This window comes from Mustela nivalis (genome assembly GCF_964662115.1).
Source record: "Mustela nivalis genome assembly, chromosome: 17".
Classification (NCBI taxonomy): Eukaryota; Metazoa; Chordata; class Mammalia; order Carnivora; family Mustelidae; genus Mustela; species Mustela nivalis.
The window spans coordinates 39708190-39847159 of NC_139036.1; the positions used below are offsets into that span (position 1 = coordinate 39708190).

Here is a 138970-nt window from a genome sequence, read left to right on the forward strand (position 1 = left end):
AATCCTATGCACTGATCCCTGTTTACGCTGTGACTTTGTCTGGACTCCGTTGCCATATCCTAATTTAGATGTCCCCCTTTTCGCACCTGGGCGATTCCAGCAACTTCCCAGCTGGTCTTTTTGCATCTTGTCTCCTCTCTCCAGTCCTTCCCAAGAAAAGATGTGCTCAAGTCCCTTCCTTAGTTGAAAACCCTTCCTTAGTTGATGACTCATCCTAGAGCAGAAAATCTTCCCTCCTCAACTTGGCACCCAACTGTTTCTCCTTCACCTGCCACACAGACTGCAGTCTGGTCGTGACACACGCAGTGTCCCCCGAGGACAGCATCCCTTCTCCTGCCACTCCGCCTTCCCTCATGCTGGGGGACCCTTACCTGTCACTCTCTCCACCTGGAAACTACTCCTTCAAGGGTTTGCTCCGGGACCACCTCTGGAATTGTCACCAGCCACTTGTGGCCCAAACCAATCCTCCTTCCTTGGCCATCTGTTTGTTCATGCATCTGCCTGCTTGCTCATCCCGACCCCTGGTCTGGGAGGGACGGAGCCCAGCTCCTGCTCCGTTCTCTCCCTGCCCCTGGGGCTGGCCCAGTTGAGTACACTCACCAAGGTGGTGGTAGTGGTTGAGGAAAGGGAACATCAGCTACCTTCCCGGGAGTGCTGCTTGCTCTCCCAGCCCAGCCAGCCTTGAGCTTGGATTTTCACCTTTCACACAAGGCAGCTTCCATAGGGGGTTCTTAACTACTAAATGTCAGTTCTCTTCAGAATTTCTCAAGGAATTGGAGTTTGGGTGGTTGAAGGAAGAGTGTGAATGATGTAACATGACTGTAATACAAGGTAGCCCAAAGGTGGGGTGTAGACCGCTTCCTCCTGCAACCAACAGTGTTACAGCACCAGGGCTGTCCTCTGGTAGAACATGCTCCCCACGTAGGGTCAGCAGGCTTCGTCCAGCCACCCGGAGTTACACGGAACCATCTACCGTCCCTGGTGAATTCTCCCCCAACAGAAAGTCTGCATTTAAAAAGCTCAGCTCAGGGCACCTTGGTGGCTCAGTGGGTTAAGCCACTGCCTTCGGCTCAGGTCATGATCTCAGGGTCCTGGGATCAAGTCCCGCATTGGGCTCTCTGCTCAGCAGGGAGCCTGCTTCCTCCTCTCTTTCTCTCTGCCTACTTGTGATATCTGTCAAATAAATAAATAAATATTTTTTAAAAATAAATAAATAAATAAATAAAATAAAAAGCTCAGCTCAGGGGTGCCTGGGTGGCTCCATTGGTTAAGCCTCTGCCTTCAGCTCAGGTCATGATCCCAGGGTCCTGGGATCACCTGCTTCTCCCTCTTTCTCTGCCCCCCTGCTCCTCCTGCTTGTGCGCTCTCTCTCTGTGTCAAATAAATAAAATCTTTAAAAAAGAATCTTTAAAAAAGCCCATGCTGGGCTTTGGGTCTCATCCCCCTGTGGTGTCACAGCCCGGCTTCCCCCACCCACCCCACCCACTTCGGAGAACTTGGTTTTGTTTCTGGGCCTTTATTCTGCAAATCCAGGGGTGATGAGACAGGTGGAGAACAGGCTATCAAGGCTACCTAGCTTTATACGGGGAGGGAAAACTAAGCGTGGGCAGGTCACCGCTGAGCCTGGGCGCAGTTTGGGATGTTCAAAATGGGACGGGACAGTCTGGCTGCAGCCATCCTGTGTGGGAGATTGGAAGTTAAAATTTCCTGAAGTTTCTCTGCACGTTGGGTGCAGCGGTCACCCTCCTGCATGCCCTTGGGTCAGTGAAGAATAGGGCCATAGGGATCCGTCTCCTTTTCTTCTGGATCGAGGGCTCTTTCCCTGAATGGACACCATATGCAGAAGGCAGTACAAGCCCAGCTTTAGACATGAGCTCTTATTGCTTGTGGACAGTGGGTTCTGTGTCTGGTTCATCTGCTCTGTCCCCCGCCCCCGCCCCCCCCCCGGGGCTGTGCCAACCCACTGACAGGTGCCCCCTGGATGTTGGCAAAGGCAGCCAGGCCAGCCCTAGAGGCAGCCCTGGGGTTAGGTCCTCTGAGCTGGAATCACCTTCGCTGCTGAATGGGGGTGACCGGGGCTGGGGGGTGGACTCGACACCGGAATGGGGATTCACATGGGAAGCAACGTGGGCAGGGAGCGAACCCAGAATGCCTTGTTCAGTCTGTGGAAGAGGCATCAGGGGAGTGTGCGGGGGCTCTCAGCCAGAGCAAGGGTTGGTGAGCCTGACTCACTCTGACAAAGTGTTAGTGTTTTGTTTTGTTTTTTTAAGATTTATTTATTCATTTTAGAGGGAGGGAGAGAGAGAGAGCAGGAAGGAGGAGCAGAAGGAGAGGGAGAGCGAGTCCCAAGCTAACTTCAAGCTAAGCTAAGCGCCAAGCCCGTCATGGGGCTCGATCTGATGACCCAGAGATCACAACTTGAGCAGAAACTAAAAGTAGGTCGCTTCACAGACTGAGTCACCCAGGGGCCCCAGGCAAACTTTTTTAAACTTTACACTCACCGTGAGACTAAGACACACTCCTAGAATCTCAAGGGGCCAGGTATGGGGGGTGGGGATTGGTAAGAAGCGGGGATGGAAGGTCTCAAATGCATCTGACGGGTCCATGCTCACACCCCCTCGTTCCCACGCTCCGGGAGGACCCCGCCCAGCCCTTGTAGACCTGTCAGAACACCCGCTCCCCCACTTGCGGGTCGTGTGATCTTGGACCGTCTATTTATGCTTTCTTAGTCTGTCTCCTCTTGTGAAGAGGGAAAGTATTTTTACTTACCCCATGAGTGAGTAAATGAGATAATGCATGTAAAATGCCTGGTACTTCTTCTGCACTCAATAAATAGCCACAGGCACTAATTATTATCATTATTAGTGGCATTTTGAAGAGAGGGACTGAGAGCTTTTTGCCTTCTCTAAAGCAGAAGGAAAAATGGAAAGATTTCAGGGCTGTCACCAGAGGCTGCAGCGAGGGGTGGGCTGGAGGGAGGATAAGGCTGGGCAGGCAGGTGGGGGGGCGGTGGGTGATGGGAACAGGTGGCACCGGGTGAGTTCTTAGGCTTTTCCTGCCACCTAGCGGCGCCTCTGGGCTATGCCACCCAGCTGTCCCCTCGGGTCTGGCTGGGCAGCAGTGGGGCGAGGCTGGGTTTAACATCCCAGAGCGCAGAACCTCCAGTCCTCTTCTGCTGCCTCCATTTAGTGCCCTGTCCCCTCGGAGACCCTGGTCTGGGCACATCCTCCACATGGTCCTAGCATGTGGAACAAGACTCCTTTCTCCAAGTGCAGGGATGGGGGAAGGCTTTGTTCTCTTGGCTCCCAGGCAGAAGGAGGAGCTGGGACAGACACCCCAGGAGCTGGCAGAGACCTCCCCCAGGCCCCACTCTGTCCCCCGCTGGCTTGATGGCCACCCCAGGGGAATGCCAGACGTCTCCCAGGCACTGGGGCCCCAGACCCATCTTGGTGTCTGCATCGGGTTTTATTGAATTCTCTAAAGATGTGCAACCCTAAGCAGAGCCTGGGTCAGGGTTCTCCTGAGCTTTCCCATCCCACCTTCTCCAGAGAATTTTGCCTTTGTCTCTGGGATGAGAGGAGGGGGACAGAGAGCTGCAGCCTGAGTACCCTTCCACCCCCACGTGAAGGACTGGGTCTCTGAGCCAGCTCCGCCTCTGGGGCTTCTCATCTCCCTCCCCTAGGGGAGGTGCCAGCCCCTCCTAGGAGGCTGCATGGAATGATATCCTCCTTGCATCATGTCTAGCTCCTGCTTCAAAGGCAGCTGTGCCTGTTTGGTGAGGGGTCTGACCTTGGGTGAGGGGTTTTAGGAGGAGTCCGGGAGCTACATGCTGGGCTGGGGATCTATAGCCGGCGCTTCCACAGGCCCCCCCGCATCTGCACCCCCCCCCACCCTTGATGCCCACTTTTCCTCTCAGGGCCTGGTTAGAGCCTCAGCTGCAACGGGGCCAGAATTGCATCATTCTTGGCTTTGTTCACAGAGCAGCAGGTGGAGGAGCGGCCCGCAGTCCATGCCCCCCCTTCCTGCTCATCTCCTTCCTGGGTAACCCTTCTCCTTCCTCCCTTCTCAGACTCACAGCACCCCCACTCTAGGAGTAGCCGGCCTTAACCATGGCTCTCAGATCCTCCCCCCCCCCCCCCCCGCCTTCTCCTGCTCCTCAGGGAGCCCTTGAGGCTCCAAGGGGAAGGGAAGGAGGCTGGGAGGGGTGGCTGGGGGGTAGGGGGCGGAGCAGAAATCAGCATCAGGAAACTGCCCTCCTCATTTCTGTTCCCCACCCAGTGGGAGGCAGATGCCACCCCCAAAGAAACACCTGGTTGTAGCCAGTATGGTGTCCCAGAATTTGGGAACAAGGTTAAAAACTGTCACCTGATACACGAAAGCTAATAAATAATCAACATAAGGTGAATGAACTCAGCTCTTTGTAGAAAGCACTCAACTTCCATTGATGGTTTATGTGTCTGTCAGTGGGCCCAGAATGTTATACTCCCACCCCAGTCTCCCACCAACCCTGTGAGGTGGTGCTGACATCACTCTTGGCTTATGGATGAGGAAGCTTGGAGCTCAGACGTGAGTGCACCACCCAGCTACGGAATGGCAGACATGGGACTTGAATCTTGGTCAGTCTCCCCGCGGTGGGGCTCAAAGCTTCTCAAAGTGATGGTTGGAAAGTTTGGTGCTGACCAGGCTGGGGCTTCCCCCCACCCCCACCGCCACCGCCCAAAATGAGGTTTTTGCCCAAGACACTTTTTTTTTTTTTTAAGATTCTATTTATTTATTTGAGAGAGAGAGACACAGTCAGAGGGGGAACACAAGCAGGGGGAGTGGGAGAGGGAGAAGCAGGCTTCCCACTGAACAGGGAGCCTGATGCGGGGCTTGATCCCAGGACCCTATGCGTCATGACCTGAACCAAAGTCAGATGCTTAACGACTGAGCCATCTGGGCACCTCTGCCCAAGACACTTATTAAGAGACAAGACAAGTGTCGTTTTAATCTTATGAAGGCGATTCAATAAGATGTATGTCAAGTGACCTGGGCTGGGCCCTGCCCCCTTCTACTGCTGCCCCTCTACGGTAAGGCTGTAGCTGAAGGTTCTGGGCCACGTGGGGAGGAGCAGTAAGAAATAAAGAGCCAGAGCCTGTCGAGGCCCTGGGCTGCCAGGGAAGAGGGAGAATTGGGAGGCTGCACACATGGATCTTGCAGTCCTCACAGGGACCCTTTGCTTATGGGGCTTCCTGAATAGCTTCTGGGTTTAGCATTCTAGCCACTGTGACTTTGGCTAGTAGGAGTCTATTTGTTAGGGCCCGCTCAGCATCTTTGGGGACAGACAGTTCTCCGCCTTGCAAAGCCCAAGCCCAGACTTTAGGTCTAGCCAAGCAGCAGCTGTTCCAGAAACCCATCGTGGGTGGCTGCTGCTGCCACAGCCACCTCCTCCTCCTTGTTTTCACTTCCCAGTGGCTGCTTCATTCCTGAAAGACAATCAGTGGGAAACAACTAGGAAGAATGGACCCTGCCTTCACAGCAGAGGGCCCAGCTCCACCAGGACCTGGGAGAGGCAGGGTTAGAGTCTGGGGTACATGCATGCTGGCCATTAGCACTCTTCCCAGTCTCCTGTCTCTTTAGCCCAGGACAGGCTCCCTCTGAAGAGACAAAGGGCCCCATTGACCCCCTAGCCTTGTGACCCCACCCAAATCTGTCCCTCCCCTCCCCAGGCAGCCAGCAGGGCGCTCACTCATTTGGGTAGCAGACAGCGGCCACAAGGCTACTGAGAGGGCATGGCAGGGGAGCCAAGAGAGGGGGCAGCCAGCAGGGCAGGAAAGACTGGGAGTGTGTGGTGAGTCCCCACCAGACCCCTGAAGAGATGGGCAGCCTGGGAAGAAGGGCTGCCAGGACTCCTGGCTGTAGTTCCAGGAGCAAACAGCAAATACCCCACAGGGCCAAAGCGTGGGAGGACCGGGGGAGTCCAACCTCAGCCCCAAGCCAGGCTGCCCCTGAGCTCAGGGCCTCCCCGGACTGCATTCCTGCCTCCCTCCCCCCAGTTTGTCCCCCACACCCAGCCTATAAAGCCCCCTTTGTCTGGGCCCACTGAGGATCTTAACTCGCCCCATCTGAGCTTCCCGCCCTCTGCCCCCTCACCCTCTGGTGCCCAACAAAGAGTCCGGGTGCAGTGGGAGGGGGTAAACCCCCCTTCATGCCAGCCTGGGCACTGGCCTGGGGGGGGTAGGGAGTTGAGGCAGCCAGCCCCTGCCCACCAACGCTCCCACCCTGCTTCCAGCTTCAGGGCAGGTTAGTTCCCAGCCCTGTCTGCTCTGGACTCCTCACTCCTGGGCAGCACGCCGGCCTCTCACATGCCTGCTCATGTGACATCGCCCTCAGTGCCGCCCTATCCAGTCAGAGGCAGGACAGAGGGGCAGTGGGCCATCAGGAGCCACCTCTGATGGGGGGGGGTGTCAGTGGGGAAGTGGTCTCTTTGACACCTCTTTGGTCTTTCCCAGAGTGGGTGGCTGCCCTGCCACCAGTTAGGTGCCTGGCTGGCACTGGGGGCTTCAGAGGACCATTCTGTGGCAGTGGCCCGAGTTCAGCCCCTCCTCCTGCTTGGCATATGCCTAGGGCAGGGCACCCGGTAGGCGACAGGAATCTCTGTCTCTGCTCCCCACGCCCAGCCAAGGACCTCAGAACACATTTGAATAGAGGCTGGATCCTGACAGGAGGGATGATGCCTCCCCACCATCTCCTGTCCTCACAAGGTCACAGGATCCAGACCCCTGCTCATAGGCAGTGGGGGCGGGGGGAGTGGAGGGGACAGTGCTGTGTCCCCCTGTGTCCCAGACTCTGGGTGTCTCTGACCTGCTCTCAGGCAACCCTGGAGGAGGGGCATCAGCCTGGAGACAGTGATCTGGGCCACAGGGTCAGCTTTGTCACTAAGCTGCTGTGTGGCCTCCGGCAAACCCTTCTGTGGCCCCTGTAACATGAGGGGTGGGGCCCTTCTAAGTCCTAAATCTCGGACATGAAGCCAGGGTCTTCCCTGGGAGAGTGTCCTCTCTGGAAGAACGATGTCCCCAGGACAGGGAGAACAAGGTGTGCTGGCGGGGATGAGCCCCTGGATGTGAGCGGGTGTACGTTCTGTGTGTGTGTGTGTGTGTGTGTGACCGAATGCGCGCGGGCGCGCGCGCGGGTGTGAGCGCGGCGCCTCCACCCGCGGGTGGGAGGGGGCGGGGCGGGGCGGGGGCGGGGCCTGCGGGGCGGGGCGGGGGTCCCGGCGGCTGACAACCCGCGCTCCTCGCGCTGGGCGGTCGCCCGGCTGCCGCACCGACAGGGCGCATGGAGGGGCCGCCGCCCCCGGCGCCCCCCGGGGCCGGCGCGGCGAGGACGGCGTAGCGGACAGTAGCATGGAGCAGGTCGGCCGGCGCGGGGCGCGGGGGCGCGTCTGGGAGGGCAGGGCGGGGGCCGTAAGCACCAGGTGAGGGTGGGCGCGCCGCGGGGGAGGGGGTCTGGGGCGCTAAGGCTCCGAGTCCGGCGGGAGCTTGGGGCGAGGGATGAGGCTGGTGTGACACTGAGCTAGTGGGTACACACACACACACACACACACACACGCACACGCACACACACACAGAGGGAGGCGCTCACAGAGGGCGCGCACGCTGCTTCTCTCCCCACCCAGGAGAGCACCCTCCTTTAGAAGCCCCCCTCCGCTCGCGGGAAGGTCTCAGCCCTTGCTAGGATCCTAGGCCTGAGGGGGCTGCAGGCTCTGCGGAATGAAGGAGTGACAGGAGACGGAGGGAGCTCTGCCACGCCAACTACCGCCGACCCCCTAGCGAGACCTCACAGCGACAGGACACAGCCGTCTCCCTCCCCCACCTACACATGGAGGGTCTTCTCCCAGCCCGCCCCTCCCCACCCGGTTACAGCAGCTGCAGCAGCTGCTGCCACCATTTCATGGCAGTGAAAAGATGGGGTGGGCTGGGCAGCTTCTCCATATGCCCCCCAAAGGCAGACCTACAACCCCAGCCAGGCCCCGGGGACTTTCATTTACACAATCGCCATCAGAAAGGGGCAGGGGTGAAGACTCCCTAAGGCTAGAGAGCCTCACCCCCTCCAGGGTGTGCAGCAAATGGAGAAGGGGGGGTCAGTCCCCTTAGGTGAGTGAGGGGGGCCTCTATTTGGACTGGCAGTCAGTCTCCTGCTCTGAGAGGCAGCAGCCTGGGCGGGAGTGAGGGCGCTGCTCTTGAGATTGCCTTACTCCCTTCATAATCCTGACTTGGTAGGAGGTCTTGGGGTGGGGTCTGGAGTGGTGGGATTTTCTGTTCTTGGGTGTGCCTTTAAGTGCTGGGCTTGTCCGCACTCCTGGGCTCTTTGGGGATGCTCTGCCTGAAGCAGTGGCCTGGGGCCCTGGGCTCTGAGACCTCTCCCCTTCAGACTGAGCGCAGACCCCCTACCTTTGGCAGAGGGGTTCTTGGGTTGACTGTGGTGGTGATGAGGAGGGGCGGGAGGCTGGGTAGGGGTAAGGAGTCAGGGGTGGGGGTGAGCCTAAGTTCTGGGGAGGCGAGAATGCTCTGGACATCTTCCCCTGGGGGCTGCGTGTGCTGTGTGGGGAGGATCTGTGGGCTGGTCTAGTCTCTAGGCCTGTTTGGGATCTTCATTGTTAATTTAAATGGCCAGTGGCAGAACCAGGCCTGGCAGGGAGAAGGGGACTCCATTCGTCATTATCTGCTGTTGCTGTCCTCCACTCTGAGTATCAACAAGTGGGGGCTGGGGGAACAGTCCTAAATGCCATTGAATTGCTTACATTAAAACAGTGCATTTTACGTTATGTGAATTTCACCTCAATAAACAAAAAAAGGGGGGTAGGGCTAGGGATCATTGCTACTTTCTGCCTAGAAAGTAGCTCACTGGGAGTGCAGCTCAGCCTGAATTGCTCCTAAAAGCAGCCCTCAGTTGCCCCCCCCATCAGCCTTCTAGACCTCTTCTAGGGGTCAGCTGTTTCCTCTTTCCCAGAGGACAGACTCTGGCTCCTCTGTGCCCTGGCATGGCGGAGGGGAGGAGAGAGAAGAGAGAGTAGGACATTGGGCTCCTGCCCGCGCCCATCAAAGGGACACTGGGAGGTCTTGTATATCTGTCCTCTCTCTGGGCCGCTATGAAATCCCTGCTAGTGGTGGTGAACGGTGGCTGTCGCGGTCCTTTCTAGGTGTCCCAGGACATCTCTGCCAAGCAGCACAGCAGTCAGCCTGTCCGCTGGACTGTGAGTCACACCCCCCACCCCCAGCTGGGGATGCTGATGTTCAGCATGACCAGGGACGTGTCCAGGCCGATGTTAATGTCTGAAGGCAGCCCCAGCCCTGCTGGCCCCATGGGTGTCACTGGCTTTCTGGAGGAGCCGGAAACATGGTGTGTACGGGGCGCTTCTGAAATCGGAGCTTCTTTCACCCCACCAAGGGAAGCTCCTATTTTAAGTTTCCCGTGTGCTGAGCCCTCTTGTAAAGCGAAGGATCCTTTTATAGTGCGAGAACCGCCCCAATGTGTCTGTGTGGTATGCGTGGATTTTGGCATGTAGGGTCTCTTAAAAGGGAGCATGCCTGGAATCTCACGGGGGGGGGGTGCCCAGATGGAGGGGCTTGCCCCCTGTGGTCAGTGCCCTGCCCCTCTTTTCTTCCCATCTAACTCCCCTCTCCCTCCTAGGCCTGGCTCAGAGCCAGACAGAGGAGAGGGAGCAGCTGCTGGGGATTTCCAGAGCTTCCAGGGGGAGGTGGGAGCTACCCCTCCCCTTCCCTTCCCCTCTCCTCCCCTTCTCTTCCTTCCCTCCATGTTTGCCTCCTCTCCCCTGCCCCTCCACCTCTCCTTGAAGGACACAATGGAGACAGGGAGGAGAGTGGGTCGTGGCCCCCTTGTGTGCAAGGCTTCCGTAGAAGAGCTGGGCGGGCTCTGGGGGCCTGTGGCAAAAGCAGGACTGCAGGCCAGCTGCTGGAAGAATTTAAATGCCCTTGAATAGAACCTCAGAATTTAGCCTCCTGGATCTGGGAAGACACTACCGGGCCTAGCTACTCCTACAGATCCTGCTTCATAGAGCGGAGGCTTGGCATCAGACTTGACCAAGTTACTGAAATTTCGGACCTTGTTTCCTCGTTTATACAGTGGGGCTAATAATAACACCTACCCTACAGGGTGCTCATTGGGTGTAGATAAAATCATGTCTGTAAAAAGCCTGGCACACAGTAGGCACTCAACTCATTTGAACACATCTTGGCAATGGGTCAGGTGACATCGTGGTTCTTGGAGGTCATGAGCAGGCCACGGGACTGATGTCACACCCCAGTATCACACAGCTGGGAGCCTGCAAGGGCAGGGACCCCAGCCCAAGGCCTCTTCCTTGTCCCCGCATCACGACAAACACGGTTCCTCTGAGGGGTCGCTGGCGGAGAATGGCAGGACTGGGCATCTCTTACCTATTCCCTGCCCTGACACCAGGGTTTTACTGGGTGTGGCTTGTTTGCTCGGCTGCCAGCCTAGAGAAGCCACAGCCCCTTGCTTCCACCCCTGAGCCAACTGTCCAGAGGTTTCTGGCCTGAGTTCCCAGCTGTTTGGCTGGTTACCAATGGCCCTTGGCCCCAGCCAGTCTAGAGGCTCTGTAGCTTCCCTCCTTGAGGGGTGTTTGGGTGGGATTCCTGAGGGACCTGGTGGCAGGGAGGAGGGTGGGGACTGGCATCTTCTTGAGTGGCCTGTTGCCCTACCCTTACACCATTAAAGATGCTCAGCGAGGTCTGCTCTGTGGGATGCCGGGGGTTTCTGCCAGAACCTGGGCACCCCCCCCTGCACCCCCTATCCCCCAGCTCTCAGCTTTGGGCCTCCTTCCTCTGCCACTTGCCCTGTGATGGCCTTCAAGGTCTTAGCCACACACCCAGCCTCCCAGGGCCCCTGCCTTCTGCCCTCATTATGGGAGGCCCCTCTTGTTTTCCTCAGTGCACTGCTTGTACAACACTGCAGCCCTGACCTAGCCATCCTCTGCTGTATCTTGCTCTCCCTGGAATCTGAGCCCAAAGAGGGCAGGCACATTGACGGTCCCCACCACCGGACACGGCAGTTTGCATGTAATCAGGGCTTAATAAATATCTTTTGCCTTGAATGAACTGGGCCCGCACATGCTTTAGAGGTGAGCATTTAGGTGGGGGTGGGTTGCTTTCAGGGGACAAGCAGAGGACAAGCTGGGTGCTGGAAAGCCAGAGTCACAGGAACAAGCCTCTCCTCCCCATCCCCTCTAGTCCTGCCCTCCCGCCCTTCTCCACCAGAGGGTGCTCCTCCCCCTTCGGTGGAAGGACAGACGCTGTTCTCCAGGGTCACCACCCGGCCCACAGTTCCAATAACCCCCCTTCCACGCACTGTTTCTCCTTTTCAGCTCCCGGGGTGCTTTGAATCCATGATCAAGTGTGAGCTTCCAGTGGGGAGGCAGGCAGAGAGGGTCTTACTGTTCTCATATTGCAGAGGACGAAACAGGAGCAGAGCATGTCCTTTTCTTCAAAGACATACGACTAGGTGGACAGGAGGGGAAACTGACCCCAGGCCTTTGAACTCTGGAGTCAGTGCTCCTTGATGACAGCATGCAACTCCTAGATGGGTCCTGGGCCAGGCCTGATCCTGGCTGTGGACAGCTCTGGTCGGAGGACCCCTCCCTGACTGCCCCTCCCAACTCTTGCCTTAGCTGGAGTTGGGGAACACAGAGCCTAGAGCTTTGCAGCTTCTTCCTTCACTCAACTCATCACCCCTCCATCTCTTTTCTGCCCAAGTCTCTCCCAGGGCTTCCCTGTGGGGCTAACTTTCTTAACAGTCCTGCCTCCACTTCCTCATCCCCAATGATGCTCTTCCTCACTGTGAAATCTGGCCTCTGCCTCCACCGGTCCCCTCTTTGCCCAAGGTGCCCTCTCTGCCCAACACAGTGCCACTTCCTCGGTTCAGGAATGCCCTGGGTCTACTGATGACTTCCAAAGCTGTGTCTCCAGTTTAGGCCTCTCTTCGGAGAGACAGACCCAGAGTTTAAGGTGCTGGTCACTCTTCCACTTGGCAACACAGCTTGTGGGTTAAGTGTGTGGACTCTGGAGCCCAAACACCCGGATTCAGATTCTGGGTGGACTTGGGTGAGGTACTCAAGCTCTCTGGGCCTCAGTTTCCTTATCCATAAAATGAGGATTATAGTATCTACTGCAAAGCTCCTTTGTGAGGCTGAATTGGAATAACACATACAAAGGACGCACAGTGCCTGGCATGCCCCCTCTCCCTCAGAACACTCCAGATTTTTTCATCTCCTTCCCGCAACACCCAGCTGGTCACTAAGTCGTGGGGGCCTCTGATGTTTCTTGCCCCTGTCCTCATTCACGGTCTCCCCCGCTACCATCTCCCCACCAGCCGCATCTCCTTGCTGCCCGCACCCCCCTGTCTTTCCGGCTAGGTGGCCCATCTCCTCTTAAATCCCTGCCTCCTAGCCAGGCTGGAATCTAAGTGCCTCAGGCCCAGTCACTCCATCGGCATATGCCCCGCCCACGGTTCCTTCCTCATCCCTCCGTGCTTCCTGCCCACATATGTACCCTCCTTACCCTCTTCTTGGCTCCAGCCACATCACTAGAATCTGTTTTCTCCTGCCTTTGCCTATGATAGTCCTTGTCCCTGGAGTGTTTTTAACCCCCATTCCTCGCCCCCCCCCATCTCACCATGAAGCCCCAAAAAGCTCAAGGCCCCCTCATCCTGGAAGCTTTCCTCTGCTCCTTTTCGGAGATCTCACTACAGAGTCAGGATTGGTAAGACTAGGACCCCCACAAGGGAAAGAGCTAGGTCTTTTCTCCGCACCCCCAGGGGCAACCTCCAGTCCCCCACCCCCTCATATATATTAAGATTCCCAATAAGCATTTGTGAACTGAGAGGAAGGTGACTGGGCTGGGGGAGGAACTTAGAAAGAGGAGAAGTATAAGGAGGGTCCTCAGTGAGGGACCCCCCCCCTCCACCCATGCTGGGCTCTACTTCCAGGAACCCCAGAGAAAGCGTGTGCCAGGCATGGAGTGGATTTGGGGGAGGGTGGTGGGACCCGGGAGTGAGACCCCGTGAGCCTGAGGGAAAGGACAGGAGGAAGAAGTGCTGGAGAAGATCAATGGGAGAGGGCCAGGACAAAATGGGGGTGCAGGTCAAGGTGCAGGAAGAGGTGGGAAGGGCAGCTGGGTGGGGGAAGAGCGCACTTTCTGGGAAGTGGGAGAGGGTGGGGGAGGTGAGCGCGGTGCATTGTGGAGGGAGGAATTCATCTGCTGGCGGGTGTGAGCTCATTTCCTCTCACTGCCTCCCGCTGTGTCTGAGGGCATCAGGCTCTGGAAAAAGTGAGCCAGGGGCACCCCAGCGGTCACCACCCTCCTCCGCTGCCCCTACAGCGGCAGTTCAGTCTGGACCCCCGGTGCCACTGCTTCCCCCTTACAGAGACAGCCCATTTGTTCTGAAAGGGGAGGACCCCTGAGCCAGCGTGGCAGCATCGGAACCCCTGGAGCTACAGGACAGAGGGAGGGAGAAACAGGAACCTTCTTGAAAACCAAGCAAGACAATACAGGCAGTATGATTCGTTACAGTTAGATGGAAGGACTTCTCAGAAGGGCCAGGGGCAGGGGGTGGGGTGAGGAGGGGGGTGGACAATTCCAGTTGCACATGACCTTGATGAGGCGAGGTGGGGAAGGAAGAGGAGTCATGAAGGGCCCTTCCATCATTATGAGAGCATCCCCTTTCCAAGGGCTGCCAGGGAACTGAAAAGAAATTAAATAAAACGTAAGATTTAAAAACAAGTCGGTATGTTCTTCCTCCGGCTCACAGGATTAGGGACGGCCTGGTGGGTGTCTGGGCCCCTGAGTCCTGGTCCTGGGGAGACTTGGAGCTGGCGAGGTAGGCAGGCTTTATGAGGTCTTCTTGCCCCGAGGAAGTGGGTGATTCCCGTGGGTAGAGTCAGGCTTCCACTTTTGTTGCCTGCTTTATCCCAATCCCATTTGTATCTACCTGTGGCCTCTGCCTTCTTTTCTTCATAATCTGGGTGAAGGAATATGGGAGACCTTTAAATCTGCAAGAAGGCATGGGAAAGAGGTAAGCTGAGGCTGTAGGAAATACAGGAAGTAGGAAGGATGTCAGTTAGACAGCAGAAGGGACTTTTTGGCAGAAATGAGGGACTGAGGGACCAATTCTTCCTGGTACATCAGGAAATGGCTTGGAGGGGTCCTGCTTAGGGGCAAGGAAATAACTGGCTCACAACCTCAGGGGCTCTTGGGGCCTACCTTGGAATGAAACCCCAAAGGAAGGTTGTGGGGAGCTTGTGACTGGAAGGCCTGGCGCCATCTCTGCCCTCACTGTTGTCCACGGCAGAGCAGATCTATGGGCTGGTCCAGAAGCCTGAATCCCAGGCAGGCTGGCTGGCTGGGTGTTTGAAGGGCTGGGGGCCCCAGCCTCTTTCTTCCAGTCTCCATTTCTCTGCCTTCTTGGGGTCCTGGACTGAGACTCTTGCCTGGGAAGAAGGCTCTAGACAGAGGGGTTAGAGCCCCTGAAGCTCCCACCTGCCCCTACCCTTGTCTGTCCTTGTCTCCACGAGTCTCTGGACAGAAGGCTCCCTAAGCCTTTTTTCCGTCTATCCCTCTCTTCAATCCTGGGTCACTATCTTCGTCTCTGACTTTCTTCTCCTGCACTCTGCACTGTCTCTATCTTGTCTCGGCCTCTGTGATGCTCTCTGTGTCTCTCAGCCGTTGTTTCTGACCACTTCTGTCTGATTGTGTTTCTCTCTGCTTCCCTTTCCTTTCCTTCTCCCATCCCTCTCTCTCCCTGTGCTAGCTCTGGGTTGGGTGCCCTTGTCCTCTTTCCTCCCCCAGCCAGGATCACCATCCATTTGGGCCTGTTCCCAGGAGGCCAGCCCAAATTGTCCTCTCTTCCCCAGGCTGCTCTGTCTTCTAGCTCCGCCGCCGGCGCAAAGCCCCGCCTAAGCCCCCTTTATCTGTCAGCTGCTCTGGGGAGAGGCGGCGGGTGCGCCCCGTCGGGAGCGCAGGGGGCGGAGCGAAGGGGCTGGCCCCCGGGGGGGGGACACTCCGCGCTCGGCCCCACCCCCTCCGGCCCCGCCCCTCCCGGGTCCCGGCCCGCGCCCCCAGCAGTGCCCAGGCCGCAGAGCCGCCGCTGCCGCCCGATGAATGGAGTCGCCTTCTGCCTGGTCGGGATCCCGCCCCGCCCGGAGCCCCGGCCCCCTCAGGTGAGGTCGCTGGGCCAGGGGAGGGGGGCGGATCCAAGCGCTGCCGGGGAGCGGGCGCCTCAGGGCCGGGGTCGCGGCGCCCCCACTCGGCGGGCACGGCCTGGGGCGCACGCCGCGGGCGCCTCGGGCACTGCTGCAGGGAACCTGGGCTGGTGGCGGGCCGGGGGAGGGGGCCGGAGCGAGAAGTGCCCCGGGTAAGGGGGCGGGAAGGGGGAAGGCAGGCAGAGGACCGGGACGCATACGGGGCTGCCAGGGCAGAGGGCACCGACCAGGGCGGCGGTGCCAGGCCTCCCGCGGCCGGGCAGCGGGGGCGGGAGGCCCGCGCCTTTTGTCCGGGTTTTTCAGGCGGGGCGTCTGCCGCTGTTTCCTTTGCCCGAGTTTTCGTTTTCCGTTGGCGAGGCCCCGGCACAGCTGGAGGGAGAGGGAGTGGGGGAGGGGGTTCCCGGAGCGGGATGTCCTTGGCCACTGCGGCCGGACACCCCCCTCCCCGCGCCACACTCGCCCCCTGCCGGGCCTGACCTCACGATGAGCTTCAGGGAGTGGGTCTGTCGCTCCACTGGCTCCTGGGAGAAGACAAACGGGCCCCGGGACCCCATGGTCCCGAAGGCTCAGCTGCGTTCCCCTCCGCCCCCTCGAACTGGCTGTGGGTGGGTCTGGGTGCGGGGTGCCAGGGGCATTACTCAGCGCTGGGCTGCTTTGCTTGGGTTCTTTCATCTGCCAGCTGTTGAAGCTGGGGAGGGGCCAGTAAGGACCTCGGGGCCCCATTGGAGCCAGCCCCCTACCTCCAAGCCTGGTTGACGGGTGCTGGAGTACCCCAACACTGCACCACCCTCCTTCCAAGTTCAAGGGTTGGACGCTGTCTGGCCAGTCCTTTCCCAGGTTGGAAAAGAAGTTGCCTCAGGGTCCAGGTTGCGGTCAAGGTCTGGGCTGAGGCCTCTTCCTCTCCTAACAAGGCTGGAGGACTTAGTGATGCTCTTCCTCAGCTGCCTCCCCCTCTTCCTCCACCCCATGCTGAAGCTGGGGTCTGGTGCTCTGCAAACTCTTTGAGACTGGTGTGTTTCTCAGAAGCTGGACATATGCTCAGTTCTCCCTCAGCCTGGAGCATTCTCTCTTCCCAGACTCTCCCTGCGCCTTTCAGCCAAAGTGTTTCCTAATTACAAACTTGAAATTCAGGATGGACAGGGGGTGGGGGTGGAGGTCATTAAGCCTGAGTCCCATGGATTCACAACCACCCCCAACCACACATACTTCATTGCCACCCCCCATCTTGTCCACCCCCACCCAGGCCCAGCTCGGGGTGGATGGGGTTTGATTCCATGGGGTTCAACCCCCTCTGCCAGGTCAACAGCCTTATTCCCAAAAGTGTCTGCTCTTGCTGAGATGTGCTCATTGGCCTGCGATTTGAATCTTCATTACATAACCAGTCATTTCGCCTCCAAACACAACTCAAAGGCCCCTAGCTCCAGCCTCGTCCACTTGCTCCCAAAGTGGTTGGGTCCACCCTTACGTGGCTGGGAACTCCTGTTCCAGCATCTGAGGCCTTGCCTTCCCCTTGGGAATGGTAAGAGCAATAAATCTCTTTTACCTTCAGTGCTGGATTTCAGAACCTCAAAAGCCCTGTGGGTGGGCAGGGTGGGTATTTGGGTCTGAGACCACACAGAAATATTGCCAGGGATGGAACCTGGGTACCCTGATGAGATCTGGGCATAAGGCGAAGCTTTGGGGAAGAGGGTGCTGTTAGGAAGGTGGCTTTGGGACACCATGGGCAGTGGGGTAGGCTTTCAAGGATCCCAGTCCAGGCAGAGAAGGACTGGACCCAGGGAGCAGGCCTTGTGCTGGGCTGCCTACATGGGGACCTCTCTGCCCCCTCATCAGACTTGCCCTGAGCCCGTGGAGAAGGGATGCAGGAGGCCCCTCTGGTTGCCCAGCGGTGCAGCGGTTTGCTGGGGATGGGAGTGGGATGAGGGATGGTGCTGGTTGCAGAACAGGGCAGGAGTGGGCAGGCGCACGTGTCCTTCATCCTTCATTGCAGGGAATACTTAGAGGGGCTGCCTGGTATGTAAGGTTGAAAGAGACTACAAAGCAGGAGAATGGACTAAGTGATAGTAGGAAGGACTGTAGTTACCAGTAGGGAGAGGCTTTCGAGTGGCAGCCTCCCAGCCTGGCCCGGAACATTCCACAAGGAAGTTTCTTCCAGGATAGTAGGGTAGGTAGATCCCCGTGACACTGGATTCCAAGCAGAGGAATCTGGAGAGATTCATAAGGGATGCAAATATATTCAAATAGACATATACCTTAGTGCCTGGAAAAAAAAAAATGTGTTTTTAAGGAGGTGGGAATTGCTTTACTAATACACCTGATAGTTAAGATGTAGGTAGTAATGACTCTGGGCCAGGATTTATAAAAAATTACTTCCTTTAATCCTCACATCACCTCTGTGATGTACTGTTACTGTCCCCATTTAACAGTTGAGACCACCAAGGCATGGAGAGCTAATAGCTAGGCTTAAATCATATCCCTAACAAGTGGCAGAATCTAGGAGGGAATGTGGCACTCTGGTTGGAGACTCCATGCTATTATCCTGCCATCCTGTTTTTTGAGCTTTCCCTGGTCCCACTGTCACTCCTGCCTTGATCAGGGTCCATCTCGCAGCTACAGCTCAAGAGCAAGGTGAATCTCTTGCTGGTTTGGAGCCTGGTTGCTTGTCTGGAGCCTGGCTGCTTGTAGTCACGCTGGGGCTGGGCAGAGGACTGGAGACCTCAGGCGGCCATCCAGTGTTGGTGGAACCAGCTCATAGACTCCCCCAGCATGCCCCCCCACCCCAGGCCAACCCATAGCCCTTGGACTGTGGCTCAGTTCATTGGTGTTTCCCTCCCAAAGGGGCATCAGCCCTGCTCTGTTGGCTGCAGGGGTTCAAAGGTGAGATATTGGCTTGGTCAGGGATTTGGACAAAGCCCGGTTTTAATGATCCTGCTCTCCCTCCCTCCCCAGAGACAGCCATGAATAGGGCCTGTGGGAGCTGGCTCTGCCTTTCCCCAGCACCCCCACCCCCTTCAAACAACCCGCCTTTAGATCCAGGCCCCCCTATTTCATGCGATGTGCCAGCTCTTCAGCTGGGCTGTGCCAGTCAGTACCAGGAGAGCATCTCTTCCCCCCTGCTTCAGTGGGACGCAGGCTGATATGCCCTAAGGACCACACTTAGGGCGAGTTGGAAGCTTGGTGAGAGTGGGATTGTGACCTGTCAGAATGCGTCAGGACTGGAGGGGTCATCATGTTGAACTCCTTCATGCTCTAATGGGGAAACTGAGGCCAGGCAGTACCTAAGGTTAGGTGGCCCAGGAATGGAGGACATGAACCCGGGTGTCCTGATTTCCAGGCTCCCAGGTCTTGCTTTTCTCCACACTATTCTGTCCATGGCGCACCCTGCCCCCTGCCACCACCACCCTCCCTCCGCCCGGTGCTGGGTTCTGGGACTGGGCCTATGGACAGAGGGGAGGAGCAGGGAGGAGAGGACAATGTGCCCCGTTCTTCTCTGTGTCCCCAGCGGCCAGCACAGCGCCTGGCACAGGGCGGTTCTCCATAAATGTTTGTGGAGGCTGGGGAGCAGCCCTGCCCCTGGCCTCCCAGGGTGCCCGGCTCTCCCCCTGGCATTGTGACAGTTGGTCTGCACATTAGTCCCCTCCAACATCTTGGAGTTATTTGAGGATAAGGAAAGTAATAAAAGGAGCTACTTCCATAGTGCTTCCCACGAGGTAGGAAGCTACCGTATCACGGTCCCATTTCATTGATGAAGAAACTGACACAAAGAGATTCTGTGGCTTCCTAAGGTTACACAGCTAGTTGTAAGTGGCAGAGCTGAGGGGTGGACTGGGCCCTTCACCTCATTCCCAGCAGCCCCAAGGGTGTGGTGTTTGTCTTGGTGTCCACAAGGCCAGCCATGCAGCCGGTACTCAGAGAACGTTTGTTGACTGACTGGTTGACAGAATATAGAGAAACCACAGATTCCTGTAATCTAACTCTTTGGAAGTAGCTGGAGTTGGAGTCTTGGGAAGGAAGCCTAGAGGCACGACATTTTGTTATCTGTTGCGGGAGTGCCTGATCTAAACCCAGACAGGAAAGGAAAGTTCACACCCTCCTTGTTCCCCTGGAATTTTAAGGACATGGTGCTGAGCAATGGGCACATGGGAAAAGACTACAGGCAGGATTAATGAGTCTCATTACTTTTTCATCTCTCTGGCCCTGAGATCTTCAGCCCAATGCATCACCTTGGATTAGTGGAAGAATCTGCCAGCTTCAGTTGGAGGTTCAAGGCAGAGCTTGTCATGGTTCAAGGTTCTGGTTCAGGGCAGTGTCTGATTCAAGGCAGAGCTTGTCATGGCCACCCAAGCACCTTTCCTCCATGGGATGTTGTGGAATTTCTGGCCACCTCCAGTCCTAAGCCTTAGGCCCAGGGTCATCTCCTCCACCCTCCTCCAACCCATGTGCCCCTGGGCAGGGGACCTGTTTCCCTCTGACTACCCCTCTGCTCCCCACTTGCTGGTCTGAAATCACATCAGTTACCCGCCATGGCTAGGCCACACGTCATCTGCAGACAAAGACTGGCGGGGAGCTCTCTAAGGAAAAAGAAGACTCAGTGTGGAGGAGTCCTTCTAATACACAGGCAGCCGTGACGGGTGAGAGGCCTGGGCCTGGCGTGGCCTGTTGGCACGTTGGGGGGCAGGTTGGTTGGGCCCTTGCCTCGAGCCTGTTGCAGTCCACATTTCAGTTCCACGCCTTTCTCACTGTGTGATGTGGCCCTCCTGACCAAGTTCTTTGTTTTTAGCCTCTATTTTCTTACCCCTGAAATAATCTTACCCCTGAAATAATCTCACTGGGAGGATGAAACAAGGTGATAGAGGAAAAGTGGCTGACACCTGGTAATCTCCACTGTTAGTAGCAACAATTGTCAAACAGATGAGAGTCAATGGATGGAAATGAGAATGACCTTCTTAGGGCACAACAAGGAGACATCAGAGCCAATGAGCTGCTCCTGGAGATAATGAGGCTCCCATCAGTGGAGGTGAGCAGGCACAAGCTGGGCTAGAAAGAATTCAGGCATTGGGTGAAGTGTTGAAAGAGAAACTTTAAGCGCCCTGCTTTGGGATCAGTACCCTATGGTAGGAAGTTAGGGGAGCAGGTGAGAGCTGGTTCTTGTTGCAGGGTACTGGGGAGTGGGGGGGGCAGAGCCCCAGCCTCCTGGGAACATGAGCCACAGCCCCCTGCTGTGACTAGGGGATGCTGGGAGGCTCCTCTAAGGAGAGGGAGTCCAGGGAGGCTGCCTGGAGGAGGTGTGGAAGGGTAGCTGTGGTTCTGAAGGATGGGAGAAGAAGAAGGCCATTGCAGGCCTGGGCACGCTTGGTGTTTGAGGGGCAGGGAAGCCCCTAGGCTACCAGTCCTGAAGTTAGCTCCAAAGCTCCTGGCTACCCAATGGGGTATGGTGGTGGCAGAGGGGGACCTGCTGGCTCCCTGTCCTCCCACGCCTCAGCCTCTTCTTGAGGGGCCAGGCCTGCTCCCAGTGGCAAAGAGCTGTGGCTTGTAAAGAGCGGAACTGGGGAAAGAAAGACTTCTTATGTCCAGTGCCTTTGGGGGCGTCTGGGGGTCGAGGGAACAGTGGGGCTTTTGTGCCCAGCCTCCGGGAATCTGGCCGAGGAGGAGCCGTCCCTGGGTCTGGCTGGGCCCTCAGCAGGCAGGTCCTCTTTGAAGTGACCCTTTCAAAGCTCAGCCTGAATCCCTGGGAGGGGAGACCACTCAGGGCGGGGCTTAGGGATGACCAAGACCGGCAAGCCAAGCACGGAAAGACCCAGTGCCAGCCTCTTTGCGAAGGCAGGCTGGTAGGAGGGGTGTGGGCTGGAGAAATGTGGCCAGGCTGCGGCGGGGCGGGGGCATGTGGGAGCCATGTAGGAGGACAGCACTCCAGGGGTCTTGGCCCCCGAGTGTGGGTTAATATAGGGAAGGACAGAGTTCACCTTGGCCTTGTGCCTGGTTTCTATCAGTCCCCAGATTGATTACTGTCTGATTCTGGGCTCCTAAGTCCACAGCTGTGTCTTCCTTTTTAACTTCCTCAGGGAGCATGAGAACACCCCTTGGAAAGAATCTGTTGCCAGCACGGGACTTAGAGCCCCTGGGAGGAGGGACAGGGGCAGTCTGGCCTATTGGAGATTTTCCTGCTCCTGAGAACCCCTCGAAGGGCTGGAGTGGAGACCCCCACCTTCTACCACAGTTTCCTTCATTCTCAATGTGGAGGAAACTCTGTATTGTTCTCTAAGAGAAAGGGAGGGAGGGAGAGCGAAGCCAGCCAGAGAGGGGGCATCTTGGAAAATTTCAACTGGAGGGATCTTAAAGGCCCCCCTCCCCCTCCAACCTGGCCACCTGGCCCCCGCCTCCACATTTGACTCATGGCAGAGCTGAGGCTTAGAGAAAGGCCAAGGCCAAAGTGAGGAGGCAGAGGGGGAGGGACAGTCTGAAGTTGGAGGAAGATGGAGGATGAAAGCCAGGTGGGGACAGGGCTCAGGCAGCTGAGTTGTATGTGATCCCAGGGTAGTGGAGAAGTTCCCAGAGTCTCTTCAGCTCGACTCTGCTATGATTCCATGAAAGGAGGCTGTTGGTGAAATTTTGGGGGCTGAGCAGTGGACAGTGGCACAAGACAGCCCAAGGTGAGAGCCCTACCCCACCCTGAGGCTCTTTTCTTGTTCATGGCCCCACGCCCTGACCTCTGGGCATCATGGCACTCTCTATACTCGAGAAGATTCTTCTAAATCTCCCTTTCCTCTTCTGAGGGTGTGGCCCCTGGTTCCTCCCCAAGAGAGGGGGAGGAGGGAGCTGAGCACCCCAGGCCCTGATGGGGGGCTGTGGGCGGTTCTGGTACTCTCCTGTATCTTGCACTGGCATCTGCAGAGCTGAGCCTTCATTAACTCTAATGAATCCTTGGCACCATGCCCTCCCTCTGGCCTGAAGTTTCTGGTAGGAGTGAGGGGACAGCTGGATTGAACCTAGAGCCCAGGAGGTGGAGGGGTGTCTGCAAGAGGGAAGTGGGAGGCAGGAAATGGGGGCCAAGCAGCAAGGCTGAGACTGCTGTGGGGAAGAAAAAATAGCCCCCCTTTCTTCCCCACTGGGACCTTTTCCTCCCAGATGCTTAGGTCCCCACCGTGCTGGCTGAAGGGTTAGCTTCGAGACTGGGTGTGGCCTGGGACAGTGAAGATATTCCCAGGCTTGGCCTATACATAGAGTGTCTCTGCGCTCCCTAATGTCATGGGGGTGGGGGCAGGAGAAGGACCTGACTCCAGGAATTGGAAAATCAGGCAGCGGCCAGATCTTAATGCAAACTGATCTTCTTTCATCTGGTGGCTATTTCCTATGTAGGGTCAGCGTTCACAGCTCTCTCTGTGGGTCTTGGGATCCAGATGAGTATATGACACAGCCCCTGCCCTTCATTGGTTCATTGTCTGCTTTTCCTGCCACCCAAAAGTTTCACGAAGATCTCATAACCACGTTATGTTTGTTTCTATACTGTCTGCAAGTCCAGAACATTCTTTGCTGCCCCTCGCCCAAATTATTAACATAAACGTGGCCTAGCCTAACTGGGGAGTCAGACAGAAGCAGGCACAAGGGAATGGCTTCACTGCGACATCATCTGAGTGTGAATGTGGTCATAAAGCTAGGAAGAAGGGTTTCATGGTGCAAAGAGTGTTGGAGGGTAGAATTCCCACAGGGGTTTGTAAAAAACCAGTTGGCGATAAGATTAATCGCCTTTCTCTCATCTCCTGTTTCCAAACCGATCGTTAGGTGGAAGATTTTGTTAGGAAATTCCTTTTGATCGTTTTCAAGGGCCATCGTGTGGAGGTTGTATATTTACAGAGCCTAGAGCTGAGACTCCGAGAGGGGTAGACAACTTCACCAAAGGTCACCTAGCATCTGCATTTAAATCTACGTCTTTGTGAATCCTAAACCCGGCTTGCGGCTTGAGATCTCTGCTACATTCCTCCACAAGTAAAAGCCTGGAGGATACCCATCCCACTCTGGGAAGGTAGACCCTTCCCCTGGCCCCCTCCTGAGCCTTGAAATCCAAGGAGGTGTTGATAGATATGGGCAAACCCCGCTGCCTCTTCTAAAGATGCTCCAGCTCTGAGGGAAGAAGGCTCCACTGAGGCTTGCCAAGGCTTGATAGGATGTCTTGGGGGGTGCGGGTTGTGGAGGAGAGAGAGTGGCATTCCAGACAGAAAGATCCAGCATGAGTAAAGGCAAGGTGTGAAATAGCCTGGCCTCTTTTGGCATCAATGAGTGCAAGATCGAGAGTAGAGTTGAGATTGTCAAGGCCAAGGAATGGCAAATCCTACCCCTCCCTGCCACCATCATGGCAGACCCCTCATGCCATACGAAGGAGCTTGACTTGCTGCCATAAATACTTTGGAGTCGTGGAAGGGTGTCAGGCAGTGGAGGCAGCAGACCAAGTGAGAGATGATGAGGGCTGAAACTGAAGGTAGGGGGAGAGGACAGGGTAGGAGTAGGACTTATCACCCTCTTCCCCTTTCTAGAAACTTGACATACCATCTCTTCCCCTTGTCTGATAAACCCTTCCCTGCCGTCTCTGTTTTTTAAACTCCTATTCATCCCTCAATGCCCAGTTCAGATATTCTCCTTTGTAAGCCCCCAACCCTAACCCCATTTCCTCAAATATATGGGAACTTCCTCCTCTGGGCAGTGGATCTTAAGCCTCATGAGGGTGTTGCTCCCTGCTTTATCTGCAGCTTCTAGACCAGGACTTGCTGATTGGATGTGCTGACTGATGAGCAAACATTCCCGTAGCACTTAGTATGCATTGTGAGAACAACAACATAATAATAGGAATATTGGTGACAACTAACATTTATTTTTTAAAAGATTTTATTTGTTTATTAGAGAGAGAGAGCATGACCAGGAGGAGGGAGAGGGAGAAGCAGACTCCTCACTGAGCAGGGAGCCCAACTCAGGGCTCCATCCCATGATGCCAGGATTATGACCTGAGCTGAAGGCAGATACTTAACCTACTGAGCCACCCAGGGGTCCCACAAGTAACATTTATCGAGCATTTTGGTGCCAGACACTGCTGTGCCAAGCATTTTGCATACACTATCTCTCTAATTTTGCACAACCCCATAGGAATAGATTATTTCTGTTTTATAACTGTAGAAATCTCAGGTTAGTAACTAGTCCAAGGACACACAGCTAAGAGGTGGACAAGTTGGGGGTTCCAACCCAGATTCCTGGGGCTCCTGGGCGGCTCAGTGGGTTGAGCCACTGCCTTCGGCTCAGGTCATGATCTCAGTGTCCTGGGATCCAGCCCCACATCAGGTTCTCTGCTCAGCGGAGAGCCTGCTTCCCCCCACTTCCACTCTGCCTGCCTCTCTGCCTACTTGTGATCTCTGTCAAATAAATAAATTTTTAAAAATATTTAAAAAAATCCAACCCAGATTCCTCTGAATCCTATTTAGGAATGCTTATTTATTTATTTTTAAAGATTTTATTTATTTATTTGAGAGAGAGAGAGCACAGAGGGGGAGTGAGAGGGAGATACCAATTCCCTGCTGAGCAGAGAGCCCATAGAGGGCTCGATCCCAGGACCCTGAGACCACAATCCGAGCAGAAGGCAGACAGACACCCAACCGCCTGAGCCACCCAGGTGCCCCTGTTTAGGAAGGTTTAGACACTATGCTTTATAACCTTTTTGTTGCATGCCTGTCTCTTCATAAAATCAGGATTGTTTCATTAATTTGAAACAATCCTTTGTGGACTACTGAGCTCAGATTTGTTCAGCAATTCAGATGTGTCAAGCACTCAACAAGTCCTCTCAGGGGCCCCATTGACAACTGAGACGGCAGAGGCTTGGAGAGGGAAACCACTTGACTGGGGTCACAGAGCTGGGAGCTGATCTGAGTTCTCTTTGACTCCTCACCCTCGGTGACACCTACTCAGTAGTCCCAGAATGGGACTGGGGGCTGAGCTCTGAGGTTGGCTGACTCCTTTGGGGACACAGAAGGGGCAGGGCTAGGCCAGGGACCTAGTCTCCTACCCCGAGGCCAGTGTGCTCCCTTATTGATGAGCAGAGGGAGTCCCGAGGCAGGCCTGAGGGCCTCGTAATTTCCCAAGTGCCAGCCATCTGTCAGACAGGTGAGCTCCAACGGGGCGGAACTGGCCTGGCGCTGGGGTGGGAGGGCCGGTGTCTTACGGCGTCAGAGCCTTACGGGGCCTTGACGGAAGAAGGTGAGAGGCCTCCACTGGGGTCAGGGCATCAGTGGGATATCAGCCATGGGGTGACCCTAAAGACCTCCAGCCGCCGGAGTGGGAGCAGTTGTGAGCCGGGGCCGGGCTTCGGCGCTGGTTCCCAGACCTGCCGAGACCAGCCAATCGGATAAGCGTGCTGCGCTCTGTTTGCATTGCTATTTGCATGACCACGCCCCTTCGTCCCGGCAGCTGGGCTTCGACTCCCCTGCGCGCCTCCCAGGCCCCCGCAGTGTTTCTGGCCCCTGATGCAGGGCTGGCGTGGGCGGACTGGGGCTGGGGCTGGGGGCTGCGGGGCGGGCTGGGCCGACCTGGGCTGCCAGCCTGGCCGCACTATTCATAGCTCCGGCTGGCGTAGTTCGCATACTTGGCGTTTCTTACGTCTGGCTGGCCTGAGGCTGCCGCCTCTCCGCGCTCCTCCCTCCCTGCTCCCCTGTCCTTACCTTCTCACCCCCTCCTTTCCCGGCCTCTTCCCCCGCTCCTGCCCCTTCGACCTCTCTGCCAGTCTTCAGAAATCTAGAGGTGGCCCAGCCCACAGGAGGAAACTGAGGCCCAGAGAGTGGGCGTGTCTTTCGACCTGGCCTCCAGGGAGAAACTGGTAGTAATGAGGCGTGTAATGAGGTGGCTAAGAGCCTGGGCTCTGCCCGCAGACGGACCTGGGCTTGAGTCAGAGCTGCCACCCCGCGGGACCCTGGCAAGTTCTTGAGCTTGTGGTTGGGGGAAGTTTTTCAGAAACAGTTAAGCTGAGATCTGGAGAAGGGATCTTGGGTTAAGAGAAGATAGGGGTGGGGGAGAGGGATCTGTGGATGTGGAGGGTCAGCCCTGCCTGGGTGGACAAGGGCCTGGCCAGCTGGGCTTGGGGGACAGAGGACACCGAAAGAGGATTGGAGCAGCTTCCCTCTTTTCCCCACCTCTTACTCCCTTATTCTAGTACCCCCACTTTCAGGATCCCATTCCCACTGAGGAAGGTGTGGGGTACAAAAAGATGGCCAAAGATCTGAAGCAGCCTCTGCCCTACATAGTTTCCCCCTGGAGACAGTGTTCTGGCCAATGTGGACTCTCTCTAAAGAGGGGCTCATTTATTCCTTCGCATTCAGAAACATTGCCACACACAGTCATAAATATATACACACTAACTCAAGAGTGATACAGGAATCTGACCCAGTCTGGGGTCCAGGGGAGGTGTCTCTGGGGAAATGACTTTTTTGCTGAGAACTACAGGGTGGATAGGAATTAATTAGGGTGTGGTTTGGTGAGGCAGGGAGGGAGCTGGGCAAGAGAGAACAGCATTCCAGAAAGAGCATGTGCAAAGGGCCTGAGGCTGGAACCTAAAGGCATTGGAAGTAGACCAGGGTAGCAGAATATGGGGGCGGGGGTGTAGTGTACATGCAACCTGGAGGCCCGTCCCACAGGGCCTGGTGGTCACAACTTTAAAACAATGAGTCTGGACCAGAGGAATGGTGGCAGCTTGGAAGAGAGTGGTGAACATGGTTAACTGCTGAAGGAATCATTTGGGAAGCAGGGTCCTCTGATGGGTGGGATGTGGGGCTTTCTAGGCTGTAAAACCTCCAATTTGTTGATTCCCAGAATGCTTTCCCAGTAACTTTGTCAGGCCGGTATCCCTGAAGAAGTAAGAAAGCCTGAGGGACCTAGAGGCAGAAAAGGGCTAGGACCAGTACCAGTGGCAAGTGTGATGTACTCTCCATAGCAGCCTTCATGCTGGGATAGTGATCTCTCTCTCACTAACCCCATGTCTCCAATCGCTCAGTGCCCTGGCTCCAATCATTCCCTACCTAGTACCAGATAGGACGGGGGCTCTGAGGGGCTGGGGTGGCAAGTTGGTGTGTGTCACACTTGTCCCAAGAGGCTGCTCTGTTGTTCAATGAGGGAAGGCATGCATAGAGTGCCTGGCATATAGTAAGGGCTCGATCTTAATTACTGCTGTGACATTTGCCATGTCCCAGATTCAGGGCCAGGCAAGCAGCGGACGGGTAGGATCTGGGGTTGGGGGACCAAAGCGATGCCATCTGTCTTCTGACTGCAGAGTCCAACCCCAAAACCATCATGGCTGCCTCGCAGACAGGAGCCAAGCAAGGTGGTTTGTCCCTGCAGAGCTACCATCCCCTGTACCCTTCCAGCTGCCTCTGAGGCAGCCTGGGCTGGATTAGGGAGAGGTTCAGCTCAAAGGCTGGGTGAAGGGATGACCTGGACGGGTTAGGCAGGGCCTGGGGTGAGGGGGTGGGTGGTTTCAGGGGTGGGGCTGAGAGCCTCTCCCTGCCAGGGAGCCCCAAGTACCCTGGGGGAGACTTTCGGAATTTGCCGAGACCTGCCCTGGGAGGGGATGTGGTCTCAGCTTGAGTAGGACGAGCTCTCCCCTGAAAGAAACCAGTGGGTGCACCTGTTGTCTCTGCCCAGGTGCTCAGACAACGGGAAGAGCTTCCGGAGAGGATTGTGTGGGGCCACAGGGAGAGTCAGTCTCAGAGCTCTCCTCCAGTGTGGTCCAGTGTGGAGGAGCAGAACGGATAGCATTTTGGAGCAGAGTCTTTGCAAGTATTCTTCTGCCTTCAGGAATGACTGCCTGCCCTGAATATGACCTAGTCTGCAAAGGGGCTCTGGCCTCTCTCCAGTACCCCTTGACCAAAGAAAACCCTCCTTAAGGTCTCGCGGTCACTCCGTCCTTCTGCAGGGAACCCTGCTCTTCTGTACGAGATGGGGAGGGGTGATCCTGGGGCGTGGTAGCGGGCTGAGGGGCTTGGAGAAGGCAGTGGGGAGGGGTGGGTGGAGGGATGAAGGCACCCCGCCCACTCGGAGCTGTGAAGGAAGATAAGCATGCCGGACCTGGGCCAGCAGGGGGCTCTGCTGCACATGGGACCCGCCTGCATCTCGGACAAGACTGCGCTCCCTTCAGTGGGTAGGGATGTTTTTCTTGGAGTGTTTGCATGAGAAAGCATTTGAGAATAGGGACTTGCCTCGGCATTATGCCCTTGCGCACACGTGTTTGTGTGTGTGTGTGTGTGTGTGTGTGTGTGTTACAGGTGCTGTGTAAGTTGGGAACAGACGTGTGTGCTGAGGTGGGGAGGCCTCAAGGGGCGGGAACCCCACAGTCCGGTGGCTTTTGCTAGGGAAACTCTTCCAAGGTTGTGACGCCTTAGGATGATGTGACATCCCGAGAGTTGGAGTATCCATGGGTCCATCCATGCCAAGGACTTACTGGGTGCAAGGGTCAGACTCCCCTGGCACCCTGAGAGCTCCTATTCAGGCTACTAGGGCCCCAAAGGTGACAATAGGGACTCGGAGAAGGCATAACGGAGAGGGATGGGAGGGCAAGGTCGTCCAGACAGGAGGTTGTCTAGCTATCCTGGGCAAACTCTGTGGGCAGGGCCTGCTCTTAGGCCCCCGGAGGAGACCTGTTCATTTGTCCCACCTTCTTTCAACAACATCCTTCAGATGGGAGTTTCAATAGGACTTCATCCTTTCTGTGGCAAAACACATGTACTATGCAATTGACCATTTCCAGTGGACAGTTCAGGGGCATGAAGCACATTCCTGTTGCACAACCCTCCCCCTCACTGCCGTCCATCTCTCGGACTTTGCCATCTTCCGAAACCGAAGCTCTGTGCCCATTAAACAGTCCCTGACTTCCCCCTTTCCTTTGGCAGCCACCGTTCTGTCTTCTGCCTCCTGGCATCCAGGTAGCTCGTCTAAGCAGAATCATGTAACGTCTGTTCTTCTGTTCCCACCTTATTTCACTAAGCGTAACGTCTTCCAGGTTCATCCATGTTGTGATTTCCTTCCTTTTTAAGACCAAATAAATTGTCTCGTATGGATTTACCGCGTCCTGTTTACCCGTTCACGCACCAGTGGGTGTTTGGATTGTTTCCACCTTTTGGCTGTTGCAAATCTTGCCGCCACGGATGTGGGTGTACGCATACTGCTTTGAGTCCCCGTTGCCACTCCTTTAGGAGACATAGCCAGAATTGCTACGTCTATGGTAATTCTGTGTAATTTTAGGAGGACCAAGCCATACTGTTTTTCCACAGCAATGGCACCATTTTGCATTCCACCAGCAAAGCATATGCAGGTTCCAATTTCTCCACATCCTCCCCAGGAACAACTCATTTTTGAGAGCCTGCGGTGTACGAAGCATTCTAGTAGTACAAATCCACTTCTGAAAAGTTGTCCTTAGGAAGCTCTCAGGCTAATAAGAGAGACATGGGACATACCCTTGAGCAGCCTCCAATCTGAGGGGAAAGACCCAGGCTGTGACCTCTGGGAGACCCTGGACAGATATGGGATGAAAACACAAAACATAACAATGAAACCCTGTCTGTTCTCAGGGAGCTCCCAGTCTGATGGAGGAGGCATAGCTTCTTCCCTCTGGGGAGTCCCACGTGGGCCCAGACACCAGAATGGATACATGGAGGGTGAGCACTGAGACAGTCAAGGGCCGCTGAGTGGAATAAATCAGGGGGTGGAGAGGGCTTGCGGTGGGCCCTGTCCCACTCCAGCCTGTGGTTGCCCGGGCAATGGCCCTCCTGTTTACTTTGTGGCTGGTTCCAGACTCACCCTTTTCTGCAAGTGCTCATTTCCCACCAGAAGGAAAGATGCTCTTTAGTCTCCCCTCTCTCTGCTGTCCCTGAGGAGGGGACTGGCTCTCCTGCTGGGTGGAGGCCCTGCCAGCCTGGCACCTTGGCTGTGTCCCTTGCCTGCCGGGGTCTCACGTTGCCTCCTTCCCCACTCTCAAAGGGCCAAAGTTCTGCTATGGCATTGGGGCCTTCTGCTGATGCCTCCCTGCCTGGGGGGCGCTGGGGCATGTGGGAGCCTGTAAGCGGCTGGCAGTGGGAGGGGGAGATGACGCCCAGGTGAAGGGGTTCACCCGGGTCTGTGCAGACCTCCCTGAGTGTCTGCCCATGTTGCTGGGCCCTTGCGTACACTTGGTTGGGTTGTCGGCCTGTCTGACTGTGAGTGTGGCTGGATGGGAGAGAGTGTGAATATCCAAAAGACAATCAAAACAGTTTGCATTGCCTTGGAGGGCATTATGCTAAGTGAAGCAAGTTAAACAGAGAGAGACACATATTGTCTGGTCTCACTTATATGTGGAGTCTAAAAACAAAAACAACAACAAAAACTGAGCTCAAAGATACAGAGAACAGATGTTGGTTACTAGAGGCAGGGGCTTGGGGTGGGCAAAATGGGTGAAGGGTGTCCAAAGGTACAAATTTGGAGTGCCAGGGTGGCTCAGTCAGTTAAGTGTCTGCCTTCGGCTCAGGTCATGATCCCAGGGTCCTTGGGATCGAGCCCCACATCGGGCTCTCTGCTCAGCAGGGAGCCTGCTTCCTCCTCTCTCTCTCTGCCTGCCTCTCTGTCTACTTGTGATCTCTGTCTGTCAAATAAATAAAAATCTTAATAAATAAATTGTTATTTTAAAAAAGTACAAACTTCCAGTTATAAAATAAATAAGTCACAGGGATATAATATAGGGCATGATGATTCTAGTTAATAATGCGGAATTGCATATTTGAAAGTTGCTAAGAGAGTAAGATCTTAAAAGTTCTTTTTTTTTTTTTTTTAAAGATTTTATTTATGTATTTGACAGAGAGAAATCACAAGTAGATGGAGAGGCAGTTAGAGAGAGAGAGAGAGAGGAAAGCAGGCTCCCCGCCGAGCAGAGCGCCCGATGCGGGACTCGATCCCAGGACCCTGAGATCATGACCTGAGCCGAAGGCAGCGGCTTAACCCACTGAGCCACCCAGGCGCCCGGATCTTAAAAGTTCTTAACCAACTGATTCACCCAGGCACCCCAAGATCTTAAAAGTTCTTATCACAAGAAAGAAACTTTTATTACTATGTGCGGTGATAGGTGTTAAGTAGACTTAATGTGGTGATCATTTCGCAATATATACAAATAGTGAATCATTAGTTTGCACCCCTGAAACTAATATGTGTCTCAATTATACCTCAATAAAGAAAAAAAAAAACCAGCCCAAACCAGCTTGCATTTCTTGAACCCCTACTATGTGCTTAGGACCTGTGCTAAGGACTTTCTTTAAATTACTTTGTTTTCCCAACAACCTATGAGGTTGGCAAGGAGTGTCATTCCCATTTTACGGGTGAGGATCAGAGGCTCAAAGAAGTGAAATAACTTGCCCAAGGTCTCATAGCCAGGGAGCGGTAGAGATCCAACTCAGACCTGGAGGTCAAGGACTCCAGAAGTCTCCAGAGCCCGTATGCTGGCCCGTGAGCCTCTGGAATAACTGGGGATTCTGGTTGCTGAGGTCGTGTCCATCTCTCCTTGAGATGGCAGTGGGACTCCTGGGAGGGCAAGTGCTTCCTTCTCCCTTTCCTCCTTCAGCCTTCCTCGGCTCTGGCCCAGTTTGAGGGTAGGAGAGGAGCGTATAGCAAATACCCCAACTCAGGGCAAGCCTGGCTCTGGATGGGGAGAGCATGAGGTCTGGAGAGACCCTTTGGACCACCCTCTGCTCCCTAGGCTGGACTGAGGGAGGTCCCCAGGCCCCCAGTGACGCAGGGTTATGGCACACCGAGCTTGCTGAAGACGCAGGCTTGCTGGGCCGGCTCATCAGCTTGGCCTGTTAAGGCATGCCAGGACTGCTTACAAGCAGTGCTGGGAACCAGGCCTCTGAATGGGGCAAAGGGGTGGAGGAGGACGGGGAGGGGGGGGGAGGCCACTCTTGAGCAGGGAGACTGGGGCAGGGGTCAGAGGCCCAGGCGTGGGCTGGGCTGGCATGCCTTGGGTATCACATTGCCGGCATGCCTGGGATGGACGGGGACTGGCGGTGGATTTGCTCTGTGTATGAGATCGTGCAGTGGTTATAGAGGTGAATATATGGGACCTGTCAGAGAGTCATAAATGGGGGAGATTCTCTCCAGGTAGGGGCACTGCTTGTCATGTTTTGGGGATCTACATCTGAGAGGAGGCACTAATTAGGCAAGAAAGAAAAAGAGAAAGAAAAGTAGGCAAAGTGACCCTGAGCCCTCTCTCTCACTTCCTGAACCACAGGCCTTTAGTGCTATGCTTCTCTCTCTTTTCTTTTTTTTTTTTTTTTTAAACACCCAATGTGAAGCCTAACAAATCTACAACCTACGACCTTGAGATCAAGACCCGAGCTGAGATCAAGAGTCAGACACCTAACCAACTGAGCCATGCAGGCGCCCCTGTTTCTCCTCTTCTTACATGCCTTGACCCTTGGGCCCCAGAATGCTCTCCTCTTTCCCAGTTCCTGCTTGTCAGGCTGGCCCTACAGTCTTCTTCTGTAGCCCAGGCCACCCTCTTCTTGATGGTCTAACCCGGAAGGCCCCTGACCTTGCCCTCAAGCAAACCGCCCCATCATAGAGAAATGCAGCTCTGACACAGGGACTCCCTTGGTATGTGGGGGTCTCCCTTGGTGGGGATGATGACAACGGGCTCGGGCTTGGATTGGAACTTGGGGGCTCCTAAAGGTTTCAGGGGCTGGGATGCTAGTAGAACTATGAGCACCCTGAGATCAAGGTGTGTACTTATTCTCCAAGGTGTCCCAGCCCTTGGCCAGGCTCCTGGCCCACAGCAGGCACTCAAGACATGGTTGTTGAATGGATAAACAAGAGGGGGAATAGAAAGAGATCTGAGTTAGTCTGGGATTGGGGTTCAGCTTAGTAAAAGTGACATCTTGAGTCAGGCACTTGCCCTCTTTGAGCCTCAGTTTCTGCATCTGATGAATGGTGGAACACAATCCCTGAATAGCCAACTTAGGGTAAAGGCTGCATGAAATCCAGTGAAAGTGCCTTCAAACAGTAAAGAACGATGATCTCATTTTGGAGAGAAGACTGGACGCCCTCCCCTTGGAGGCGCAGCCCCCCCCCCCAGCTCTATCCCAGGGACCCTCAGCAAGATGAAGTTGAATGGATTTTGCAAGCTGGTCAAACTAGAGGATGATGGGAGGGACTGCTCAGCGGGGTAATTCCTGATTTGGGGGGAGGAAGCTGGGGAGGGTGCAGGGGAGGAGGACTCACACCAGGCAGGAAGGCTTGGAATAGAATCTCAGCACCGCCTGGTATTTCCCAGCCCTGGGCCCCATCCCCCCCCCCCTCTGGGACCCACCCCACATTCCTTTCCCAGAGGAAATGGGGGAGGGGGCTGAGAGGCTCCCCAGACCTGTAGAATCATCTATTCAAACTCTGTACAACCTTCCAGGCCCTACTGTGTGCTCTCCCTTCATGACACCCCTGCGGAGGCAGCTGGGCAGAGGGGGCAGGGTGGGGAAAGGGCACGTTTGGGTTGGAAGAGATGGGGACCCCCTTGCTGCCCAGCCAGGTTAGAGGGCAGGAAGTGGACATCATATATGGTTTATCATCTCCTAGGTCTCTGAACACAGGAACCCCGTCCTGCTTCTCTGCCTCGCCCCTCCCTGTAGCCCTCAGAAACCTCAGCAGTTTCGAGGGAAGTGGATTCCTGATAGACCCACAGCAGCACCTGTTGGCCATGAGAGGCTCCGTGGGGCATGAGGGGGGAGAGTAACCCCATTTCCTCAGAATCAGAGACTGGGCTTGCGGCAAGAAGAGAGGAAGTCAGGCAGCTGGAAGGACCTACTGGCTGCTTACTGGGAGAGCAGGCCGGACTCTGAACGAGGACATCCCTGAGGCTCTTGCCCTCTGTTGGGGCCACAGTGTGTGACAGGGCTAAGGACGGCGTGTGGAGGGGCTCCCAGCTGGTCTCTGAAGGCCTGACCTTGGTGGGGGAGCAGACAGGGAGGCACAGGACTGACAAGGGCAGGAGTGACCCTGACCCAGTATCCTTGGTTTTCCAGTGATGGGGGGGGGGAGGGAGGCTGCTAATGGAGATGCCAGGTCAATGCTCCCCCTGACTGCGGTTCTTTCCCACTCTGCCCCTAAGCTCTCCTGACTCAGCGCCCGTGGCAGCCTTGCTCTTCCCGTCCGGCTTCCGCCAGGGTGGGGGTGGGGGTCCAGCTCCTGCACAGGGGGCCCAGCAAGCGGCAAACAGGAAACAGGAGAACAAAACCCGCTCCCTGGCCCCCACTCGCCTGCCTCACCCTCACCCTTCCTCCTCCCTTCCTCCTCCCTCCCTCGCTCCTGCCCAGCCCAGTAGTCCTCTAGCTTGCCTCCCTAGGTCTGGGGCTGGCCACATTCCTCTCCTGCCCCTCCATCTCCCTCCCCTACCGCCTCCCACCCCAACCACCGTGATCCGTGATCCACCACCGTGGCTGTCCAGCAGAGGACACAGGTGTTGGGGTGGGGACGGGCAGGGGGAGGTACCCCTTCTGCAGGGCCCTCCCTTTGGTGGTTGCCACTCAAGGGCCCAGCCCTATGGCTCTTCCTCCCAGAACTCCTAGATAAGGGAGCAGGGTTGGGCTGGAGGTGCTCCCCTACCACCACTGCCCTTCCCTGGCTGCCGGCTAGAATTTAGGTGTAAGATCCAAAGTTGGAGTGAGGGGCCCTGGGCTTGGAGTTCCTCGCTTGCCATAACAAGCTAAGCGCTCTTGGGCCTCCATCGCTTTCCCGGAATATGGGGCCATAGCCCGGGGCCTGGGCCACAGTGAGTGGCTATGGTAAAAAGCACCCTGGGAACCATCCAATAAGGCAGCCATGGTGGCGAATATGCACCTACTAGCCAAGGCCTCTGCTGGCCCCACCCGGGAAGGGGCCTGGGGAGAGAGAGCCAGGAAGGGGAGGCAAGCAGGGTCTGCCATCAACATGGGCTTCCTGTCTGACTCACAAGCTGGGGTGGGGGTTTGGCGAGCTCGGCGCCCATTGTCAGCCTGGCCGTGGCCCCTCTGGGTGGAACTAATGGGCAGGGGGTCCTGGGGAAGAGGGTTGCTCGCAATCCCCTACCAGCAGTGGTGGGGACCCCACCCGCAGCTTTAGGGGCTATCCTAAGTCTGGTGTGGGGTGTTAGGAGAGTCGGTCTGCTCTCAGTGCTGGGTAGTGTGTGTGTGTGTGTGAACGGTGGGGTACAGCACCTATGCATGGAATGTGTGTCTCTGGGCGATGTGTGCATGTTATCTAGCTGCCTTCCTGGGGGTCTCCTGGGGTGTGTGGCTAGTGTGTGGGTGGGTAGGGGGGGCGGGGAGGCGTCTGGCGTGCTTTTAGAAACACAGTGGATATGTTTGCAAATGTGTGTGTAGGGGGTGTGGGGGGCATATTTGTGTGGGAGGGTGTCCAAAGCATGTATGGAAAGGTGTCCCCCCACAACACATATGTTAGGGGAACAGTGCGTTTATGTGGGGTCTGTAGATGGAGGGAGAGTGAGTGTGAGTATGTGTGTGGATGGGAGAGTAGCGGCTGTATAGGTGTGTGTGTGTGGGGGGGGGGTCTGTACAGGGTGGGTAGGTGTGCTTGTACATGTGTGCCCGAGTGAAGGTGTTTCTTGGGCACGTGAAGTTGGATGCAGGGGTGTCCTCTCGAGTACAACTCTGTGTAGGTGTGGGCCTGGGCACCGTGTGAGCTTCTGTCGTGCGGGAGGGTGAGGGTGTGTGTGTACGTGTGTGCCTGTGGCCGGGGTGTGCGGCTGCGCGGGGGCGCTGTGTAGTGCCTCCCGCGAGTGTGTGGGTGTGTGTGAGTGTGTGGCATCGGGGCGGCCGCGCACAGGGGCCGCCCCGGAGGGGGAGGCGTCTGCCGGGCGCGACTCGCCGGCGTGTCCGGGCTCAGGCGCCTTCTGCGGCCGGGGAGGCGCGGGAGGCGCGGAGCTGTGCAGCCGTCCTGCCGCCGTCCGCGCGGGCCGTCCATCCCCTCGGGGCCCCTGGGTCCCGGACCCGCGGCTCCGGGGGGCGGGCGGGGACCCCCGGGGCCCGCCTGCCACCCGGGGGGCCGAGGACGCCGCCGGCTGGGCGCCGTGGAGCCTTCAGGGTCCCCTGCGCTGCGCGCCCTGCTCCGGAAGCCCGGCCCGCGGCGCCGTGTGGCCGGGGCGGCGGCCGGGCCCTGGGGCCACCGCCGGCCCCCGCGCTCGTGGGCAGCGCCGTGTGGCGCGTGGAGCGGGCGGGGGCCCGGGGCTGGCGCTGGGAGCGAGCCGTCGGCGTGGACTGCAGCGCCCCGGAGCCGCGCTGTCTCTGGCTGCCCTGCCTCACCCACAGCGATCTCCGCGCACGGGGGCCGCGCAGTGCCAGGGTGAGCGCCACGGGGCTGCCGGACGAGGGGGGCGGAGAGCTGGACTGGGGCCTCGTCCGGGTGGGTGGGGGGTGCAGTCGGGCCACCAGCTCCTTGGGCTCTTTGAGCTGAGTGCGACCTGCATTCTGGGACGGAGGCCCCGGAGTGGGGAGGGAGTGAGGAGCTGGAGAGATGTGGGCTAGGGTGGCAGGTTGTGGCTGGGAACTTCTCTGGGGTTGCTGGATGTGGACCTCCCAGTCTGGGGGGCAGCCTCCAGTGGCTCAAGCCTCTGGGTTTACACTCAGTGAAAGTATGGAAGGGACCAGGGTTGTTGGAAGAGATGCTGGGGCACAGAGTCCTGAGGAGTTTGCTGGGCAGGAATTCTGAGTCAGGCAGGCAAGGGTGTTAGTAAGTGGAGTGGAGGGCATTGTTTGGCCATCTCCCTGTTAGGGCGAGTGGGCACAGGGTACAGGAGGGCTTCCTAGTGGGCAGAGGAGTAATGAGTGATCTCAGGGAGAGGACTGACAGGCATGGAGATAGGGGGTGGGGACAGTGTATCTGCTGTCCGGGATCGACCAGGCTGGTAGGGCGTGAGTCACAGTGGGCATCGTGCCCAGCATGAAGGCTGTGCTCCCGCAATGACCTCTTTATGCTACTAGCGGGGAGGAGCAGGACTCCTGGGTTCTGGTTCCTGGTGTTGCTAACCTACCACGTGTCCTCTGTCTCACTTGTGGCCCTGGGGCCATCTGCCCTCTTCCCACCATCAGCTGGCATTTCTGGATGTCTCTATCTGGACCAGGAGAGTGGTAACCAGTGATGTCCCCGTGTCCCCCCGAGTCTCTCTCTCTCCACGTCCCCTTGTCTCTGTGCCTCCCCCAGAGAGACAGAAGTAGGGATGTGTGTGAGCTGAACCCCTTCCCCATCTAGTTGCCTTTCTATTCCCAATGCTGACTCCTCTGTTCCTGTGTCTACCCCCTCACTCCCTGTCAAGACGAGAGCCAGACCCCGTGTTGTCCCAGGTCAAAGGGGAGGAGAGGAAATGTGTGCATCATAACGTGAAGGATTGAGGTTAAATCCAAGGAAGAACTTCCCACAGGGGCACCGCCAGATCTAGCTGTTGATGGGGGTTGTGTGCTCTTCAGGCAGGGGTATAGTGGCTGTGACGGCAGGGGGCGGGGGGATTCCCACATGGACATTCTCAGGGTGGAAGGGATGGGGGAAGGGAGACTGGGAGGAAGGAAAAGAGGAAAGGGAGAGGCAGAGACAAGGGAGGGGGTGCCCGTGGGGCTTGGGCCAAGAAGGGACCTGAGAGGAGAAGGCCTGCCCCCTGCCCTGGGTTACAGCCAGGCGCCCAGAGAGGGGCACCCCAAGGCCGCTGGCTGCTCAGGGCAGGATGTGTGCTGGAGGAGGGGTGGGGGGCGTGTGGGGACCTGTCCCAGCCACTTCTCGTCACTGGGGCAGCTGGTGGCTTAAACCATAATCCAGGACACGGGCAAAACAATGGGCCCTGCAAAGAGCCTCATCTCTGAGCCTGGGGGGGAGAGGTGTGCAGGGGAGGCAGCTAACACTGGGGAGGAGCAGGGGCTTCGGTAGGAGCAGGCAGGGAAGATCCCCAGACCCTCTTCTCTCCCCCATCAGTTCCTTGCCACATCAGCAGAGATAGAAAATCCTGGGGATTTCAGCCCTAAGCAGAATTCCCAGAGTATTTTCTCTTCTGGACTCTTCAGACAGCCCCATGGGGGGTGTGGGGCTCGGTGGAACTTGCGGGGGGCTCTAGCTACAAGTGGAAGGAGCCAAGGGTCCATCTCTAGGCCTCCTGCCCCATGCCGGAATCCATGGAATGCCATGGCTGCCCGGACTGGGGAGCACCGCCGGGACTGGGGAGTTCTATTGCTTGGACCTCTCAGGGGAATGAGGGCTCACAACCTCATCTGACGAGCTTTCTAAATGGATATGATTGGAATGATTGCCCTGGCCTGGAGCCTCGCTCAGGCCCCCGTACCTTCCACCTGGCCATGTTTGCTGGGACTACATGAAGCAAGCCTACCCCCTCTGTCATGTTTTTCTTTCATCGTCTGAGACCTGACAATCCACCCGCTCTCCCAAGTCTGTGTAACTGCGGTCCCACTTTCCACCCCGCACAGAAGTCCCTAGTGAGGGCGCCTGAGTGGCTCAGTCGGTTAAGCGTCTGCCTTCTGCTCTGGTTGTGATCCCAGAGTCTTGGGATCAAGCCCCACATGGAGAGAGCCTGGTTCTCTGTCTCCCATTCCCCATTCTCATACTCTCTCTCTCAAACGAACAAACTCTGAAAGAAAAAAAGAAAGAAGGAAAGAAAAGAAGGAAGGAAAAAAGAAATCCCTAGCAAAAGGGCTGGGCCCAGGTCTGTTTTCCACCAGAAGTGTGAACAGGCCGGGGCAGGGATACATGAACGAGTGTCTTAGTATCCGTTCATTGGAGTGGCAAATTTGAACTTTCTCTAGCTGTTAGACTGGGGTGGGGGGTAGAGAAAGGGACTTACTGGGGGGCGGGGGAGGAGGGGAGTTCTCACCCACTAAGCCCACTGACTTTTTCCCTCTCCTCCCAGTTGCCTTTGTTCCCCGGAGGACTCCTACCTGGTGCTGGTGCTGGGAGGAGTTGGGGGTTGAGGACTGTTGAGGGTGGGGGTAAAGGGTTTCTTGCCCTCTGAGGTTTGGATGAGGGCCCTCAGATAGGTTAGGATGCCTGCAGTTGGGGGTTAAAAGCCCCAAGGGAGGCATCCTGGCTTTTCACCGTCTTCTCCAACTTGCCATCCACCGCCCTGGTCACGCGCGTCTGTCTGACACCTTCCTGTCACCCACCTTCCCTCTCTGCGTCTGAGCAGGGAATCTGAAGAGAGAGCCCTCTCTCAGGGGGTGTCTGTGCTGTTGTCCCTCCTGCTCCAGAAGCAGACCTGTGTGCCTGGTCTTCAGACACCCTCTGCCAGGTCATCTTGGGGAATCCCAAGGATTGCATCTGGTCAGCCAGAGGGCAGTGGAGGGCCTCCCCAACCCCCCCCATCCGGTTCCCCTCTTGGATCCCCACGAATAGCCAGGCCTCTGGCTGGGCTCCAGAGCCTCAGGAAGTCCCTTTGGTTGTCTGGGGTCTGGGCTGCTCCCTTGTAGCTCTAGTCCCCCACCTGCTGTCGCTGCTGCTCCTGAAGGATGCATGTTTGCGCTCCCGTCTGTCGGCACGTGCGTGTCTGTGTGTCTGCAGCATATGCCAGGGGCCTGTGTTTGTATGTATGTGCTGTGCAAGACCCTGATTGTGTGCAACTGGGTGTGCACATGTCTATCTAATGTAAGCGTGTGTGTGTGTTTGCTCTTCTGTGTGTCCGTCCTTGTGCACCTTTGCACAAGAGTGTGCTTTTCTGGGTGTGTGCTGTTCTCACTGCAGGAGTGCATGCTGACGTGTGTGTGTGTGTGTGTGTCTGTGTGTGAGTGATGGTGCAGCAGGCAGCAGTGAGCGTGGACGGCAGCAGGCACTTCCCCAGCAAGCAGTCTGTATGTGCAGTTCCTGGAGCATAGTAGGTGCTCAGTAAACATTTGCCAAACTGACCTGAATGAGAATGTGGTTGGCTGGGGAGACTTGTTTGCCTGGAGGCAAAGGTGACCTGTGGGGATGGAGGGGAGAGAAAGAAAGAAGCAGCTTTGGGCTGCAGAGGGTGGGAAGGGAGTAAGGAGGAGGGGGAGGTGGGGAGCAGGGAAGGGGGCCTGGAACCCCCCAGGGCCCACGCCCCCCCCCCACCAGCTGTCCCCCATCCCTCCTCCTGGTTGTGGGAGGCAGCGTGCAGACTCAGAGGCATGGGCCACATGGCCACTCAACCCTGTCTCCCTGTGCTCCCACAGCTGCCACTGGGCCCGAGAGATGGGTGCTCCCCGGGGCGCCCCCTCCCCTGGCAGGGGCCACGGACACTGCTGCTGCACAAAAGTCTCCAGGATGGCTTTGGCTTCACCCTCCGCCACTTCATCGTGTACCCACCGGAGTCAGCGGTGCACTGCAGCCTGAAGGTACCCCCACCTGGTCCCGCCCGCCCTGGCCCCACCTGAGGAAGCCTTAATGGGGGGAGGGGAGATCCCTTTGCCCCGCCCCCTCCATGGCCCATCTTCTGTGGCCTGGAGGGAAGGAGGCTCCCAGAGAGGCAGGGACAGCCCTGGCTGGGTCATTTGCATTGTGTGAGTGTGGACTAGCTCCCTAACTGCTCTGGGTTTGGTCTTCCCAGGAGAAGGGGTGGGTGGATGGTTCTGGGCGAGCCGGGACGCTCATGCCCACCGCCAGACTCTTGGCCCTTGGAAGGTGAACAACCTTCTATCTTCTCTGAAAGGTGGAGATCCAGGGACTCTGTGTTCTCTTTGGCTTCTAAGCTGGGTTCGTGGTTCCCCTCCCTGGCCCAAGCTCTTGGGGAGTCTGTCTCCACACACCTCTGGCACTCCTGGAGTGTCCCCGTCTGCTCTGGCCTGGGCTCTGTGCTCTGGAGAGCAGCGGGCTTCACGGAGGGTGCTCTGGGTTCTAATCCCACTAAAGCTCTTACCTCACTGTGGACCTTGAGAGGGTCTCCCTCTCCTCCGGGCTTCATCTCTCCTCCCACTTGACCACCAAGAGACCTTCTGGCCCTCACTTAAATGTCAGGCTCTCTGAGTCCAGGAACTGGGGCTGCAGCTTGGGCTGAGCGGTGGAGGGCCTCCCTGCCTGGGAAGCAGGCGCTCAGGGGAGGCAGGCGAGGGGGCCCCAGGCAGGAACCAGGGCTCCCCTGGAGGGCCCTGCTCCCTCTCCCACCTGTCTCCCAGCAGGGGAGGAAACAGATTTATTTTGGAGTCAGTGAACCCTATTCTCCTTTTCCTTCCGGGCTGGGACCAGCTGTTGGGGGCTGTCCCTTGGGGAGCTCAGTCCCACCTGCCAGAGAGCCAGGGCCTTGCCTGGGTCTATGAACTTGCTTGACTCTGTGTGTACAGCCGGGTGCGCATCTATTGGTCATGAGCATGTGTGTTTGTCTGTCTGTATCTACGGATATCTGTAAATATGCATCTCGTGTACACGGCCCCATGCGCCCTCATCCGTGTGTGAATCTGGGGGCCCCTGCCTAAAGGATTCCCATTGGCTGCAGCCGTGCTTAAGAGTGTAAGCCGCGGGTGATGGTATATAAGAGGGAGGGGCACAGGCCCTCCTTGATGCCCAAGGGCCCCAGCCTCCTAGGTCCCTGGGACCTCCAGTCTTTGCTTTCCTTCTTCTCTAGAATGTCCCTCTACCACCTTCTCTTGGGAGACCCAGCTGAGGGGTGAGTGGGACAGACACAGCCTGAGTGGTCGAGGCTGGGTGGTAGGCCTGTGTCAGGGAGACCTCGCGCATGTGGGGTGCTGGAAGACCACAGGCAGGGCCAGCTAGGGACAGGCTCCATCCAATTTCCAGATCTGCCCAGGGCTGGGAGCCCTCGGGGAGCTCAGCGGTCTAAATGCATCTGTCTGCCCCTGCCACCAGCTCACTGTGCTGTCAGCTCAGATCAGCAGGCAGGCACGCTCCATGTGGGGAGGGGCAGGGCCCAGTCACCTTTCTGTCCCAGCTGGGGTGCCGGAGAGTCCTGGGTTTCAGCCCTACTTCTGCTACTGCCTCTGAGTGACCCTGGACAACTCATGCCCTGTCATCTGCGTGGATGGATGGATGGTCTGTGGAAAGTGGTAGATCCGATGACGCCCAACATCTCATCCAGCTCTAGTGGGCCATCCGGTGGCCCTGTCCTGTCTCCCTCACCTTCTCTCCTCCCTCATTTCTGTTTCCTCCCCAAATCCATTCTCTCCTTCTCACTACTAGGCTGATCCCAGGGGCCTCCCTCTGTGGTCTCCTTGACTCCATTTCTTAGCCCCGCTAGATGCTAGAATCCTCTTTCCTAACTGGTATTTCACATCCACTCTCTCCCACCCAGGAACCTTCACTTGCTCCCTCTTTCTGTCCTTTCAACCCCGAAAGCTTTCGTCTGACTTCTGGCACTTGCTGGTGTCACTTTCTTCCTCCCTCGGCTCAGCTGATCCAGTCCCACAAATGCGCTCCTCTGCTCCCCACAATGCGCTCTCCCCTCCCTCCTCAGACTTGCCTTAAAATCCCTTCCCCCAGAGGGGTGCTAATCAGGCCTTCCCTTCCATTCTCTAAGAGCTGATAGCCACCGTTTGTACTTGTCCTCCCTGCTTATCTGTGTGGGCCTGGATCCTCTCTGTGGGTTAGCCTGTTTGGAACTGCCTCCATTGGGCTTTGAGCTCCCCAGGGGTAGGGGTCATGGGTCCCCCATTGGATTGGGGGCTTTCAGATGGCCGAGGTACAAGGCTGTGGGATCAGCAGTCACGAGAGAGGGTTCGTGTTACTGGGGAACATTCCCTGGGACTTGATGCCCCCACTGACACCCCCCCTCCGGGGGGTGCTGGGCTAGTTGCGGGAAGATAAGAGGGAGGCTGCAGGTGGGGGAGTTCCGAGGGTCCCGCCCAGGCGGAGCTGCTGAGGGCTGGATGGAGGGCCCACACCCACCTCTCTGTCCCCTGCAGGAGGAAGAGAATGGAGGACGAGGAGGAGGAGGAGGAGGAGGAGGTAAGGAGTGGTGGGGGCAGGTCCTAGGGCTGGGGCTGGGGCCTGTCCTCCAGCTTCTGTTTCTCCCCCTCTACCCAAAGTCAGCCAGAATTTTGCTGTCCACCTGTACCCCCCCCCCCCAACTGTTGTTCTAGTCTTTGCTTTTCCCTATGTCCAGTCTGGATATCTTCTCTCTCTCTCTCTCTCTCGATCCTTCTTTTCTTTTCTCAATTTCTCCCCCTCTGGGCCTGCATTCCACACTGAGAGTTGGGGGTGCTCTGGGGAGCCAGTGGCTTTCTAAGACCTGGCCCCTGACCCCTGGCCCCTGGGAGTTACTCCCAGGCTAGAATGAGGCACAGACAAGGGCTACAGAGCCAGGGGGCTGGCGGTACGTGAAGCTGACCAATGGCTGTCCTCAGGGGTAAAGATACTGGGCTTCTGTTGGGTGTAAGGGGACCCCTAAGGTCTTTATCTTTTCCGATGAGGGCCTGACTCCCCTGGCTGTCACCCTTGCTAGCCCCAAGGGCCCCGTTCTGCCACACAAGGTATTCAAGACGGGCATCCTTCTTTCTCTGCCACTGGGGCTTCTGTGGGGCAGCCATGGTGACAAAGTCTCCTTGAGTCCCCATCGCGGAGGCCCGTAGGGATGAGGGCAAGAGCCAGCTGACCTAGAATAGACCTATTCCTCTGATGGAGACAGCAGCAGAGGATAATTGCTGGGGTGTAATGTGTTGTCCAGAGAGGGTGAGCGTCCATCTCGGGAGCTGGAGGGCTCTGCTTAGAGCGCTGCCCTGGGGAAGGGGTACGAGGGAGGTGTGGGCATTGCGTATCTGAGCTGCAGGGCTGTTCATGGGTCTGTGGGTGTGGACGTTCTGCCCCCGCTGGCCAGGGAGCTCCAGGAGGGCAAGGACCACATCCCTCTGTCCATCTGCCCTGTCCTTATTAGTCTGCTTTCTGGCACAGTGCTGGGGCGCGAGGGGCATTTAAGGAGTGACCCTGTGTGTCTGTTTAGGTTTTCCTCCATGTGGGTTTATGTTCTCCCAGGGGTGTGTCCTCTGGTCTCCCCCCCCCCAACCCGTGCATCCCCATCTCTGTGAACGTACAGGTCCACATCTGTGTCCGTGTGGGTGTGATCCTTCTGAGTGTGTGTCCCCTGTGTGTGTAGCTGTGCATGGGTGTGACCTTCAGCAGCTCCCCTCCCCAGCTAACCTGGCTGATGCCCACCAGGACCCTCCCCCCGGCACCACCGCCTGGAGCCCATGGATACTATCTTTGTCAAGAATGTGAAAGATGACGGCCCTGCCCACAGAGCAGGCCTGCGCACAGGTGAGCTGTCTGGATTTCCCGGTTTCTTATACTTGCCTGGGTCTCTTCTCCCTACCCTCCAGTCAGAATGGGATTCTCAGATCCAGGCTGCCCCCTTGGCCTGCTCACACTGCGACCCTGCCCCTCTTTTCCAGGAGACCGGCTGGTGAAGGTGAACGGGGAAAGCGTCATTGGGAAGACCTACTCCCAGGTCATAGCTCTGATCCAGAATAGGTGAGCGCCCCCTGCCTCCCTTCTCCTGTAATAGCTCCCAGCCCGCTGCGGGAGGCCCTGCATCCCACCGCCTTGACCCCACCACCCGAGGGGGTGGGGGGGGGTGTCCTGGCGACCAGGATCCCTGTTCTCCCAGACCCTGTTGCCTCCGCCTGGCCTGACCCCCTACCCTGTCTCTGTAGTGATGATACTCTGGAGCTCTCCATCATGCCCAAGGATGAGGATATCCTCCAGCTGGTGAGTCCAGTCCTGCTGTCTGAGGTGGAGGGCCCCTGGGGTCTGGGGGCATAATACGTCCCTTCTCTTTGGGCCTCCTTTGTGCATTGGACCTTTTGGGAGGCACATTAGAGTTTCGGGGGCAGCCCCAGCCTGGCATTGCCCAATCGGGGCTACCAGGCCCATCCCGGGGCTGGGGCTGGTTGTTGCTTCATTCAGGGCTGCTGTCTGTGCTGGGGGAGGGGGAGGCGCTGGCCTTGGCAGGCCAGATTCCTGCCAGGGCATCTGAAAGGAGGGTGGCCCAGCGGGCCCTGCCAGACAGGCACGTTCTCATCGGCTCCCAGGAGCCTGTTTTCCACACCCCTTCCCTGCCTGGCCCCGTGTGAACTTGTCTCCTATAGCTGTGTCCCCACATACACGCACACACACATACATGCACACACACATACACACCACCCCACCTCTGAGTGCTGCTGTTCGTACAACACGCCACACACCACTCACTGCGCACACACAATACGCTAGATACACAGCCACACAACACAAACACCACGGTGTCCACCCTTCACCCCGCTCTCCCCTGCGCAGTCACACACTGCCCCAGGCCCATGCGGCGCCACACCCATGGCCACAACCCCACACCTCCTCAAGCCTCCTGGGACACAAACGTCACACCAGCACAACACACTTTGGGGTGTTACAGCATGTGTACCCCAACTTACCACCACATGCACACTCTGACATCACAGAGGCTTGCCATGGTCACAGCACGTGTGCCCACAGATACCACGGCCTGTTCAAGCCTGGTGTGCCAGCCCCGTCACCCACACTGACACTCTTGGGGTGCACAGGCCAAGTGCCCCTCCCCCTGAGCACTTCAGCAACACCCAGAACCCGGCCCTGGGCGGCCACACACAGAGCAGGCGCCCAGACTGCATGCAGGGTACCCTGCACTAATTTGTGTCCCTGTCTGCACACACACACACACACACACACATACACACGCCATCTCTCTGGGCACCCTGACCCCAGTCCTGGCCCAGAGCCCAGGCCAGTCCTCTTTGCCCAGTGTCCAGTTTCCTGATCTCATGGGTCTAAGCCAGATGCCAGCTTGCTTGCCCCCAAGGTCACTGCCCCCTGGGAGAAGGCCGAGGGCCAAACCCAGAAGGCCCTGGGAGCCGCCGGGCTGGCCTCGGCCCTGGATGTGCTCGCATAATCCCTGTAATCACAGTACCATGCTTGGCACCATGCCCCTCTGGGAACCTCCACCCTCTGACCTGGATTGTCCCCTGTCCTTCCTGGGGAGGGGGAGGTAAGTCTGGAAGCTGAGAGAGATGTGGATGGCTCCCCACAAGTCTCAAAGGCCCTGCGGGTACACTTGCCCCAGGCTGAGCCCTGCGAGAGTGACAGGGCAGGATCTAGGGCTCTCCAGGATCTCTCCCTGCCAGGGCAGAGGAGGGCTGGGGTGGGAAGAGGGGCCGCCTTGAGCTGCGTTAGCTGTGTTAGCCAGAAGTTCGAGTTCAGGCGGGCAGGCAGCCCCAGATGTCAGCATCTGGGGCCCTCTGCCGGCCCCCCACCCCATCCTAGGCCAGCCAGAGGGTGGGGCCCAGGCATTCCTGTGGTTGGGAGCCAAGGCTGGAGGCCAATGGGGCCTCGGCAGCTGCTGACGCCACCGCCGACGCAGCGAGGCCCCTCCACACCCATCTTCCCCTCCCTCCTCCTCCTCCCGCCGGCCGGAGAGGGGGAGAGAGAGAGAGAGAGAGAGAGCGCGCGCCAGCCGGTGGGGGCTGAGGGTGGCCGCAGGGAGGGCAGCCTGGGGGTGGGGGGGAACAGAGGCTGGGCTGACGCTGAGGTCGGTGGGGGTTAGCCCCAAGCAGGGGGGGAGGGCGGAGGCTGGCCGAGATGCTGCCGCCACCGCCCTGATGCGCGGAGCCCGGGGAGCCGGCAGGATGGCAGGAGGGAGAGGTACGTGAGTGTCCCTGGCTGGGTGTGTGGGTCTGAAGGGGGCTGAGTGTGTGTGTGGGGGGGGTGTGGTCTAACTTGTCCTCATCACATGATGTGTGTGCCTGGGACCGGAGATAGAGTTATTTGTTGTGTCTGTGTCTCATTGTGTTTCGCTGTGTGTGTGTCTTTGGGTGTATATTTTCCGGTATCTCCTTGTGGTGTGGCACGCGCACGCGGGCGCCCGTGTGTGTGTCTGTGTGTTTCACCCTCCCAACCTTTGATACTTTGCCCCGCGATAGCCCCCTCCGCATCGCCCCCCCCTGCCCCTGCCCCCGCCTCCGGCACCCGTCAAGGGCCAGGCTAGGCCAGGGCCACAGGCCGCTGTCCCTGGGGGCTGCCTCCTTTTTTGGCTGGGCCTGGGCGCGGGCCCTGTCCCTCCTTAGCAATGCAGCGTCAGCCTCAGCTCCCAGTGCCAGATTCCAGGCCTGGGGTGGCAGAAGGTGGCCCAACGCCCCTTTGGCAGTCTGGCCCCTCCCCCAAGCCTGGCCCAGAGTGAGCAAGAGGTGGGCAAGTTTCTCCTCACTCCGCTGGCTCAGGAGTCAGGCCCCAGCTCCCTGTCCAGGGGATGGAGGGACAGCCGGGCTTTCCCAGCCCCTGCCCATCCCCAGCCCACCCCACTGTGGACACACCCCTTAGTCGGTTTCCCTCTTGTCTCCGGCCACCTTGGCTGGTCTCTAATGGGGTTTTCCAGCTCTGCCACAGAGGGACCGTGGGCACTGTTGGATATAAGGAAGCAGGGAGGCGGCTGAGGCCAGCATGGGGGGGGAGGACCCCAGAAAACAGATGTTGGAATGTTTGTGGCTAAAGGCAGTCCTTGTCATAAGTCTTCGAGAAATCCTGGCTATTTCTCCAGTGAGAGAGAGAGAGAGAAAGACTCTGTGTGTGTGTGTGTGTGTGTGTGTGTGTGTGTGTGAGACTCTCAAAGGCCTCTAATTTCTTTGTTCTCTCCCTCCCTTCCCCCGACTCTCTTTGGAGCATGCCCTCCCTCTCCCACCCACTCAGGGCTTGGTCCTTTCTCTCAGTCCCCGTCTCTGGGGTCCTGACCTCCCAGGGCTACTATAGTTCTGCCCTGTGGGACTCGTCCCACCCTGTTCACCTGCCTCTGTGTCCCTGCCAGGCCTACTCCCAGGATGCCTACCTGAAGGGGAACGAGCCGTATTCTGGAGAGGCCCGAAGCATCCCAGAGCCGCCCCCAATCTGCTACCATCGCAAGACTTATGCCCCGCCAGCCCGGGTCTCTGCCTGGGCCACTATGGTGCCTGAGCCCCTCTCAGCGCCGCCCAGTGACCCCCGGAGTCCTGCTGCCTGGAGTGACCCGGGGCCCCGTGTCCCTTCCGCCACCCGCACCCATCCGGACAACCCTTCCTTGGGGATGAGCCAGCCCCGCCCCAGCCCTGGTGCCTTCCCCCGCCTCCCCTCGGAGCCCCGGACGCCCCGTGCCTTCCCCGAGCCTGGCGGCCGGGTGCCCCCCAGCAGACTGGAATGCCAGCAGGCCTTGTCACACTGGCTGTCAAACCAGGTACCCCGCAGGGCCGGGGAGAGACGGTGCCCTGCCATGCCCCCCCGGGCCCGCAGTGCCTCCCAGGACCGGTTGGAGGATGTGACTGCCCACCGCCCATGGCCCTGCTCCACCTCCCAGGGTGCCTTGAGCCAGCTGGGTCAGGAAGGCTGGCATCGGGCTCGCTCTGATGACTACCTGAGCCGGGCCACCCGCTCCGCCGAGGCATTGGGGCCGGGAGCACTGGTGTCACCCCGTTTTGAGCGCTGTGGCTGGGCATCCCAGCGTCCGTCGGCCCGCACGTCTGCCTGCTCCTCCAGGGACCTTCCTGCGCCCCAGGCCCAGCCCCCACCTGGCCTCCAAGGCCTGGACGACATCGGGTACATTGGATACCGGAGCTACAGTCCATCATTCCAGCGCCGGACTGGCCTCCTGCACGCACTGTCTTTCCGGGACTCACCCTTTGGGGGGCTGCCCACCTTCAGCTTGGCTCAGTCCCAGGCATCGTTCCCACCAGAGGCCTCCGAACCACCCAGGGTTGTCCGCCCAGAACCCAGCACCCGGGCCCTGGAGCCTCCTACTGAGGATCGTCGCGACGAGGTGATCCTGAGGCAGAAGCCTCCCACAGGCCGCAAGGTCCAGCTGCCCCCTGCAAGACAGATGAACCTTGGGTTTGGTGAAGAGTCCCCAGAGCCAGAGACCAGTGGGCGAGTAGAACGCCTTGGCAAGAAGGTGGCCCCTTTGGCCACCACTGAAGATTCTCTGGCTTCCATTCCCTTCATTGGTGAGTGATGGTGCAGGTGGCTGTCTTGGGAGACTTGGTCCTGGGTGCTGGGCTGTACCCCACCCACCCGTCATCATGGGCAGAACTCTGGGTTGAGTGCTGATGGGACCAGTCTGTTTTCTCTGTCTGTCCATCCATCCATCCATCCTTCTGTGCTGTCTTGAATCCTTCTGTCATCCTTTCTTCTGTTCATTTGTCCTCCAGCCACCTTTCCTCCCTCCCTCCCATTCTTTCTTCTCCCCCCTTCTCTTTAGCTCTCTGTTTTTACTTCCTCCTGTCTTCCCTCCCCTCTCTCTCTCCCTCCCTTTTGTCTGCCCACCCACCCACCCACCAGCTCACCCACCCATTCCTCAGTTTGCTTCTTTCCTGCTCCCTTTCTCCTCCCTCCCTTTGTCTGTTCGTTCATTTCTCCCTTCCATCCCTCCATCCTTTCTTTATTCTACCCTTCCTTTGTTCCTTTCACTCTTCGTTCCTTCCATCCACCCTCCATCCGACAAATACTTCTATCAGGCACCGAGCGAGGCTCCGTGCTCTCCTGGAGTGTGTGGTCCCACGGCAGGGACAGGTGATCAGATGATGGGACAAGAACAACCCCATGGGGTGTGTGTGTGTGTGTGTGTGTGTGTGTGTGTGTGTGTGTGTGATGGGAGTATAGCGAGCTCTAGGAGACAGAGAAGAGTGCCATGGCCTAGATTGGGGCGTGGTCACCAAGGAGAGAATCTTGGAGAAAGGAGATTAGGGCTGAGACTTGAAGGATGAGAAGGAGTTAGTCAGGGGGGAACGTTCTGGGCGAGAATAGACTGTGCCAAGACCCTGAAGTGAGAGAGGCCGGGTGCCCTTCCAGGCCATCAGAACAGGGCCAGAAGGGTCATGTCAGTCCCTGGGGAATTTGGACTTTATCCTTAGAGCAGAGGGGGTGCTGAAGGTGTGCTGCCTGGGGAACAGATGTTGGATAAGGGAGAGGCAAGAGTGGAGAGGCCAGCTGATTCCCAGGTTTCTGGCCTTACTAGAGGGTTGTGCCTCACCTCCATATCGGGAATGAAAGTGAGGCTGAAACCACTCTATTGTCCATGAGGATGCAGGATAGGCTGGATCTAGGGGCTTGAGAGAAAGACCAGATGCAAGATCATGAGACATGGGAGCCAGGAGCCTAGAGATGGTCCCTGGAGCTGAGCGTGCTGAGCTCACGCTGTGTGAGCTCCTGGGAGTGAGGGGGAAGAGGGAGAGGAGACCTAGCCCCTGAGCAGGCAGACACAGCCTTAGTAAAGTTCCTGGTCTGGGGCAAGAGGTAAAGCCTTTATTTTCAAACTACTCCCAGTCTGAGGGAGAAACATAGCACCTGTCTTCAAAGAGCCTCCAACTGATGAAGGGAGACCATCTTTATCCTTAAGAGACTCCTAGTCTAGGAGCCCAGTCTAGGGAGGATGGCTCAGTCTCCGGCCTGGGTCACACCTCAGTGTAAAGAACCACCCCATCTGGGAGGCAGGGGCTGAGCTCACAGTCTGGGGGTGTGGGGGGAGCCCTTGGCCACGGGCGTATTGCTAGCAGGGCCTTGGAGGGCTTGAGCATTGGGGATGTGGGCTGGGCCTGGAGGTGAGGCTGGGGATGGGGTGGGCAGGTTCAGCTTTGAGCCACCTTTACCCACCACTCCCTCTGCTTGCAGATGAACCCACCAGCCCCAGCATTGACCTCCAAGCCAAGCATGTCCCCGCCTCCGCCGTGGTCTCCAGCGCCATGAATTCAGCCCCTGTCCTGGGCACCAGCCCCTCCTCCCCAACCTTCACCTTTGCCCTTGGCCGCCATTACTCCCAGGACTGCAGTGAGTGCTCCCTGAACCCCAGCTCCATCCTCTCCCTCGCTGTCTGGTCCTGGGTGGGGGGTCCCTGCTGGGCTACCGCTACCTCATGTCTGGCGTCTTCCTGCTGGCTTCTGCTACCCCCGGGGTCCCCAGGCAGAGTCGCCTCCTGGCCCAGCCCAGACAGGAGGGCTGCGGGAGCCCCCGACCCCACCGCCCTGCTGACCCTGTGGCCCACCGTGGGCGGCTTTGCAGGCAGCATCAAGGCCGGCCGCCGTTCCTCCTACCTGCTCGCCATCACCACAGAGCGCTCCAAGTCCTGCGACGATGGGCTCAACACCTTCCGGGAGGAGAGCAGGGCTCTGAGGTGAGGATGGGCCGCGGCCATCCTACCTGGGGGTCAGCACCGCCACCCCCTCTGGGGGTCCCCTATACACCAGGGCGATGAGCTCCCTCCCTGAAAGGCTCCAGAGCCTTTGGATTTAGGGGGGAAAGTCCTAGCTGTGCCCCCCACATCCCTCACACTCCGTTCTCACACACAGGCGCCTGCCAAACCGAGTCCCCAGCCTGCGGATGCTGCGAAGCTTCTTTACTGATGGGGTGAGTGGTGAGGGCACGCACGGGCGACAGTGCCGGGGGGCTGGGGAGTGACTGCTGCCTCAGCCGCGGAGCCCAGTGACCGGACATGGTCTCCTCCAGCTCCCGTCTCCCCTTCCCCAACTGGGCCCGATGCCCCTGGTGTGGCGTCCGTCATCACTTAGAGACACCCACGCCGTTGCACGTGAGGCCGTGGCCCTTGCCGTTCCCCCGTCTGGAACACCCTTTCCACACACTCCCCTCCATAGCTCCGTGACTCACTTGGTTACTTTCTTCAGGTTTTTCTGAGCTTTTCTGAGGGTTTAGCCTTCATCCCTGTCAGGTCATGCCTCCCTCCAGCTCCTAGGTTTTTCTCCTCAGCGGTCCTCCGGTGACACGGTTTATGCATCTGTCCCCTTTCTTGCCTGGGTCCCAGCTAGAATGTAAGCTCCGTGAGGACAGGGATCTCACTTGGCCTCCTTGCTCCCTGTGGGGACCTAAAGCTGCCCGCACTGGGTGGCATCGGGCATTATGTGTGCGGCATCTTCAGGGGACAGGGGACATGGGCAAGGAGGGGGACCCAGGACTGAGAGCAAAGGACAGGCTGGAGTTCCCAGGCTCCGCACCTGGCGATGAGTGGGGACTCAGTTCTGAGATGGCCCTCCCTCTTTGTGATTAGGGACAGACTGGAAGAGCCATTTGATTTCAAACCCTCGGGATCTGGGATCTTCAGTTCATTTGACACCTTGAGGCCATTGTCACCTGGTTTACTCCTTATCACTTCCTCTGCTTACTTAACTCTCCCTTGACCTGTCACTTCTGTTGCTGGAGTCATGTTGACACTATCACTTCCTCTGTTTAACTCCTTGTGGACATGACTACCTGCTCCGTGAACTCAGCCTCTGTTGATGTTTCTACTTCCTGTTTATTTAACTCCATGTCAACACAATCACTTCCTCTGTTTCCTTAGTTTCTTCGAGTCTATAAAATGACAGGAGGCTCCAGATTGGCTTTTCTAGCGTGGGGAGGCATGGGGTCGGCAGGTCATGGCCTTTCCTCCTTTCTGGCTTCCTCAGCGCATGCGTCCTGTGACCTCAGTGCAGTGGACCAGAGAGGGCAAGCAGGGCCCCTGAGACCACACAGCACGGCAGCCTGCAGGGCTGCGCCAGGCCCATGGGGCTCCTGGCATGCTGGCACCATGGCAATCCCCCTAAGTTGCCCTCCGTTGTCTCACTGCAGTCCTTGGATAGCTGGGGCACTTCCGAAGACGCAGATGCTCCTTCCAAGCGCCACTCGACCTCTGACCTCTCGGACGCCACCTTCAGTGACATCAGGAGAGAAGGCTGGTTGTATTATAAGCAGGTCCTCACCAAGAAGGGGAAGGTAAGGTGCTTGCTGGGATGAGATGGAGGTGGACGGAAGCTGTCTCCGGCAGAACTCTCCAGCTTCTGCACCCACCCCACAGCCTCTGGAGCCAGAGAGGCCAGCCAAGGCTGTAGCGTGAGGGCTGGAGATTAGAGGTCAGGAAGAGCTTCCTGGAGGACCTAAAGAACTCATGAAAAGGAGGTTAATCAGAGAGATGGGCTCTGTGGTGCAAGGGGTCCGGTCAGCATGCCTGAAATTCGGACAGAACCATCCCACAGGGAGCCTTGGCTAGTGGATCACCCCAAAGATGGACACGGGAACTCAGGGAAAGGAAGGGAGCAAGGCCAGGGTGATTCTCTTAGGGAAGCTCAGGCCCCAAAAGAAGGCAGAAGTCAGCCTTTTCAGGGGTCTTACAGGACAAGGAGCGATTTTAGTCTCTCTCCTGAGGGCCACTGAAAGCTCCGGGGCCCCTTTGATTCGGCTTCCTGGGGAATGAATTAGGGAGGGGCCGAGCCGAGGCGAGAAGACCAAGTAAGAGCCACTGCAGCAATCCAGGTGAGCGATGAACATGGCTGGGCCCGAGGGTGGCAGGGAGAAACAAACAGGATCCTGATGCGAGAGGGTGGGGCCCCTGGGTCCTGGGGTGGGGAGGCCATTCCAGGCCGGGTTGTGGCAGAGGAGGAAGGAGGAGACGCAGCCCAGGCAGACGGGAGCAGAGTGGTTAGCATCACGCTGGGCTTGGCCCTTGACAGCATCATGCCTTGCTGGGGCAGCTGGGATGACTCAGCTGTCTATGACTCAGTTTCCTCATCTGTAAATAGAGCTAACAACAACCCCTAGCACACACAACCCCATTGCTGAGGATTAAATGAGTTAACCTGAGCAAAAGTGTACCCAGGGCCTGGCCCAGGGAGCTCGTCTTCTGCTGTGGTTGGAATTTTCCGTCCTGCCTTTTAGGTGTCTTGTACCTGGGGAAGTCACACAGACTTGGAGTTCCTGCCCTGCCACTCATGGCCAACATCAGGCTTTGGGCAGCCCCTGTAACCTCTATGCCTCACTTTTCCAATCTATAAGATAGGGACATTCTGGGTTATTCTGCACCCTGGGCTGGTGTGAGGGGAAGTGAGCCGGGGAGGCCAGGCGGGGCAGACATTCAGCACTGCCCTTGTCCAGTCCATGGTAATGGCGGAGTTCGTGGTAAGCTCCGGATTTGCGGTCAAGGTTCTGGGTATTTCATAGAGAGGGGGCCAGGCCAGTCCTGCCCTGCTGGGGCTGAGGATGAGCTGAGAAAGCACATGGTTGCCAGTCTGTGACTGTTAGAGGGGACGAGTGGAGCAGAGTGGTGTGTAGGAGGTGACCCCAGTCTCGGAGGGCTGCAGGAAGGTGTCCAGGAGGACACCTGTGCTAGGTGACTGCGAGCCAGGCCGAGAGGGGGATGTTGAGGTGGGGAGTCTGGCGCCTGCTCGCAGGACCTCACCCCTGACATGGCAAGCCTCTGCAGGGGTTCCAATGGGGGTGGGAGGTATGTGAGCCTAGGAGGCAAGGGTCATGCCCGTGACAGGAGAAGACAATGGCTTTGCCGTTGTCCAGGTGAGCGAGAGTGGGGGCCCTGACCAAGGTCCTGGCATGGGGCCGACAGGGAGGGACAATTTGGAGAGATTGCAGAAGGGATGGCCTGGGCTTGCTGATGGCCAGGTGGTGAGAGAGGATAGAGGAGGCAGCTGATGGCTATGGGGGTGATGGGGCCTTCCCCTGAGCCCCAGGGCCCTAGCAGGGCAGGTTTGGTGAGGGGTCACCTAGGAGGGAAGCAGGGACCAGCTGTGTGGTCTGACGAAGGGGAGCCAGGGTGGACAAAACCTGTCAGCCCAAAGTTGGAGCCCCTTGGAGGGCCTGGGGAGAACGACTGACTCCTGGCCACCAGGTAGCCTGGCCCCCAGCTCTGGATGGCTCCTGGCAGGCCCAGCACAGTGTCTCCTGGGCAGGGAGGGGAGCTGGCCTCTTCCTGCTCACTGATCCATTCTAGAGGACAGGGCCTTCCACTCCTGGCATGGCCAGGACCTGTTTCCCTTGTCCCCTTGCTGCTGTGACCTGGGAGTTAGGGGAGGGGTCTTCAAGTCTGCTGCAGGCCATTATTCTGTCTGGGGAACCGATGGCCAGCCAGCTGTTATCTGCTCTAGCAAATCCAGTGTCTCTTGGGCGACCTCCATCCAGCCCCCAGCCCCTTTCAGAGGCTATTCTGTCGGGCAAGGGGGAACGGGTGTCACAGGTCCCTGCAGTCACAGACCTAGCGCATGAGCTGGACATAACCTTGGAGACCCGCTAGTGCACTTTTCATTTTACCAATAGGGAACACTGATGCCAAGAGAGGGGACTTGACTTGTCCAAGGTCACTCAGCTAGTTTGGTTTCACAGGGGCCCCTTGCCACCACCTCACTCTGATACCAAAAAAAAAAAAAAAAAAAAAATCCCCTGGAGGGCCATGCTGTCTCCTGCTCTGACAGTCCTGCCTGGGACCAGCAGCTCTGTGGTGGTGGGCAGGGCTTGTGGCCAGATGGGGCTGTGTTACTGCCGTGGAAACTCCTCACCTGGTTTGTTCGGAGGGCAGAGGCCCATGGTGGGTGAAGAGGAGTGGGTAGACCAGCAGCCCAAAGAAAGGAGGAGTCCTTGGTCCAATGGGAGGAGATGGAGCCCCTGCCTTCAGTGTGCTCCGAGGACGATTAATTCGTTTATTCAGTGAATTTTGAGGAGCTCTTAGCCTGCGCCTGTGGGTGCTCTAGGCTCTTGGATGTGGCAGAGGAGAGACAAGCTCCCTGCCCCCAGGAGCTTACCACTTATTGGAGAGATCCATATCCTGCGTAATGGGAAGTTGCAGTAAGCACCCCGGGAAAATGAACTGGGTCACGTGATGGCCTTTATGTTTGCAGGTAACAGGGAGCAGGCTTTAGAAAAACAGGGTCTGTGAAGGCCTCGCTGAGGAGGTGATATGCGTGACATTTGAGTTCAGGCCTAATGGGCAAGAGGGAGACCACACAGAAAAGTGAGAAAAGAAGTTCCGGGCAGAAGGAACAGCATGATCAAGGGCCCCAAGAAAGGAAGCGTTTGGCCTGTTCACTAGAAAAGGCCCCTGTGTCCTAACACAGCGAGAAAGAAGCCGGTGGAGAAATCGAGTTTGGAGAGGGAGGGACACATCACAGAAGTTCTTAGATTTGATTGCAGTGGGCGGCAGGAGCCCAGGATAGGGTGCTGAGCAGGGGAGAGGTGGGATCTCATGCGCATTTCTGAATGGTGGCTGCAGGGACGCCTGGGGGCCTCCTTTGGTTAAGCATCTGCCTTTGGCTCAGGTCATGATCTTGGGGTCCTGGGATGGAGCCCCGTGTCTCGGGCTTCCTGCTCAGTGGGGAGTCTGCTTCTCCCTCCAACCATCCCCGCTCTCATGTTCTCTCAAATAAGTAAATAAAATCTTAAAACAAAAAAATGACAGGGCGCCTGGGTGGCTCAGTGGGTTAAGCCGCTGCCTTCTGCTCTGGTCATGGTCTCAGGGTCCTGGGATCGAGTCCCGCATCGGGCTCTCTGCTCAGCGGGGAGCCTGCTTCCTCCACTCTCTCTCTGCCTGCCTCTCTGCCTACTTGTGATCTCTCTCTGTCAAATAAATAAATAAAATCTTAAAAAAAAAAAAATGACAGCTGCAGGGGCGCCTGTCTGGCTCAGGCAGTCAAGTGTGCAGCTCTTGGTCTGAGGGTCATGGGTTCAAGCCCCATGCTGGTTGGAGAGTGGATTATAGGAGGCAAGGGGGGGGACTAGGAAGGTTTGTGTAGTCGTGCAGGTAAGAGGGGTTGGTGTGGACAAGGTGGTGTAGGTAGCAGGAAAGATGGAGACAGGTGGTATTTTGGAAGCAGAGCAGCTGTGCCCTTCTGATGGATTGGATGTTAAGGGCGAGGAAAAGGGAGGGGTCAAGGGCAACTCCCAGGTTTCTGGGCATCTGGGTGGATTTACTGAGCTAGAGAAGTTGGGGGAGGGGTGCTGTGGAGAGTAAGTTTGATGACAAAAAGCAAGTGGCCCATGGGGAGCAGGTAGTATGCAGAGCACCTAGGGGACAGCAAGTGGGGACACTGAGCAGGGAGGTGCAAGGCTGTGGCGGGGGGAGGAGGGATGCAGACCAAGGATACAGTTGGGAATTTGGGAAGCACCATCAGCAGACAGACAGGATTGAAAGCCACAGGCACGGATGACATCATGGGAAAGGCGTGCAGGGACAGGGGAACCCAGGAGAAAGTTCCGGAGCCCCCCCCTTTAGGGCAGGTTCTCAGCCTCAACTCTGGTGACATGGGGGTTGGATGATTCTTAGTTGTGGGGGGCTATCTTGGACATTGTGGGGGTGATTAGCAGCGTCCTTGGCCTCTCCCCACTGGATGCCATAGGACTTCCCCAGGTGTGACAACTGAAAATGTCTCCAGACAGATGTCCCCTGGGCACCATTCACCCCTGTCAAGAACCGTTGCTGTGAGGATGTTGCGGGGAGGGAAACCAGTGGAGGAGACCGAGAAGGAGTCATTGGAATTGGGAGGAAAAACTGGGACCCTGGGCGAAGCAGAGGCAGGGGCCAGGGATGAGACCTGAGTTGGCTGGCAGTGGGCACTGATGGGGTCCCGGATGACAAGAGAGGGTTTAGAGAAGGAAGGAGCAGCAGGCCAGGCCACATGTCTCAGAGGGGTTAAGGAAAGGGCTGGGGAGGTCAGAGAAGCTGCCACTGGCTTCAGCAACACAGGGGGCCCAGGCAGCCAGGATACTGAGTAGAGCCTTGAGCCAGAGGCGGAAGAGCAGGGAGATCAGGTGCCCATGGATGACTCTTGACCTGTCTGGCTGTGCAGGGGCAGTGTGTGGACTAGGAAAGGTTTACAAGGATTTTACCTAAGGTGGACCCCGCTGGGCGGCCAGCTTCTGTGGGGCATTGTGGGGGGGGGGGGCGGTGCCCCTAATGCTACTACTGAAAGATGCTAGTGTTGAAAGGAAGGTTGGGGACCCTCTGGAGGTGGGGGTTGCACCGAAAATGATGGGTGGGGCTGTCCAGGCAGGGAAGGGGCTGGGCAGGAGGGGTGTGTGCCAGGGGCTGGGACACCACCTCTGTGGCTGCCGGCAGCTCTCCTCTGGGCCCCTCTTCCTGGCCCCTCTTCCCCAGGCTTTGGGGCGGGGCGGGTTGGCCGGGCCTCTCACACCCGCCCCCCTCCCGTCTCTCCCCCTCCCCCTCTCCCTGTCTCTCCCTGCAGAAAGCTGGCGGCGGCCTGCGCCAGTGGAAGCGGGTGTACGCCGCGCTGCGGGCGCGCTCCCTCTCGCTGAGCAAGGAGCGGCGGGAGCCCGGGCCGGCGGCGGCGGGGGCGGCGGCGGCCGTCGCAGGTGAGGACGAGGCGGCGCCCGTCTGCATCGGCTCCTGCCTGGTGGACATCTCCTACAGCGAGACCAAGAGGAGGCACGTGTTCCGGCTGACCACCGCTGACTTCTGTGAATATCTCTTTCAGGCTGAGGACCGGGATGACATGCTGGGCTGGATCAGAGCGATCCGAGAGAACAGCAGGGCCGAGGGCGAGGTGAGGGCCCGACCGCCCATCCTAGGCCAGGAGTGGCAAAAAGCGAGGGCAGGGGGGCAGGGAGGCCCCTCACCTGCCAGTGTACCTTGTTAAGCTCTCTCAGCCTCAGTCCCTTGTCCATGAAGTGGGCTAACAGGAGTGCACCTCGCAACCCCCCCCCCCCCCCCCCCCCCGGGCTTTCGTGTGAACAGAACATGCAGTCGCCGGCTCCCAGAGCACCTGGCATCCTCCGGGTTCCCTGGCTGGCAGGAACCATAATAACTGGAGGAATGGCACTAATTATTATTATTATTATTATCATTATTAATTATTATTACCGCCTTGGGCGGGCTCTGGCACAGAGAGGTCAGCTCCAGGCCAACCTCTGATGGGGTATCAGGAGGCAGGGGTTTCTTCTGGAGGATATTACAGAAGGAGGTGCCCCTGGGCCAGCGGCTGGCACTGCTGACAGGGCTAGCCTGTCAGCAGGGCATGAACACATTGACCTTGGGAGGAGGCCAAGGGGATTGGCCTTTGGCAGCAGGCTGCACTGGTTGAGCCAAAGGGCTTTGGCCTGCATTTCAGGGTAATTTTAAAACGGCACCCCCTCCTGGGCAGCTGCGGCCACACACTAGGAGCCTGGGCCTGGGTGTCGGTGCTGCCTCGCCCTCTTGGCCAGGTGCCCACACCCCGATGCCCCAGCACACTGGCACAAAGTGACACGGGGGGCCTGAGCTCGGGCTGCTCATTGCCTGAGGATGGAGGGCCTGGGCCCTGGGCCATGTGTGCTCCTGCTCGGGCCATGGGGAGAGAGGCCCTAGTACAGAGCCCCTGGGCCACAGACCTGCTCTCCCTGAGGGGAGACCCATCTTCTTGCTGAACCAGGCTCTGCTCTCCTCAGAACATTACCTTTCCTCGCTGTAGGGAGGCAAGTCCTTGGAACTTATGGCCCCTGCTCTCGGGGAGCCGGCCGGGCTGTCCCCCAGCAGGGCCTAGTCAAGGGGTCCCAAGTGACCTTCCTTATTGCAGTCGCTGCTGTCATGGGGGACCTTCTCTGTGCCTTGCCAGGAATGCTATCAGTGCCACCTGCATAATTCTGTACCCCAGCCCTGAGGTTGCCCTATTATCTCTTCCGCTGCTATGGAAGAGACTGAGGCTCAGAGAGGTTAGTGGGTTACTCTAGGTCACACAGCTGGTGAGGGGGTGCTCGGGAGTCCAGCCCTGCTCTTTCTCGCTCTAGGGTGTGAGCCCTCCAGCCGGCAGGTGGAGGAGAGAGGGGGGGCGAAGTGGAGGCAGGGGCCAGGGATGAGACCGGAGTCGGCCGGCTGTGGACACTGATGGGGTCTACTTTTTCTTTGCTCTCCTCCAGGACCCCGGCTGTGCCAACCAAGCTCTGATCAGCAAGAAGCTTAATGATTATCGCAAAGTAAGGTGAGACCCGGCTCTCCTAGACAGTTCTGGCTGGGGGCAGGGGCACTCGGGACAGAGGCCATCCTCCTGGCCCACCGCTAGGCCCGAGGGCAGCCCTCGAGTCCCCCTTTGCTGGGGGCACACAAGATGCTGGGGGCCTTGAGGCCACTGCTTCAGGGCTGGGGAGGGGGTCTAGAGCAGCAGGAGGCCAGGGCACGTGGCATGGCAGCGCACCCCAGATGAAGACTTCTCCTCTCCCCCTTTTCCTACACAGCCATAGCTCTGGGCCCAAAGCTGATTCCTCCCCCAAAATCTCTCGTGGCCTGGGGGGCCTCAAGTCTGAGTTCCTCAAACAGAGTACTGCACGTGGCCTCAGGACTCAGGACCAGCCCGCAGGGAGCAAGGGTAGGAAGGTGTGGCTGCTGAGGGTGTGATGTGTGTGCGTGCTTGTGGGACGGTGGGGGTCAGCCCTGTGTGTGCGTGGGAGCTGTGGGCTTGTGTGTGTGTGTGTGTTTGTGTGTGTGTGTATGTGTGCTGGCCTATGTGCGTGCCTGTGGGTATGTGCCTGGGAGGGTCTGGGGGCTTTCAGAGTCTCAGGGCTGGAAGGGCCTGGAACCTGATTTCCTTCCATGACATCCCAGCTGGGTAGCCTCTAAGTGTTTGCTTGTGTCCCTTCAGGAGCAGGAGACCCATCTTCTCTGGAGGCATCCTTTTCCATCTTTATATACTTTAGGCTGGGAGGAAGTTTTTTCTTTGGCTATACCAGAATCTATGGCTCCTACCTTATTGTTTTAACCCTCGAGACCACATAGAAATCCTTACAGTACTCTGAGGCCTGTGTCCTCGGGAAAACACACCCTCATCTCTTAGGCTTTCTCTCAGGATATAATTTCCCATCAGCCCTCAGCATTCCAGTTGCTTCTCTGATGGAGCCCCCCTATTTCCAAACATGGGTGAGTGTGTGTGACCATGTGTGGTTTCTGCCCCTGCCCAGGCCCCCCCAGCTCACCCTGGCTTTGTCTGCCTTCCCCCACCCCAGATGACAGTGCCGCCCCTCCCAAAACCCCCTGGGGCATCAACATCATCAAGAAGAACAAGAAGGCAGCCCCTAGGGCATTTGGGGTCCGGCTAGAGGAATGCCAGCCAGCCATAGAGAACCAGGTGAGTCTCCACTATACTCTAGAGTGAGCAGCGAATGGGGGAGCCCAGGGTACCTAGGGCCAGAGCTGAGGGAGGTGCAAACCAGCTCTCTATCTCGCAGACACAGCAGTTGGAGGGCTGGGGAGGCACCCAGGGAGGAGACAGCAGAGCTAAGGCAGAGCCCAGAATCCCCAGGCTCGCAGCTGGTGCTCCTCGGCACACCTCGGCGAGGCTCTGGTGTTCTGTTTAACCCCCAGGCTGGAGAGGACTGGAGGCTGTGAGAGCCTATGTCCCCCCATTCCCCTACCCTGCACAGGGCTCTCAGCAGCAGCTCTGGCCTTGCTCTGCTCCCGCCTTGGCCTTCCCACCTCTTCCAGCCCACTGGTGGGGAATTTTACCCTTCGCCTTCTTAACATGCTTGCCCTGCCTGTGTCTCCAGCGGGTCCCCCTGATCGTGGCCGCATGCTGTCGCATTGTAGAGGCACGGGGGCTGGAGTCCACAGGCATTTACCGGGTGCCAGGCAACAATGCAGTGGTGTCCAGCTTGCAGGAGCAGCTCAACCGTGGGCCCGGCGACATCAACCTGCAGGATGAGGTGGGCACAGCGGAGGAGGGGGGCAAGGCGATGTGTGTGTGTGTGTGTGTGTCTCTCTGGTGTTTGTTGGACCCTGCAATGTGCCTGGCAGTAGGCCAGGGCCCTGAGACAGGCGAGGCGGGACCTGCCCTGGCAAGCTAGTCCTGGGGATGGGCATGACCCTGGCCAAAGCTGGATAGATAGACCCAGTCACGGACAGGAAGCCCTTGACGGCAATCCTTTCTGGGACTTTGAGGATGAATAGCCATTCACTAAATGCCAGTGAAAGCCGGGTAGGGCCATTCCAGGCTGGGGGAATGGCTGGGGCAAAGGCGTGGGCTCTGATGGGTCGCCAGCAACCAACTCACCTTCTCTGCAAAGGGCCAAATGGCAAACGCTCTAGGTGTTGGTTACCACTCGGTTTCTTCCTCCTCCTCCTCCTCCTCTTTCTTCACAGCCCTTTAAACATGGAAAAGCCCTTCTTAGCTTCAGGGCCATACAAACCAGGCTGCGGGCTGGTCTGGAGCCCTGGGCTGTGGTTTGCAGACCCCTGGCGGAGAGGGGGAGCATGTGGTATTTTCTGGAGCAGCCAGCACTTCAGGGAGGTGGAGGGCTGGTCAGGGGAGACAGAGGCAGCAGGGGAAGGAATCTTACAGCCTGACTTAAGGGCTCCCTGTAAGTTACATGTCAGTTACAGCTCAGTGAAGCTGGAAAAAAGCCAGAAATGTATTTCAGTGTGAACAAGAAAAATAACAAAAGTGTTTGCAGCAGCAGGGCCAGTGTTTCTCAAACTGTGTTCCCCAGAGGAGCTGTGGGGGGCAAGGAGCAGGTCAGGAGCCCCCATCCTGGCTTGAACTAGAGCAGTCTGCTTTGTTCTGTTTTTTAAATGTCCATTATTTTCATATTGGGTTTTCATGTTTGAGAAGAGGGGCTCTGCTGAGATAGATGTTTGGGAAGACCACAGATCTGGGCAGTGAAGTCCCATGAGTCCCATATCGTGATATGGGACAGTCTTCCTGCCCTTGGGGAGGAAATGGGGAGACATGCCATGTGGGATAGGAGGCGAGAGAAAAGGCTGATCTGACCAGGGACCAGATTGTGTGATGAGGAAGGAGAAGACACTGAGGGCTGGCGCAGGCAGGAAACTTGAGTGTTGGAATCTTTAAAGATGAAAGTGAAGGAGGCAGGTGGACCGGAAGCTCATTCCGGCTGGGAACGATGACATTTTTCAAAACCCCAGAGAAGGGCCTGGGTGTCGGGAGAGAATGGACCCACCTCCTTCCTCCTTCCTGGACTTGGCAGTGGGGAGGGTGAGGCGCAGGGCAGGAGGCAGAGGGCTTTTGATGGCTCCAGTGAATCCTTTGACCTTGATTCCATGGGCAACGGGGAGCCAAAAGTGGGGTCTGCTCTAGCTTATGCCTGGTGGGTATGAATGAAGGAGGCGCAAAGCAGGGCATCTACAGGAGAAATTGCTGCTATGTGCGAAGTGCCAGGGGCCAGGAGGACACGGGGGTCCCAGGGGAATCGGGGGATGGGAGCAGCTCTAAGAGCTGGCCACATGGGAGGGAGGAAGGGGGCGCAGGGAAGAGCCAACATTTGAGCTGGGGCTGATGGTATGTCTCTGGCAGAAACTGAGGAGTAGCGCTGGAGAAGGAGGATGAATTAGGGTGGGGGGCTCCCAGATTTGGGGTGATGGCCAAGAGTTGGCTGGAGAATGGGTGTAGTTGGGGCACAAAGCCAGACGGTGGAGGGAGCTGCTGGATGGGCAGAGGTGGGAGGTAGGAGGAAGGGCTGGGTTCCACATGGTTCGGAGGAGAGGGTACCAGTGAGGCCGGGGCTGAGGGGTGGATACACGCACAGGGGAGGGGTCCAGAAGCTGTGGGTTTGGCAGCTGGGAGATGAGAAGAGCCCTGCCTCAGGGATAGAAGGTGACAGGGCAGGTGGGCAGAAGCTGCACCGAAGCACATTTGCTGGGCCTTAGCCGGGGAGAGGCATGGCCAGAGCTGGTGGGCAGCCGGCCCAAGTCAGGGCCCAGAGTGTGTTGGATGGGTGGTTTTGTCTCAGACATCGGTCTTGTCCTTTGTTGTTGGACTGCTGAAAGTTAAGTGTTGGATTTTGTTTTTTGTTTTTTAAAGTTTTAAAAAAGATCTTACTTATTTATGAGAAAGAGAGAGAGAGAGAAAGAGAAGGCATGAACAGAGGAGATGGGTTGAAGGAGAAACAGACTCCCTGCTGAGCAAGGAGCCTGATGTGGGGCTCAATCCTAGGAGCCTGGGATCATGACCTGAGCTGAAGGCAGATGCTTAGCGACTGAGCCACCCAGGTGCCCTGGAGGTGAAGTGTTGTGGTCAGGGTACCTGTAACTCCTCCTGAGCCTGAGGGGAGGTACTGTTTGTGGGATGGTGTGGCATTAAGCTGTGGACCCATTGTACAGAGCGTGCATATTGTGGAGCTGGGTGTCTTTGTGGAGAGCCTCACCTTGTTTTCTGGGCCGGAGTTACTCTGAGTAGTTCCTGGCAAGGCTGGTACCCTTGACTTACGCAGGGCGGTGGTGCCCCCTGGTGGTTGAAGGCCCAAAGACCCAGCCATGCTTCTTTCTTGCATTTGACAACGTATTTCTTTAGAACAGAGTTTCTCAATCTTGACACTTCCTGCAGAATAGTTCTTGGTCTCGGGACTTTGTCGTGGGCATCACAGAAAGTTTAAGAGCACCCTGGACTCTATCCGCTGGATACCAGTGGCAACCCCTCTCCCCCACTCGCGGAAACCAAAGTGATTCTAGAGTATCACCAAATGGCCTGAGGGCGTGATTTCTGCTGCTGGGGAGAACTACTGTCTTAGATCATTGAAGTGCTTGGGCTGATTGAGCTCACCGCGTGGCAGGAACACAGTGGGGGATGGGACAGACAGGATCCCTGCTCCTCATGACGCTGCAGTCCTATCAGGCAGATAGGCAGGGACAAAGAGACGAAAGCATACAGCAGTGACAAAGTGTAGCAAGTGCCATGGAGGAAACAAAGGGCTGTTGCTCAGGTGACAGGGTGGTGGCAGCGGTGGCTGTGTTAGCTGGCACTGTCAGGGAAGGCCTTCCAGAAGCGGTGACCTTTGGGCAGGGTGAGGAGCCAGGCCTGTGAGGGCAGGGGAGGAAAGTTCTAGTGGAGGGAATCGTCAAGTACAAAAGGCGTGAGACAGGAAGGTGCCAGGCGAGAGCAACTGCTATGTCATGGATAAAGGGGAGGGGTGTCCAAGGATGACTTTCTGCTAAATGGGGGACCCTGGGAGGCACAAGGGTGTGCTAGTAGGCCCAAAGAGGTCCAATCACCAAGGAGGTTTTGCTCACTTCTGTCCTGCAGTGGTGGCACCAAAGAAGGTAGCTGGTACTATCTATGGGTAGGCAAATGTTGGAGTCTGCTGGGCTTGCTGGAGCAGGGAGGGGCTGAGCCGGTCGGTCAAGGGGCCAGGACCTAGCTGGGGACTGTTCTGCCACCCGCCTCCCCCCCGCTCCCCCACCATGAGTCTTCTTAGCCCGAGATCTCTGGTCTGGGCAGAGCTGCAAGTGTACCCCAGGGATGGCCTGGGCTGGGCTGGGCTGGGCTGGACTCTGGGGCTGGACTAGCATGGAGGCATGGGTGCCCCAATGGGCCTGCCTGGGGCCTGACGTCTTTGCCCTCTCCCCAGCGCTGGCAAGACCTCAATGTGATCAGCAGCCTGCTCAAGTCCTTCTTCCGGAAGCTGCCTGAGCCTCTTTTCACCGACGGTGAGTAGCAGGTGGCGTTGGAGGATGGAAGGAGGAGGGATGCCTATCCGTGCTGCGCTCCAATCGCTTTTTCAGTTGGATTTGTTGGTTTCAGTTTTCGGGTTTTTGTTTCCATGTAAGAGAAACACATGCTTGTCACAGTCTTGGTATAGATACAAGTAAAGAAAGCGCCAAGGTCCCTGTCCCCAGAGGTTATCCTAGCACTTTCTGAGGACTGGCTGCATGCCAATCCCAGCTCCTTCCAACAGCTCCACCAGGTACCATTATCTCCACTGGTAACGAAGAGGAAAAGATTTGGCCAAGGTCACACAGGTTGTACATGTCAGAGCCAGCATCCGGCCCCAGGCACACTCCAGAGCCCAGGCTCTCAACCGTTTGCTGAGCTGCTTATTGATGGTCTGTCGGGTCTGTTGTGTTTCCTCCCAGACCGTCTTACACACACGACGGAGACATACATGCAGTGATAGGGTTGGGAGCTGGGTGAGTTCGCTGATGCGTTGACAAATATGGAACACCTGGCTCTCCAGGGAAAAAAGCCTTGATTCTTAGTGTTTTTTCAGTTACCAGAGTACAAATCTTCCCACCGTGGCTTATTTTAAGTTCCTGATAGGCTGCTGTCCTTAACAAAAGGAGGCTTCAGGGGCGACTGGGTGGCTCAGTGGGTTAAGCCTTTGCCTTTGGCTCAGGTCATGATCTCAGGGTCCTGGAATCGAGCCCCGCATCGGGCTCTCTGCTTGGCAGGCAGCCTGCTTCCCTCTCTCTCTCTGTCTGCCTCTCTGCCTACTTGTGATCTTTCTCTGTCAAATAAATAAATAAAATCTTAAAAAAAAAAAAAAAACCAAAAACAAAAGGAGGCTTCTAATTTTGCGACTCATTCATGTCTGTACAAAGACCTCTACCTCATTCTTCTTTTAAATCAACCACATAGTTGTTCATAGTCTGAATAGATTATAATTTGCCTAATCACTCCCCTAGGGATGGATATTTAGGTTGCATTCAGATTTTTGCTCTTACAAAAATGGTTGCAAAGACTTTCCTGAAATGTGTCCCTGCACACCTGGATCGGTGTCCTTAAGGTAGATTCCTAGACGTAGGATTTCTAGATCAAAGTCCTGGTTGGCATTTTGGAAGCTAATGTCAAGTTGCTCTCGGAGAAGAAAGCCCTACTTCACACTCTTGCCAACAGCTTAGGAGAGAATTTGCCTCCATGCACCCCCATCAACGCTGGATGTTATCAATATTTTACATTTTTGTTAATTGGAAGAGAAATGTCATCTCATTGCTGTTTTCATTTTTGTTTCTTTCATTACTAGGGAAATCCACTATCTTTTCATTAGTTTATTGGACTTTTCTGTTTCTTCTCATTTCCTGTTCAGATTGTGCGCCCATTTTCCTGTTGGGTTGTCTTTTTCTGGTACTGATTTGTAGGACACAAGCTCTATATTAACCCTTTGTTAGGCTTTGCAGATGTTTGCTCCTGGTCTGCCATTTGCCTGTTAACTTTGCATTGTAAGGAATTGGAAACAATTATTTTTTTAAAAAAGATTTTATTTATTTGACAGAGATCACAAGTAGGCAGAGAGGCAGGCAGAAACAGGAAGAAGTAGGCTCCCTGCTGAGCAGAGAGCCCGATGTGGGGCTCGATCCCAGGACCCTAGGATCATGACCTGAGCCAAAGGTAGAGGCTTTAACCCTCTGAGCCGCCCAGGCGCCCCGGAAACAATTATTTTAAGTGTAGTCAAAGATGTTGGTCTTTAACAGATTCTACATCTCATGTTTAGGAAGGCTTCACAATTGTGGAGACATTTTCTTGTTTTTTCTCGGTATTTTAATGATTTTTACATTTGGCTCTGAATGCAGTTAAATTTGTTTGCATACTATGTGAGCTGGAAGTCGAAGATAACTCATTGTCCTAGGGACATTTATTGATACCTCCATTCTTCCCCCACTGATTTGAAATACTGCTTTTGTCCATAGTAAACATCCATGAGGCCTCTTCTCCTCCTCTCTGTGTCCTCATCCTTGGTCAGCTCTCCCTGTGAGTCCCACACTGCTCTAGCAGTGTTGGGTTTTAAGTACGTTTCAGTATCTCAGAGGGCACGTCCCCCCTCGTCATTTTTCCTTTACAAGTTATCCTCAGCTATCCTTATGCATTTACTCATCAGATGGATTTTAGAATAAACTTACCACGTTCCATTTTTTTAAAGCTCCTCTTGGGCTTCTTCTGGGGACATCTTGACCCAGGTGGGGTGGGCATCTGGAGGCTGATAGGGCCCTCCCTCTTTCTAAGTAACCTTTTCTTCTGACCTTGTGGTGTCTTTGTCCCGGACACTGGGGCAAGGACCCCTCTTCCAGTATCAGCATGCAGCTCAGGTCTTAATTCTTCCCAAACACACACACCTGGGCTAGCCCAGGTCAGGTGCACGCCTGAGTGTCGCAGTCATGGATTTGGTCACGTGGACATGAGGCTACGGAGCTCCCCCCGAACTAAAACAGTCTGGGCCTCCTCAGCTTGGAAGCAGCACCCCCTGAGAGTGGGAAAAGGGACTGCTTCCTGCCTCTCTAAAGAGTCTTCACTGTGTTCTAGACAAATACAACGACTTCATTGAGGCCAATCGCATCGAAGACTCAAGAGAGCGGCTGAAGAGGCTCCGGAAGCTGGTAAGGGGGCAGGGACAGCCTTAGGCAAAGGGCAGACTAGGCTGGGGGAGCACCACTGCCCTGGGAGGCCTGGAGTCCAGTGCCACCAGTTCCTTCTGTGACCTTGGAGAGGCCCTTCTCCCCTCTGGGCCTCAGTTTCTCCATCTCTCCAACAGGGGTGGTTAGAGGGTGGTTTTCAGACCCTGGAGATACGGCAGTGGGAACCCCTGTGGGGTATGATGGGAAGGTGGGGAGACCCTCAAGCCCCGTGTCCCTTCTTGCTCTCCCCCAGATCCGGGATCTCCCAGGACACTACTATGAAACACTCAAATTCCTCGTGGGGCATCTGAAGACCATTGCTGACCACTCGGAGAAAAACAAGGTGGGAGGACGCTGGCATGAAATGTGGGGGAAGGAAGCATAGAGGGTCCTCTCAGCATACTCTAAGCTCCTCTGGGTCAGGTAATCCCAAGGTCCTCTAGGCATGCCCTCCTCCTTAAAGGTCATCTTGTCCCCACCCCACCCCTCTGGAGTTCTCCCGGGGAGAGCCATCTCCTGAGTTTCTGAGGGTCTCCCAGAGGCAGAGAGCCACAGTCCCGTTGTGTCTGATGGAAATCAATCCTTGGATCTAGCTCGAATCCCTTGCATTGCATTTTCCTTTTCTTTCTTTCTTTTTTTTTTTTTAAAGAATTTATTTTAAGTAATCTCTACACCCAACGTGGGGCTCGAGCTTGCAACCCTGGGATCATGAGTCACACGCTCTACAGACTGAACCAGCCTGGCGCCCCGCATTGCATCTTTATAATCAAGCCTCTATATCTTCTGGTTCTGCAGCAGGGAGAATGAATGGAGCTATAGGAACTCTTCCAGTTTTAAAATACCCTTAGAACCTCCAGCAGGCCCCTATTCCAGGATCTCTCACTGTTAGCACAGTGTGGGTGAAAAGTTTGGCCACTGCCCTTGGCTGCCAGGCCTAGAGATGAGTAAGGCTGAAATCTGGCCTGCGCTCTACTTACCAGGCATCTCCATGCCCAACAAGGAGGAGTCTATCCCCTAAGCCAGGCATAGCCCCGGATGTGTTTGGGCCTTGGGAGTGAGGGGCCCACAGTGAGGGATGCCTGGGGGACTGGAGGTCAGAGCTCAGGGGGGTGTGAACGCGGACCTGCTCTCCTCCCCTGCCCAGATGGAGCCCAGGAACCTGGCCCTGGTCTTCGGGCCAACGCTGGTGAGGACATCTGAGGACAACATGGCGGACATGGTGACCCACATGCCAGATCGCTATAAGATCGTGGAGACGCTGATCCAGCACGTAAGCAGCCATCTCGCTCCCACACGCCTTTGGGGAAGGACAGGCAGCATAAGCAAGTGCTCCTGGGATGGCAAATGCCCTTCAGAAGCAATGGGCTGCGTTTCCAGACCAAACAGGAACGGAGCCTAGAATCCTTCTTTCGAGGATGTTTCGTCCCTGAGCTTCCAAGATACGTGTGAGGGTCAGAGGGCAGAGGAAGGTCAGGGAAGATGCTGCTGGGTTGGCGAGCCACGGGGTGAGTGCAGGGGCACCTTCGGAAGGTGGCCTCCAGGAGAATTGTCCTGGCAGAAACAGGCAGACAGGTGGACAGGCATAGGGGGTGGGGGCAGAGCTCTGCTTTGCCGGCCCCACTGCAGCTTCGGGGAGCAAAGGGTGATGCTCAGAGGAAGGGAGGGGAATGGGGCAGGGCAGAGCAAGGGATGAGGCCAGTTCCTGCACTTGTGCTCCCCTATGTTTTGGGCTGGTCTCCTCCTTTCTCATGGCTGACTGGAGGCACTGCCAGCCCCCTGTCTCTAAGGATTCTGGTCACTGTCTTTGATAGGATGAGAACCTAGAACAGCCAACAGGGGGCGCAGGAGGCCTTGGGCCTCCAGAGCCAAACCCAGAACAGCACCGCCCCCTTCTGGGGCATTCAGGGATTTTTTTTTTTAAATCAATTACAGATTTTGCATTTTTAAATTTCCCTATCTTCCGTAGATGGAACAAACCCCCTCCTGCCAGGAGAAATAATATTGGCATCTGGCCAGGGAAACGGGGTCCTTGGCCTCTTCAATGTCACAGATGCTTTAGGGAAGGGAAACCAGGTCATGCTACTTCTATCTTATAGATGAGGAAGCGGGTGCTCAGGCAAAATGACTTGCTCAAAGCCACACAGCTAATAAATGACAGCCCCATGACTGTAGGCCAGCTTTGTGTGACCAAGGTTTGTGTTTCCCTCTGCCTCTACTTGGGGGTCAGACTCCTGGGTTCATCCTAGAGCTGACTTGGCTGGCCAATTGAGGCGGGGTGGCAGACTTTGGTCCTGCTGACTGGCCCTGCCTGCTTATTTCCTTTCTTTATTGGGTGGTTAAGGCTCTGAGCCTCAGGAGGGAACATGGAAGCCTGTTCTCAGGCTAACACTGGAACACCAGCCCGGGAGTCTGCTCCAGAGCTGTGAGGGAAGCCAGGGCCAAGGGGCGGGGGCAGGGATCCTCAAGTGGCCTCGCTCTGGGGCAGCTTATCTCCCTTGGAAAAGTTCAGCTCCCCGGCCCAACAGGTAGCCCCTGGAGCCTCCGTGAGTGTGTGCTTTGGGCCAGTGCCAGTGCAGAAGAGAGGGAGACAGGCCCCACGGTTCCTAGGGAAACCCTTGGAAGCCCAAGGCCTGTGGTCAGCTGGGGTGCCAGGAATAGCACTCTCTGGGAGAAAGGAGGCCCAAAGTGTGTCCATTTACCTCCCCTACACCCCTAGGAGGGGGTCCCCCAGCCAATGGCAGCCCCTCCTTTGGGCGGGGTGGCTGGAGGAAGAACACATCTGTCTCTTTTGCAGTCCTCTTCCCAGCGTCCAGCCTCATGCCTGGCAACATAGTAAACACTCAGGGTCTGCTAAGCAAATGAATGAATGGGTTGCTTTTGAGGTCCTACCCTTCTGGGCTTTCGCACTCAGGGATTCGTTCCCGGGCCCTCCTGGAACTGGGGCCTCTCCGTTCTCTGCCTCCTTGGCACTTGGACATAATCAGCCAAGACAGTTGTCAAGGGCATGAGCTCCCCTCCCCCACCCCGAGTCCCCTGGAGTCCACCCAGCCAAGTTTGCCGGTGTCTCTCTGGTCCAGAGCCAGCGTAGTCGTGAGGGCAGGCTGGATGGGACTTCGTCAGGGAGCACTCCAGCTCTGGCCCTGAGCCTGTGGCCAGTCAGTGGGTGGTTGAACATCGCGGGAGACATGACCTGCTGGGTTTCCGGCCGCAGCTGTCACCTGGCCTCCCTACTGGGGGCTCCCGTCCCCCGTGAAACTCTTGGACAGCAGTACTGGAAGGGGCCGGAAGGCACCGAGCCTCATCCTTGTGTGGCACAGTGCACAGAAATGGGTGTGGAGAGAGGCACTGACATGCCCGGGGTCACACAGCACGATCGTGGTAGAGTGGAGGTGCGCAGACCCAGGGGGTCACCTTCCCAGTGGCAAGTCGCCAGCCAACCCATGACCATGTTCACTAAGCCACCTGAAACACAAACAAAGACAATGTCAAAGCATTTGTTCCTTGATTCACCCAACAAATGTGATGATCCCTCCTGCACACTAGCTCCCACCTCAGCACTAGTGACCTTGGGAACCAGATCATTCTTTGTGGGGGGCTGTCCTGTGCATTGGAGGATGGTTAGCAACATCTCTGGCTGGATGCCAGGAGCACCCGTCTGGTTTGACAAATGCAAATGTCTGTGTTTGCCAGAGGTCCCCTGGGGGGCCAGGGGCCCAACTCACCCTGGTTGAGAGGCCCTGAAGCAGGGCTGGAGGGCTCTGGTTCTGGGACCAGCCGGCTGAGTTCATCTCTGCCTCTGTGTGCCCTCGAACGAGGGACTGACTCTCTCTCGTCTGCAAAGCAGGAGAGTGGTTGTGCTTACCTCACGAAGTAGTCAGGAGGCTTCCATGAGTTAATAGCTGTAAAGACCCCAGATGCCCCCTAGCAGCTAGGACTCGGTGTGTGGGTTCGAGATCGCCATGCTTGACCTCACGGGCTTTACTCCACGCTGGAGCCCGGTGCACCTGCTGGGACCAAGGGGATGGAAGCCAGGCCCTGCTCTGAAGGAGCGTTGCCCAGGGAAGATGTCATTCATTTTCTGGGCTATGGCCAGGGAAGCCCCATGGGAGGACCAGACCCCGCCCCAGGTGTGGGGCTGGGACCATGGCTGGGGGCTCCCTGCAGTGTCTTCAATGGCCTCAAGGAATTTAGCCAGGCAGGGACAGGAGAACTCATGGCAGGCAGAGGGAACTGAGTGTGCACCAGCTGGCGGGCATTCTTCCAGAGAACTCTGGGATGCCTGGAAGCCTCCTTCATACCTCTGGCTTCCCACGGCACTTTTGGGCACCCGCAAACACTGGCTTCTCAGGGCTCCTTCTACTCAGCCTGTCCTTGGGGACTGCACCTTTTTGTAATTTCAGCTAATGTCTATTCTACACTAGTAGTGTGTAGTACTGAGCGCTTAACATACAGTGTTTCATTATTTTTTAAAAATTTGAATGGGGGGCCACTTGGGTGGCTCAGTCAGTTAAGCGTCTGCCTTCGGCTCGGGTCGTGATCTCGGCGAGGAGTCTGTTTCTCCCTCTCCCTCTTGTGCCTCTCCCCCTGCTTGTGTTCTCTCTCTCTGTCAAATAAATAAATACAATCTTAAAAAAAATAATTTAAATGGACAGGGTTGCTTGGTGAAGGTCCAACTCTTAATTTCGGCTCAGGTCATGATCTCAGGGTCGTGATGGAGTGCGACGCTGGGCTGCACACCGGGTGCGGAATCTCCTTGACCTTCTCTCCCTCCCTGTCCCTCTACCCAGCCCCTCTCCTGCTCACAAGGCATGTGCGCACGTGCTCGCTCTCTCTCTCAAGACATTTATTTTTAATGGAGTTCTAGTTGACATGTGACATTATGTTAGTTTCAGGTGTACAACATAATGATTCGATATTTGTATATATTGTAAAATTATCAGCACTGTTAAGTCTAGTTACCACCCATTGCCATGAGTAGTTACAGTTGTTTTTCTTGTGATGAGAAAATTTTTTAAAGACTTATTTATTTATTTGAGAGGGAGAAAGTGAGAGAGAGCAGGGGGTGGGAAAGGGAGAGGGGGAGGGAGAGACTCCCTGCTGAGCAGACTCCCTGCTGAGCACAGAGCCTGATGTGGGGCTCGATCCCAGGACACCGGCCAGGCTCATGACCCGAGCAGAAATCAAGAGTCAGACACCTCACAGACTGAGCCACCCAGGCATCCCTTGTGATGAGAACGTCTAAGATTTATTCTCTTAGTAACTTCCAAATAGACAAGATGGTGATATCAACTATAATCATCACACTCTATATTACATCCCCATGACTTACCTGTTTTGTAATTGGAGGTTTGTACCTTTTGACCCCTTCACCTCCTTGGTCCTCCCCCCATCAACTCCTGGCAACCACCGACCTGTTCTCTCTGCCTCTGAGCTTGGATTTTGTGTATCTCTTTGTTTTAGAGTCCACGTGTAAGTGAGCGCATATGATGTTTGACTTTCTCGGTTTTATTTATTTCATTTAGCATAGTGCCCTTGAGGTCTGCTCCTGTGGTCACAAAGGACAAGATTTCTTTCTTTTTATGGCTGAGGGGTATTCCATTTTATAGACATACCACGTCTTCTTTAGCCATTCTTCCACTGATAGACACTTAGGTCACTTCCATATTTTGGCTATTGTAATAATGAGCTGCAGCGAACGTCAGGGTGCAGATATCTTTTCTTGTTGGTGTTTTGTTTTTTTTTTTTTTCCCCTTCAGATAAATACCCAGAAGTGGAATTCCTGAATCATAGGGCAGTTCTATTTTTAACTTTTTGAGGAACCTCCATACTGGTTTCCACAGTGGCTGCACCATTTTACATTCCCACCAAGAGAGTGTGAGGGTTCCCTCTCCCCCCACATCCTTGCCAACAGTTGGTATTTCTAGTCCTTTTTTTTTTTTTATAATAGCCATATGGGATTTCATGTTAATTCTCACCACAATTCTAGAAGTAGATAGTCCTATTATGCCCATTTTGCAGATAAGTAAATAGACTCAGAAAGGTCATTTACCTGAGGTGAACTTGAGCCTGAGACAACTGATTTTAGATTTTGTGTTATTCTTTTTAAAGATTTTATTTATTTATTTATTTGAGAGACAGAGAACACGTTTGTGTGCACACATGTGTGAGGGGGAGGGGCAGAGGGAGAGAGAGAAGCAGACTCTCCATTGAGGAGGGAGCCCAATGCAGGGCTTGATCCTAGTACCTGAGCTGAAGGCAGGTTAATGCTTAACAGCCTGAGCCACCCACGCTCCCCAAGATCTTGCATGATATCTTATTTTCTCTTCTCTTTCCTACTTCTCTTCTGTGCCACTTATTTGGGTTAATAATACACCTGACTTCAATTAATAACTGAGGTTCATGGCACACGGTCATTATCAACCTGCAAGTCTCCTTGTCTCCCCTTCATTTCTACCCACTCTGCTGCACCATAGTGACCCACTCTAATAGGTTAATATGTGTCATTCCAAACCACTTCTTGTGCTTATTTTATTTATTTTTAAACAAACAGTATTTTAAAAAAGATTTTATTTACTTATTTGACAGAGAAATAGTGAAAGAAGGAATACAAGCAGGGGTAGTGGGAGAGGGAGAAGCAGGCTTCCTGCTGAGCAGGGAGCCCGATGCAGGGCTCTATCCCAGAACCCTGAGATCATGACCTGAGCCGAAGGCAGAGGCTTAACCCACTGAGCCACCTGGTGCCCCAAACAAACAGTATTTCTTTTTTAAGTAATCTATCTGTCCAACGTGGGGCTTGAACTCACAATCCCAAGATCAAGAGTTACACACTCTACCAACTGAGCTAGCCAGGAACCCCAGATATTCTGCGTGTTTTAATTTCTAATCAGTGAGCTTAGCTCCTTTGCGTGATTCTAATTTCTGTACTGTCAGGGCTTAGCTCGACTGTCTTAAGTGTCATTTTCTGTTTACCCCATTTTCATTTTATTTCTCTTCAGTCTGTCCTACCTTGATTTGGATGAATTGATTTTTATTTTCCTGATAGGAAGATTACACCATTTATACAGCCCGTCCTGTGTTTGATCACACAATTATAACAGCCCATACTTATGTTCCTTTTCACTGACAATTTATAAAGCTCATCAATATTCGTTGTCTTCCTTCTAAAAGCCAAGTACCTTTGTGTACTCTCCCCTGTCACTGGTTTCTCCCTCTGTGTCCAGAATCTGTTGCATTTTGGAGATACTTTGCTTGTTTGTATATGTGCATGAGTGTCCTTGCTTGGATCGACAATGGACTTTTCTATGCTATTACCCATCCTTCTCAGAGCTTGCTGCTTCAACCTGGAGTCATTTCTTTACGTGCTCATGTACACAATTAAGAGAGTCTTTGTGCGGTAAGCATTTTGATGTCTTAGAATAGCTGTAGGTCATGCTCAAAGTGAGAGTTTAGCAGGGTATAAAAATCTAGGTTCCAAATTCCTACATTCATAGTCCAGCGATACAGCGAAAATATTGTCTTCTTGGGTCTACTGCTGCCGAAAGTTCTAGTTTACAGCTGACACTGCTCATTTGCAAGCAGTCTATTTTTGTTTTTCAGAAAACTTTTAAGGTTTCATCTTCAAGATTCTCAAATTTCACAAAATACATATTTAAGAGTGGGATTTTTAGTTTATTGTCTATGCTGTTTGGCATTTATGCGAAAACGCTTGCCAGCCTACCCCTCAGGGAGCCTCCTAACACGTCCCTCCAGACACTTCTCTTTCCTGGGGGGAGGAGGGGATTTCTTCTCCCTCCCCCCCCCCCCCCCCCCCCCCCCCCCCCCCCCCCCGGCCCCCGCAGTGTGGTGCCCAGCATTGGGGAGAGGTGCACAGCCCTGGTAGCCAGGAAGAGTCTTCTCCCTGCAGTGGCCCCAGCCAACACTAGATGGCGCTGCTGCCCCCCCATACTTGGGAGCCAGCCGCAGTGATGTGCCCTGGACAGTGTCTAGTGACAGCTGGCCCCAAATCTCTCCCTGAGCCGGCTCTCTATCAATCTCAGCCCCCTCCCAGTCCAGGCTGCATTTCCCTCCCCACACTGGGGTCCAGCCTTTTCTCTCCCCCAGGGTTTCTCATAGTCTGTGGAGTTGGGTCCTGGGGTTCATCACTCTCCCTTGAGGACTTCTAGTAACCAGGCAAGAATGAGGTTGTTGAAAAGAGGAGGGACCCTCGCCTTGGTGCCCTCTCTTGTCCCGCTCCACCTGACATCGAGCGGGGTCCTCTGGACTGTGCAGCTTGTCTTCCCTCAGCCCCTTTCCACACCTGAGTTCACTTCCTTTTTTCTCCTCTGCAGTCAGACTGGTTCTTCAGCGATGATGAGGACAAGGGAGAGAGAGTAAGTGATATGGGGGCAGGGGTGGGTCTGGTCTGAGGTGGGCCCTCATCCCAGGCTGGGGGCCAGGAGAGGGCAGACAGCAAGACTCAAGCAGGGCAAGGTCCCTGTCTGTGGGGCTTCCCAGTCTGGTGGAGGAAACATTGACCCTCTCTTCAGGAGCCTCCAATCTAATGGGAGACACAGTCCTTGCCTTCATGAGCCCCGGGTCTGAGGGGGAGATATAAGCCTTACCCTAAGGAAACTGAGTCCAATAGCAAAAGTAAACCCTACCTTCCCATCTTATGTGGAAGATACAGATCTTAGGAAGATCCAGTCCAATGGGGGAGACATGGCTCCTGCCTTCAGCTGAGAGAGCAGCTCCAGCCTTTGGGGGTTTAATCAAGGTGTTGGAGAAGGCACAAAATAGCCTAGTGGGGGACATGTAGGAGCTGCCCTCAAGAGTGCCTGACGGATGAGAGAGCCTGGTGAGCCCTGGTCTGATGGAGGAGTCACTAGCCCCGCCTTCAAGTTACCCCAGCTTGCGGGACCACAGTCCAGCCATCTGAGGGCATGCTGGCTGACCGTCCTCCTGTTTGCAGACTCCCGTGGATGACAAGGAGCCTCAGTCAGTGCCCAACATTGAGTACCTCCTGCCTAACATTGGCAGGACAGTGCCCCCTGGGGACCCAGGTTCAGGTGAGTGCAGGGGCTCGGGGAGGAGGGGGTGGGGGTGGACTCTGCATTCTCCAGGGTCCCAGATGCCTGGCCACATGCCCAGCTTCCCTGCTCTGCCCTAGCGGGGCCCTTGCGGGGCCCTTGCCTGCCCCTGCCCCCTGGAGACTGGGCTGTGGCAGGACCATCTCCGCTCCAGGGAGGTGCGGCTTGCCCGTGCGCCCGCCTCCGTGTCTGCTCAGCTGCCCCCAGGGCTGGGTAGGGGCTGTGTTCGCCCCCCTTCACTGGTTTCCTTCCTGAGCTTTTTATTTCTCTGGGGCTGTGTCCTTCCGGGCATGTTCCTCTTTTTAATTTTTCTTCCTTTTCTTCTTGCACCCCTCCACCCTCCTCTCTCTTCTCCCTGTGCTCTCCTCCCGCGCCTGGACCCTGCCCCCTCTTCTCTCCTTCCCCTCCTCCAGCGGACCTGTTGGAGATTTAAAGGGTACAGTGTGGCATTGCGGCCTCGGTCACTAACAGTGGCGGGTGATTATAAGAAGGCTGGGCAGGCCCGAGGGGCAGGCAGAAAGGTCCCGGACTGTGAACACATCGATGTGACATACCAGCTCCCCTCGCTTGTTAACAGCTTACCCCGGCCCTAACCCTCCCGGCTGAAGGCCCCTTCTCAGGAGGAAGAAGGCGTTTGTTGGAGGCAGATCCTATCCCCTTGCCGGGAAGTCTGAGCACCGCAGGTTGCCCCCCACAGTCTCCAGACTCTGGCCTTCTCTCTGTGCTGAGCCTGGCTACTTCATGTTGTCCAGAGGAGGAGGCTTAGCTGGAAAGGGGACCCAGCCTGTCTAGACACAGGGGGTATCACCCCCCCACCGAAGCCCCGCTATAGCCACAGCTCCTGCCTCAGTTGCCTCTGAGGGCTGGCTCTTCCTGTGTCTAAAACCAGAACCCCTGGTCACTCAGCCCCTATGTCCTGTTTCTGGGCGCTGAGCCCTGTAGCAGAGCAGCCCCAAGCAGCCCCTCCTTGGCTTAAGGCACTAACTTGTCCCGCCCCATGGGTGAGTCCCCCTTCGTATTTTGACGGCTCCTGTCTCTGACAGAGGCATTCCACAGCACCCCTAGTTCCCAGAGGCAGGCTGAGGAGGGAGGCAGAGGACAAGGTGGGTGGGGGTGGCAGAGAGGAGCCCCCCGTTTCTTCTAATCACCTGCTGCCGCACCCTTGCCCCGTGTGTCTCACTGTGTGGTCAGCCGTCTGCTCTTCTCACTGTGTGCAGGGGAGGGCTGGGGAGGAGGGCTCACTTGCTTGCCAGAGAGTGTGGATTAACCTGCCCACTGCCCCATCAGACCCCGGGAGGTCCTTAGATCAGCCTGGAGAAGACCCTGCCAGGACTGGTTTCTGGTTCCTTCTCTATCCCAGTGATGTTAAGGGAGGGGGACCCAAGCCCCATGGATGTAACAGTTTCACTCTTCTTCGTAGCTCTGATCATTAACAGGGGCCGTGCCCCATCAGAGCAGACTGAGCTGGAGTCTGGAGCTGGAACCCAGCAAGGCCTTAAGCACCAGCCCGCTCTAGCTCCTGTGTCCTGCCCCCCGGCTGCCTACCCCTGTACCCCATCCCACACGGGGTCCGCTGTCTTCTTCCAGTCCTGGAGTCGGGGTGGGTGGAGATAGATGTAGGTCCCACCTGTCTGTGCACTGTGTGGTCTCCATTTCTCCAGAGCATCTGTGACTTGCCGTGTTTCATTGTGGTTTCTGTGGATTGCGTCTGGTATTCGGTATTTTCTCTCCAATACTTCAGAGTAACAGGGACAGGAGGGGCGGGGAGAGGAACTAGGCCCAAAGAAAAGTCCCCCCTCCCACCCCTTGCCCCTGACCCTGGCCAGTGAGAGTCTAGGGACTGGCAGCCTGATGTCACTTCCTGCCTCAAAGGGAAGTGGTGATTGACATCATTAGCCGCTCCATCCCTGTCCCCACAGGAAATGACATCAGAAGCCCATCACACTCCCAGGACCCGGGGAGATCTCAGGTGTCTGAACTCCCCGGTGTCTGAAGCCTCCGAAGAGAGGGAGTTGTGTTCATGAGACAGCCTCCTCCTGCCCCAATTTAACTTTCGTTTTTCTTTCTCGCTTTCCCCAACAGATTCCACCACCTGCAGTTCAGCCAAGTCCAAGGTGAGTGCCAAAGCCATTCCGAAGGCTCTATCCCTGTCCAGGCCAGCCCGCTCTTTGCTTTTGGTCGAGGGAAGGGGGAGAAGTGCTTGTGGCCCCTGAGGAAGGTTGCTGGTCCCTGGGAAGGCAAGTGGGAAAGACTGTGTGTACGAGGTCAGTGGAGAAGCTGCTGACCTTGGCAGTGCTGCGGGAGGCATCTGGGGGAAGAGAAGGCTCTGGCTTGGGAGATAGGCGGCCGGGGGTGGGGTGGGGGCAGGCAGTGCGCCCAGTGGTCAGAAGCACAGCAGTCCTGGGTCTGAGTCCTGGCTCCAGCATTCCGTAGCTTCGGGACATCAGGCAAGTTGCTTAATTTCTTTGTGACACTCACTTCCTCACCTGTAAATGAGGCCTGGTATTTATCCCCATTTATGGGGATATGGGAACCAGCAGATATGTCTGCTACAAGTAACTAGGTTTTTTGGAGAGCCCAAAGCAAGCAGAAGTAAGGAATTAATAAAGACAAGAGCCTCAATCAATGAAATTGGAAACAGTGGAGAAAAACCGATGAACCCAAAGCTGATTCTCCGAACCAGCCCTCACAGTCAGCTAGTCCTGCCTGCTCCAGAGCCCGGCCTCTGACACAGAGCCCGTGAGGCCAGCATGGCTGTCCAGCTGTTAGAGTAGAGCTGGATGGCCAAGGGGGTTGTCTTAGCATGGGCTGCCATGACAAAATGCCACATATGCCACATATGGGGTGGCTTACAAAACAGACATCTCTTTCGTCACAGTTCTTAAGGCTAGATGTCTAAGATCAAGGTTCAGCATGGTCATTTTCTGCTGTGAGCTCTCTTCCTGTCTTGTGGATGGCCGCTTTCTCGCTGTGTCCTCACAGAGCAGAGAGAAAGCAATCGCACATGCTCCCTGGCGTCTCCTTGTGTCATAGAACTAATGCTGCCATCAGGGCGTGACTGCCTTCCCTCCCAAAGGCCCGGTCTCCAAATACACTAGGGGTCGGGGCTTGCTTTGGCAGATGGATTCGGGGAGGGGGACACAATTCTGTCCGCAGTAGTGGGTGAAATCACTAAACTTTGGTGATCAAACCAGACTCATTTTGGTCTGGGTCTCTAAGCACTGGCCAGGTCCCAGTGAGCCCAGGGTGCCCAACACCAAGCAGGTGCTCATTACGTATCAGATGAATGTACTAGGTGGCGGGGAGCCTGCGGGGCCCAGCTGGTTAAGTGTCCAACTCTTGATTTCGGCTCAGGGAAATTCTTGATTTCCCTGACTTTTGATTTCCTTGACTTTTCTGTACGTGCCCTGACCTCTGCCTTCCTGGAAGGGACCATTGCGACCTCACTGCTTCTGTAGCTAGCAGGGAGAGAGGATATTTGATCAGGTGGTCCTAGTGTCCTCTCAAGTCTCTCTGAGAGAGAGGTCTGAGTCTCTCGGGGTCATAAGATAGAGCCACATGGCGGGCTCTGCACTGGGCATGGAACCTGCTTGGGGGTCTCTCTCTCCCTCTGCCCTGCTTGCATGCTCTCTTGCTCTCTCAAATAAACAAACAAACAAAAAAGAAAGAAAGAGAAAAAGAAGAATGTCCTGGACAGAAAGAAAGAAGGCTGCTTTAGTCTAGGACAGAGGCCCCTGCAGCCTCTCCACAGAACTTCTGACTGCACACCTGTGGGGCACTCACCGGGTCAGAAGACTGTGTAATGGGGAGCAGGTTCATTACGGTGACCCAAACCCAGCTCCATGTTACTTCCACCCATTTTCCCCTGCTTGCCTCCTGGCTTCCCAGGGCTGACCTCTTGACTTTTCTGTACGTGCCCTGACCTCTGCCTTCCTGGAAGGGACCATTGCGACCTCACTGCTTCTGCAGCTAGCAGGGAGAGAGGATATTTGATCAGGTGGTCCTAGTGTCCTCTCAAGTCTCTCTGAGAGTATTGGCCAGTCGAAGTGGCACTGGCCACAGCCAGGGAGCCCTGTGCCTCTGAATCCCGACTGCCTGGCATGTGTTGGCTTTCTCAGAACCAGCTGATGTGAGAGAGAGCACGTAGGTTGCGGGGGGCTACGCGAGGCATCTCTGGGTCTCCATTCAGTATTAGGCTGTGCGTGAAGCAGGCGGTGGCTTTGGAGGAGGGAGTCACAGGGCAGGCCATTCCAGCCCAGCAGGGGGAGCAGTTCTAGCCTCTGGGTCTGCAGGGCCTCCGGTGTCCAAGGGACTGCCTTCATCCCTTTTGTCAGTTTACTTGACATTTACTGAACGCCTGCTATGTGCCAGGCATGGTGCTAGGGGTCAGGGATGCAAACAGAAATAAGCCACAGACCTTACTCTAAAGGAGCTCAGGGTTTGATGCAGACGATGTGGAAACAGACCCTTCCTGATGGGAGAAGAGCAGGTGCAGCTGTGTTTTCAAAGGACAAGGCGAGGGCTTCGAGGTGGCCGCATGGAGGACTTAGAGCTCACCCATCTAGTAGGGTGGGCTGGGGGGCGGACAGCGACTAAGGGCTGCCAGTGTTAAAATGCAGGGGGGTCTGGCAGGTGGGCATCGCCCAAGTGAAGGCTGTGTTGGGGTTGGGGTTGGGGTTGGGTTAGGGAAGGCCCTAGGCTGGGAAAGTTGGGACCAGATTATGAAGGGCCCTGTGTCTGGGCTTCATTCTGGTGGGAGTGAAGGGGCCCTGCAGAGTGTGGAGGTGATCAGACTCCCGTCTAGTCTTAGAAGGGCTGATTGCTCTAGAGGAGGAGGGACTGGGGTAAGGGAAGGGTGGAGGCGGGGAATCCTATCAGGAAGAGGGCAGAAAGGTCCAGAGAAGGCAGAGTGAGGGCCTGGAAAGAGAATGGTGAGGATGGGCTGGGTTTGGGAGTCACTTCGGGAGAATCAAGAAGAAGCAGGGGAGAGGCAGGAGGCAGAGAATCCCCTCAAGGTGGGGAACATGAACGCAGGTGGCTTGGGGCCAGGGGTAGGGAGCATAGTTCAGTTGGAGATAGGAGAGTTTCCGGTGCTTGCAGACACTTTGCTGGAGACGGATTTGCCATTGGAAGAAGAGTTTTGGGGTTCAAGGGAGAGTTAGGTGTTGGCCAGTGACCGGCAGCATGGGATCTGCTGGGGCACCATGGAAGGCTAGGACCAGAAAACACCCACAGGACTTAGCAGCGAGAACGGGCAGGAAGTTGGCCAGTGTGGGGTTGGGAATCACTGTTCTGGAGCAAATTCGTGTGGCCACTCCTGGCGGCAGAGCTGGTGGTTGGATTGATGTAGGGCTGTGGGTTGTGGGTGGCACGCTGATGGACTGTCTGAAATGCCAGCCCGTGGGCAGCCGTGGGAAAGGGAAGTGAACTTGGGCGGATTGCCCTGGAGAGGCCCATACATACGGTAGTAGGTGCAAAGGCAGATTTCCCAAGTGGGAGTGAGTGGCGATGGAGGGGGTAGAAGCTGCGGTCGGAGGGAGGTGCCAGCCAGGGTCTGGGGATTATCACCCAGGACAGTCTCTGTGAAATGGGTTCAAACTGTCAAGTGTATTCCCTCTCGAGAGGCTATTATCACCAGAGCCGCGTCCACAAGGATTTCTCTAGCGCTGGGCATGGGGAACGGAGTGGAAGGTGGGCGGAGGTGAGGGACAGGCTCCCAGCTCACAGGAAAGAGCGGAGAGTCTGGACTGAAGCCAGAGCTCCCGAGTGGGTAGTGACGCTGCTGCCCGCACAGCCGTCTGGGGAGACCGGTCCGGAGGCCGCCGGGGGAGGGGGCGCGGGGCCGGACCCCGGTGCGGGGGCACCTCCTGAATTCTGGCCTGTCTCCTGCGCAGGGCTCGTGGGCCCCCAAGAAGGAGCCGTACGCCCGGGAGATGCTGGCGATCTCCTTCATCTCGGCGGTCAACCGCAAGCGGAAGAAACGGCGGGAGGCGCGGGGGCTGGGCAGCAGCACCGACGACGATTCGGAGCAGGAGGTGCACAAGCCCGAGGCGCCGGCGCCGGGGGCGCGGGACCAGCCCGAGGGACCGCTGCCTGGCGCCGCCGCCGCCCCCGCCGCCCCCGAAGCCCCCGGCCGCCTCAGCCCCCCGGCGGCGCCGGACGAGCGGCCGGCCGCGGACACGCGCTCCATCGTCTCGGGCTATTCCACCCTGTCCACCATGGACCGCAGCGTGTGCTCGGGCGCCGGGGGCCGGCGGCCGGGCGCGGGGGACGAGGCGGACGATGAGCGCAGCGAGCTGAGCCACGTGGAGACGGACACGGAGGCCGGCGCGGGGACCGGGGGGCGCCCGGCGCGCCGGCCGTCCTTCAGCTCGCACCGCCTCATGCCCTGCGACACGCTGGCGCGCCGCCGCCTGGCCCGAGGCCGCCCGGATGGCGAGGGCTCGGGCGGGGACACGGGCGCGAGCGCGGGGCGCGGCGGGGTGCGCGCCGCGGAGCCTCCGGGTTCGGCCTCGTCCAGCAGCCAGGAGTCGCTGCGCCCCCCGGCGGCCGCGGCGGTGGCGGCGCTGGGCTCGCGGCCGTCGCGCATCGAAGCGCTGCGGCTGCGCCTCCGTGGCACTGCCGACGACATGCTGGCCGTGCGGTTGCGGCGACCGCTGTCGCCCGAGACGCGGCGGCGCCGGAGCAGCTGGCGGCGCCACACGGTGGTGGTGCAGAGTCCGCTGACCGACCTCAACTTCAACGAGTGGAAGGAACTGGGCGGCGGCGGCGGCGGCGGCCCCCCGGAGCCCGCGGGCCCTCGGGCACACAGCGACAACAAGGACTCAGGCCTCAGCAGCCTGGAGTCCACCAAGGCGCGGGCCCCGTCGTCCGCGGCCTCGCTGCCGCCCGGGGACCCGGGGGCCCTGCAGAGCCAGCCCTTGCGCCGCTCGGCCGCCTCGCGCCTCCATCAGTGTCTGTGACCAGCCCCCCTCCCCCCGCCAGGTTCCCCTCCCCCAGCCTTCTCTGGCTTGCGCCTCTTCTTTCGTCTCCTCCACCCCCCACCCCACCCCCCGCGCTGCGTCTGGCGCTGCAGGCCGCGTCTGTCTAGTTTGTGTGCGGGGATCGGGAGGAGGTGGGCCGGCTAGAAGGCCTGGCTGAGCGAGGCGGGGGCGGGAGGGGATCCTGGAGGTAAGGGGAGGGGGACACTGGAGGGGACAGGCTGCTGGGGGCTCGGCGACAGAGTGGGCCCTTCTGCGTCTGCACTTAGAGACCCTTGTTGGCCATGGGACGCGGATAGGGAACCGCCAAGTCTCAGACTAAAGGAAAGAGGCGGGGTGATGCTGGCTCTCGGCTCCTTTCCTCTGCCCCTGCCGTTAGCTCCTAGCTCCTCGCTGAGGGAAGGGAGTGTATATCTGTCCGGGGAGAGGAGATGGAGGGTGTCCACGGGGGGAGGGAGAGCCTGTGTGGCAGTGCGCTAGTCACCGTCAGGAGGTGTTTTGGTAGCAACTTCTGCCACTCCTGCCTCCTTCATTCCCCCACCGGCCACACCGCACACATCACAGCGGGGCTCCCTACCTTTGCTGCCTGGGGGATCCTGCCCTCTGCTGTTTGTCAGAGCCGGGGAAGGAAGTCAGGGCCACTCCACAGAGGCAGGACTGAGACTCTTCCCAGGCGTACTCCCCTCACCAGCTTTTTGCCAACCTGGAAACCACCCTCACTAAGCGTATTGACCATGGGGAGCTAGCTGCCAGCGCCCCCCCCGCCTCAGCCTCCCTTGCCTGCCTTGTCCTTCTTCCAGCGGTGCCTGCTTCTTCCACAACTCAGGCACACAGACCCCACCTTCTTCCCTGGAGGAGGCGTAGGAAACCTCCCTGGTGTCTCACTCGCTCTCTTTCTCTCTCTCATTCTCCCTCCCTCCCTCTTTCTCACACACCACACACACATACACACCACACACACACACACTGATTTATGGGATCTGAGCTGGGCTGTTCCTTCAGGATGGGCGGGACCCAGCCCCCTCTTCTCCCCACACTCTGTAAATAGACCTCAGACCACCAGGCCTCCCCACACACGCCCTCACTTATTCCAGGGAAGCCTGGGCGGGGTTGTGAACCCCATTGCCACGTCTGTCGGTCCTCTTGTTTTATGCAAAGATTTGCTGTAAAGTAGATTTCTCTCTCCTCCCCCCCTCATCCTTTTATTGTAAATATTGTCTTTAAATGTGTAACATATTATAAAGAATTTATAAGGATTTTTAAAGATGTTTTGCTCATTTAAAAAAGTGTTGTAACAGTGTTGGATAAGCCTCTGGCCCCACGTACGCATGTCTCCTTTCACTGTGTCCTTGACACACCTCTCTAGGCGACAACTAAGATTTCCTGCTTCTGAAAAGTCCTGTCTTAAAAGTATAGTCTCTATCTTGGAAATAAATGGCCTTCCTTGAGGCACGAATCAGCTGTGTGGCTTGTTTTGGAAGGAGGGAAGGGGGAAGCGTGGGGGATGGGGCTGGACTGGGGGCACCTATGCCTCCTGCTGGCTCTGTGGGTATCCTTGACATGGGAGCAAAATACAAGCCCGAAGGGTGGCTGACGGTCATTGCTGCAAGAGGTTTCCATGTGCTTTCTGGACTTCTCCAGAGGCAAGGTAGATGCACAGCATCTTCCTTCTCAAGACCTTCAGAATGGTCCAGAGCTGCTGCCCAGCAGACAGGAAGCTTGGGCAAGACCCCGGCCACTGATAGGCCCATCCCGACCCCGGGCATCACTCCAGGCCCAGGCAGTATCCAAAGAGAACAAGAGTGGGTTTTACCCATTGCCTTACCCCACACGTGTAAGTTTACAACATGGGATGGGCTTCCTTCAATGTCATGGTGCTAGAGGTGCCTCTGCCAACTTTCCAGGCTGCCTCTGATGAGCCTAGAATCCTGCAGGAAGAGCAGGTGACTTTCATCCAGGAGAAGCTAGGGGAGAGCCCTGAAGCTGGGTAGAGCTCAGGCACTGAATCCTCCTTCCTTTCTCTACCCTCCCCCACCCCCAGGTTGTTTTTGTTTGGCAAATGAGCTCCACACACTGTTATCTCCATTTTATGTAGCAGGAAACTGAGGCACAGAGAAATGACTGAACCTGTCCAAAGTCACACAGCTAATAAGCTCGTGGTGCCGGGATAAATCTAAGCCCCCCACTGGGCCACCTTCGCAGGGCTGTAGTGGGCTTTGGTAGGAGGTTTTGCTCTCTGAAAACAAAGAGAAATGAAGACATCTAGGGGAAGGAAAAACAATTTGTCGTTAGCAGGCTTGCCCCAGGAGAAATACTCTTGGGGTCTTGAGGTCAAACGTCACGTTGGGCATGGAGCCTACTTTAAAATAAAATGAAATTTCAAGCCCATAATTAAAAAAAAAAAAGGCAACTGCATAAAGCAATGATTATAAAACTGTGTCGACAGGCTTACAACCTGTACAGATGAGATCTGTATGACAGTAATTGTATGAAGGTGCGGGGAGGGAATAGAGCTAGACTGAAGCCAAGTTTTTATACACTATTAAAATTAACTCAGTATTTATCCAAGCTGTATTGTTTATTTTTTTAAGTTTATTTATTTATTTATCTTAGTAATCACTCTACCCAAAGTGTGGCTCGCACCCATGACCCTGAGATCAAGAGTCACACACTCTCCATGTTCTGAATGAACCACCCAGGCAAACTACAAAAATCCAAACTACATCGTGTTAAGTGAAGATGCTAGTAATTGTAATGCCCAGGGGAACCCTTAGAAGATAACTCCAAAAAACACTGTAAATGAAACAAGGAACCAAAAAGATGCACTAGGGGCACCTGGGTGGCTCAGTCAGTTTAACAGCTGCCTTCAGTTTAGGTCATGATTTCAGGGTCCTGGGATCGAGTCCCGCATGAGGCTTCCTGTTCAGCTGGAAGCCTGCTTCTCCCTCTCCCTCTGTGATTTCTTGTGCTCTCTCTCAAGTAAATAAATAAAATATTAAAAAAAAAAAAGGGGGCGCCTGGGTGGGTCAGTGGGTTAAGACTCTACCTTCAGCTCAGGTCATGATCTCAGGGTCCTGGGATCGAGCTCCGCATCAGACTCTCTGCTCAGCAGGGAGCCTGCTTCTCTCTCTTTCTGCCTGCCTGTCTGCCTACTTGTGATCTCGTCAAATAAATAAATAAAATCTTAAAAAAAAAAAAAAACTTCAAAAATTAAAAAAATTAAAAAAAAAAAGATACACTAGAGAATAGCTATCTTAACCAAAGAGGGCAGGAATCAAGAAATACAAAACAAAAAAAGAAACCCGTAAGACATGAAAAAGATAGCAAAATGGCAGACATCGATCTTACCTTCTCAGGAATTACATTGAATGTAAATGAGGCAAACAGCCCAGTCAAAGGCAATGAGTGGAAGAATGAATTTAAACACATGATCGAACTACATGCTGTTTATAAGAAATTTACTTTAAGTTCAGAGTCTCAAAAAAGTTTAAAAGGATGGTAATAGATGCCACACCATTACCAACAGAGCTGGAGTACCTATGCAAGTTTGAGACAAAACTGGTATTAAGGAGACAAAAAGGACATTACTTGAGACAGAAGGACATTTATAATGATAAGAGGGTCTATCAGGAAGATAAAATTATTATAAATATATATGCTCCTAACGACAAAATTTGGAGCAAAACCTAACAATTGAAAAAAAAAGTAGACAATTCAAAATAATGGAGACTTCGATACCCACCTTCCATAATGGATAGAACAACTGGGCAGAAGATCAGTAACACTGTAAACCAACTAGACCAACAGATATCTAAAGAAGATTCCATCCAACAACAGCATAATACACATCTTTTTCAAGAGCACATGGAACATTCTCCAGGACAGATCATCCGCTAGGCCATAAAACAAGCCTCAATAAATTTAAGAGGATTGAGATCACATGAAGTTTGTTCTCCAACCACAGTGGAATTAAATTAGAAATTAATAACAGAAGGGGCACCTGGGTAGCTCAGTTAGTTAAGCATCTGACTCTTGATTTCAGCTGGTCATGATCTTAGGGTTGTGAGATCAAGCCCTGTGTCAGGCTCCATACTCAGTGTGGGAGTTTGCTTGGCATTCTCTCTATCCCTCTCCCCTCTTCACCCCCCAATAATACGTAAACAAATCTTAAAAAAAAAAAAAATTAGTACAGGGGCGCCTGGGTGGCTCAGTGGGTTAAGCCTCTGCCTTTGGCTCAGGTCATGATCCCAGAGTCCTGGGATCGAGCACCGAATCGGGTTCTCTGCTCAGCAGGGAGCCTGATTCCCTCCTCTCTCTGTGCCTGCCTCTCCCTACTTGTGATCTCTGTCAAATAAAATAAATAAAATCTTAATAAATAAATAAATAAACTTTAAAAATAATAGTACAGAAGAAATGTTTGGAAGTTCACAAATATGTAGAAATAGAAAACTTCCCTCCTAAATAATCAGTGGGTCAAAGAAGAAACCACAGGGGAAATTAGAAATGCCTTAAAATGAACAAAAGCCAAAACACAACATATGTAAGTACATGGGATGTAGCCAAAACTGTGTTTCAAGGGAAATTTATAGCTCTCAATGTCTGTATTAGAAAAGAAGAAAGATTTCAAGTTAGTAACCTAAACTTTCACCCTAAGATACTAGAAAGAGAAGAGTGAACTAAACACAAAGCAAGCCGAAAGAAAGACATCATAAAGATAAGCATGAAAATAAATGAAATAAAAAATAGAAAAAATGGATAAAATCAATAAGACTACAAGCTGATGCTTAGAAAAGGTCATCAAAATTGACAAATATCTAGCTAGACTGGCCAAGAAGAAAAGAGACAGCTAAATCTCTGCCGATTTTATCTTTTCCAAGAAGCAACTTCTGGTTTTATTAATCTTATAATTTTTAAATTAATCTCCTTTATTTTTCTATTTTTGTGTCTCATTAAGAAAATGCAAATTATAGCCACAGTGAGATACCACTTCACACCCACTAGGAAAGCTTAAGTCGAGAGAATAGAACACAGCACGTGTTGGTAAGGATGCGGAGAAAAAGGGATGCTGGTGAGAATGTAAACTAGCACAGTTGCTGTAGAAGACAGTTCATCAGTTCTTCGGAAAATTAAACCTAGAATTACCACAGGACCTGGCAATCCCATGCCTAGGTATATCCCCAAGAGAAACGAAAACATACATCCACAGGGAAACTGGAACATGAATGTCTATAGAAGTAATATTCATAATAACCAAAAGGTGGAAACAAGACAATTGTCCATCAATGGATAAAGAGATAAATAGATCATGTCCATAAATGGATAAAGAGATAAATAAAATCAAGAGATAAATAAAACATGATAAAGAGATAAATAAAGAGATAAATCAATGGATAAAGAGAGAAATAAATCAAATATATACTATGAAATGCTGTACTGTTCGTTCCATGAAAGGAACAAAGTACTGGTACATGTTACAACTTGGATAAACCTTGAAAAAATTATACTAAGAGAAGACACACGAAAGGTCACAGTTCCACAATTTCTTTTGTATGATACATATCTAGAGTGAACAAACCCATAGGAACAGATTAGAGGTTACTCGAGAATGGGGAGTGGTGGGGAATGGGAGAGACTGCTTAATGGCTATGGAGTGTTTTATGGGGTGATTAAAAAAGTTTGGAAACTAAAGAGAGCTGGTGGTTGGACAACATTGTGGATATGCTAAAGACCACTGAATCATTAATTGTATGTAATGTGAATTTAGTCTCTTTTAAATTTAAGTTAAGGATACTCATAAATATGGTTGTATTAGAAATTGAGGTAAATACTAAATTTGGAATAATTTTGGAAGATTTTTTAAAAAGACTTATAGATATCTATTATAGATATTATAGATATCTATTGAGAGAATGAGTGCAAGCAGTGGGGCAGGGGCAAAAGGAGAGAGAGACAAGCAGACATCCCAGGGTGGGGAGCCCAATCCTAGGATCCTGAAATCATGACCTGAGCTGAAATCAAGAATTGGACACTTAAGCATCTGACTGAGCCCCCAGGTGCCCCAGGTTTTTTGTTTTTTGGGTTTTTTTTTCTTAAGAAAAAAAAATCTTGGTGGGAATGTAAGTTGGTGCAGTCACAATGGAAAACAGTAGGGATGTTTCTCAAAATATTTGAAATAGAAATACCATATGACCCAGTAATTCCACTTCTGGGTATTTATCCCAAGGAAATGAAAACACTGACTCGGAAAATTACATGCACCCAATGCCCACCGCAACAATTCCAATCTCAAAGAAGATGTGGTGTTATGTATACAATGGAATATTATTTGACAATGGAAAGGAATGAAATCTTGCCATTTGCAACAACATGGATGGATCTCCAGGGCATTAAGTGAAATAAGTGAGACAGAGAAAGACAAATATCATATGATTGCACTTATATGTGGAATCTCAACCACAAAACCCTGGCCAAACAGACAAACAAAAAATAAGCTCATAGATGTAGAGCACAGATTGGTGGTTGCCAAAGGTGGGGGATCAGGGGTGGGTAAAATGGGTAGAGGGGTCAAAAGGTACAAAATTTCAATTATAAAATAAGTCGTCAGGATCAGGCAGGGCATAATAACTATAGTTAATATTGTGTTGCATCTTTAAAAGTTGCTAAGAGTATCCTGCAAAGCTATCATCCTATGAAAACAATTCTGTGACTACGTATTGTGAAAGATGTTAACTAGTGACAGATGTTAATTACTGTGGCGACCATTTCACCAAGGACACAAGTGTGGACTCGTGTTGCCCACCTGAGACTAAAACAATGGATGTCAATTATACCTCAATCAAAAAAGAAAAGAAAAGAATCCTATTTATAATAGCATCAAAATTAATGAAACACCTAGGAATAAACAACAAAAGTGTCAAGCTTGTAGACAGAGAACTATAAAACATTACTGAAAGAGATTAAAGATCTAAATAAATGGAAAAATAACCATGTTTCAGAGGACCTAACGTTTTTAAGATGACAATATTCCTTAAGTTGAACTACAGATTCAGCACAATTCCTTTTAAAATCTGATTTTTTTTTTTGTCTTTTTGGCAAAAACTGACAGCTTATCAAAAAATTCCTGTGGAAACACAAGGATCCTGGAACAAACAGTTTTGAAGAAGGAAACAGAATTGCAAGCTCGCATTTTTCAAACCTACGACCAGTCAAAACAGAGCAGTGCTGGTGTAAGGACAGACACTTATGTCATGCGAAACGTTTCTCTCTTTTTTTTAAGATTTTATTTCTCTCTTTTTTTTTTAAGATTTTATTTATTTATTTATTTGACAGAGAGAGAGAGATCACAAGTAGGCAGAGAGGCAGGCAGAGAGAGTGGAAAGCATGCTCCCTGCTAAGTAGAGAGCCCGATGTGGGGCTCGATCCCAGGACCCTGAGATCATGACCTGAGCTGAAGGCAGAGGCTTTAACCCAGTGAGCCACCCAGATGCCCTAAAATTTTACTTCTAAGTAATCTCTACACTCAATGTGGGGCTCGAGCTTTACAACCCTGAGATCAAGAGTCCCATGCTCCACCGACAGCCAGATGAGAGCCCCACATGAGAAATGTTTCTTTGGGAAATCTCCTAATCTATTTGAGTTGAACTAAGAGGAATGGGGATTTTTCCTTGCCGTTCTGGCATGGGCAGGTAGAAGGACCATGAGAGCTAAGGCAGAGAATCTGGGGATTTTCAGTTAAATTTCTGGGACAGTGACCAGGGGGTAGGGGATGGAGCTTTCCACCAGGTGTCATTATGGGTAGTGTCCATCATTCAGTCCACGTCAGTGGGTGTCAAGGGAGCCTGTCATCCGCCAATGGGCACAATGGCCCTGAGCCCAAGGTCCTGCACCAAGGATTGGAAACTCTGGAATTCTTAAGCCGCTCCGAGACCCTAGAAGAAGATGCCCAGGACTCAACAGATGTGCAGACAGCGAGGGAGAAGATGAGGGCTTCCCAGGTTTCTGTCGGTAAAGCAGTCTCTTTTCTCTTCCCAAGGAGGATCGGACTCGGAGGCCAGCCGGTCAGGTCCCTGTTTGCCCAGTCAGCCTTGCCCATCCGTCAAAGAGAGCTATGATCCATCCCCACGGTCCACGCTGTCAGGGGTAAGGAGACACTTGGTGGAAGTGAGCGGTATCATGAAGCATTAAGGAAGCACGACTACTGGAAGGGTTAAGTCTTGGGTTTGAATTCTGACTCCATCACATCATACCTACAAAGGCGCTGAGACTCAGTTTCCCCTCCCTTGGCCAGAGGATTGTTAGCTAGAGTGAGCCAGGGAGGCATCGCTGCACCTGTCCCTGACTGATGGCTCTGCGCTCACTCGTCCTTCTCGCTCCCCATCTTTTCTCTGCAACGCAGTCAGAGGGAACTTCTGGAATAGTGTCCGGACATGTCACTCTCTTTCTTGAAACTCTTCAATCGCCTTCCCCGGCTCTGGGGGAAAATTCCATCTTGTCTACCACATCCCGCAAGATGGGGCTCCTAGGACAGGGTTTCTGCCCACCACTTTGGCCTCATGGCCCACCCTTTCCCCTCCTTGCTCTACGTGGGTTTCATCCATCTTCCAGGATGCACCTCAGGGCATTCTGCCTGTGCCCCTCAGCCACCAGCTGCCATGCAGCCACTCAAATGTGACCTCGGGACTGGTCACCTTCTTTGAGTGGTCCACATGACTATCACAGCCTGCTTCCCTGGGTGCTGTTCGCTGTCGGTCACGATTCTGCTGAGGTATCCGGGTCATGTGTTGGCTGGCTGCCCCCCCCTCCCCAAATGCTAAGACTCAGGCCCAGGGAGATCAAGCAGACATTTTGTCGGCAAGCAGACAGTCGGTCAGCATTTGAAGGGTATATGAAGGGCCTGGCGTGATTCCTGGCATGCACTTGATCTTCTCATTTGTTACTTGATCTTGAACTGTCAGTGAATGGGGTCATTCTAGGAGATGAAGGGGATTTTGGCCACTTTCCCAGCTTTCTGGGAATAGGATTCAAGAGAGAAGGCAAGACCTGCCCACCTTTTAAAAAGAATATAAGGGATGAAGTCTGGCTGTTGGAGGGTCTGAAGGGCTCCTCAGTGGGGATGGGGGTTGGGCCACTCATGGAGTTCCCATTCCTCCCACACGGTGAGCCGTCCTCAACCTCTAGTCTCCAAAGAGGCTACTGGCCTTTAGGGGAAGACAGTGACGGGGGCTTCTGTGAGTTCTGGAATAGTGTTGCTCTAGGACAGTGTCATTACCTCATGGGACAGAAAGTCTGGTGTTTGCTGGAGGAGGGACAGGAAACCCAAGAATACCCCAGGCCTCAGTCAAGCTGGAGAATGCTTCAAAGGGCCACCTCAAGAACCCTTAGAACATGCTGGAACAGTGGCACAGCCTTCAGAATTCCAGGAAAACCTGGAAAACACCATCAGGACATCTGGTCTACTCAACAGTGGAACAGATGGGACTCTGATGTGGTGACCTGGAAGGGTTCAGGCAGCTTGCTGGCAAGAGGGTCAGGGTCCAGGACCGCCACCCAACCGGGATCAAGGGTAAATCTCCTGTCAGGGGTCTTCCAGTTTCAGAGGACACCATGAGGTGAGAGGGGCTGGCAGGCCTTTGAGAAGGAGAAAGCAGAAATGCAGCATGATTAGGACTGAAACTACATCTGCGGACAAGCATTTTTCAGACTGTGGGTTTTGACACATTAGAAGGTCAAGAAGTCAATTTAGTGGGTTATGACCAAAGTGTTTAGAATTCAGCAGGAAATAGCAGACAGCATTGTATATAGTAAGTGCCCTTTCACTAAATGTGTATTTCTTACATATCTGTGTGTGAGTGAATTTTTTAAAAGACTTTATTTATTTGAGATCACACGTAGATAGAGAGGTGGGGGAAGCAGTCTCCCTGCTGAGCAGAGAGCCCAATGCAGGTCTCAATCCCAAGACCCTAAGATCATGACCTGAGACGAAGGCAGAAGCTTAACTCACTGAGCCACCCAGGTGCCAGTGTGTGAATTTTTTTTTTTTTAATTTGAAAGCTGCTGCTCTTGAAAGAATGGGTGACATCATGAAGGATCATCCCATTGGAAGGGCAGGAGGCCAAGACCCAACCCAGGTAGGTAATCAGACTCTCCTTTGTTCTGGGGGTTAAAGCACTGGGTTTGGGTTCAGGCAGAGCTGGATTCAAGTCCTGACTCTGCATCTTAGTAATTGTAGGACACTGGACCTGTGAGCAATGCTGGCAGCTACCTCACTGATGCCAGCCGTCACTGGGGGTGGGGGGGCACAGTGGGGAGTTAGCATCCTACAGTTAGCCGTGTTAGCTCCAGGGTCCTGAATGATGTGGCTTCTCTTAGGTCCTTGGGGCAGCAGCAGCCAGAGGGGCTCCTGTTCCCACCCCTCCTCTCTCAGGCCCTGCCCAGGAAGCTGCCCCTCAGTTACAAGCCTGAGATTCGCATCTCTGCCGGATCCATCCCCACCCCTTCCACGTGCCGGTGAGAAATAATGAGACAGCAGCCTATAGAAAGGAGATCCAGGAGAGGAAAAAGAAACAAGTTTTATTTAAGCCCCAAACACTCGGCTAGAAAAACTGGAAAGGAAAGAGAGCGGAGAAGTGAGAAGAAAAAGGACATTAAAAAAGAGAGACAGAAAACACAGCAACCCTTTTCCATTTAGAAATTGTCAAGTTACACTGACAGAGGTCACAGAATATCCACAGAAGCCATCACTGCTACACCAACACAGGCCCTACGGGGTGGATGGGGCGGGGTGCGGAGGCGGGGCTCAGCCCGGGGGGGGCCCCACTTGGGCCCCCTCTCAGAGCCTTGGGCCCGGAGGCTCCTGGGGAAACAGCATATTGTGGAAGGGGCGGGAGAGGAACCCCCCATGCGAGTAACACAGCACAGTGGGCAGGGGCGGGGGGACCAGGTACAGGGATCCCCCCGACGTCTTAGTTTTCTCTTGGTCAAGCACACACTGATGGACGGAGCAGCGAGGCGCATGCAGCTGGGGGGCGGGGACGGGGGCAGTGACGTGCTGCGGGCTTTGGGAGGGCCGGGGGCTCTGGAGGGGCGCCAAAGCGAGGGCTGCAGGGTCGATGGAACACACACGCAGGCACTCCCACACGCCTGGGTCTACACAACTGTGCACACGCACACGCCCACACATACAGATCGCATGCATCTCCACGTACAGTCCTCTGTCGGCGCATATGTGGCCAGCACGCATACAAGCCACGCGCAGCCGCGCATGTCTGCGCGCGCGCACACGCATACACACACACACACACACACACTACATACCTTCTCATGCACCAGCATGCAGGTGGGCGCGTGCTGAAGCCCCAGCAGGGAACATGCACCGAGTGCACACGCCTCCCCGCACACATGTTGTCTTAGATCACACCTGTGCACACACACACACACACACACAGGCTGCGCGCGACTGCACACAAACGCCTCTCAGCCCAGAAATGGGCAGGAACCAAAGGGAAAGAAAGATGCAAGTCCCACTGGGCGCTCCTTGAGCCGGTGGAGTGGGGCCCACAGCTCCCTCCGTCTGCCCCTCGTGGACGGACACCTCCTCCTCCCCCCACAAGGGGACATTCAACTCAGGACAAAGACGGTGGGGCACACATTCAGGTCACAGGGGCTCCGGGTGGGGGCAAGCGAAAAGTAGCAAGCAAAGAGTAATGGAGTGGAGGGAGGAGGGGGCACCACTCCCCCCGCCCCTCCCAGTCAGGGGGTCTCTGTACAGCCAAATCAAACCAAACCATTTCACTGGACCACGGAAGCCAGGCCGATGTGCCCATCCTTCAGCTCCTCTCCCCCGCCAAAACAGCGGCCAGGGAGGGAGCGCCGCGGTTTTCTTTTTTTTTTTTTTTTCTTTTTTAAATATTTATATATATTTATATTACGTATATTATATATATATATAATATGTAAATATATTTTTAAAACAATATAAAATGTTAAGACACTTCACTTAAATGTAAAGAGTTGCCTGCAATTAAAAGTAATTGCATCATTGATGAGGTCCTTTTTTTTTTTCCTATTTTCCAAGGGTTTTTTTTTTTTTTTCCAGGAGGGATTTTTTTTTTCCTCTTCTTTTGTTATTTTTCAAAAAGGCCTGCTTGCCTTTGTACAAAAATGATCCAAAGCTAGAAAACAAGGATGAACCAACAAAAACGAAACAAAACAAAAAGAAAATGAAGAAACACAACCCCAGTCTCCCTTCCCTCCCCAGCCCTCAATGGCTCCCCAGGCTCTCCCCAAACACTGACCTTCCCGCCAGGCCCCAGGGACTAGGAGGGTCTGCCCCTTCAATGGCTCCTTCTTTCTGTGCTTATGCAGGGAGATTACTCCCCAGCCCTCCCCTGTGCTTACCCAGCTTTGTGCTCCAAATAGGAATCCTGCTCCCCAGGGGCCCTGCTCTATCTGCCTCCTCATCCCCCACCCGCATAACCCCCCTCCCCACCTGCTGGCCCCTCACTGTGCCCTCTGGGGGGCCTGGGGTTGAGAATCAAAATTTGTTCTTCATCCCCTTCTCAGGACTTTCTCAAAAGCCTCGTTGGCTCAAGACTGCAAGGCAGTCTTCCACAGGCCAGGTCTAGAGTAGCTGGCTGCCTGGTCAGGCCTCAGGGACCCTCAGGGATCTCACCGGGGGTCACCAGTTCCCCATTTAAAATTCATCTCACCCCCTTACCTGAAAACCCTCAAATCTCAAAGAGGATGGTTAAAGGTCAAGTTGCTTGACCTTTGGGTCAGAGCTGCCCTCACTGCCCCCCCCATCAGCCCCTCTCTGTCCCCCCCACTTCCCTCACCACCAGACCCTTCCCACCCTCCAGGCCCCCAAATCTAGTTTTCTAGGCCCTTCATTCTTGCCCACCCTACCCCCATTAAATAAGTTAATGTCATTTAAAGTGCTAAATTAGGAAACCAAAAGTACCAAATAGCCCTCCTCGGGGCTGCCCTCTTTTAGGGCAGTGACCCCAAGGTCAGGCTGGCCGCTCAACCCACCGCCACCCACAACCCACCGTCCAGAAGGGCCCGCTCCTTGCTCGGCACAGGCCAGGCGGCTCCTCACCACAAGAAGGGAGTCCCAGGAAGCCAACTCCTTTCCAGGACACACAGATTCAAAGGCCTCACGCCTGCCCCCAGCCCAACCACCCCCCAACCCTGGCCTCCTTCCGCAGCCTATCCATCTTGACTCCAGGCCCACAGAGGCATGAGCAGCAGGGAGCAGAGCAACAGAGTTCAGTCACGGCAAGGTGGGGCCGCTCCAGGCTCAGAGGCTCCCTGCCAGGCCGATAGCGAGGTTGCTCCAAGTCCAGAGTTTCCTCCAGGAAGGTTTCCGAGGAAGGGGAGGGGGTGTCTCGCCGCTCCAAGTCTCCGTGGCTCAGAGTTTGTTCGGAGTGCTCTCAGGAAAGGACCTTAGGGTTCAGGGGCCTTAGGACGGATGTGGGAGGAAGCGTGGGTGAAGAGAAAAGGGAAGGAGGATGACAGGAGATGGACCATTTTGGGACAGGAAAACATGGGAAGGTGGTGTGTTTTGGTTTTTAGTTTTACTGTTTCGCTTAAAAAAAAAAAAGATAATTAAAAGTGAATCATTTAAAAAAACCAAAAACACCAACAAGAGATGGGTGTGGAGAGCTGAGGAGGGCCACACCTGTGGCAAACCCTTCAGAGGACTCAGAGAATAGGGTAGGGGTAGGGTAGAGATGAAGGGAAGAAGAGCAGGGAGAGAAATGGCGGGGGGGGGGGGCGGGAATCAGGCTGAGGTGGAGGTGGGAGGGGGCTTCTAGAAGGAGATGGAAGAATTCCTCGCCCCAAAGGAAGTCAATACAGGGATAGAGGTTCTGGAAGCCGAGGGCTTTTCTGAGACTGGGCTTGAGGTCTCATTTGACCCGCTCATCTCTTTAGATGGTTTAGTGGCCTGGAACAAAAACAGGGGTCAGGGGTCAGAGAGAGGCTGGGAGATCCTTCATGCTGGCCCCCGGCTAAAGTTTTAATGAAAAACCTCCACAAACCCAAGAGAAAATTAACTGCAAAAGAAGCCACAGGGGCATCTGGAGAGAGGGATCCCCTGAGATGGGGAGGAGGAGGCCACAGTGGGCGGGTGCAGAATGGGGTAGGGGGAGGGCATAGGGTTGGACCCAAAGGCTTAGGGACAGGGCTTACTGACAGGAAAGAGAGCAGCTGGAGGAGAGAGACCAGAGAAGCACAGGGAAGGCCACACCCAGGAAAGGTAGACAGGGAGATGGGAGTGGGGCGGACGAGGGAGGAAGAAGTGAGAGGTTAGCTGCCTCAGGGGTGCGGGGCGGAGAGTGGTCCCAGCTTGGAACAGGTGGGCTCTTAGTCTCAACTGGCCAGAAGCCCAGCCAGGGCCTCTTCTGACCTCTACAGGAGGCTGATCCTAAGCAGAAGGTCTTATGGGGACAATGTGGGGCAAGTTGACGCTCCCAGGGGAGCACTTCTCTAAAGAACCCCCCCACCAACCCCATTCCACCCCCAAGCTGGAGGAAAAGGCACTCACTGCATCCAGCATCTGGCCCAAGGCAGGAAGCCCGACTGCATCCCCTACAAGGGTTCTCCCAGCTTCCAGCTGCTCCTTGTGGGTTGTGGGTAATGGTGGGTAATGAGGGAGGTCACTCCATGATGCGCCCCGCCCTCTCCCGGCAGCTCTGCTAGTTAGACATTAAGCCTCGCCTCCTCCCACCCTGGCTGACGCTCTGTGTGGCTAGATGGGTTCTGGATGTCTCCATGGGTCCAGAGCCACCTGCATCACCTTGGGAGGAGGGGATATAACAAATGCAGATTCCAGGGCCCTGCTTCCGAATCTCTCTTCTGGCTCAGGCTCCGGAATCTGCATTTCGGGCAGGCACCCTAGGTAACCCTGCTGCACACTTCACTTTGAGTGTCACTGGGATGGGGCTACACAGGTGGGGTTTCTCTCTGTCCTATGCACTGTCCCTCCTCCTCCCCTCCCCACCTTGCATAGCTACTAGTGGGATAACCAACGGATGGGTCTTGATAAAAAAAAAGAAAGGAAGGAAGGGGGAGGGCTGGAAACTGTGCTGCCGCCCATCCGGCCACCTCCCACAGTAGCTTCGGTCTGGGCAGGGTAGCCCCACATCCCACCACCCAGTGAGCCCCCCGCTGCTGGGTGGGCTCTATCACAGTGGGGAAGGCACACAGTGCCTCCTCCAGCAGCCAGCAAGGGTAACAACAAGGAGACCTCAGGCAGCCTGACTGGCTGACCATGAACTAGCCCTTGCTGTTGATGGCTCCCATGCCGTCTTCCACGCAGACAGTAATTCATCTGGGTTGCACTCCTCACGCCTTCAGTGCAGTCTAGCTTTTCCCTTTATGAAAATCAAGGCAAGAATTTCCGCATTTGGGTCTTGTAACCCTTTCCCTTTCCTGTAGCTGTTCATTTATACTCACAGAGGCTCCAGGGCCACACGCACAAGATCCTAGGATTCACTGGGTCCTTTGCCCAAGAGGCCTGTGCCAGGCCTATCTCCTGGTCTCGGGGGGTCCCAGTACTGGGACCCAGGGACAGCCTCATGCCTTCTTACTCCCACTCCCGGTCACTAGCCCTGGGCTCCGGGCCTGCCCCTCCTCTCCCAGCCTTTCCCATTCAGAGTTCTTGAACCCAAAGGCAGGCGGGGAGGCCCCTGCTTGTCTCCTCACATCTCACAGTGTCCCAAGCCACGCCGGCTGCTGATTCCCTCCTGGCCGTCCTCTTTGTTCTTGACCCATCTCTCTAGTTAAAAGCTTTTTCTCTTCCTCCCTTTTAGCTTTTGTCAAGAGGCCTGGTCTATTCTGAGCTTTGGTCTTTGGAACGCCTGCCTTCCAGCCCTGTGCCGCCACCTGACTCCTGCATTCGCTCGGGTGACACGTCCTCACCCAGGCGATGGCTGCTTTCTCCCCGAGCCGGCGCAAGGCCTTTCCACAGGAGCCGCGGCAGTGGTTAGTGGCCTGCGCGGACACGCACCCCTGCTCCTTCACGGAGACCCGGACGGCTTGGGGCTGCTCTGTGAGCACCTGTTTGCCCTCTCAGCTGCCTTCCCTCCCGGGAGACTGGCCACGGCGACATGTAAGGCACCCCTCCGGGAGCGGAGGGAGCACATGCCCATCGCGCCCCGTGCTGCTGTCACTTCACCTCACCTCACCAGCCCTGTCCCGTCACTCCCAACTACATCTGGAGAAGGAGGACGCTGTCACCTGCAACTTCCAGCCAGGGGAGACTGGGAAGGTTAGCAGGACCTAGCCGGCTGAGCCCCGCACCCCTACCCTTCCTGCAAGTCAGCATCTGGTAGGGGCTCGGCGTCCTTCCACACTGTGACACAGATCTCCGCATAGGGACAGGTCACCTTGTGTGAGGCAGACCTTGCTGGCGCCCATTCCAGGCTATTCCCAGTGCCGCTTCCTCCGCTGCCCGCAAGCCCTCCTTCCAGACGAAATCCTGCCTGAATTAAGCCCTGGTCTATCAGGAGAGGTTGGCCTTTCCCCAGCCCAAGGGGGATAGGTCCTGAGCAATTCACCCAATTCGAGCAATTCTGTTCTCCTTGCTAGTAACTGATTCAGGAACGGCAATGGGAAGACAGGGAAGGTGTTAGGAATTTCTGGGAAAGGTTCTCCTGCTTGTGACCGGGTCTGTGGGCCTGTGACCCCCCAGGGGAATGAAGGGTAGCCATGCAGGGGGGAGGGTAGGATGACAGGTCAGCAGGACCCTCTTAGGAAATGCCCCAGGGGTGCAACAGATTTGCTAGCCACAGTAGAAGAGGAGGGATCCACGGTTTCCCATCTGCAGGCCCGAATGCTGGCCCCCCTGGGAACCTGGCCACCATCCTTCCCGTGGATCTCAAGTATGACCTCCATGGGCTTTCTCAATGGTTTCCCCTGATGTCTCTGTAGTATACAGCACTGCTGCAGCCGCATCTCGGAACCCTCCCCGCCCTCCCCTCTCCGCTCCTATTTTGGTGTCTCTGGTCCTGGCACTTTTATTCTCCTTCCCCTAGTCCTGGTCAAAGGCAGCTCTGAGCCCCAAGTGTTAGAACCCCGTGGTGAGAGAATGGCCTCTGCCCAGTCCTCGGCTCTGACAAGTGTACAAACAGACAATGACGGGGACTGTCCTTCATAAGGCCCTTGGGGGCTTTCCCAGTTCCTTCCCACACCTGGTATGATGTGATCTCAGAAACCTGCTGCTGCGCTTTTGTCTCCGTTTTATAGATGAAGGGAGAGCCAGCAGAAGGCAGAGGACTTTGACCAAGTTCCAGCCTGAGCTAATGGGAGTGCGGTCCAGGCCCGGAGGACAGAGGGCCAGGTGACCCAGAGTGGCTGGAGCAAACTGAGAGTGTGGGGCACCAGGAGAACCAGGATGAAGGAACCCAGGATGGTCACAGAAGTGCCCTGGGCAGCAGGGGAAGGACTTCTGATTTTCTCAGCTGGCAGGGAGCAGCGGGCCTGGGTTCGAAGTTGGGGGAATGACATCATCAAAATCTGCGATTAACAAACACCTGTCCCCAGCCCGCATTTCTGGGAAAATACGTTAGAGGTGACAGAAGTGACAGGGAGACCCTAGAAGGACATGCATTTAGGTAATGAGGCATAGGATGATTTTTATCCCGGCTTCTTTAAGAAATGTCCATGGGGGGGCGCCTGGGTGGCTCAGTGGGTTAAAGCCTCTGCCTTCGGCTCAGGTCATGATCCTGGGGCTCTGGGATCGACCCCGCATCAGGCTCTCTGCTCAGCGGGGAGCCTGCTTCCCCCCACCTCTCTTTACTGCCTCTCTGCCTACTTGTGATCTTTGTCTGTCAAATAAATAAATAAAATCTTTAAAAAAAAAAAAAAAAAGAAATGTCCATGGAGAACATCTATTACTTTGTTAGGGAGAAGGTGCTTGGTAATGAAGGGCTAACCGAAAGGAAAATCGGGAGGCAAGGACAGGCCTGTGGCCCTGGCGGGGAGACAGCTGATTACCTACAGTAGGTGGTGAGGGAGGTTCCCCAGTGTGGGAGGGTGCCCCGGGTAGGGGTGGGTGACATTTTCTCAGGGGCAGGCTTGCGTTCAGAACAGAGCCCCGGGCAGGGACAGATGGCACCTGGTGCCCCAGGAGAGGAGTGTGTGGTATGAAAAGCAAAGAGGCCCAGGAGGGCGCAGGGCCCAGCGAGGCGAGGAGGCGTGCAAAGGACAGACACCCAGCAAGGAGTCAGGGGGGGTCAGGGTGAGGGCTGGCCACGGAGGAGAGGAATGGAGGGCCTACACAGCACCCCTGTGAGCATGTGTGTGTGCAAGTGTGTGTGGGAGGGCGGCTGCGGGGGTGGGGGGAGGAGGGCTAGCCCGATACCGGGAGGGAGGAGGGAAGGCCGAGTGGGCTGGGGACTGAATGGAGGGGAGGGCATGGAGGCCACAGAGGTGACAGAAGAGCCGGAGAGAGGCTCTGGGTGCCCCAGGCTGGGGAGTCGGGGGGAGAGATGGCAGAGCAGATACAGCTGAGGAGGCTAAAGGCAAGGTGTGTGTGTGTTGAGGGGGATCAGGTAGTCTGGACACCAATCCATGCTGCATGACCATAGGTAAAGCCTCAGTTTCCCCCTCTACTGCGTGGGGATCAGAAGGACCTTCCTCAGACCTGGTGATGTGGTGAACTGGGAACTAGAGGATGTATGTGTCTGGCTCAGGGAACACCCCACGCGCAGCAGCTGCTGTTCTGGACACGAAGGATGGACACAAGACGAGGGGAACTCAGGCACTGTGCAGGCAGGATGAGGAGCTGAGGGTGCGATTTGCGCGGTGTGTCTGGGGACCCATGAGGAAATTGGTGGGCCAGCAGGGAGCTGGGGAGGAGAGCTGGTCAGGGGTGGGTGGGGCCAGGATGGCCCATCTCCACTGGTCCCTCCAGGCAACCAGCAGCCCAGGGCCATGGGGTGGGAAGTGCTTTGTGATTCCCCAGTCCTGTCCTGGTTCTGATGCTACCTTGCTGTGTGCCCTCGGGAAGCCCCTTTCCTTCTCTGAGCTGTCCCCTCATCTGTAAAGAAAAGAGCCTGACTTGCCATCACTAATCTCCTGCCTTGGAGCCTAGAACCTTCTTCAGGTCACAGCATCTGGACATTTCATGGTACCCACTCCCACCCCAGCACCCATGACAGGCCTGGCACATAGGAGCTGCTAAGAAACACTGAACCAAATGAGTGCACATAAGTTCTCTCTTGGTATCTAGGCCCAGGGACCACCCCGGACTTTCTGACCAGGCCACATAGTGGATCACAGGACAGAAACACTCAAGGGTGGGGTTGTCCATTCTACACTGGCCCCAAGCTGGCTGACTACATCTGACAGAGGGCACAGCACCCCTGCCTCCCCACTGGGGGGGCCATGGTACTTCTCCCTCTCCCCATTGAGAACAGTGGAAGCGACCAAAGCCCAAACACTGAAAAGCAGATGCAAAACTGGTTTCTCCCTCAGGTGGGAGATAGCCTGAGAGCCAAGAGGGAAGGCTGATGATAGTGGGGTGCTCTCGCCTCCCCCAAGTCCCCCTTCCACCCCGTGGCAGGGAGCTGAGAGCAGTGGAAGGAAGCAGAGCAGAGGCAGTAAGACAAAGGGACATCGAAGCCCCCTCCCACACCCCAGGCCAGGGTGGGATGAGTCTGCTGGCTCCCCCTCCTCCAGGCGCTGTTGTGGAGAGGGCCTTCTCCACCAGGTGAGGGTCTCCAGAAAGGGGAGTGGCCTGATTGAAAATATATATTCTAAATGAGATGCAGGGTGCTAAGGGTTAGCAGGAGGAGGGAAAAGTGGCTCAGGGGACCAGTGGGGTCATCCCGGGAGGAAGGAGGTCTCTGGGCGGCTGGCATGGGGGTGGCCACAGGAGTGCCAACAAGGAGACGCCGGGCACGCAGCCCACACAGCCCGAGCACACGTTCCCGCAGAGGAAGGGGAGGGTCCAGGAGGAGCCAAGCCCCGCCCCCACGGGGCCACGCCTACCTGCTGCTGAGCCTGGATCCTCATGTACTCTGCCCTCTGCTTGCCGTGCTTGCCCTTGTCCGGGCTGCCCGCCTGGCCCTGCACTGCTTTCAGCCGAGAGGCCCCCGGAGTCACCACCTTCATGGGCGGCACGCTGCCACCACCGCTCTGCAGGAAAAGGAACAGGGTGGGGGTTGGACGTGGGATCACACAAAAATTCTAGGCCCTGGGTTGGGGTATCTGGGGCTTGAACCGCCTGGGTGGGTCCTTTGAGACCTGGAGACCCTCAGACCTCCCTGCCTCCATATCCTTGCCCAGGACGCAGGTCCACTCCCCAAGGCCAGGGTTCAGGCCTCCCTGCAGAAGAGGGGGCAGGGGCTCCCCAGCCATGTTCCCAAGCAGCTCCCCAGCCAGAGCTTGGGTTTCCTTGAGCAGCCCACGGCAGCAGGCACCCTCCTGAGGGAGCCACTTCTGAAGTGAGAGTCACTGCCATCACCCCTCCTCCTGGCAAGGGACCCTTTTCTGGGTGTCCCAGAGCAAGCCTGAGATTTGCAGGGGGGATCTCTGTGATGGCAGACGGAGTGGGACCCATATCTTCCTCTGAAAGGGAGGGTGTGGGGGGAAGTCTCCCTAGAGATGGACAAGTCCAGATCCTCTGAGCCATCCCAGGTACCACCCTACCCAGGACGACGCTGGGGGTTCAGAGGCGCAGACAGAGAAACCACAGAGGCACAGAGAGTCAGACAGGAGAGGGGGAAGGGAACGCGGGGATGGAAAAGGAGGAGAGAACTTTATTTGTTGGTTTATAGATACAGAGCAGAGGGGAGAGGACCTGGTCCCTGCCAGGGTTGCTTGGGCCGATCCCTGGGTAGGCCGGCTTCCCAGCCTCCCGGGGCTCTGCCTGCAAACCCCACCCGGCGCAGGGCTCCCAGGAGGCTGGCGGGAACTGAGAAAAGGCCAGTGGGAGGAGGGGGCTGGCGTGATGCTCCTGCAGCCCCCCACTCCCTCCAGCTCTGAGGACCAAGAGATCAGAGCATGAAGGCAGGAGGAGAGGCTAAGGGAGGAGGCAGCCACCTGGGGACCGGGTGGCAGGGGTCGGGGGCTGCCGGGGGGCCCCACGGCGAGGGCAGTGCCCATCTGGCTCAGGGCGGCTTCTAGCTCCCGGAGAGTCTCCTCCAGGCTGTCCATCCGCTGGGTGGGGGCGCCTCTCACTGTGCAGCCTAGACCTGCAGCAGGCTGGCCCCTGGGCTCCCCACTGCCGGCTTGGGCATCCTGTCTGGTGTCCTCGGGGGTCTTCTCAGGCTGGGTGTCAGCAATAGAGAGCTCCTGAGTCCCGTCAAGGGCTGGTCCCCAAGGGCAGGGGGCCTCAGCTCCTCCTTCCACTGGGCTGCAGCTCTCTATCCCCCATCTCTTCAGAGCTGTCCCTTCCTTCTCAGGTACCAAGGGGCTCCTGGGCTGGGAAGCCTTGGCCACAACCTCTGGCAGGGCCCGGGCACCATCGCAGCCTCTCCCACTGCCAGCCAGGGTCCGGGGGCGCGGGGTGGGAGTTGTCCTGGGACCAACTTCCTCAGGCCTGGCCTCTGGTGGGGAGGGAGGGTTGGGGGTACACTCTGTCAAGATGATCCGGGGGACACAAAAGGCCCTGGGGCTTGGGGCAGCCTGCGGGGAGAAGAGAGATGAGGGAGAGTCTGATTCCTGCAGACCGAATGCCCTGAGCGGAGATGGGAAGTTAGACGCGGGTGAGCCCAGCCCCTTCCTGCACCGATGGAGAAACCGAGGCAGGGGAGGGCGGTGACTGAGTTTACTCAGCAAATCAGAGACAAAGCTGGGGCTAGAACTCAGGGCTCTTCCTACCCCACACACCGGGCCCCCACTTTCTGGCAGAGACGCTGTTTTCCCCAGAAGCACAGACACCAGTCTGCCTCTCACTGCTTGTGTTAAACTCTGGGAGCAGGCCCACGGGCACTGCCAGGAGTGTGGCCACCTGTGCAAGGAGGTCACAATACCATGGAGATGGTGGAGAATTCAGTGCGCTCACGTGTTCGTGGGCTTAGAACAGCGCCCCGCCCATTGTGAGCACGCGACCGATATTAGCTCTTTTTGTCAAATGGACCTGAGCAGTCTCTGGCCTCAGAGGCTGGGGCTGTTGTGCTCTTCTCAGGCCAGAGAGATCCAGGCCCCTCAGCCCCTACTTCTGGAGCTTTCCCAAGGACTTCACAGCCACAAGGGGCAGGGCTCATGTCCCTCGGCTGCACACACACTGTGCAAAGCTAGAGGACTGCTTCTGTGTGAGCAACCCCTGCTCCGGCTTTGGGGAGGTGGGGGGCCACTCACTACCCCCCAACTTGAGTGAATTCTGGTCTCATTCAGACCAGCAAAGCCCTGTGCCAGGCACCATCATATCTGTCTTCATCTTGAATCCTTACTATAACCCACAACATGGTAAGCGCTCCTGTAGTCCCCACTTGACAGATGAGGAAATCAAGGGTGGGCGTCACGTGATTCTCCCAAGGTCACTTACCCACAACTAGCTAGTGACAGAACTAGGATTTGAACCCAGGCAGTCTGACTCCAAGCCCTCTTTCCACTAAAAGAGCCATGAGGGGATATTGTGGGGGGGGGGCAGCAGGACCTCCAGCCCCCCGTCCCAAGGGTCCCCACCCAGCCCTGATACCTGCTTACCTGGATGGAGGTGGAGGGTGCAGACTGGGAAAGCAGAGAGGCGACCCACGCCTGCCCGGCTCCATGGCCCGATGGCATCTCAGGATGTAGAGGGTAAGCTGACCCGAAAGGCCGGCAGAGGGGCTCTGCCCACTGGACCCCCTCAAGACTGGCTGGCTCCCAAAGGCCAGACAGTGGCAGGGGCTTGGTGCAGTGGGCCAAACTGCCAAGGGCACGGCCAGTCCAGGGGGCACCCCTTGTGCACCGCTTATCCCCAGACGGCTCCTTGGACTGCTCTATGCCCATCCTTCGCCCAGCAGACGGTGTTGTCCACCTATCTGCTCCCCAGCCAAGGAGTCAAAGCACCACAAGCCTCAAGCCAGACCAGAAATGAGGTGGCGGCCAGCACAGAGCTCATGGTGGGCTAAAGAGAACCAGCCAAGGTGGTGAGCACATGTATGGGGGAGGCTGCCCTCCTCAGAGCAGAGGCTCTCCTGCCCCAAACTGCCTGGGAAGAGGGAGAGATTTCCAGACCACCACCCCCAGGTCCCCCTCCCTGAGTGCAGTCCCCTCAGGGTGCAGACAGCAGGTCCAACCCAACATTCCCAAGAAAAGATAAGGAGAAAATAAGTGCAGCAGGACAGCAGCAAGGACTGAAGTTAGAGAGAAGGAAGAACTTCCCAACACTGAAAGAAAGAACCAGCAGCCAAGGAAGGGCATGACTTTCTTCTACTCCAAGTTCCCTGACCACTGGGGCCATGGGAGAGAAGAGGGCTGTAAATGAGACTTTGGGGTGTCCTGGCCCCCAGCGCAAGGCATACATTCTAGTCTTAGAGCCCCACCAGGCCCTGGTGGTGGAGGAGGGCATTGGGGAGAGCAGGGACTGGACAAGGGCTCAGGACGAAGTCAGATTTTGAGTTGGACCTAAATCATGTAGCGAGCAGGATCCAAGCTCCAATTTTGGACCAAGACAAAACCCAGGCTCTGGGTCAGACGTAAACTCTGGCTGCAGCTTGGAACAAAATACCCAACTCAGAATCGAGCCTGTAAGAAAAATGCAGCCGGGGCAGGTGTCGGGGGAGGGTAGTTGCTGCCAAGTATCAGACTGCTAGAGCTGTGGAGGGGGCAGGAAAGTTCTGCATCTGTCCTTGGAGCTGGGGAGGGGTGAGTCCAGGCAGGGGAGGCTGTGGTGGTGGCGGGACTCAGGGAGGTGACTGGCGTGTTAGCAGGTTAGCGTGAGAGGTGAGGAGAGAAAGGTGTGGAGGCACAGGCAGAAGAGAGCCGTGAGAGGTGGGGGGCAGCCCGTTACCTTCCGTGTGGGGCCCTGGGCTGAGCCCCCAGGGGGCCCCAGGTCCTGGGGTGCCAGCAAGGTGGGGATCGGCTGGCGGCGGGGCGTGGGGGGGAGGGAAGACACTGAGCTTCTCTCAAACACCTGGGGAGCAGAAGGTGGGGGCAGGTTTGGAGAAGGGGGCACAGGGAGGACAGGGCTGCTGGCCTATGGCCCGCAGGGAGGGACCGCAGCCTTACTCCTTGGCCCCTCACCGTGCTCACTGGCCACTCTCCCCTCCATCTTGTCTCCTCCTCCGGAAGCCTAGGTGGTCAGGGTCTCCAGCCCCCTGGGGAGGGGGGCTGAAAACTCTTGAGTACGGGTGACTTACAGCACGGGGCGGGGGGCTCAAGGTACTTGGGGATCAGAGTGTTAAAGCACTCTGTTCTCAGAACATTCAGGGATGGGTGTGCCAGAGCCTAGGAGGTCTCAGGGCTGTTGTGGGGGTCTCAGAGACTGCAATAAAAAAGCACTCAACCCTGCAGAGAGGGACTTTAGACCCCCTCCCCCCATTTTACAGTGGCAGAGAAATCGAGGCAAGGACAGGTTCCCCTACAGGCCAGCCCTCAGCAGGAGCCCAGGAGCCCAGTCACCCCCTCCCCCTCCCTCCCTGGGGTCAGCTTAGTGGAGAAAGGGACAGGCCTGACTGAGGACTGGGGGACCAGGCAAGCCCCTGACCCACCTCTAGCTCCGCGATGATGCGGTCCTCATCGTCCTCATCTTTGATGGCAGAGGCCATGATGGGCGGCGTGGAGGCGGGGCGGGCCACCTCGGACACGGTTCGGCGCAGCTTCACCTGGGGCTTCTGCACCTCCAGCTCCTCGGACTCCGCCTTCTGCAAGACCCAGTCCTTCCCATCAAGGCAAGGCTCTGCCCCCCTCCAGCACCAGCTCACCTCCTAGGCCCCATCAGGGCCAGACCACTTCCTGCCCCAGCTCCTCATCGGCCCTGCCAGGCGGCCCCCTTTCCAGGGCAAAGCCCAAGCCAGAGGCAGAGTCGCCCTTGGCTGCCAGCTCCCTTCTTTCCTTCCGTCCCAGAGGGTCTTCACAGGTCACCGCGGGTATCCCACAGCTCCCGGTGAGGTTGGTACCTTGATGAAGGCTGAGTCCTTCTTGCTGGTGACCACCACCTCTCCCGTGCGGGTGGTGGTGAGGCCGTGGGAGGAAGGGAAGCTCCGGCGGGGCGGGGGCGGTGGGGGCGACTTGGAGGGCTTCTCCGTGCGGTACCGAGGCACTGTCAGCTCATCTGTGGGCAGCCAAGGAGCTGGGCATCAGGGGACCTTTAATCTTGGAGTCCGGGCACCCAGGGGGGGATCCCTGCTTCCTCCTCCAGGCAGGAGGGGAGGGGAAGGCTCAGGAAGAAGACACAGGCCCCTCCTCCTTCTCTCTCACCTCCCCACAGGCCGGGCACCCCTCTTAGTGTACTCAAAGTGCGGTCTACCGGGCCACGGATGAGCTGACCAGCAGCCCCAGCAGCACCTGAGAGCTTGTTAGAAATGCAGAAGCTCAGGCCTCCCCAAGCTGCAGAACCAGAATCCACATTCTGACGGATCTCTGGTGATTTCACGCACACATCCACGTTTGAGAAGCGTGCCCGAATACATCCCTTTCTCCCCTGCCTTTCAGCTGCGGCTCCGCACCTGTCTTCCTCTCTTCTCCAGCAAGAGATGGGGGGTTACACTTGTGACAGTCGGACACCACCCAACCAGGCTCTCCCTGCCCCTGTTTCCTTGGGGGGGTGCAGTTTCCAGGGCAACCTACAGAAAAGTCACTCAAACCCCACACTCCTCTGCCTTAGAGCCCCCATGGCTCCCCATGACCTCAAACCATGTCCATGCTCCTTGGCCCAATACCTTCCACGACTGCCAACCTTTCAGTCTCTGCTTGCTCCTTCCTGGCCGGAACCCCGCTCAGCAACATGGACTCACCCCTCCAGGCATTTGCACCCCCTTCCCTCTCCCTGAAATGCCTTCTCTCACTGGCCAGGGAAAGGCCTACTTGTTTTCAAGATGCCCAGGGGAAGTGCCGTGCAGTGGGAAGCCCTCCCTGCCCTCCCGGGTCATCCTGTAGGGCTATGCCCCGCTCCTGCAGTTAGCACCGCATCCCGTGTCTGGTTCACACGCTGAGCGGGGCCCGGGACAGATTCCTTGACTACACTGAGCCTTAAGTGTCCTCATCTGTGAAATGGGAATAATTACTGTAGCCGCCCCTGGGGCTGCAGCAGAAGTATCAGGATTATTATATAGAAAGCATCTGGGGGCGCCTGCGTGGCTCAGTTGGTTAAAGCCTCTGCCTTCAGCTCAGGTCATGATCTCAGGGTCCTGGGATCGAGCCCCACATCGGGCTCTCTGCTCGGCGGGGAGCTTGCTCCACCCCTCCTCTGCCTGCCTCTCCACCTGCTTGTGATGTCTGTCTTTCAAATAAATAAATAAATAATTTTAAAAAAAGAAAGAAAGCATCTGGGATGGTTCCTGTCACATAATACATGCTTGATAAGCAAAAATGCTAGTGCACCCCTTCTAAATTTTAAGCTCCTTTAAAACAGGCAGTGTCTTTTCTCTTTATCAAGCACCCAGTAGGTGCTTGACAAATACAGAGAACAGGAATACATAAATAAAGGAATGATGACTGTTATTTCTGGTCAGATTTCTGCCTCCCCTGTGTGCTCGCAGCTTGGGGTTGCGGGGGGCGGGGCACAAAATCCACGTCCACGAGGACCAGCACCACTCTGGTCTCCGTGCCGCTTGGGTCAGAGAACACGCTTGGTCACAACGTGCAGGCGGTGGCTCTAGGCCCGGACTCGCTCCTCCTCCCTGTGTGGGCCTCTCAGCCACAGTCAGGGTGGTGGGAAGATCCCCAGATGGAGTCCAGCTCCGCCCTGTCCTCTGGGTCTCCCTACAGCGGCTAAGGGTCAGAGGGCTGAGGTCCCAGCACCTCCCCTCTCTGGTCGTCTGACTCCAGAGATTCTCACACCTGGGTGCCTCCCCCAATAACCTGAGAGTTCCTGAAGATGGGGCTCCCCTCCCCTGGGCTCTTTACCAGTCCCCTACCCACCCCCATACCTGAGCCCCTCCTTCCACTGGGCTCCGTCCGAGGGGCTGCCTTTTGGCCGTGGGGGACCTTGGGGGGCTTATGGTCAGGGGTGGGGGCCAGGCCTGGGTGGGCCTTGCTCGCACAGTCCAGGTCAGGGATGGCCTTCAGCAGCTCTGCCTGGGTCTCCTCCAGCAGCCGGTTGATGTCCTTGGCGCTGTACTGGGTCAGGGCGGCCCGCTTCTCCTCCCAGTCCCGCTCAGCAGCCTGGAGAGGAGGAGCGGGAGTCAGCCCTGAAGCAGGGGCTCCAGCCCCTTCCCCCAGCCACACATGCCAGGAAGGGAGAAGGAAGTTTGGTCCAGCCCCCAGGGGACCCTCAGACTTCTTGAGCATCCTATGCTTTCCCTGTCAGCCCGGAATGCCACCACCATTATATACTACTCTCTTGATAATACTTAGCCCTGTTTTGGAACATTCTATTCTGTTTCATTGACCACATAGTCTATTCTTAGACCTACACCACACTGCCTTGATTGTTATCATTTTATAAAATGTTTTTCTGTCTGGCAGAACTCATGCCATCATCAATGTGTCTCTCAGACTTCCTCCTCCCCCAGGAAAGAGTACCCACTTGTTGGCACCTCCGTCTTGGGCGGCGGGAAGAATGTGTGGGCCGAGCTCATGCACCCCACCCCGGTCCCGGCCCTCACACCTCAACAGACACGGCCTTGTCCACACTTCTCTTGCCAGCAGCATCCAGGCCTTTGGTGGGGTTGCCCCCCTTGGGCGTAGGAGGGGCTCCCTCGGCTGGCCCACTCAGCTCGTGGAGGTTCAGTGGAGGACTGGGGGGTGGCATTTCGAAGTCCAAGCTCTTGTTGAAGTCCGTCTCAGCGGTCACCTTCTTGGGAGACTGATTCAGGAGACTGTTGGGGGGTGGCCACACACCCTCGTCCACTTGCCTGGGGTAGGGAGAGTTGGGAGTCGCTGTGAGGCCCGTGGCTAGTGGCCCCATGCAAGGGAAGCCTGGCCTGGGGGAGGCAGGGTGTGAGGAGGGCCCTGGGATCTCACAGGCCTGCTGGAGGGACCTGGGGAGGATTGAGCACATCCAGCATAAGAGAGAGCTGAGCCTACACCATGCCAGGGTCGCAGGTCAGAGTGGAGGTACAGATCCATTGGTTAAGTCAGTGACCTCTAGAGGAGTCAGGGTAAGGGGTTGGGCTGATCTAGCGAACTGTGCCCGGGTATGTGACCTCCAGGGAAATGGAAAGTCGGAGATAGGTCAGAAAGGGAAAGACCTGCGGATCTGGGCCAGCATGTCCGTGACCCCACGACAGCGCTTGAGGAGCCCATCCAGGCGCTGTGGCTCCTCCTTCAGGAACTTCACGGCCTCCACCTCCACACGCAGTACCACCCGCATCTTGCTCTGCAGGCCTGGGAAGTGAGCTGGGGGGGCCAGAAAGAGTGAGCTGGGAGCTCCAAGGACAGGGAGGAGGGGCCGCAGGGAGGGCAGGGCCTGGGAGTGGGGGTGGGGTGGCAGCAGGGACTCCTGCCTGGGACCACATGCCACACTCTCATGTCCTCGCCTCTGGGCTCTCACCCTTGAGCTCGGTCAGCGTCTCCCCGAGCTGCTTCAGCACCAGTGCCTTCTCCTCCAGCTCTGGGCCCGGCACCAGCCGGTGGTTGTGGGATACATCCCGCTGGATCTTCTCCACCGATTTCTCCAGGTCACTGCAACCAGAGAGAGACCCTCTGAGCCCCTCTGGCCCCAGCCCAGCACCCTGAAATTGACCAAATGGCAAGAAAGCAGGCCACAAGTCAGATCAAAATTCAAAGCCATCCACCAGGCTACATGCCTAAATGAAATCAGGAACGCCAAACCCCTAGGGGTGCCTGGGTGGCTCAGTGGGTTGGGCCTTTGCCTTCCACTCGGGTCATGAGCTCAGGGTCCTGGGATCGAGCCCCGCATCGGGCTTTCTGCTCGGCAGGGAGCCTGCTTCTGCCTCTCTCTATCTCTCTGCCTGCCTCTCTGCCTACTTGTGATCTCTCTCTCTGTCAAATAAATAAAAAATAAATCTTAAAAAAAAAAAAAAAAGAAATGCCAAACCCCAGAGATGAGACTTCAGATGAGTTCCCAAATAGGTGTCCTGGGTACACCTCCCATCCCTGCTTCCCTTACCCCCCACCCACCCCCAGCATCGTCCAAGTTCTGGTCTTTAGCAACATCAACCCAAATTTCTCTCCCAATAATTTGAATCCTCTGGTTCTCATTCTGCCAAGGAAGCAGCAGCGACCCTAGCGGCCTTTCTGAGAACTGCAGGCACCTACACGTGCTGTGAGCTCTCCTCTTGAAGCGGGGCATGGCCGTGTCAGGCTAACCTTTTCTCAAATATTCAGACACTCAGCTTCTTTCCTTGAGGACAAAACTGCTTTCAACTGTCAGAGGGTTTAGCTGAGCTTGTGCCGTTTTAAACTCCACATCTTTCTAAAATGTAAGTCACACCAAGTCATTCCCCATTGTTGAACCCTACATGGATCCCCTCATCCTGAGGCTAAACTCCAAGCAAAGAAGGGCATGAGGGAAGTAGGTGAAAAGTAGGCTCTCCAGTTAGACAGATCCAAATTCCAATATCAGCTCTGCCTCTCCCAGAAGAGAGATCTTGGACAATTTACATACTATGTCTGGACTGCAACCTCCTTGTGCAAAAAATGGAAGTGGAAGAGTTATCACCACTAGGGGCCATTGTGAAGATTAAATGAGCTAATGCCGGGGCACCTGGGTGGCTCAGGTGGTTAAAAAGTTAAGCGTCTGCCTTTGGCTCAGGTCATGGTCCCAGGCATCAGGCTCCCTACTCAGCAGGGAGCCTGCTTCTCCCTCTCCTTCTGCCCCTGCTCATGCTCTCTCTCTCTCACACACACAAATAAATAAATAAAATCTTTAAAAATTAAATAAATGAGCCAATGAAGATGGGAAAAGGGTGGCAAAGGGCCAGTCCCTGGGGGCTTCTCTTAATTTTCCTCCAGCCACATCCCCTGTCCTCATCCAGCTTGCTTCTATTTAGAACCGTCCACAACTTCTCCAAGGTCCTTGTATGTGCTGCCCTCTCTGGGACTTTATAATGCCATTTCCTCTGCCTAGAACACTCCGTTCACACATTCACACTCACACACAGGCACACATACCTGCACATGTGTGACTAAGACCCACTCTTCCCTCCGGTCTCAATGGGAACTGCTCGCCCATTCCCTACACTTGAGGTTAGGGGTCTGCTTCCTGCCTCACAAACCCTCAGAGCTCTTGCAAGCTGGGCTGTGTAACTCCTGGCAGGCAGGGACCGTGTCTTCTGGATTCGTCTCCAAGCGCCAGCCCCTGGCCTGGTGCCTGGAGCAGAGTAAATGTCTGGTAAATAATTCTGGAATGAATGGGTAAGTGAAAGAAGGAACTGCTGCCCAGGTAGGTCATCTCAGTTCTGTGATGTGAGTCACTGACATTTCTGACCCACATGCAAGACTTTACACACATCCTTGTCACATCCCATCTGCTGGAGTTCAACTCAACAACCCAGGTGGGAACAACTTTTGAATCATAGTTCTACCACCCAACAGATTTGCTCCCCCTCAAAGCGCTGTGTCACTAGCAAATCTTATCAGCATGCCTATACATCTTCATCCAATTAGTGGATGAAAAGACAGACCACATTGGAGCAAGGACAAGATCTTGTGACTCAGCACTGCCAGCTGAAGCACTCTCTTGTGCTGAGCGCTTACTGTATGCCAGGTGCCACGGGCAGCCCTCTACCTTCATTACCTTATTTAATCCTCACCAAAAATCCTGGGCATGGAAGCCATTATTACCTCCGGTTTACACACAGACAGGAGCTCAAACACCAGACTACATTTCCCAGCCTCCCTTGCGCTTAGAAAAGGCTATGGCTCAGGTCCAGCCAATGAGATGGGAGTTGAAGGGGGACATGCTGCCTCCAGGCTATCCCATAAAAGCTTCCCACAGAAGCTCCTCCATGCTCCTTTCCCCTTCCTATGGAGTGAAAGGCAATGACCCTGTGAATGATCTCGGAAGGCCCATATTGAAGATGGTCAAACCTCTGGGTCCCTGAAGGACTCCATGGAGGAGGGTCATTCCATTAACCCACCCAGTACTGGTCTATGAGAAAAAAAAGATGTGTCCATTACTTTTGAACCATTATAGAATTTGTTATAGCAGTTACCCTAACACAATTATCTTTTGTATTAAAAAAAAAAAAAGACTCAGGGAGATGAAGTGGGTTGTTGAAGGTTATACAACTATTTTGTGGCAAAGCAGAATCTTACTCATGTTGACATATGCCATTGGATCATGCCATCCCTGTCCCTGCTCCGCCAGGCAGGAAAGAACCACTGATCTTCCCTGCTGTGTGTGTGGGATGGGCTGGCTCAGGGTGTGCCGGTTTTGTAAAATAGTCACTCCCTAACATCACTCTGTGGGGGAAGAGACCCTCATTTAAAGGAGGACTCAGGTAAGCTATCAGGAGGATACAACACTGCAACTCCCGGGCAGAAGTTGCGAGGTCCTCCTCCAGCTCAATTAGCACTTCGATTTTCTGTCATGAAACCTGCCAAAGTTTTGGGAGGGCTGATTTGGACAAGTTCTGCAAATGAGCCCCAGACTGGTCTAAGTTTAGACACCATTAGAAGAAAGTGGCTGGGCTTTCCCTGACCCAGGTTCAGTCCTGGAGGGGTGGAGAGCTCCGGGTCAGGACAGAGCCAGCTCTATAATTCCTGGGCCTCAATAAAAAATGAATTTTGCCCCTAGTTAAAAAGTTATTAAGAATTTCAAGATGACCACAGCAGAGGAGGGGGCCATGAGGAGTGTGGGGCCCTGTGTAGCTGTGCAGTTAGCGGGCCGACAAAGCCCATGCTGGCTTAGTCCAGGTTAGGCACCAGAGGCCAGGTCTCAAGTCAGCAGAGGGTACCCCTCAGGGTAATGTCTAGACAGAGCTCAAGTGCTTGGCTACAAAAACAGGTTAGAGAGCCACACTGAATGAAGCATGGAATTGGCCCTACCTTCCAGCAAGATGCCAGGGCAAGAAGAAGGAACGGTGCAAAGCAGAGTAAGCACAACCCTATAGGCGCTACAGCTAGAGTAAGGGTAAGGATGGGTCTTCTGGTCAACCTAGTGTCCAGGGATGCTATGGGAGCTGGCAGGGCCAGGGCTGATGCCACCTCAGGGCTGAACCCCCTTCAAAGTTCACGGAGAATCCTACCCGAAGCAATGGATTGGCCCCCAAGCTCTCTCTCAAGTGAGCAGCTTGAGCAAGGGGTTTGATAACAGGACAGAGGGTAGGGAGTCTATGTGCTCCCAGAGAACTGAGGCCCCCAAGAGGCAGAGGACCAGAGGCTCCAATGACAGAAGCTTAAACCTGTCCTTTTATCTCTTCTGCCTCTGTACTTTTATATTTTCTTTTATTTTCCTTTAATGTCTCAGTAAAGTTCCCTTTAAAAATCTCAACCCAGCTCCTCTGTGCCGAGTGAAAAGGATAGGCAAGAAGAGGACAGAAAAGTTGGGTAAATGGAATTCTCTGGGTGGGGTGGAGGGTGAGAGCTGCCAGTCTACTTGGAGATCTGACTGAGGTTGTCACTAAGCTTTCACACCTGAAATGATGGTATGGCTGCCACCAGCTTATTTCCAAATGAGATTGGCCCTTACTTCATCTCAGCCACAAGGGGTCATGGGAATCTCGAAGTACACAGGCTGTGTGGGCTCAAGACTGAGAAGTAGGGACCCTTCTCTAGGAGCCCCTTGCAAGCTGGGCTCCTCCGAGAAGCCTCTCCTGGCTCCCCAAGTCACTGGCCAGTAGAACCCAAGCAAGTTCTTTCCCTGGAAAGAACCGCAAAAATCTCAATACTGGGGACAGATAAGGGAGCTGAAATGCAGAGGAGGGCAGAAACTGCCCAGATCACATGATCTCTCGATGCTGGAGCTAGACCTCGGGTCCCTTTGTGCCCTGGGCCACCAAGAGGGAGGCCAGAGAAAGGAGCAGATCCCAGTGACTGACAAGAGAAGGCTGCTGTGGGGCAGGGGGTGCTCACTCAGTGGATGGACAGCAAAAGGCAGCTTCTCCCTTCTACAGTGCCAGACAATGGGATCTTGGCCAGACAGCCATTTGCTAAATTTGGATCAGAGGACTGTCTCCTGTTAACCCTTCCAAGTCTAAGCATTTGGGAGCTGGGTGTTCTCCATTCCTCACTCTCTCTGAAAAAGCAAGAGCCTTGTTTCAGCAGCACCAGGACGGAAGGAAGGTTTCCCTTGGTAATGCCTGGTCTCAGAGATCAGGGAACTGGAGTGGTGGCAGTCGCGGCTACCCAAGGGTCACTCTGAACAGGTCATAGGGCAGAAGGAAAGCAGACAGAGGACAGGGTGGAATCCTGCAGCTGCCACATGAAAGTAAGGTTTCAGGTCAGGAAGAAGCCAGACTGTGGACCGTGAGGAAGCAAAAACATAGCAAAAGCAGGGCTTCAAGCCAGAAAAAAAAAAAGAAAGAAAGAAAGAAAGAAAGAAAGAAAGCGAAGAAATCAGGAATTGTGCCAGATGGTCAAAGGTTTGTGGGTCACAGAGAAATCAAGCCACAGAGGAGAAGGAAATCAGGCTTCAGAGCAGACCAACGTCACCTGTGATTCAGAAGGAAGGGAGCTGCGCCTCCCAGGGAAACCAGGTTGCCGCCCAGGCCGCACCCCCAGCCCTCCCCCCTCCCCAAGCCTCACTTGAGCTGCTGGGTAATGAGCTCCTCGTCGTTGAGATAGCGCAGCCGCTCCTCCTCCACCAGGGTGCGCTGCCGCTGCAGCGGGTCCTCCTGCCGCCGCGCCGCCTCCGACACGCGCATGCTCAGCTCCGCCTCCGTGCCCTTCAGCAGCGCGCGCAGCGACTCCAGGTTTTGTAGCTGCGGGACGCAGAGGGACCCATGGACAGGGGTGGGCGGGGATGGAGGTGCTCAGCAGGGGAAGAGCTGGGGGGAGGCGGGCAGAGGAGAGCCCGAGGCTGGGCGGGCTCCACAGAAAAAGCGGCCGCTGCGCTGCGGCCGTGAGCAGCAGTGAAAGGGCGGGACGGGGGAAGCAGAGGCCCAGGGTTAAATTCTGGGGAAGAATAGAGGCAGGAGAGCGGCACGGGAACAGTGGAGGGAGAAGTGCTAGCTACACTGGGGCATGCAGAACGTGCGGCTGCGTGGCTGTGGCCGTGAGCAGCAGCGAAGGGCTGTGATGGAAGGGGGCGGAGGATAAGGTTGCGGGCTGGGGAAATACAGAGGCAGGAGAACCGGGTGGGCATGTTTGGGGGCAGGAGGTAGCCGTATGTAGGGCCGTGATGACCGTGCGGCTGCATGGCTGTGGCTTCATCAAAGACTCAAGCTCTGGGATTTGCTAGAGCTTCCGTGGCTGGCGCAAGATTAACTTAACGCTCGAACCCAGTTCTAAGGTCGAGTTGGGGCAATGACGGGGGTGGGTGAGATCTTATCCGCTGCCCAGATGGCAACTCTCTGCCCCCTCTCCAGCCTGTCTCTGCTCATTAGTCTCACCTGACGGGCCCCAAGGCCCACTCGAGGAGCGGGCACAGCGATGCCAGGCTCCTGACTGGTGGGACCATCTGCCAGGCGGGGCAGAGCGGGGAAGACTGTGCGGACTGGGGTAGGGGTAGCGGAGGGGATCTACGCGGAGGGCTTCCGCCCGAGAGGGGAGGGGAGAAAGAATGCTGGGCAGAAAGGAATTGGGATTGCCCTGAGGGATACTGACAGGTGGAGGGGGCACAGTGGGGTGGACTGGGGCTCCAGGAGAACGTGATTATTCAGGGAAGGGGAAAGTGAGAGCAGTGAGGGGAACAAGGGCGAGCGGTGATTCAGCGAGCAAGCGGGAGCTCAAGGCAGGGTAATGGGAGAAAGGGTTCGCAGAGGGCCTTGGGAACCGCAAGGGATTCCGATGAGGGCGTAGGGGATGGGACGAGACTTGTGGGGAGGGGGTTCGGCACGAGTGGGTGGGGTCTATCGGGGAGGGGCTTGAAGGGATGCCGCACGGGGCAAGGCGCCAGTACCTGGAGCTTTCGCAATTGCTGAAGTTGGCTGCGCAGGTCACTGGTGCTGTTCTGCAGGCCACGCAAGTGCAGTTGCATCTGCAAACGGCTGATGGCGGTGGGCTGCCCCGCAGGAGTGCTGCCTGCTGAGGGCGGGGGAGCGCCGGACACTGGGGTGGCCCCGCTGCTCCGGCTGCCGGACCCGCAGGCTGCAGACAGGGACCACGAGGATGGGAGAAAGGCAACAAACCTTGAGCCTGCAAGGGGCCAGGAGAAGGTCCCTCCCACCCGTGATCCTCACAGTAGCCAGAGAAGCTCGTGGCTCTGACTCCCTGACCCAGCTCGTGGGTCAGCCCTTCTGTGGGGAGCAAAGCACCAGGGCAAAGCCAACTTGGGCTAATTGATCCACTGAAGCCCAGGGATGTAGCTGATGGTTTAATTCCCACTTTGTGGATTAGGAATCTGAGGCTCAGAGAGGGCAAGTACCTGTGGGGGAGGGTCAAGGGGCCACTCACGTGCTGAGGGGGTGCCTGCTCCATTGGAGCCTTCAATCTTCTCGCTGTGGCACAGGGAAAAGATGGCCATCAGAGGGTCCAGGCTGACCCCAAACTGTCAAAGCTGAGTGAGACTTTAACGTAATCTCCTCCAGTCCCCTGATGTCAGGATGGAGTCCCAGAGAAGGAAAAGGGCTCACCCAGAGTCACACACTGAGACATTGGCAGAGCTGGGCTCAGCGCTGCTGCTGCCTACTTTCCCTTCCTCTTGCCCCAGCCATAAGCCCTGGCAATGGTGCTGAAAGAAGAACCTTACCTAGGGGTCTCAGGCTCCGAGCCTCGTAGTAGGGCACTCTGTACCAGGCCTGTGAGACTGGCAATCTGCTTCTCCATGGCCTCCATGCGCTCCCTGGGGAGGATGGTGGCTTTGAGCAACCCCTTCTCTGGGCTTGGGGTCCCTCTTGCCCAGCCCCTCATTCTTGAGATTGATAAATAGAGGAAATACTATTCCCTCCCCAGCCACCAGCACACAGACAATTCAAAGGGCCCCAATGCCAAAGGTTCAAGCCCACAGTCCCCCACCCAACATTGGTAAGGCCCCTTTTCCCTCTTGCCAGCCCCATCTCTCATTACTGGTTCTCTAATGGGCCCCACCGAGGCCTCTCTGTGCCTCTGCACATATTTTCCCCCTTTCTGGGCATGCCCTCCTCCTGACCTCTTCCTGAAGCCATTCCAGAGCCCCAGCAGCTTTAAAGAGTCCCTCCTCCCACACCACCTACACACCCTCCCAAGGGAAGTGCAAGTAATTTTTAGTGTGTCACCCCCACTAGACAAGGCAGGAACCAGGTTTGCCCAATTCAGTATCCACAGTGCCCAGTGCCCTGCCTGGCACACAGCCACAAGACAGCTGTGTGAATGTGAATTGCTTCTGCTCGTCTCTCAGCAGCACTGCCTGAGGACAGAAGGGATAGGTCAATGCTCTGGGTACCCTCTCCAGCCCTGCACCCTTAGGATGGAGCTGAATAATGCGTAAGGGCTCCCCAGCTTGGAGGCTACCTAAGGGAATGTGCCTCTCTCCCCGTCCCTATTTCTTAGCAGCACGCCCTCCCCAGTGGACTTCAGCTGACTGTGTGCTGGACAGCTCTCATGGCTGCAAACTGAGCAGGAAAAGCACTATAAAGCTGGTTTAGCCTCAATTTTAGTTGGGGAAACTGAGGTTCAGGGAACAGATGCAAACCCAGGTTTCCAGAGACCTTATCTGGGGCCCTTTTATCTAACCCCCAGGTCTTGCAGAAGGAAGGAAAATGGTCTCTTCATCTCTCCAGTGCCTTCCCGGCCACATCCAAATTTTTCCAAGACTCCTCTGGGTCTACAAAGGACTCTGGGGCCTCACAGTCCAGGACACAATCCTGCCACAGATTGTTCTCTCCATCCCACCCCCCCCCCCAAGAGCCCTGAGGCCTCCTGAGCATCCCTCACCTGGTCTCCGTGTCCTTGGCTGGCACCGGTGGCCCAAACCCAACCAGAGGGCGCTCCCCAGGCCCAGGGAAGAGCTCCGGAGGTGGAGCTCCGGCTGTCGAGGAGCCCCCGGTGCTGCGTGTCTTGCCTCCGGGGCTCTCTGCGAAGACGGATGAGGAGCCCGAGTCTTTGCGGAAAGACTGGCGCACTGGCGAGCCGCGGCTGGGCGGCCCGGAGTAGGGGCTGTGTGGAGGCTGGGGACCTCCGGGGGGTGCCGCCACATCGGCCAGCTTCTGTGGTGACGAGGGCGGCAGGCGGAAGCCATAGCCGTCTCCGTAGAGCGGACCACCGCCCGCCGCCTTGTACAGCGAGTCTTCCAGGTCGGACTGCAGCGCGGCCGCCGAATAGGTGCTGAGCGAGCGCACCGAGCCGCGCTTGTAGAGTCCGCTGGCCCCCGGGTAGGCGAACGGGTCGCCGGCGGCCGCGGCCAGGCTCAGACGGCCCTCGTGGAGCAACCCGTAGGGGTCGGCATAGAGGCCCTCGCCCTTCACCAGCACCATGCCGCCTGCCTTGCCTGCCAGGTCCTCGTCCGGCTTCACATCGCGCCGCTCCAGGATGGCGCTGGGGCTGGGGCTGACGCCCTGGGCGGCTGGGGCACCCCCCAGCCGCTCGGCCGCATGGTGCACGGGACTGCCAGCGTAGGAGGGCGGGCGCCCCCCGGCGTAGGAGAGGCGCGAGCGTGACGGCGAGCCCGACTGCAGCCCCGAGGGGAGCCCGGACGGGAGCCCTGAGGGGAGCCCGGACGGGAGTCCCGACGGCAGCCCGGATGGCAGGCCCGGGGGCGGAGAGCTGGACGCTAGGTGCGGCGCCGGCGACAGGTTGTTGAGACGCCGTGTGGGCGATGACTCCCGTGAAGCATACACCATCTCTCTCTATGCAAAAGACAGTCCCAGAACCCCACGGAGCTGGTCACAAAGGGGATCCCTTGCACCTTGCTTTTGGAGACAACATCTTTCCCCCTGACGCTTAGGAAGTTCCTTCTGTTCTCTGCTCTCCTTTGTTCCTGCTGTATTTGGGCCCCCTTCCCATCAGGGCTCCCAGCATGGAGGAAGAAGTGGCAGATGGAGAGGAACTAGAGGAGCAACCTGCGGCCCACCCTCTGGTGAGGGTTGGGGAAGCAAGAAGGGAAACACTGGTTCCTGAGAGAGGCCCCTACAATACCTAGAGGCCTCTTGGAAAAATCCTGAATGGAGAGGAGGGGGCATGGCTGATGAGGGGAAGGACCCTCATATCCACAATTAGTGGAAGCCACCCTCTGCCTCAGCCTCTATGTTCCCTTCTCCAAAAACTGGCCCTGGTCCCTATTGACAACTAACTAGACTCTGTACTCCTGGACCCCATCTGCCCAACTTCCCCAGTGCCCTGAGGTTCCCCAGCCATACCCGGAGGTCCCCGTTGGTAAGGTGTGAGCCAGGGAAAGCGGCGTAAAGAGGCTCCTTCCTATAGATCTTGATAATACTTCGGTCCTGGATGTCCCTGGGGGGGAGATGCAATGGGTCACCATCCCTCAGCCCCGCGAAAAAGAGAGGTATCTACTACAGGAAGAGGGTTGGCAAGAGGGGCCAAGAACCCCAACCTCTTCCTAACTTCTTGCTCAGTGCCTCGGACTGCTTGCCACCAACACACACTCCACAGCCTCACCCCGTCCACGTCCTCTGCCTCGTGCGCCCTTGGCATGTTAGCTTAAGCCAAAAATGAGCCAGCATGGGTAGATGATTTCGAGGGGAGGTAGTGGGATGACGGAGGAGGAAGGAGAGGAGAAGGGCTGAGGCTGGGGAGGGAGAGACCCACGGAGTTGAGCGCCCCCCTAGAGGAGGAGCCTGGGGAAGCCCACCCCTCCCCCGGGGCCACGCCCACCGGACGTCCTCCAGCTCGTAGAAGACGTTGCGAGCCTCGTCTTTGATGAGGATGGCGGTGTTGGGCGACTTGAGCATGCCCATGGTGAGCTTCTGCGGGAACATGTGCGCGATGAGCGCGTGCAGCGTGTCCAGGCTGCTGACCTCGTGCGTGATGTGCACGCGCCGAGTCTCCTCCCCGAACTGCAGGAACAGCACCCCTGCGAAGGACATGCCACCTTCGCTGTCAGAGCCGCTGCCGCCACCGCCGCCACCACGCGGGCTGGGGGAGCGAGGGGGGCCTTCGGGAGCCGCGCTGCTCCTGCAGAGGCACGGTCTCAGGCCCGACGCGGGCCCAGAGTGCAGGTGCACCCACGCACTCCTCATGGTGCCGTCCCCGCAAGGCTCCTCCTCAACCCCAGGCAGGTGGGAGCCTGGCCGAGGGAATGGAACTGGGAGCAGAAGCAGGTGCGGCAGAAAGGAGGGAGCCCTTGCTTAGAAGGATGAAGGAAAGGGGGGGCTGCTGAAAGGGGTGAGGGAGAGAGGGGGCTGGGAGAGAAAAGGACAGGGCAGAGGCTGCTGAGGGAGGGAAGGGGTGGGAGAGAAGCTGAGGAGGGAGAGGCCCCAAGGGGAGGAGACTGCCGAGGGGCAGGGAGGTGGGAATGCGGCGCAGGGAGCCAGGGGGTTTGGTTAAGGAGAGCTGGAATAGTGAATGGGGTGAAGAGGGTTCTAGGGTGAGCAGAGCATGGGGAGGAGCCAGTGGCTGGGAGGAGGGTGGGCGGGGCTAGCGGTACCTGGCGAACGCAGCTTGGTCTGGCTGGCGGAGCGGGAGAGGGGCAGGCTCTGTCGGAAGCGGTTCATCCTACTGAAGCCCAGGGGCAGCTCCGCCTCCGACATGGTCTCCAGCGACTCAGCCGAGGCGTATGACAGCTTGGCTGCCTGGTCTGCCAGCCCGGGCTGGGCTCCCTGAGTGTGGCGCGAGCTGCGGGTCTGCAGGGGCAGGGGTCAAACATGAGCCCCTTTGCTCAGCCAGTTCCCCCATCCAGGCCCAGGAAGCCCCTGCCAGCCAGTGACACACACGAGGGTCTCCTGCATTCCAGACTCGCTGTGTGGCTACAGGAGAGTTCCCCAACCCCGTAGGGCCTTGGCCTCCCTGGGACACCCAGCAGGTAACAAGTGGGCAAAGGGCTCAGGCAACGTGGGAAGTCAGACAAGAAACCATCTGAGCGGGAGCCAGGGCACGCCTGCTATTTTAAGCTTCCAGAGAACAACAACAACACAAATTTGTCACTGAGGTGAGCAGCAGAATCGTTGAGCAAATTGGGGCATTAGTTCCAGACATTAATTAAGCGGCGGGTGTGTGAGCGGCGAATTTATCCTTCGTGGAGTTCAGAGGGTTGGGTGGGCGCAGGAAGCAGGGCCCAGGGAGGAAGCAAAGAGAACTAGGGGCCCCAGGATCCCAGCTCTTGGAGGTACGGGCCTCAGAGAGGAGCACTGTGTCCTTGACTTAGGGTGCCTGGGAGAATCATCCCGAAGCAGTTTCAAACAGATTCTGCCTACTACATGCAATGCACATGCTAAGCCTGATATGATCCACATGAACACAGAGCATATGTGCCTGACCTCAGCCCCTCCCTGCAAGGCACATGCTGCCATCCAGCCAACCATCCTGGCTTGTCTTCTAGAAAGGCCTCCCCCCGGTACCCAGCATGGCAGCCCCTTCATGTGGCCCTGAAGCTACAGCTGAGGGTGGTATCCGGCTGGAGCTAGGGAAGGGTATCACCCAGTGACTGTCTCCTGCCCCAGGGACACCCTGGTCGCTCTCTCCTTGAGGGAGGGGTGGCCATGATTTTGGTTACACTTTATGAACTACTTTTGGCTGAAGACCGGGGCTGTCACCCAGGGCCATGGTTCCTGCCATTCTGCCCCAGCCCCTTCCCTCCATCCCAGGTACTGTCAGCAACTCTTTTATTCAAGGGAGAAGATAATAAGTCAGATCTGTGTTATGGACATTCCATGTTATGTACGACAGATACATGTATGGATTGTATATACATATGTTATCAAGAAAAAAAAAATCCTGTTGCCCAGCCATACTTTTCTATAAAATAAGTTGTCTGTTTTTAACAACAAATCACTCAAAACTATTAACCTTGGTTAAGTCGGGGTTGAAACAGCGTTTTCTCTTTTATACATCTCTCTGCTGGGTGAATTTTGCACAATCAGAATATATCACTTTTATAGTTAAAAAAAATAAAAAGTATCTCTATAAAGAGTCATTTGTTCTCCTCTGCTCCCTCGTTCCCCAAATCCTGATTAGCCCCTAATTAATCTCCATCTTCATACTAACTCAATTTAATGATCCAATTGGGTTAGCACTCTGGAAAAGAGAGAGCGTCTTCCGCTGATGGGCAATGTGCCCAGCTGTCCCCAGTGTGGTCTCAAAGGCTTGGGATGCAGAAGGTCAGGTTTGGAGACCTCAGGGGAAGTCCAGTGTCAAGTACAATGCTTTGACCAGTGAGGGCGTTTGGGTCTGGGGAGGAAGGAGACAGCGTAGGAAGGAGGCCCACATAGGGGTGCCTGTGCCCAGACATTGGACCCTGCAGCTCAGCTCTAGGCTGATCACCAGTGCCAGCCTCTGTCACCTTCAGCCCTGGAGCAGTGTGAGGAACCAGGTCTGGTGTGGTGGTCAATGAGGTTGCCAGGCAACCAGAAGGCCAGCGGTTGCCAGGCTGATGTGGATGAAGAGCTACAGAATTCTGGCAGAATGAGGCAGCTAGCCAGGAATGAAGATGGTGGCCACAGTGCCAGGGGACACAAGTGAGGTGCCAGGAAGAAGATGGAACAGGGACTAGAAGGGTGTGGGGGCAGGGAGCCTCGGGGCTGCTGACTGCAGAGAAGGTAAGACCCTGTCCAGGCCACCCCGGGGAGAAGAGATGCCCACATTCCCTGTCCCCTGCTTGTTCCACTCTCCATCCTGGCCCTCTGCGCACCTTGCCATTCTCACAGCCTTTGTAGAAAACCCTCTTGAGAAGAGAGAAAGCCCATTAGCACTTCTCTTCAGTCCTGGGCTGAGTCAACAGGGCAGAGAAAAGTGAGACACCTAGGACCTCTGTCTACGAGCGAGATGGCAAAAGAATAAAACAGTAATTCAAGCATAGCTCTCCAAAGCTAGGAAGGAGCTGCTGGGGAGGCAGGGCGCACCTGGCATGGGAGGAATTCCAGCAAGGAGCCTATGACTCCCGCCAGAGATCAGGCAGAGGGAACCTTGAGTGGGGACAGTCAGGCGAGGATCTGAGGTCCCCAAAGGCTGTCCATAGAATGGGACAGAATCACGTAGGAGCTTTTGAAAAACATTCTTTTCAGGGCCCCACATTCACTGAATCCAAATCTCTGGGGATTGGGGCTTGGGGTTCAAGATTTCTGACAATTTCCCAAGGTGATTCTGATTTGGGAATCAAATCAGTGTTGGTGGAGGAGGTTGAAGTCTGAAGGAGGCTGCAGGGTAAGGCTCGCCATGAGCCTGGCGCTGTATTTAGGACGTGCAGTATCTCATCTCTTCTATGTTTACAACAACTCTGTGAGGCAGACATTGTTGTTCCATTTTACAGAGGAGAAACTGAGGCTCAGGGGATCTTGCCATTTACCCCAGATCCCCCAGTGAGTTAGCAGCAGATTTGGAATTAGGCTCTCAGGCCCATGCACTGAGCTGTTACATCCTATTGCTTCCTCCAAAAATGTTGTGTGCCTGACATCCTGAGTCTATGATTCCATAATTTCTCTGCAAGGACTTCTCTCTGGGTGCATGCTCGCAGATAAGATGCTTGGAGCAGGATGAGACCTCAGGAGCTGGGGATGGATGCCTCCCACCCCCATCACAAAGCCTGGGAGTTGGAGGGCCGGAGACTCTGGGACACAAGCGGGAGCCTAATTTGGTTCTGTTCTGGTCCTGGGTGCCAGAGACGGCGGAGGAGGTACTTGAGGGTGCTCGCCCAGGACTCAGCTGGATGCCCTTGGATGGGGCAGAGAGCTCCCCAGCTGTGGATTGTCCAAACTGTCCTGGGAAGGCAGGCAAGCGCTCATCCCTGAGCTTATCCCCCACTTGGGCAGAGGGTTTGGAGTTCAGGGCTGTGAGTCTCTTGCCTGGCACTGACTAGCTCCCCGCAGTGCCAAGTAGGAAAGGGATGAGGGGCCGAGCAGAGTCATAAGACCTCCCTGGAAGATGAAGGCTGAGTCCAGAGAAGAGGCCCTCAACCAGATCACGGGGATCAGGTCCCTGTCTCAGAGTCAGCAGCCTCTCGGCATTGTGGGGGGGTGTAATTGTCAAGCAGTCTCCCTTATTCCCAAACGCACCCCGCCCCCCGCAGTGTGGGAAAGCCTCACTAAGTACTCCCAGCCCAGATCCCCAGCAGGGATGGCCCGAACTCCCACTCTGGATCCCACGAACCCCTGGCAGGCGAGCTCAGACTCTCTCAAAGCAGCAGCCACAGCCTGCAGCCCCAAAGCCCGCCGCCCCCACCGGAAGGTCCCGTGCAGACGCACACCCCTGGGCAAAGCGTGTGCGGGGAGGGCCCAGGGCAGGAGAGCACATGCACTTGTCACGGAAGCAGAGGCACACGCACTGACCTTGAAACTCCAGTAGTTTGGCTGCTGATGGAAATAAGAGAAGACATGGTTATGCGGGGGGCTGTGCGGGGAGAGCAGGGGCGAAGGTGGGTTAGAGACCCTCTGAGCGCAGCCCTGGGACCAGGGCCCTCTGCCCTCCCAGGAACAGGAAAGAAGCAGTGCCTGGTACACCCCATTCTCTACCGAGTCCCGGGCCAGCCCTGGGCAGGCTCCAGACTTGCTGGCAGGGACAAGGGAGAGCCCTTCCAGATGTTCACAAGCCATGCATCCTAGTCACGTAACTTGGAGAATCACAGGTAGGAAAGGTGCCGAAGACCATGACATAGGGAACTCAGGAGACACTGGCAGAGATGAACTGGAGCTGTGGGGTCAGAGAAGGGGCATCTGGTGGTGATGGGCAGGGGAAACTTCCTGGAAGAGGTGACATTTGAGCTGGGTCCTGAAAAATGAGCTGCTGGAGATTGGGAGGAAAGGCATGTAGAGCAGAGGGATGGTATGGGCAAATGCCCTGGGGCAGGTGGGTAGAGAGTGTGTTGAGGGAATAGTCACTGGTCCAATCTGGCTAGGTACAGGGTCTGGGAAAGTAGCAGAGTGGGCCACAAAGAGGGGCTGGGGGCAGCTGGGTGGGCTGCGCTGGACAGGCAGAAAACATCTGAGTGAAGCACAGTGGGGTCAGATCTGGAGTCCAGGGGGTGCTGGTATGGCAGGGAGTGGAAGAGGGAGGCTGGTGGCCAAGGCCAGCTTTGTAACACAATGGCCCAGCATTACAGACAGGTACCAGGGGACAGGTACCAGTCACTTCACAATGTTGGGCAATGAATGGGGAGCCAGCATAAGCAAGAGGAGTTGTAGGGACTAGAAGTTTGGGCAATGTCCTAGAGCCAGCTAGAGAGAGAGGAAGACTTCCTGTTGTCCTAGAGTAGGGGACGTCAGGTGCCTCCTTGTTCACCATAACCTAGGGTTACCCTGTCTTCCCTAAAGACCAGAAGGCCCTTGCAGATGGCTAAGGACAAGGAAGGGAGCCCAGAGGCTGGGCTGGTTCTTGGCAAAGCTGTAGGCACCCTGCTGACCGGTGCCAGTCTCAGCAGGAAGACAGAGGCCGCAGATGGCCTGGCACTGGGGTGCCTGGCACAAGCAGACAGAATGCCCAGGCTTCAGAGCCACTGGCAGAGAAGAGGGACCCTGAGGGTCCCTGACAGGGGAAGGACATCACAGAGGGGTGTCCTGGGCCACCTGAACGCTTTTGGGGCAGAGAGGAGTTGGACAGGGGTGGAGTCAATGGGGCCCTGCTGGGATGGAGGGTTTACCTGAGTTAGACTTGTAGGCTGGGGGTAATGCCAAGCTTGGGCTGGGGTGGAGAGGTTCACTTACCAGCGCCATCCCCATCTGAGTCTCAATTCCCACCTCTCCCCCACCCCCCTGTGCTAGCATTGGCTTCAAGAGACACAAAAGATAGTCACATGCCAGGCAAGGGAAGGGGGCAGCAACATCTGTGCCCTGACCAGTGCCTAGAACAATCTCTGGACACATGCCACCCCCATGGGTGTCAGGGGATGCCCATGGGGGCTGAGGGGAGGGCAGGCAAGACGCTGGAGTCACAGGCTCTCGCCACAGCTGCCTGTGGCCTTGGGAAGGGGAGGGGTAGCAGAGGGAGTGGACACACCTGGGGCAGACAGAGCCAGGCAGAGGGCACAGAAGGTTTATCCTGACAGTCCTGTCTGCAGGCCCGGCAGTGATGGACGGCTCTGCAGAGAAGGCCGCTGTCCCTTACCTACTATCACCATTATACCGTGTACACACCGGGACCCCCAACCAGTGCCCCGGAACACACAGGCCCCACACTGAGCACAGACTCTCAGACATCCTCAGATAAGGACACGGCCGGAGGTACTGCCCAGAACAACCAAGACACACTCACAAAGGGACACAAGCACTTGGAAAGAAGCCCTCCATGGTCAGAAACCACCCCGGAAGCTCAGAGAAGAGATTTTCATACAGCAAGCAGCCCTGCTCGTGCACAAACACGCACCGGCCCTGGCCCCTGACTTGCTCTCATACACTCCGACTCCGCTCACAGAAACACGGGTACCATTCACACCCCTGCCAACCTCCCCCAGAGTCACAGAAATGCCCAGAGACGTGGATACCATTCATACATATGTACACACACACACACACGCGCGCGCACATATCCAGCTGCAGAAACACACAAAACAGTACCCACACAGTATACACACAGAGAAAAAGTCTCATCCCTCCTCCCCTCCACTAGCCGGGTCATAGTGCCTCTGGCCATCTCAGTGACAGCGACTGTCCCATGCCAATGACACCCCAGACATCAGGCGTTAGGTAGGTTCACTCCTGATTCAAGAAGCAGAAGATCCCCCACCCCCACCCAGCCCCCAGGGTCAACACCTAGGACTCAGGATGTGCAGATGGCTGAAGCCACCTTGGGCCTCTTGGGGCCTGGTCACAGTCACGCTAGCTGTGCCCTGAGCCTGGGCCTGCCTCAGACTCCTGAGGCTGGGCGGTCAGCCCAGGACAGGATGGGTCACTAGTCAGAGACAGGGAAGAGGACTGGGTAGCCTCATGGCCACGGGAAAGCCAGGCACCCTCCCCTAGAGGGTAACAGTGGGAGAGTCGCGGCATTTGTGCTCGGCAAAGTGGGGTGAGCCTGAGATCAGACTTTGGAGACTTTGGGCTCCGGCCCATAAAGCACACTGAGTAGATCCTAGCACCCTCTGCCTCTCTGGAAAGCGGGAGGAAAGATTCCCACCAGAAATGAGACACACAGTCTCCTGGCAACTCAGTGTCCTTGTGAGGGAGGGACGGGGCAGTGGGGGTGGGGGGAGGAAAGATAGTGGGGAGAAGTCGTTAGGAATATCGTCCAACCTCTGTCTCTGTCTCTTTCCAGGGGACAGCCTGGGCTCACTGAGAGCAGAGGGCTCCTCCCAGTTTGCTAAGATGAGATTGTCCCCATCCAACCTCCCCACCCTTGACCCGGTGGTCTGTTCCTCTTGTGTACCTACCGCAATGCCCGGGTATGTAATAGGCCCTCAACAAATATTTGATCAGGAACCTATGTGAAGGACATAGGACCAGCCCACAGGAGGAGGGGGTTTGTCTCTAAATGCTTTTGTCTGGCTGCGGTCCTGGAGTTTCCCAGCACCAGGAACCCCCTGGAAGGAGGGGAAAGGGCAAGAAGGGCCCAAGAGAGGTTTGGCCCCTGAACCCTGCCCCGAACACCTCCAGTACCCCCCATACTCAAAGAGGGGTCTCCCCTTCCCAGAGGACGGTGGGAAGGTAGAAAAAAAGGTATGAATGGGAGAGCCCTTGCCAAGGGTAATCACTTGTAGGAAAGAGTCTTCCAGGAGCAGAGGGCAAAATGAGGTGTTCTAAAGGATTTGATGTGGAAGCTCTCTAGGGGCCAGGCTTTCAGAAATGAGGGATGGGGAGCTTCTCAGAGACCCAAGAAAGCAAGGCCAGGGAGTCCTCAAACTCCCTGGTGAGAAAAGGAAATAGCTTCTTTCCTCCGAGGGCTGAGGAGTTAACCCCCGCCCTTCCCCACCCTAAGTGCCCTTCGTGGGGTTCTCCCCGCCCCCTGCAGCTGATCCTTTTCTCCCAGGGGCGAGCCCTGGGAGGGGCGGGGCCGTGCCCCCTGGGAATCGCAGCGCAGTCCACCGAGTCTCTCCCCTCCTCGGGGCAGACGTCCCCAGTAGGCTAGGTGAATGGCATGACCCCTCCTTGACCCCGAGCCCCGACGACGCATCCTCCAGGGAGGGAGGACAACCGAATGGGTCGCTCCTCCGGCTCCTGAATCCTCTAGCTCCGCATGCACGGGCGCACACACCCACCTCTCAACTCCTGTGAACACACGTCCACAGCCGCCCCCTAGGCTGGGGCTACCTAACGTGCCCCCGCGTGGCCCGCCTCCCACCTCGACGCACACGCGTGACCCTCCCCCCGGGGGTGTCCAGCGACACCCTCCCCTCCTACCCTTCCCCAATGCAGAGTGTGTGGTGGGAAGGAGGGCTCTGCGGGATCCGCGCGGCCCCGGGGGCAAGGGCGCACCCCAGGAAGGTCATGACTTTCCGAGGTTGGGGGAGGGGGCGCCCGCCGCATTGAGGGGGGCGGCCCACGCGGAAGGCGGCGAACGCGGTGGGGGAAGGGAGGGGGCGTTTCTCGGGGACTGGGAACCGCAACGGCCTGCGCGCCTCCCACTCCCGGACCGCCCCCCCGAGCCGCGGAGCTGGCCCCATCTCTGTGCCCCGCCGGTCGCGGAACCCCAGGCGGCAGCCCTGGCCCCCGCAGCCGCTCCTCCTTACCTGTGGCCACAGGTGCATGCGCGGGGCCCCCAGCCCCGGGTCCCGCGTCGGGCGGGGGAGGGAGGGCGGCCCCCTACTCCCACCCGCCCGGGCTCTCCCCTCCCCCGGCCGCCTCCGCAGCCGCCGCAGCCGCCGCCGGTGCCCTTTGCTGCAATGCGAGAGCCGCCGCCGCCGCCGAGCCGGCCCGGGCCCCGGTCGCCCCGGTAACCGCGACTCCACCTGGCGCGGCGCGGCGCGCCGCCGAGCACATCCTCTCTCCGGCCCCCTCCCCCGGCGCGGCCCCGTCGGCGCAGCCCCGCCGCGGATCGGCGGAGGCTGGTGGCTGCGTCGCCGCGGTCACCCGATACGCCGGCCCGCCGCCCGGGACTCGGGTTGCAGAAGGAGGGAGGGAGGTTAGGCGGACTGGTGGAAGCGGGGGAGGGGCTGCGGCTTGGAGTCTAGCCTCCGATCCTCTCCCAGGGTCCTCTTCAGCCTCCCACTCCCAAAGGTCTGGCCTAGGCTTTGGGGGGAGGAAAATGGCCTGTCTCCCGACCTGTGACCCTCCGAGATCATAGCCTCTCCCCGTCAGGGTCTCAGGGGGCACCGCTGCCCTACTCAGCTCTCCTGTGACTCAATTCCCAGCCAAGTCTGGGAGGCCTAGGACGCCTGAGCTTCCCTGGTAGCCTCTGATCCTGCTCGGCTGTGCAACTCTGGTATATGCTGACCCTCTCTGATCCTGCGCTTTACATAAAGGAGCCTCCGACTCAGCCATGGAGAAGTGTGATAAGCACCAAGCAGCAAGTGATGACAAGAGCCTATGAATGGCCACTTTCCTCTGAATCACAAAGCCCTGGGGTCAGGGTCTTCTCAAACCTGTATGGAATTTCCTCCATCAGAGCAAATCCCGGATGCAGACAGGCTAGAGCCCCATGACCTGGGACAACTGAGCTCACCAAGCTCATCCTCCCTTTTACCTTTTACATGTCTAGTGCCAAAACAGGTCATCTGGAGAAAGCCTCCATCTGCCACAGGCACACCACACCTGCTGCCCTGTCACCATCCCTGTCCCGGACCCCTTTTGGTTTCCACGTGCACTTGGCCACTCAAGACAAGTCTGTCCCATTTGCCATCCAGCCCTGGAGGGCAGACACATCTTTGCTCCCCGAGGTGCCGTCAAGATGGGGCTAAAAGCCAGGAAGGGAAGTGGGCGGAATGCCCTGTGGGTGATGCCAAGCGTGCCAGTCTGCTGCCAGACTCGAGTTACACTCCACTAAAACATCCGTGCTCTGGAGCCTTGTCCTCTCCTAGGGTGTCACGTCTTTCCTTCTAAATCTTGAAAAAGCCTGTCCTTGTCACCCGTCCCCAGGGGCAGCAGGGTGTATGAAGCAGTGAAGCTGGTACCCATGCCACCCCTTGGATTCCCCATTTCTCCATCTCCTCTGCCTCCTACAGCTGAGCACCCTCAAGCCAAGGCCACCCTCAGGGTGTCTCCCCCTCCCCACCGGCTGCAATCATACTCTCTGGTCCTTCCTCCCTGTTGGGGCCCCTGATGCCTTTTTTTCTCCCGTGACAATGTCCAGGCCTGAGCTGTGAGTCCAAGCCTTGCCTAAATGTGCCCCTCTCTCAGCTGAGATTTGTCTTCCCACTAGGGGAAACTGAGGCTTAGTGAGGAATCAGGGAACAAATTCAGAACAAATGGCTAGATGCCAAAGTCCTCTTAAAAACTGGAAACTGGGCGGCTCAGTGGGTTAAACCCTCTGCCTTTAGCTCAGGTCATGATCTCAGGGTCCTGGGATGGAGCCCGCATTGGGGGCTCTCTGCTCAGCAGGGAGCCTGCTTCCTCCTCTCTCTGCCTACTTGTGATCTCTGTCTCTGTCAAATAAATAAAATCTTAAAAAAAAAAAAGGAAACTGAGCCTTGAACCTACCAAGAAGGTTGATAGACATTGTGAAGAACTTCCTGATGGTAAGACCTGAAGGGAAGGCTGGGTCTCTCAGAGATGGAAAGGTAGTGTTGGGGGCAGGCGGATATGAGAGTGAAGTGGTCTGTGGCAGGGGGCGGGTGGGAACAGAGTACAGAGCGTAGGAGTCTCCTGAAAACTGATGGGATGAGGGGTGGAACAGGTACTCCAGTTTAAAGGAGAAAAGAAAAAAAAAAGGAGAAAAGAATCCAAAAATTTTTTTTCAAAACCTGAGTATTCCCCCTCAAAAAATCCCTTCCCCAAAGCTAAACCTTTGGGGAGGTAGTGGTGGGAATTAGACAATCAGGGGAGAGTATAAGTCATAGGAGTCTCCTGAAATGGGGGGCTCCTGTATAAGAGAAAGGGATGCAAAATTATAATCCTAGATATCCCCCCTCCAAAAAAAAGTCTTCCTCAAAGCCAAACTCCGCCAGGGGTTTGGGGGGCATGGGGGCAGTGGGTGACTCACCTGGGCCGGCTGGCCAGCCCCGGAGGGGGCGGAGTCGCCATGGAGGTGGGAGCAGAGGGAGCTGAGGAGGCACACGGGGTCCACGGTCCAGCCGCCAACCTGTGTGTGCGAAGGGGGGGACACCCCATTAGGGGGAGCGGGCAGGAGCCGCTGGGAGACTGTGATGGGGCGAGGAGGGACATTCCTGGGGCAAGCTTTGGCACAGAGCTCACATCCCAGAGGGACCTTGCAACAACTGGCTAGTCCCTTCCCGAGACTGGATCTCTCAACTAGAGCCCCTGGTCTGTTTCTGGATGTTCCTTTTCTGTCCGACTGGGGTTCCCTGAGCCCCAGAAAAGTCCCCCTTCCATCGGATACTCCTGAATTCCTTTTCTTCACTTCTTGACTGCCTCCCTATACACTCGGCCAGGGAGCCAATCTTCGCCTGTCTGCTCCTCCGACTCCTCATTACCTCCGCACGGAAGAGGTCACCGCCTACTTCACAAAGACGGGGAACCATTCCGCAGGGGTCCTCATCCCCATGGGCCTCTGTTCTGACAGCACCTCGTTCTTTCCTGCCATCTCCCACTCCAGGGCCACACCACACCTAAGGCTTGAAACCCATCACCCTCTGATTTTCCCCATGGTCCTCTCCCGACTCAACATCCCCAAATTCATTCATCTTCATTCATTCTACAGCCATTCACCCCGCCGGCCCTACCCTTAGGTGCCCAGTCCTCCCCGGTCAGGGAACTGGCTGTAGGTCCTACCCACTCACACTCTACTGGAGGGAATGAATGAGTCAATGAACAAAGGAATGAATTTGTGAGCGAGTTGCTGTTCTCATACTCATCTAAGTATTTGCTGAGTGCCTATCTGTGTCAGCAACCATGCCGGACATGTCTGAGGCCCTCCAACGCACCCACACCTTCCCTCTCAGGCCCACTGCCCCTGGAGGCCATCACACCTGCTGTCTTCACCTTTTCATGGCCAAACCTCCCAGACCAATCTGAGCCCCAGGTCGTGCTCATTCGCCACCTCCAGTCTCTTTCACCCCTGAAACCATCCATTACCTTGCCATACCATGAGAGACGAGGGGAGCCTTCTGGACCCACAGATCCCAGACAGTCCCGATGGCTGTTTCTCTCTCTTCCCCCTCACTCCCCTCCCCACCAACTTCGGAAGTGCAAGTGGTCGTCCTCCTGGGCCTTTCTCCTCTTCCTCGTGATGGAGAGAATGTTCCTGGCTCCTCCTTGCCACTGTTGTGGCCCTCTCCCCTCTCAGACCATTCTGCCCTGGCGGCCGCACTTATGCCCTGGGTCCCTCAATCCGCATGATCAGTCTCCTCCTGACCCTGTTGTCCCTTCAAAGTCCTGGGCTATACACATGGCACGCCTAATGGACATCCCGGCAAACATTATCCCTGCTCTGCAAACTCACCTCCCATATTCCTGTGTCCCATCCTCCAAATGTTTTCTCCCCACCCCCTATTTCTCCCCAAGACACCGACATCTCCCTGCTACCCAGGTTTTCTTTGGCTCCTCGGTCCAGGCAGCAAACAAGCCTTGCGCAGTCTTCCTTCCAATCTCCCATCCCTTTCCCTTCGTCCTCCCTAACCCACTCTCTTATCCCACTCCTCCCTTGCCTCCAGCCCCCCATTGCTGCCTCCTAGTCACCATCCAGAAACAACCACAGCCCTCCTAGCCGCCATCATCTGACCCCACTTTTCCAGTCTGTCCCCACATCTTCCAATGCCTCCCACCCCGAGCCTTCAGCACCAGCCGGGTGGGCCTCTGTACCCAGCCCCAAACCGACTCAGGACCATGCTCACCTCCCATCTTCCCAGCTTCTAAAACAGCATTCTCTTCCTCAATGTCTGTTCAGACCCTTTTCATCCTTCTAAGCCTGGTTTAGGTACCTTTTCCTCCAGGAAGCCTTCCCTGACCAGACTTGCCTACCTGGTCTCTCCCTCTCTAAACCTTCTCCCAACTGACTGTGCCCCTCCTACTTAAGCGTAACCATTCTTTCTCAGGCTCCAGATCACAAATGTCCCTGCTCCCTCCTCCCAAGCCAGAGCACACAGAGGGAACCCACAGAGAGGGGCTCCCTGAGGGTGAGGGCCATATGTCCATCTACAACTCTCCCTTATTCCGATCAGAACTCTGTTCCAAGGAGGACTCAGAAGCTGGGAAAAGGCAAAAGCAAGACAGAACTGGAGGTGACATGGGGCAGGGAGGTGCGCCAATGTGTCCTTGTTCCCTGTTGTGACGATGGGAGTTGGGACACTCTTCCCCTTTCCCAGCCACATCCAGCAGCATCTGGAAAGGGGTATGGAGCAAGACAGGTGTGGGACACCCCCAGGCCCGAGTAAAATAGTGTGGATGGGATGTACCACCCTCCCCTCCTCCGCTTCTCCTGGAGAGAACAAGTGGGTCTCCGCAGCCATCAAGGCATCTTGCCAATGTGGGACTGTAGGCAGAAGGCTTGTCCCAAGAAAGAACTTTCCTACAGACAAAGTCATACATGGATAGAGAGGTGCATCCAGGAACCCAAGAATCTGGGAGAGGTTTACAAGGGAAGCTTCCCACCCCAGATAGGAGGAGGCAAGCCCAGGTCCAGAAGCAGGCACCCGGACTCTTCTATAGCCTTTCTGATGGCAGAAGAGAAACCAAGGCAGCCTCTAGCTCAGTCACACAGTGAGTCTTGGGGGGAAGGGAGGAGGAGACATGGAGGGAGGAGACAAGGCAAAAGGCCCCAGGAGTTCTGGGCTCTGTTCTTACAGCAGCTGGGGGCACAGCAGATCCAGCCTACTGAGGCTCCCAAAGAGGCTAGTCACAGAGGTGTCCCCCCACCCCACCCCGGGGTGGTCTCTACTCCAGGCGGGATGGATTTTCAGGCTCCAAACAGCCAGTCCCCAGGCCTTTCCCCTCCCCCTCCCCACAACTTCTTTGGCTGCTGAGACAAATTTCCCACGCCTCAGCCCGGTCCAACGCCCCTCTGCCTCTCTGCTCCAGCCAGTGCTCCCAATTGCGGGACTGCACACAGAGGTCTGCAGGCTGAACCCCCATCCGCTTCCTCCTCAGGCTCCAGAAAAGTCCCTCCACCCTCTTTCCGGCTCTCTCCTCTGATGCCGCACCGAATCAGAGCCCCGGGTGCTGGGGAGCACGGGGCCAGACCCCTCCCCGGCCCACAGCCGGCCCCCCACTCACCTGCTCGCGCATCCTGTCGGGCTGACCCCGCAGGGCCAGGGCGTGTTGGGGGTACTTGTTCTTCAGGTGGTCCATGAAGGCATCGCGCTTGCGGTCGGCATCCGCCTTCTGGAGGCCGCTAAGCGCCTCCAGGCTCTGGGCTGCGATCACCGTGTGCCGCCGCTCGGACGTGTGCACCAGCCCCACGTTGGAGAAGCGCCGGCCCCCGCCGCCCGCGCCGCTCCCGCCCCCCAGGGTCCGGTACTCCCGCGGGTACTCTGCATCATCCGCAGACAGCATGGGGGGGCTGCTCCGCTCCGGATCTGCGAGAGGGGAGAGGGGGCACGGCGGGGTCACGGGGCGCCCGGCGCTTGGGGCTGCCCAGCCCTCACCGGGTTGGAGCCGTGTCACTGAGGGGAGGGGCAGGCCTAAGGCGGGGCAAGAGGCTTGGGGGGGGGGCGCTGAGACCAGAACGGGGCTGCCCCCGTCCCCTGACTAGGGGACCGAACGGGGGGGGGGGGTGGGCTCCAAGGAAGTTGGGGGGCAAGGGCGGGGCCCGGCTTCGTGCTCTTCTTTGGGTGCGTTTGGAAAGGTAACGACTGCAGGTGAGCGGCTGTTTTTTGAGGCCAAGGAAAGGCTGAAACCAGGGGTTTTGAACACCTGGAGCCGTTCATCCCTTTCCTCCTTCCCACAGCTGGTGTGAACAGGTTAGGGAAGGGGCGTTTCCTTTAAATGGTTCCTGAAAGATGTGGGAAGGAGCCTGCCCAGTCTTGCTTTGATGAGCATCCTCTAAGAGGGGTGTGTGTGTGTTGTGGGGCAGGGTGGGGGGGGCGCGGGGTGGGGGTGGGGGAGAGACCCTAGCTTCCTCCTTCAGACTAGCATGCCCAGGACACACTCGTCCTAAAGGCTAGGGATTGGCTTGGAAAAGGGTCGGGACTAGGATACTGGGGGCAGGAGTAATGATGGCAAGGAGTTGGAGGCCCAGGGTCTGGGGCATGGGACCCTCTCTTTCCCTCCCTCCCCGGAGACAGACAAATGGACAGACAGGGGAGACTGGGCACAGAGAGGACAATGAGAGAGAGATGGGTTTGGGACAAACTCAAAGGAGAAAGAAAGCAGACAGAACAGCTCAAGCCCTTCCCCTGGAGCCCTCCCCTCCCCCAGGCCTCCCACCCCTCAGTCTCCCTTCCCAACACACACACACACACATACGCACAAGTTCAAGACCTTTAAGGGACGCACAGGGGACAAAGGACAGTACAGAAGCAGAAAAAAAGAGAAGGCCGGGGGTTGAGGTCCCCACACGGAATTCTGAATCCTTTTCCCATATGGCCACCATCCCTGAGCTCCTGGTCCCATCCTGCCCCACCCCTGGCTGAGCCTTGCTGTTTCCCACCTTCTAGCCTCGAAGATGACTTTTCATAGCCCAG

General features: G+C 56.2%; 2 protein-coding genes across 28 annotated transcripts in view; one reads left to right on the plus strand and one right to left on the minus strand.

The window, feature by feature from the left end:
* Positions 1-7252: 7252 nt before the first annotated feature.
* ARHGAP23 (Rho GTPase activating protein 23) lies at positions 7253-85582 on the plus strand. Of its 7 annotated transcripts, XM_082704732.1 has the most exons (25): positions 15103-15232; positions 40483-40644; positions 43162-43196; positions 44409-44509; positions 44644-44722; positions 44905-44959; positions 48060-49224; positions 50888-51043; positions 51275-51386; positions 51562-51619; positions 52835-52978; positions 58225-58542; positions 59891-59952; positions 60206-60336; positions 60971-61092; positions 61511-61666; positions 65324-65402; positions 67990-68063; positions 68335-68424; positions 69226-69351; positions 76409-76450; positions 77029-77125; positions 77560-77582; positions 79229-79260; positions 83041-83118. In XM_082704732.1, exons 1-23 carry the CDS (start codon positions 15170-15172, stop codon positions 77577-77579), a joined length of 3447 nt encoding a protein of 1148 aa, XP_082560858.1. In that variant the 5' UTR covers positions 15103-15169; the 3' UTR covers positions 77580-77582; positions 79229-79260; positions 83041-83118. The 7 variants fall into 7 exon arrangements, with proteins under 7 accessions (XP_082560855.1, XP_082560858.1, XP_082560852.1 ...); XM_082704729.1 differs by lacking the exons at positions 15103-15232; positions 77560-77582 and adding an exon at positions 7253-7394 and having other exon boundaries at positions 83041-85582; XM_082704726.1 differs by lacking the exon at positions 77560-77582 and having other exon boundaries at positions 83041-85582.
* A 9087-nt stretch (positions 85583-94669) lies between these two features.
* Positions 94670-138970, minus strand: part of SRCIN1 (SRC kinase signaling inhibitor 1) — a 67356-nt gene continuing 23055 nt past the window's right edge. For 6 of the 21 annotated variants that reach the window (XM_082704873.1, XM_082704888.1, XM_082704875.1 and 3 more), the window contains 19 exons: positions 137562-137863; positions 134374-134472; positions 127641-127664; positions 123809-124004; positions 123037-123235; positions 122562-122655; positions 121141-122051; positions 119978-120070; positions 119683-119726; positions 119189-119376; positions 117874-118049; positions 112715-112845; positions 112413-112560; positions 111830-112076; positions 111150-111384; positions 109179-109333; positions 108771-108923; positions 108071-108193; positions 104286-105759 (listed from right to left, as the gene is read on the minus strand). In XM_082704873.1, coding sequence (XP_082560999.1) covers positions 104731-105759; positions 108071-108193; positions 108771-108923; positions 109179-109333; positions 111150-111384; positions 111830-112076; positions 112413-112560; positions 112715-112845; positions 117874-118049; positions 119189-119376; positions 119683-119726; positions 119978-120070; positions 121141-122051; positions 122562-122655; positions 123037-123235; positions 123809-124004; positions 127641-127664; positions 134374-134472; positions 137562-137863 — 4547 coding nt within the window. In that variant the 3' untranslated portion in view covers positions 104286-104730. The other 15 variants (XM_082704878.1, XM_082704883.1, XM_082704881.1 and 12 more) reach the window with 13 other exon arrangements.

Excerpts from the sequence above, each read along its gene's own strand:
- ARHGAP23 (XM_082704726.1), top strand. The coding sequence starts at position 15,170 with ATGAATGGAGTCGCCTTCTGCCTGGTCGGGATCCCGCCCCGCCCGGAG. Across the intron at positions 59,953-60,205 it reads AATGATTATCGCAAAGTAAG|CCATAGCTCTGGGCCCAAAG; the intron begins GTGAGACCCGGC and ends TTTCCTACACAG. Across the intron at positions 77,126-79,228 it reads CCCTGGGGACCCAGGTTCAG|ATTCCACCACCTGCAGTTCA; the intron begins GTGAGTGCAGGG and ends TTTCCCCAACAG.